Source organism: Semicossyphus pulcher, unplaced genomic scaffold (assembly GCF_022749685.1).
Source record: "Semicossyphus pulcher isolate SPU_LCO1_2020_fin unplaced genomic scaffold, fSemPul1.0.p SCAF_10, whole genome shotgun sequence".
NCBI classification, from domain to species: Eukaryota; Metazoa; Chordata; class Actinopteri; order Labriformes; family Labridae; genus Semicossyphus; species Semicossyphus pulcher.
In genome coordinates this window covers 14,967,822-15,089,717 of record NW_027211604.1, presented here as the reverse complement: position 1 = coordinate 15,089,717, position 121,896 = coordinate 14,967,822, and the positions used below count along the sequence as shown (strand labels likewise).

Sequence of the window (121,896 nt, the reverse complement as noted above, 5' to 3'; positions counted from 1 at the left end):
TTTCACTTTCAGATTAACTTGAATTCCTATTTTGTGTCTACAGTTCGCTTTCAAGCTGTTAAGGCTATGTTGTTTTCTGTATGGTTTGAAGCTATCGTGCAGTTAAAATATTCATGCTGTTACGAGAACACTTTTGAATTCTGAAGAAACAGAGAAAGGGCAATATGTGAGAGATAAAAACTGTAAACAGAGGGAAAGAGCACGGTTTCTGTGTTCTAAAATCTTTAATGTAACCATTTAAACACAGTTAAAACACTCTTTAGCAGCACAGGCAAAAACTGACTGACAAAACGACGAAGCAGGCAGCAGGGAGAAGGGGGGATGTTTCAGATCAGCCCTCAAAATGAGATGAGAAACATTTTCTTCTCCACTGTAGCAAATATAATACTGAAAGGGACCAAACCCTGGAAATAAAAGATACAATTTAAAAGGGAACGAGCCCTCTTCTTTCCACATTGAAATGCAATGCTTCTGGGAGAGAAAAACCTCCCCAGAGGCAGCTAAATATATCGGTGCATAATACAACGGAATAAAAACCATTTGAGAAACACATGACCACTGTAATCACTCTCATCAGCATTGGCTCGTTTGTTTGCGTTTTCATGAGTCCTCACATGATTAAAGCGCTTTTGTTACAGCCTGCTGTTTGGTTACACATTCACAAATACACCATCAGGAATAATCAATGATACAGCACAAGGTGTGGCCATCATTCACATTCTAACAGTGGGTAATTGCTTGGGAAATTTTATAGCATGGTTCATTAAAATTTAAAGTTGAGGATGAAAAATGGGGAAAATGGGAAGGAAAGGTGAAAGCTGGGAAAGAACTTTTCTCACAAAATCTGGACAAACCCAAATAGAGCCAAAAGACGAAACAAAATAGCATCCAAACTCAAAATAAACCTCAGCGCTATTTAGTCCGGAACAGACGATCAAGAGTGGCAGCGACCATCTGGGCTCTGTGAGCGACAAGGAGCTGAGAAAGACATGAAGTAAATTGAGACTGAGAGGCCACAACCTGGCCATCGAGACCAGTGGACACCAGAAAGAGAAAACAGACAGTGCCAGTTCTGTCGACAACAAGAAGCAGAGACGGAGATTAGAAAGCACTTCCTGCTCAAACAGAATTTCACACGCACAGGCAAAACAAAATGTTCTTGTTTTAGGTTCAGATGCAAAACACTTTCAGGTTTTCAGAGTTGTATCATTAAAGTAACAATCTCGAAGATTTTCATGTAAATAAATGTCTTATAAATGCAATATATAGTATACAAAAAACCTCTTCAAGTAAGGGTTGGGAATCGCAGGGTAACTCACAATACGTTGTCGAAAAAACCTCTATTGCAATGAAGGAATATTAAAGCAATAATCTTGAGGATCATCGAATGAGGTAACACAATGGTGATTGAGCCAATGGCCCACTAATGAAAGCCTTTGTATTTGCAGTGTATTATTATGGACTGGGTGTCTGTGGTGACATTCACAGAAAAAATCACGAGGCGCCCAGTTAGTGACGCGTTTTCCATCGCCCAGCAGTGGTTGGTCTGCCAGAGAGAGTAGGCGGAGCTAAGCGGCTGCTTTTCCGGTCTCTGCAAGCGTTGCGAGTAAACAGTAATCTACTATGGCTGAACAAACAAAGAAAAGATGGATGACTGCAGATACCACAAATAGAAACAAATTTGACGCTCAGATGAAGGCAAACAGTCTAAAAAGGAAAGCGACCGTCAGCGAGGAAAATCACGAGTTACAGATGGAGCCAACCGTGGACGTCTGGATATCTGGAACGTATGCGCCCACAGTTGCCTTTAATGGCCACAAGGTGCTGCCAAATAGAATGAAACTGAGAACTTCGAGATTACAACTTTAAATCCCATATGAGTAACATTTTATTGTTGCAACTAGGTGGGCAATTTTAACCCTACAATATTGTGTCAGGTAGTTTAATCTATAATCTGTATATCTTTTAAAAAGATTGCAGGCTATATATTTAATATTTAAAATCTAAATATCTTAAGATTCCCTTTAAGATGAACGTGAATAAACAGAATACTGAATAGATTCATACATGTATTCTCTTTGTCGGTAATGATTTCTTTATGGTATACAGACTTGTAATGTGCAAATGTGTTGTCATCTTTTTTCTAATTCTCTAATTCTGATTTATTATTACTGCACTGTAAACCTTGTTTAACATGCTTTAACAAGTCTTACATTAATTTAATTATGGCCATGCATGCCAATAAAGCTAATTTGTGAGACATTGAGACAGACAGTGAGGGTAAATGAGAGAAAGTAAGACAGAGAGGAGGATGGATCAGAATAAAGAGACTGGGAGAAGGCTAATTAAATAGTAATTGAAGCTTTGGTTATATTGTTTGTGCAACATTCACGCCCATAAAGCAAGCTGCATTGTTGAAATGAAATTGAATATAGGGGGATAAAGGAGCGGTTCAGGCGGGGACAGGAGGAGTGCAAGAACTGATAAAAGGAGGATTTTAATATGAGAACCTATAACTAGAGCTTCATCAACATATAGCTAGGCTTCTTGCCTGTCACGCCAATAAAGCACAGCCTATTTAAATTTGAAGAGGGAGAGAGAGAGAGCGAGAGCGAGAGAGAGAGAGAGCTGTTCTGCCTTTCATCAGTCACATCTCGCAGTGGGAGGGGGATTGAAGCGGCTGCCTCGGAGCTCTCCGGTAACAGAGACGGTAGACGGCTCTGACTCACACTGACGATCCGCACACAGCATCATTTCAGACTCCACCTGACCTGCAACCTGACAGGAGGAATGTGATGAAGGCATAAGGAAACTTTCCTCTGGCTTCTGGGCGTTTTTTCAACCCGCTCCTGACGGCATATCTCTCTTTAATCCCGGGCATCAAACAAAGTCAGAATGTATGTTATTGATTTATAAACAGCAAATGTCGGCGAGTTGAAATAAAACACATCAAAGTGTGTCGGGACGGGACAAGGTGTTTTTCCTCACCGCTTTCACAACAACTACGGACGAGTGAACTAGTTTTTTCTTCTGGTGGCGCGCGGACCCTCTATATTCCTCTTTGATTTCTTCAAACATCACCCGACCACCTTCCCTTCCTCCTCCACCTAAACCTTCTCTTTCTCTAAAAGTCTTCACTCGTGAAAACAGCAGCCACCGAGGAGACAAGACTTCACATCCTGCCTGCCAGCGGTCATAAGGAATCCAAATAACAATTTAGTCAAAACAGCACAGGATTGGACCCTCACAAGGATGCTACTCCCGCACAGACACTCCTAGACGGTCCAAACAGCCGCTGCCAATATGTTTAGGCGAGGTAAGAAACTGAGGATTTCACTTGTATTTCGTGGTGATAATGTGGAGCGCGTGAGGCTGTGCTGTTTACTGGTGTCTGTGTGTGTTTGGGCGTAAGTCAAAATTCTTGGAGTTTTTTTGTTTTCATGTCAGATTTTGGCTGAATGGTTTCACAGAGGAGCTTCTGAGGGCATTTTTAACAACTTACAACACGTCCTTAATCCGCTTTGGCGGCCAGGAATGAAAATGCAATTAAATATTTATCCACTTCATGTAAAAATTATTCTTAAAATAGCGAACCGCTGCCGCAGTGCAGTTTGTAGGACTTACCTGCACGAGGACGGCTGGTGCTGTAGCTGCGCGCGCCTGTGTGTGTGAGGGAGAAAAAAAGAAAGGGAGCGGGTTAAGGGCGCGAGGTTGGCTGAGAAGTTAATAATTGTGCATTTTGTTGCAAAAGTTTTATTCGTTTGGGGACTTTCTGTGCGCGCGCACCTCTGGCTTTAGTGCGCGTGCGCTTGTGTGCGTGTGTTGTTACATTGGCATGACAGAATGAGGCGGCCAGCCTGCCAACAGCCGGATATTTTGACTTCTGTCCGCGCTGAGGGAGAGGGTGGCTCTCCCCGTGGAACAGTAGACGAGAGAATAACAGCGCGCGCCCAACACCGTGCTATTTACTATCACTCCCGCGGCTGTTTTGTGGTGAGAAAGGGTATTAAGTTTCACCACAGTGACCTTGTCTGTGTGTGTTGACATGAAGGCTCCAATCTCGCTGTCAGTCTGCTTTCTGTGCATACATACGCACGTGAGCGTGCACGTGTGTGACACAGGAGGTGCAATTACCAACACTTGACAAACCCTTAAACCCGATTACAAATTGATGTTTGTTGTTAAAAACACTACTCAATTATTATTCATGATCAAAACATCAACATAAAATATAAAGAAGGAACGCACTCAACACAGCATTATAAAGAAAAGTATTTGTGGAACGGTGACTCATCTGTCAATCCCTTCAAAATAAAGCAGTGGGACTCCAGTGAAAGGCAGATTGTCAGGCTGCTGCTTGGTGATGAGTGTAACGCACAGCTGACTGAACCCTGAGAACATAATAGACAAACATTTTTTAATAGAGACACTGGAAGTCTGTCATTTGTCATTTCACTGCAGCCCGACACCGAGGAGGAGAAGAACACTCATACATCCCTGCACATCATTATCTATTAGCTCACTTGGTTGGCCCGAGTTGGGGCACAAGCTGGGCGATCTCCTCATTAAGGGTGGGACCTAATGGGCTTGACAGAGGGCTGATTAGAGCTGTCATGTTGTGTATGAGTGTGTGTATGACAGAGCAAAAGAGAGAAGCAGAGAGAGTTTGCTTGCTAGGGGGAGCCCAGCTTCTAATTTCTTCTGTAATTTCAAACAGAGAGCACCCGCCCACCTATACACACACACACACACACACACACACACACACACACACACACACACACACAATAAACAGTGGTGATGGCTTTGTATCTCCTCCTACAAATATGTGGCTGTCAGAAACAATAATAAAATCCAGAGTAATTGTTCAGTCTGCCTGAGATACAGTTATCTACGTCTGTCACCTTTACCCACTGAATCTCTCTGCAGCGGGATAAAACAAGCGAGAGAGAGGGAGGAGAAGGAGGATAAGTGTTTTTGTGTAATGAAAACTCCCTCTCTCTTTGTCTCTCTCTCTCTCTCATTCGGTCTCTATCTCCCTGCTTGCTTGGCCAGTTTCCTGCTGCCAGCCTCAGTCTGAGAGCAGAGAGGCCTGGCAGGCTGATTGGCTGGTAGCTGGCTGGTTTGGGAAGCTGCCGAAGCTTTGTTTCTCAGCGTGTTTGAAGCTGGATTTGTTTCCCTTACTTGACTTTGCCCCCGCCTCTCCCACTCCTCAGTTGTCTCTTGTTTTATCTAAAAGTTTTTCACAGTCATGAATGCACTGACACTTTTATGAACATGCCAAACCTTATAATTAATTATGAAAAGAAAAGCTCTTTTATAATGAAAGACCAGAACCAGAGGCTGCATTATGCTGGGCACACATTCAGAGCTGCATTTGTGTTTTTGTGTTTTCAGCGAGGCCTTAAACCCACCATTATTTCTATTCTATAGATTCATCTGGTGATTAAAGTCTTCATGAATCAATGTATTCACTGACTGTGAAAAATGCACTTTATATTTTTTCATAGCCCAAACTGGAATCCTGAAATTGCCGTTTCATCCTACTAACTGTCCAAACCAAATTATATACTGCTCTCTATCATATACAACCACGAAAACCATCAAATCCTCACCTTTTAAAAACTGGGACCAGTAAAAATAAACAACTGAACGGATGCAGATGCAGTTTCATTTCCCATCGGTCCTTTTTGGCAATCAATTTCTGCTTTTTCTATCATGTTACACTTTAAACAAATTGATTTATTAGTGATATCTGTTAGTGATGGGCTCTTCTGCAATAAAGCCAATGTTTCTTTTAATACTGATTTTCCAAACAACTGATTTTGCCACATTTTAATGATGCTTATGAAGCACATGCGATTCATTCAGAAAACACCATCCTTCAATGCTAACGAGCAGAACTGATTTACAGTCAAAATGTGCAAACTGTTGAGGCTGGGTAAGATTCAATCAAAAAACTATTAGGTTAAGAAAGATCATGGTGCGGGTTAAGATAAGTATGTAAGTCACCTATTTTAGGCACGTATGTGGCGCTACAAGCGATGCTACCCATGTTCAATTCATTCAGAAAACATCCTTCAATGCTAACGAGCGGAACTGATTTACAGTCAAACTTTGTGGACGAGTCCCGACAGCACTAGATCAGAAAAAACACACCAACGGTGATCCATCACTACAACAAACTTTCTTAGTTATGAAAGCACTTTGATTGACAGACTGCTCCCTTTCCAGTTCGTAAAAGATGCACTGTGGTTTTCCCTCCGACATCCAAAACTCCTGGATGAAGATTCACACCGACATTATAGATGTTATAGGTTCGCATTCTGTCCAAAACTTTAGGGACTTTAAGCAGTGACGGTTTCAGGGACGGCTACGGCATTCGAAAAAACACAAAGTTCCACTTAGCGCACTTCCTGTCGTTGTAGCCCAGCTGTCTGCTACTGGAGAAAGACTGGTTTGCCGTAGTCAGTACAACGCAAGCAGGTAACTATACACTTTTCATCGTTTTGATACTATCATTTGTTTATATTAGATTCTACCTTTAGTAGCTGAATGGATTATTAGTATATTTGTTAAAGATACCCGTTAATCGGTTGCCAGCAGCAGTCAGGAACAAATCCTTGCTTAGTGACATTAGAGTCTATCACTACGGCAACCCGTTGGAATGTTTCACGGGCGCTGTAGCCGTCCCTCAGTCGTCGCTGCTTAAAGCCCCTTTCATGTTTTGGGAGATGGTGGCGTTCTGTCGGTACTCCCTCGATGTGTGGAGAAATGGACCCAGACAGCGATGATGATAGGGCGGCAAAATATTCAGAGCAACTGGAAAAAACATGTTTTTCAGGATTGGATGACTTGTAATGGTGCAAAGAAAGCTTTGCTTAAGTGGGGAAGGTACATTGCTTTTATTTTAGTACTCAAGAGTAGGGTCAGGTGGAAGCAATTGAATCTCAAGTCCTTTAAAGGTGGATATGGTGTTTGTATATTGTTTTAAAAAAGTCTTATAAATGTATTTATGTCATATTTGAGTTATTTTTTTTTGTATTTATTTCTACGAAGCCTCATTATTGCTGATGTACTATCTATCCCTCTTGTTCTTGGAGTTACATGGGGTGGACAGGTTGCAATGGCGAAGTATATAATGTGTATTTGTACATTGATTGTTTTACATAATGAAAAATAAAATTGCAAGTCATAAAAAAAGAGTTGCAAGATGGCTCCACACCATCGTTCTCTGCTGGCAGCACCATCATGTACTTTCAAATGAGGCTACATAATCTCACGCCATTATGGCACCCTATTTTAGAACAAAAATACAGTTAAATTGATGGCACCGCTTTGAGGAATTCTGGGGAGACTCCTGGGAGTATTTATTAATCAGTGCTGTCCTCTGGTATTTTATGTGTAATGAGTTTAAGAAATATCTAACATTCAAAGACAGTAGTGTTCAGACACTGGAGAACTGACTGTGGAATACATTTCTTTCTGAGCTGGAGTTAGAAATAAAAACAGTGATTTAAACACAGCTGGAAGATACGGTTTCTATGGATTTGATGGATATTATACTTAAAGACTTCCATTTATATGAGACGGCCTGATTTTAGAGAGTTTCATAAAAGCAGCGTGAGCTTGATTACATAGTTTGATGGTGAATAGAGTCAGGAAATGTGTGCAGGAGTAGAAGAGGACCATCTAGAGCTTATATCGAATAAAAGTCCGACTTCTTGAGTTGTGAGCTTCTGAAGGCGAGACACCGTCTCTTCTTCCAATCTTCTTATCATTTCTCCTTGTTGAAATGTTCTGTGATATTACCTTCAGCCATGATAATATATAACGAACTCCAGCTCAGAGCTGAAATTCACTGATCGATATCAATACATGATGGTAAAATTGCAAGTCACTGTTCATCCAGGCTTTAGCCTCGGCCTCGCTCGAGGCCCGGCGGCTTTCTCTGGGCTTAAATGTGAATAAAGTCTGGCCTGATTATGGCTCCTTCTCTACGTGGTCCAAAGTGAGTGAGAAGTTTGACCTGATTTAATCCAAACATACTGTCTGTCCTTGGAGAAATTATGTGTGTGATGAGTATTAAGTCATTCATGCTAATTAGCTTGATTAGGTTGCTTTCTCATAGGATGAATTTCATTGGTTTGACACTGTAATAAACAGACTCTCAAGACGTTTTCCCACTGGTCAAAAAACCTGCTAACACCCGGCTTAATGGGAAAGGTTACAATCAGCGTTCAGACCCGGGTCAAATGGCTCAGCAGTAGACCCGGGTAATTATCGTCTCGGCATTGATGGGAACACAAAACCCAGGTTGACGCGCTGATCTCCTACCCCTCTCCGGCGCGATGCTATACTCCGTCGCTAACTTCTGCGACTCCTCGTCATCTCAGCCAAAAATTCTGCACGTCTCCGTCCAAGCAGCGCTCGAACATCGTTCCAAATTTGGTGCCGAGTTTGATAAACAGACTGAATGAGTAATAGCCATAATAAAGACCTAACCACCGTAACATCTTCACTGTTTACTAACCCAGTTTCAGGCACGTTTGCGACGACAGTGAAGCAGCAGAAAAGAGACTGAAAGCAGGATACTCCACTGGCAATGGGGAAAGAGGCAATCGGCATCTATACGCTGGTCTTCCCGGGTCTGAAAAACCTGCATCAATGCGCTAATTTGGGTGGGAAAAGGGTATCAGTGCATCTTACAGCATTGTGACAGAGTCTAAACTTCCTCTCTCTTTGCTCACACTTTAGCACACATATAATTTGCCTGCCGGCCATTTTCAAGTCCACAGTGAGACAATTAGAAGCTGCTGCTGCTGCTGTTTTCTGTCGCTGTGTGTGCTTGTGTGTGTGTGTTTACTTGCGTCTATGATAGCCTTGGTGGATGATAATAACATATGGATTAGTGACAAAATATTTATTCGGGTCGTGAAGCACCAAATGGCGGGATAATTGGGTGCTGAGATTGATCCAAATGTGCTCTTGCAGTGCCGGCATCCGGAGGCAGTGGACAGATTTTTACAGCTCAGGCCGAGGGACACAATATATAGAAACTTTGCGTGGATTCTGTGGATGTTAAAGACCCAAAGCATTGTGGGATGTGATGACTTGAATGGAATCAATTACATCTTTAATGCAAGTCAGATCTGGGCAGAGGATGAAACGCATGAGCACACACACCGCCGCACACAGTGAGCGTGCGATGGCCGTGCATATCAACGACCTTTTGCAAGCGCGCTCCTCCTGCCTGATCTCAAGGTCACACACAGGCTCCTTCTGTCTTCTGCTGAATCCCGAGCTAAGTGTGGTCTGCCTGCTGAATTCTAGTTTATCATTAAGTTGCACCACAATTTCCCCGGAACGTGCACAGCTTTTACAATCCACAAAGCATGTTGAAATGTGTTAAAATAATTACAGGCACGGATGTTTTACAGCTCCGAGCTTCAACACCGGTGAACTCTTAACCAACAAACACAATGTAAAAAAACAACAACACAAGAAGCACGGCACGAGCTGAAATTGTTTTGATGCTAAATAAACACCAAGTGCAACAAATGAAGCTGTACGGAGCATGAAATGGCGCTCCACTATGGCCCTGTGGCATTTTATTACAACTCTCTCGCCAAAATAAAGCTCCACCCCACGTTAATCTGTGTACAAACACACTGTTTTGCACGTCCAATATTTCACACAAGGTTACAATGCTAATTAATCGAGCCATCCACAGCAAAGGAAACATTGCTCTGCACAATTTTACACTGTTGACTTCAAAAAAAAGAAGAACATAGTAAAAACCATGAAGCTTGCTCTGCAAATGAACAAAGCAGAACGAATTTATTCATCAATTCCCTCTAATTAGACTCGTGCTTCTTGTTTAATTGCCGCTGTAAAGTTATTGCTGAATTTGTTGGTAAATATGGTGCATTCATTTGAATCTCAGTAGTTCACTTAGGGAGGCTGCTGCACACACAGCAGGAAGCTCCTGAGTGTCCATCAAATGAGACATCACACCCTAAACAGGAGCCCCGTAGAGGTCTCTGACCGCAGGTTAGCTTAGCCGCAGCTAGGGCTAGTTGTGCAGTAACTGTGTGTGATACAATGAGACAGGGTGAGATGCACATGAGAAGATTTAAGGTAAAACAAATGAATGTAATAACACGCCTATCATTAGGACTAGGAATCATTAGTGTAAATGCCAGTGCTGTAGGACTGGAGGTAGCTGTACTGTATGCCAGGCAGATGCTGGTGCAGACATGCAGAAAGAGAGGAGAGGCGGAGGGAAAGTGTGACAGAGACAGAAAGATGGACGCAGGGAGGAAAATGAGCGATTATCTGAAAGCCGACTTCACCTGCGGGATAAAGAAAAGTGCAGAGAGAGAGAGAGAGAGCCAGTGGTGAGTAAAAACTGAGCTGATGGGAACTGATTGTGCGTGTGCGTGTGTGTGTGAGTGTGTGTGTGTGTGTGTGTGTGTGTGTGTGTGTTAGTGTGTGTGATTCAGGCTGATTTTCAGCTTCTCCCTCTCTTGCTGAGGAACTTTGGTATTTTCAGGTCTCCAGAGGGAGAGACAGTTGGACAAACAGCCGCTTCCGGCAGCAGCGTGCCTGCTTGCCAACCGAACTAAATGAGCCACTAAGATTCATAACAATGCTGCCACTTCCTATCTCATAAGCCATAAACATAAGAGAAACAGGAGTACTTGAAAATAGGTGTATTTGCTTTCTTTCTGAGAGTGAGATAGAGCTAGATTAGATTAGTTTAGCATCAAAGCTAAGCTCTGTCTCTGTCCAAAGTTCTGAAATATGCAAACCAACACCTCTAAAGTTTACTGTAAATAACAGTTTGTGTCCCGTTAGTTTAAGCCATAATTATGTAGATACAGTATGTAAGCTGACTTTATTGAGAGTAGAGTATAATAAACAGCAGCTCATCCAGATGGCGACAGCGCTTTTTGCCAGGTTTGTGAGCCCTCGTTTTAGTCTGTTTACACGCACAATGAAATCAAACCTCTCAGCCTTTCTGTGACAACAAAACTAAAGTGTACTTTGGATTTGTCTGCTTAAGAATGAGATCCAACATGTTGCCTTCTTAGGACCCCGACTTTTGACATTTTTTAATCTTAAACAAACAAGATTCGATGTGGGAATGAGAGAGCTGTCGGGGCTGTGAGGCTGTTTTTCCACTTTGTACGGAGCACAGCTTGCTGGGCACTTAACGCACCATCATGTGACTTTAGTATTCTTCCCTCTCAGAAGGAACGTGGAACTATTTCCTTAAACTGAAGCCTGCACATACAGTAATTGTCAGCCAGGCTTATAAAGTGTTGTCGATGCATTATTCAAGAAGTGATGGCTGCATTATCGATGAACACGCCGCCACAGAGCAAGTTTCTGAACATATTCACAAAAAATAAGAAGTCCTTTGTGTCCTCACTCCCTTGCAGGATATATCTCCTCCACCCCCTCCCCTCAAATCTCCTCTCCTCCCCTGTCTTCTCCTCTGTAGCTGCCTCGCTCTGTACCTGTTGAATAATTGATAGCTGTTTTGGTTTCCGATAAGGCGTTTGGGGTCCACAGCTCTCAGCAGTACGGGCTCGCTGCTTTTCCTCACGGCACATCACACGGCTCAGTCCGTCCTTCCCCTCCCTCTCTCCCTCCCTCCACTTTTTTATCTCCACTTTTTATTATTATTTTTTTCACTCCCCGTGCCTTACCCGTTATTCTGATAGGCACCCCCTCGCATTCTCTGCAACATGTTTACAGGCGTGTGCTATATTGTATCAAACAGCGGCTTTTCCAGGTTTTATTCCAGATAAGCTCCTGATAGCCATCTTCTTCTCCTGATTCCAAACAACCCCGCAAATATAAATAGTTTTTTTTTCTGGATATCACCATGGAAACAGAAGTTGTAGAGACAGAAAAACAAGTAAAGAGGATAAGATATTTAACATGCCCTGGTAAACTGGCTCACACAGCAGGAGAGCTGCTTTTACATGCACGGCGCCGCATCGGATCCGAGTCTGGATCTGAGCTGGGTGTTTACAAGAGGGAGAGAGAAAAAAACAAAAAAACGTGACATCATTTTAACTTTGGAGTTGCCGAGTCATCAGAAAGGTGGATCAAATAGTTAGCATGCTAATTAGCAGCTTTTACAAACTCTCTTCATACTGGCCGTAATATCCCTGCTGTGATTTTAAGATGAGGTGAAGTCTTGAGACGAGAAAGGAGCAGTTGTTGTTCATTTGCCCCAAAATGCAACAAGGCCTTGGTAAAGCACATATAGCTGGTACATTGCATCGTAACAAGAATTCTGTATTTCTGCGGTTAAACTTGAGATCATCACCAAAAATAAAACAGATGATCTGCCACTGCAGTTAAATATAAACGGCTGTGCTCGACTCTGCCCTGATGTATCATATTTGATCTACACGTCTCTAACGCGAGGCTCTGACCTTTGTGGTCTCTGTTTATGTTTACCTGACGAGGACCTTTAGTGGCCAGGCAATTGTAAAATAAGTATCATCTATCAGGGAGAAAGGCTAAAGCAGCACGACATCGCCGTAGCTATTTTTGTAGGAGCAGATCGGGGAAAGGTAGGGTCAGCAAACTTTGATACAGGAGACGACTGATCATCTCTCGTTTCAAAACTTTTAATCGTGGCTGCAATCTTTTAACTAAAGCTGGCATTCAGACCCTGGTCAAATGACTCTGCAGTAGACCCGGGTAATTATCACCTCGCCAATGATGGAAACACAATCTCACAATCTCCGCCCTCTTTCCGGCATCTATGCTCCGCCAGTAACTTCTGTGACTCCTCAGCGACAAATTCCACCCGTCTCCATCTGAGCAGCGCTCGAACATCATTCCGAACTGATCGACGCAGAGTTTGATAAACGGACTGAATGAGTAATAGATACAATAAGGACCTCACCACCGTAACATCTTCACTGTTTGCTAACCCTGTTTTGGGCGCAATTGTGACGTCAGACGGTGACGCAGCAGAAAAGAGACCGACAGGAGTATACTCTAGTGGCAATTGGAAAAGAGACAATCGGCGGGTCTTCCCGGGTCAGTGGGAAAAGGGTAAATGAAAATAGTCCCAAACCCAAACATAACTTTACTTCAGTCGTGTCAGTAAAAAGTAACAATCGTTCTTGTGATGTATTTTGTCTTTCAGTTTAAGATCTTCTGTTTTTATAGAAACAATTAACATTCTAGCCGTGTTATTTCTGACCAATGAGCTTGTGATTTGGACTGCAGATAAGTGTGCCTCCATGGAGCTCGTTGTCCTCTTTTTGCATTTCAAATGATGATATCTGTATTATGACCCCTGGACATCTTTTGTAGTTAACAAATGCTGCACATTGAAATTCAACGCCACGTTCACACTGAAGCAATGTTTGTTCTCCTCTTCCTTCATATATAATCATCATTTTTCATTTATTATTTATATTGTTTTGTCTACCTCCTGCTACAAACCTCAAATGGAGCACCTGGGTATGCCAAAATGTAAATATATATTAATATGCATGCACAGGAAACTGTATTACAACTTTCTTCTTTTATTTGTTCCCTTGGCTTCCGAGTCTCTCTGCTTCTCTGCCCCTCTCTCCTATTCCTCTACCCCGGTGCAGTAAAGTGTTTAGAGCCTGTGCTGGCTGTTTCCCAGCATGTGGGGGATTGAAGGAGATGGGTTAAAGAGGGAGAAGAGTTCATCAAAGCCAGGACAACAAGCCAATTCCTCCTGATTTACCACATCATTCTGCATTTGTCCCACACTGTTCCTCTTCACACACACACACCTATAAACATGTGTGTGTGTACGTACATAATAGCTCAAACACATGTAGACTCACACGCAGACTTACTCACAGTCTCCCTCTCTCTCTGTGCTGCAGCAGCAGAGACAGGAGCAGGAGCGGCAGCACTAGCAAGTCTTACATAACGACATCACTGCATTAACGAGCCCATCTGCCTCTGACTGGTGCTCACACTTCACGTTGGAACTCTGTTAAAATGATGCTTCACGCAAGTGCTCGAAAAGAGCGCCTGAAGTGTCCTCACAAGCAGACTGACCAGGTGGAACCGGAGTAAAGGCTGCTAATGGTTTGTTTGTTTTGAGCGGATTTTCCTTGTGAGAAGGAAACATGGCAGCGTACCTAAACGACAGTTTGCCAATGCTTTCTGGAATCAAATACGTCTGTCTGTGAGAGCACCGGCAACCAGCTGACGGGGGTGACACGTGTCTGACGTTATGAAACAGTTGAGGTTGGGTATGATTCAGTCCAAAAACCATTCATCATGCTGTGGGTTAAGTCAGTATAGTATAGTATAGTATAAGTCATATAACCTCTTTTAGGCATGTAAGTGGTGCTACCCATGTAAATAATAAGAACAAGGTATGTCTGTTAAATAACTCAATGTCAATATTTGGAAACAAACATTCATCTTGGTCAAAGTTTTGTGTTTGACTCATCCATCCTGTCCTGCTCTTTATGCTACGTCACCTAACTTCCTCCTTTTCTTCTGTCTGCATAATAACTACGCCCACAAGAGGTCGCTGCCTGATATATATAAAAAAAATTAAAAAAATAGATTGACCTGCTTGGAAGTTTTATTGCCACTCTTTAAATTGGAAATTAAAGAGTTGGTGTTATGATGTTTCACAGTTTAAGACATGTATATAATGTTACAATGTTGGATGTTCAGACTAAACGTGGGTGAAGTTTCAAATCTGTAGGTGAAAGTATGTTGGAGTAATCCCCAGGCTTCTCAGCTCAGTCTGCAGGCGGCTGTGAACGCCAGGTTTCACACTGTTTTTTCTACACGCTGCGCTTTGTGATGTCACAAAGTGCAGCCTCAGCAGGTGGAAAGGTGGTTTCTTAAAGGGACAGAGCTTACTCAAGTCATTTCAGGCAGAAGCTGTATGAGGGCCTGCACAGAGCACCAGTGTGAGAAAAATGAGGAGTTTTTTTAACTGTACATTATGCTAAGCTACTCCACAGGTATCACAGAGGGTAATATAAACCTTGAAATTAGCATAATACCCCCCCTTTAAAATTAATGTAAGGAGCTATTGCCATAATTTATTAGGTACACAGAGTTATCGCAGTCTAACACAATGGCCCTAAAATAGTTTCTAAAATCTCAAATGTGATGATTTTTATTTTTTTTGCAATTTAAAGACCTTCCATTGGACTTTTTGGATGTTTCATGGACTACATTATTAATCAATAAACAATTAACAGATTCATTTATTACAAAAATATTTACCTCATCTATTGCGTACATTCATGTGTGCTTTTTTTGTTGATCAGTGCTGTTCAGCAGACTCATGAGTCCTTACACACACACATTCACAGATCCACACAACAAACACATTGGAATTTGCCAGGACCACCAGTTTGTTGGATGAAGTTCATCCTGATCCGTTATTATTGAGGCTCCATCCAAGTCCTGACTAAGTTCCTGAAATAGCTCGGGAACAAACAGGAAAAAGCCAAAAAAAGACTCACATTCTCAAAGCCCACGCAAAGGTGCACCGGCGCGCACCATCCAAAGACACTGACGCATGAAATGGCTGAAATTAGAAGAAGCCTGGATCGAGTGGGAGTTTGCGTTTGATGCTGCTTCACAGTGACGACAAAGTAAAGATGGAGTGATGTGAGAGAACAGGAGATGCGGGACGTGTTTGTCTGCTGCCACAGCTTGTTTGTGTCTTCAGTCTGACTCTCATTAGAACGCAGAGGCACTTGTGTGTGCGTGTGTGTGTATTCATGTGTATGTGTGTCACAGTTAGACTTACATAACAATCAGATGCTCAGCTGGGGACACTGTACAGATGAATCCCAGGACGCCCTTTTTATTGGATCTGCTGTGGAGGTTTTTCTGGAACACAGCTAAAAAAGTAATCAAAAACAAACTTCTACAGAGCGGGAAAAGTCATGAATGTGTGTTCACTCAGTATTATACAGCACTGCTCAAACCTGCACTCATCCTCATGATATTGCATTTATATTTTAGGCATCGCTGATGCTTTTTTCCAGAATGGGTGAGTCACAATACTTCAGATGGGCTTTTACATATTTAGTTTTCCTCTCTTGCAATATTGAATTCAAGCCAGGAAATGCTGTTTTTCTACCCGGATAATAAGGCACAATAAAGAAGTACTATAAACAACATATTGTTGCTAGCATGATTGACTGATAGCTTTAACATTGTGTGCTCCATGTTGTAAATGGGAAATGATTTGTTCATGATGTTTTCAAGGTAGTGGCTGTAATAATCCATGGTGACTTTTCCTTTTATGTAGCGAGCTTTGATTTTATGTCAGTAATCACTCAAACGCTGGGAGAGAAACACCTCATTTATGGCATGTTAGCAATCATACAGGACGTTATCTTTTGAATCATGCGGAGATTATTGCAGGGTGCTAACATAAGAATGGAGCGCAATGTTCACCCAGAGCTACATCATGTGCTGAGGGACTCAACATTAAATAGAGTGAGCTGTAAATAAAGGTGTCAGGATGGTGTAGGTATTGTGGATGGAGCTGGTTTATGGGTGCTGCTGTCCCATGTAAGTGCTGTTTACGGGCGCCGTGTCCCTGCAGCACCTGTGTCGAGGGTTAGCGTGTGTTAGCGGCTGATTACTGCTTGTCTCGCACATGAACAGAGGGTTACAGAGAGAGAAGAAAAGGGTGAAGACATCCACAGCGCACCCTCCGAACTCCCTCTCCCCCTTTAACCAATACTGCATTAATCTTCTTAAGCTGTCAGCGTGACCTAAAACTGATGATGCACAAGCGCGCGGAGAAGAAGGGGAAAAACTCCCGCCAAGAAGACAACAGCTTGTGACTAATCGTGAGTTTAGCACAGCTCACCAAGCTCATAACTGAGTTGTAGCACCATCACCTTGGCACAATTCAATTACTGCTTTGAGGAAGGTGCTTACCTCAGATATTCCTGCTCGCTCATAACTCTCTGCCTGCGTTTGGGTGTGTGTGTGTGTGACCTCTTTGTGAACCAAGAGACTTTTAAGGCCGTTTTTTTTCCTCCAGATGTGCAGTTTAACAGATGGCCTCACTGGCTCATGAGTTGATGTCAGCTCGCCCACATATCCTGACACACTCATGTTGTTATGCAGGTGTGAGTAAATGTAAGGTGTGTATGGAGAGGAAGCAGTGTGAAGCTGCAGCACAGTGAGGAGGTGTGAAAAGCGAAAGAAAGGGAAATGTGCCTGACAGGGAAATGTTCATGCTCATAAGCTTCACAGGACACAATTTTTTACACCTTTGCTTGCACCTGTTATTTAGTGATAAAACGACCTGAGAGATAATCACCACACAACAGATGCCTACCTAATAATAATACAGTGAATCCCAAAAAACCTGTACAACCCGTGTTGTTGTTATGATTGCTACAGTGCCACTGCCCCAATAAGGATGTGGCCACACTGCAGCACAGCTGTCATGAAGATGGGCTGCCTGCCCGGCTACACCAGCTGTGCCAGCCCAACCATCACTTAATCACCCTGGGAGGGAAGGAGAGAAAGGAGGGAGGGAGGAAGGGGGAGGATGGGTTGCCAGGTTAAAAAAAGAAGAGGCAAGTAGTTAGGGTGGGGAAGTTGGAGTAGGAAGAGGGGAGTTGAAGGGAACCAGCAGAAGGGAGGAGACAGGTGAAGAGGTAGTGAAGGAGGAAGGGGGGGTTGCAGATAGTTAAGCAGGATGGAAAAGGTGATGGATACAAGTTGCGAAATACCTCTGCTTTGTCAGTGGCCCAACGCTTAAAAATAATGAGCTGTAATTTCTGGATGCTGAGCTTATAAGTCAGTTGAATTAATTTAAAGAATGCAATAGTTTTTAGGGTGGTAGTTCAGTCCAACAAACATGGGACTTTCATTCAGGAGACTGGGGTTTAATTCCCATGTGAAACCAATGGTCACTGTTAACTTGTATTCAACAAAATTTTTATTTAGATACATTATGTATGTTTGTAACGTTAACGTAACACAACCTACAAAATGTAATGTAACTTAATGTACAAAATGTGACGTAACGTACAAAATGTAACGTAATGTACAAAATGTAACAAAACATAACGTACAAAATGTAATGTAACTTAATGTACAAAATGTAACGTAACATAATGTACAAAATGCAACGTAGCATAATGTACAAAATGTCATGAAACATAATGTACAAAATGTAATGCATCAAAACTTAACATACAAAATGTAATGTAACATACAAAATGTGACGTGACGTAACATAATGTAACATAACTTAACATACAAAATGTAACGCAACGTACAAAACATGACGTAACATAGCGTAGCGTAACACACTTATGTTATTTAAGGTTACTACTTATTTAAACTCAAACCATGATCTCTTCCTAAACTAAATCAAGTAGTTTTGGTGCCTAAACATGACCAAACTATTTGGTTAACGTGTTTTCTAAATTTAACATAATATCGCTTATTTATTCAGGTTTCCTTGACTGCTTTATTATGAAAGTACACGTGCCAAACTTCCGCTGGTACCTAGATCTTCATTTACTAAAGTTTAGGACCACAAAACAAGCTGATGCATTTGACGTTGGGAGTGAGAACATGCTGTTGAGAAGGACGGGATGCAAAGATGGAGTAAAAGATGTATGAGGAAAAAACAGAGCTATGAGACACAAGTGAACAGAGGAAAAGCCTTGACAGATTAGGGTGGTGAGTGTTGGAGGGAAAGAGTGATGGCCATGAGGGTGAGAACATGAAAAAGGAGAGGTGAGAGAGTGCTTTGTAAAGGAAGGTAAAGAGCGGAAGTGAAGGAACACGGCCTATACGCTGTAGAATGATGAAAAAGAAGAAGCATGAAAGAGATGGAGCGGGATGGAGGTGAAGATGATGTCAAACATGTTTTCGGTCGATTCCTCAGCCGGCTCGATCAATACCTCTGCAATCATTCTTGTAATAGCAAGAGCGGTATGCAGCCGTTATATTTAGCAGAGAATAACTTCTGGAAGTATTTTAGCATCTGTTCAGGTACAAACAGCACCTAGAGGTCCGACTGCAGTTAACATCTGTTAATGAACTCGACCAAATGTCAGAGAAAGCATTAAACCGAGGAGGAATCAGTTGACCTTTCACGCTAAACAAACATCATTACGGTGCATCGTGTGTGTCTCTCTCTCTGCTACCTGCTGACCCACCTGCACTATCTATCCAATTCCCACAATGCCTTTCTCTCTACTATCTCCCTCAGTATGTGTGACTAACATCATGTCAGACTCTCGCAGCCAATTATCCGTCCTGGGGGCAGATTTGTGCCGCACTGCTCAGCTGATATGAAAAGATTTAGCTATACCGTAAAGACAGGTTATTCTTCATCTTGATGCTAACTGATGATGAATCTACACTGTTAAGGGAGGATACATGAATATTAAACCTGACTATTAACATAAACATATTTTACTGCCAAGATAAATAAGTCAAAGTGAGTCTTTCGCCATAACCCTATCAGTCAGCGGGCATCGATCTGAGTGCATGCAATCCTGGAAAGCGCCGGTTTTTGTATCGAGCAGAATCAGCGACACTTGCATTCATTGACTCCAAACTTGCAAAGACTAATTGATATGGACAACTTCCAGGAACTGCTGTAGTGCTGAAAAGTCCACTTTAATTTACTTACATGGAAAGTTACCTGGAGCCATAAAGGCTGCAAGGAAAACATATTGATTTTCTGTGGCCTGCATCAAAATAAACCCATTTTTGTGTCGGAAAACAGACGACTATTATGTTTTTCGACTTTATTGTGAGACATAGGAGACCAAAAAGTAGGTTTATAAAAGAACAAAACAAATGAACGATGAAATGAAACATGAACAAAATTGAATAATAGATTTTTGTACCCTATCACGAGTGAAGAAACAAGTGGAACCATTTTAAATATGACACTAATCCAGAGTGCCAGGGTCCCTGCCTCCCTCTCAGGATGTGTTTTGGTCTACGTTTCCCTCCGCCCGCTCCTACCTGCCCCGTCTCTTCCCATCTGTCTCCTCTGCTAGTCTCAGGGACCTTACACGCTCCGTTCGGCAACAGATCAAGACAGCTACATCTTCTCCAAATGCCATTTCACAAGAGTTTCCCCAGACGCGTTCATGGGAGAGGGTTTTCATGTAGTCACATGTGCGTGTGGGAGTCTGGTCACATTATTTGTCTGGATCAGTCGGGGTAATAACCAATTATGTCTCACACATGTACGCCATCAGTGCCGCCAAATAGATTACGTACGTGCATGCGTATTTCCACGGTGAGAGGAGAAGCAGCACGTGGGTTACATAAAGTATTGTGTTGTTTAAATGGTGCAGTTAGAGATGGAGCGACTTAATTCCTGCTTAATCGTCGTGAGATGTCACCGAAAAAAGAGGGTAATAACGTGTAATCCACTTCTTCAATCCCCTCCTACTGCTGCCAGTTGTTTGGATGCTTATTTGACATTTTAATAAAGACAAGAACACTCCAGCAAAGGTAGGAAAAAATGGATTAAATGTCTAGTAGAGACGCTAAAACTGTAAGCACACTAAAACGCTCTGTTGCATCCTTAGTTTAAGCAGGCAATTTTGCACCACCACCATCTGGACTACATCCCAATTTCTCCTTCCTCTTATATTCCCTCCATGTTTTTTTTTGTTCTCATTCCCGCTGCGTTAACCCATGAGCCCCCTGTGGTCCAGAGTCGACGGAGCACGGGCTCACCTTAAAGAGTTAGCATGGTAATACCTTGTGGAAGTCGGAGTCAGTCAGCCAGGCCGGAGCGGAGTTAAGCCCCCGCTCTGCTCACATCAAAGGGGACGAGGAAGAGAGAGAGCGAGCGAGAGAGAGAGAGGGAGATGATGGAGGAGGGGGGGCTGTCATATACTCCCTTTATCACAGGGAATTTTACGGTTCAGACCTGTGATTCTGAGCGGAATTTTATGGCCTGGCCGAAGATGGGCAGCTTCAATTCAAAAGTAGAGCTGTCTCATCACTTCCCAAGGTGTGTGTGCGCGCGTGTAGAAAAAGTGTGTGTATGTGTGAGTGAGTGAGTGAGTTCTTGCCTCTTTTGTGCCAAGCTTACCTTTCTTTACTTTCAAGGCATATTTTATCATCCTAACGGCTTATTGTTTATCAATCCCGCTTTGTGCGAGCTGATTCATGCGCCGCTGTCGTTGCATTTTTAATTGAAAGCTCCTCCACGGGGACGGAGAGAAAATCGATTCTTTTCGGGGGGACAAAGGTTGTTTCTCTTTCCCAAGATATACGCCTTATACGGGCGATGACATTTTAACTGCAGCGTCCATCTGCGCTGTTACTTTTAGATGCACTCGTGATGTTTAACGGACGAATTATCAGCGCTGTTTTTACAGCCCGGCAGAGTTGTTATCACAGGATGACGTCCGCGTGGTAACGTGTCCAACATAAACGTTGGAGTAAACGCTCCAGTTAGATTGCATTAATGAAACATGCTCCCGAGAGATTATTCATATTCGGCTTTAATTATGAGATGGTCTCACTACACAATAAGCCTCTTATCTGGATATGAGCATCAGTTTATTGCTAAATGAGCCACTGATATCCAAAGCACGAGCCTGTGCGTGTCCACGAAGATGTGTGTGCACAAACAGAACCTCATTCAGCTATTTCTCTTTAGAATAATGATTACATGCAGATACTTAACACTTAAATTAAAGGCTGTGAAGTATGAATTAAAGTGCGATGAGAGTTTGCAGAGTGTGTTCACAGCCAAATAACACGACTTCCTGTGTGTGAAACTCTCATTAATATTAACAAAAGGCTTATTTTTCCGACCTTTAAGTGCGATTGTTCCTCAGATTCAGTCATGAATCTTAAATGTTATAGAGAAATCCATGATTCGAGACCTAGTTTCCCGGGGCTGTCTTATCATTTCGGGGGGAAACATGACACACATTGTTTTCATTATGACAACATACGAGCAAAGCAGTCAAATGTTTACTGCCGGTGTGTAAAATTTGGCAGAACAACAGAACAAACAGACACAAGGAGAGTTCCTGGGTGAGAGGAGTTTCTAACAATTACACATTAGAGAAAACACAGTGACTGCAGTCCTTGATTTACACTTGTATAACCAGAGGCTGCACAGTGGTGCAGTGGTTAGCGCTGTCGCCTCACAGCTAGAAGGTTCCTAATCCCCAGTTCGGATGAAGTAGGCTTTTCTGTGTGTAGTTGGCATGTTCTCCCCTCCGGCTTCCTCCCACAGTCCAAAGACATGCTCGTTAGGTGTGAATGTGAGCGTGAACGTTTGTCTGTCAGCCCTGTGATTGACTGGCGATCAGTCCTGGTTATAACCCCGCCTTTGGCCCAATGGCAGCTGGGATAGGCTCCAGCCCTGAAGTTACCCTGAACAAGATAGGCGGTTAAGTTGGTGGATGAATGGACTGATAACCCATTTCAATCCATCACAGGTAACAACTATGAGAGACTAATTCCCGATTTAATCAATAAAATGAGGTTGTAGCCAATGGGCAAGAGCTTCCTACTACAGATGCCCTTTTGTCAAACATCCACCAAATTACACAGGACACAAAAATGGATTTTAGAAGAGGCAGAGATGCCAATTTCTCATTACCATCAGCATCACCAGAGCATGGTGGTGCTGATGGAACGTGTGTGGTCGGCCATCAGTGCTAAGTAGATATTGGACACCAGCCTGCAGGACCACAACGGTAACATTCCTGCTAACCATGCTTGGTAATGCAGCTGCAACTGATGATTATTTTCATTATTGATTAACAGGCTGAATGTTTTGTAAATGTAGGTATAGCCTGTAAAAGTTAAAGCAAATAAATGCCCACCACAGTTTGTCAGAGACCAAGCTGACGTCTCCTAGAGTCTCATTGTGTCTGATCCACCACCCAGCATGGATGCTGCTGTGACCGGTGAGGGGGTGTACAAGTCATTATTCTACAATAGAAACTATGACGCTGATGTTTTTGATGACCCGCATATTCTCATTACAGGAAAAACACTTTAACCTTTGGTTTCTTGTACAGCTTGTGAAGCATAACCAGAAGCTCAGTCTGCCGTAGTGCTAATTGCAAAGTACTCAGCGTAAGAGCATCATCATAGTAAATATTAAATGTGTTGAAGTGTTCTCGGAAAAGAGACGTTCACTGTGCTGCTTTCTATTATACAACAGCCTCCTCGCCGAAAAGTTTTATTTTTAGTCTTTCCAACTCCACTGGAGACGCTCTGTCTCGGTGTCTCTCACACGCGTGCAAACACACGGCAGAGTATTGGCCACACTGAAGTTCATTCTACTGAGTATGTTCATTGACTGTCGCCATGGTATCTTGGATAAACCAATCAATTCTCCTTCATCTAAGAGGAAGCTAGAGAGGCACCAAGCCTGTCTGCAGAGCGGCATCGTGCATTAGGGACGGACCAATTAGGAAAGGGAGACAGGACACTGGGGCAAAAGACTGAAATATGAAATAAGAGACTACGCATAAAGTCGGATTGATGGCGTCGATCAAAGAAGAGACGGAAAAAGACTGATTTAAAAGGATGAAAAAGAAAGCGACTCATCAAGCCGGCAGATAGGGATCGATGGAAATGAAGAACTTTAAAGCGTATTGGAGCAGAGAGTGGATTTTTGCAGCTCGCTCCAATGACTCTCCCTCTCTCAGTAGGAGCAGAGATGGTACAGTGCAGGAGACGCTGCTGTTTTAGAATAAACTATAAGCACAGCTGTCGCCTACAGCTAAAGCAGAACGATTACAGCTTAACTCTGTAACATCTGCTGCTCCCGGTCCGCCGAGAGCAGACCGCTGGAAAATACAGTAGCCAGAGAGAGAGGGAAAAAGGGAGCATAGGTTCAGAGCAGGGGTCCTCTATGCCTCTATACTTTATGTCATTTTATCCGTCACCTCTGCTCGTGATCTGTGTCCCTGTCCCACTTTCCAGAGGTGCAAATGAAGGAGGCAGGAGACCCACAGAGAGACAGAGGGGTGTGTAAAACACTGACAGATGGAGGGGAGATTTTGCAACAAAGCCCCGAGGGTGCACACCACCACCCTGAGAACTGATCGGGTGTGAGCGTGCATGCATGAGTACGTCCGCGCGTGGATGTGTGGACGTGCGCTTGCGTGTGAAAACGGAAGGTTTGGCCTCATTAGGAGCGTGTTTGGGTAGGACAGGGCAGCACTACCGTGAGAAGGAGGATCAAGAGGGAGCAAAGAGGAAGCTTGAAGTACGGCGGGGATTGAAGGCTGGTCTCTGCAAAGACTGCGAGAGAAGGACATCAAAGCAGTGCAAGAAATACTAAGTTAATGGGCTCGCTCGTATGTGCAGGGCCGGTCATGTAGCCTTGGCTGAACAAAACCTTTTAAGTGAGTGGGAAAGCAGTGTGGATTCAAGGGAATTATTTAATTTCCCATAATAGACACATTTTTTATAAGACCATAAATAATTTTAGGTGTTTCATATAATGACTACTTTGAATGTCACAACAAAAGAAAGCAAGGCCGAAAAACATCCATTACAGTCGAGGATACAAATGTGTCGGAATGACCAACATACTGATGAGCTGTGCGAGCATTTCCAGCTATGAGGCCACATTTTTTACAGTGAGTGGGCCGTGAGATGTCAAACACATTATAATGTAATAAGGATTAGCCCCATGAGACCGTGAATGTACCCACCACATTCCCGAGTGATCTGTCAATCAGACTAAGATGTATTCAGTGTCGTGTCTGTTTTTTGTCTTAAGATGGAAGTACAGTGAAGGTTGGGGTATCAGTACCAAATATTTTATCCTCTGGGGACCATGATTCTATCAATCCATTATCTATACAGCTTATCTTGTTCAGGGTCATTGGGGGGCTGGAGCTTATCCCAGCTACAGTACACCCTGGACCGGTCGCCAGTCATTCAAAGAGCTGATACATAGAGACAGACAACCTTTCACGCGCACACCTACGGACAATTTAATGTCACAGATGAACCTAACCAGCATGTCTTTGGACTGTGGGAGGAAGACCGTGTACCCCACTCTGGAGTACCTCATGCACGCACGAGAACATGCAAACTTCACACAGAAAGGCCCTCTTCATCAGAACCTTGATCCGGAACCGGAACCTTCTAGCTGTAAGGCAACAGTGCTAACCACTGCAACACCGTGCAGCCCGGACCATGAATGTCTTCACAAAAATCGCATGTACAAATGTACCAATTAAATGGAATGGTAAATGGACTGTACTTATATGGCGCTTTTACACTACATGTCACATTCACCCTTTCACACACACATTCACACACTGATGGTAGAGGCTGCTATGCCAATCTCCATTCAGTATCTGCGGGGGTTCAGTGTCTTGCCCAAGGACACTTCAACCCCCCAACCTTCCGATTGGGAGGCAACCGACTCTGCCACTGAGCCACAGCTCAATTAGGCATGATGGTGACAGGGGTCTTTTTTAGGGGTCTCCCACAACACATATTGACTTGTTATGGTGCAAAGCAACAATGAATTGAATAGAGTGAAGCACTGATGTCCAAACAGTTGACAATTTTAGATCGATTTAAGCCCAGTTTAAATGGCAAGATTTCATCCTTATAATTAAATCTGCAAAGTTTCTGTTGGAAGAGGATTTTATTGTCTTATTGTGGCACTGGAGGAAAGAGAGTGGGCCACAACTAACACTACGCTAGATAATCTGGGCACTACAAATATAATCAATACATTAGTTATAAAAGTATTATCCCTTACATTTGATGTCAGTATGACTGGAAGTTATGAAAATAAAATGCTGTGGAGCAGATGAACTGACACGCCATCGTTTGGCAAAGGATGGAAGAGATAACATTTAAGTGCTGGTGAATCATCGGTAACGTAGTGTGAGTAATAAAGTCACATTATATGGATTTTTAGAGAACTTAAAGAGCAGAAGAATTGTTTCTAACTTATTTTTATTACCTTTTTGCTTTTACTCCTTCAGAGTTTATGAGATGCAAAATAAAACAAACCCTGAAAATGTTAAGCAGAGTCTCATTCGTGCCCCGTTCTGTTTACAATGTGAGCGTTAGAAAAACATGCTGTTAGGTTGTCGTGTGGAGACTTTAACTCCTACAGTTTTTCACACAGACAAACACACATTACATCCCAGCATGCACTAGGGCAGGAGAAAGGGAAACACGCTGAACAGGTCGTCAGTCCAGCGACACAGGCAGAAAATGATTGCTTCTGCAGCCGTTCATTTTTACCTCTGCTTCAGAGATTCTGCAGACAGTTCATGATCCTGCTGCGTGTATCTCTCGCCTTCACACATAATGACTGGAACTGTATCCAAATCTATTTGGTCTCGGAGGTCTATCAATTTCATCTGTAACATATTAAAAAAACAATTTAGAAAATGCGTTTTGTAAATTAGTGCAAACTCATGCCTAAAATCCAATGAAGATGATATTGTATTGTATTGTGTTTGCCCTCCTAAACGCATCTATCTTAGCATTGTGCACAGCACAATACTTGCACTGCGAGTGCAGTGAGATCAAATTCAAGTCGAGTAATCTTTCTCACAGACGGCGAATTAAAAACCACAGCGAGAGAGGAGAAAAAAGAGGAATTTGGAGCAGAATTGATGAGGTGTAAAAAGAAAATGGGGCTGCGGTGGCTTTGATGTTTCCGCACAGCATCCCTGACAGCCATGCTGCAATGGGACCAAGAAATTCTCCCATTATTTAAGCTTTGACTGTGGAGAGTCTACCTAGTTAACAGGGAGGCAAACCAAAAATAGCCACGTGAGAGCGAGCGCACGTCGGTGTGGAGCTTTGCTTTGACTGGAGCTTCTTGTTGTGATAATGTGTTGGGTCTGAGTGGTGAAGAAGTGGCTCACACACTGTAGCTCACCTGTGTGGTGATATGTAAAGAGCTTTCAGAGTGCTGTAGTACTCTGAGCATTACGTGTTACATCGGTTTATCAGGCAGTTGATGCCGTCTCAGAGCTGCATGAGGTGATCAAGTATTTAAAGGGGACATATTTCAGCTATGCAATACATTTTGTATTATTCTAATATGTTTTCACCTTTTGTGACCGCGTAGCCCCTTTGGGCGTTATTCGGCCTTACATGTACGAGCCAGAATTGCCAGGAGGTATCAGAATTGTAAGCTGAAACCTTGACAACGACTTGACTACAAGTGCGAGAAGGCAGCCTGAGGTGAATAATGGTGAATGATGATTGGTCGATTTAAGCGAAAGCAAGGTTCTATGTAGAAACCTGCAGCTGTTCTGGACGGCCCATTTCAGAGGCGACCTTTTGAAAAAGGTGATTCTGGAAAAACTTAGAATTATGCGGTTTTCACTTTTTCACTGTGAACACTAAACACTCAAACATGCAAACCCATGCAAAACATGAGAATATCCATTCAAAAGATATGGCCCCTTTAAGAACTGAATATGTTACAAACACACACACACACACACACACACAGTGATGCTAATAGCTTTTCAGCACGCCCATTACATTTGTATTTTTGGACAAACAAAATGGTGTTTGATGTTTTATGTGAGCAGATTAATAAAGGAGGTCCAACATTTGGATGAGGGCGGCACAGTGGTGCAGTGGTTAGCGCCGTCGCCTCACAGCTAGAAGGTTCCTGGTTCAAATCCCGGTTTTTGGCGAAGAGGGCCTTTCTGTGGGGAGTTTGCATGTTCTCCCTGTGCATGCGTGGGTTCCCTCCGGCTTCCTCCCACAGTCCAAAGACACGCTCGTTAGGTTCACTGGTGACACTAAATGGCCTGTAGGTGTGATTGTGAGCATCTGTCTCTGTGTGACAGACTCGTGATTGACTGGCCCTGCCTCTCACCCAATGACAGCTGGGATCGGCTCCACCCCCTCTACAGGATGACTTTTCATATTATCTTTCTTAATGTTCTTCTTTACTTTTTCAACTCATTGACTTTCACTGACTGAAACCAGGAACCAAACAACTTGTCATGGACAGTAAGCATCGTGGGACATGAGTAAATGTTGCATTGATCAGTGAGTTTGTTTACCGAACTTGTAGTCTTGATTTCTGAAATTAAATCAGTGTGATGAGGATGGGTCTCGTTGAAGCAAGGGCATTTCGCGTCCCACCATGATAGGGATAATAAACACATGATAATGGACAGTGGCTCCATAGGAAGAGAGAGTGGGGATGACATGCAGCAAAGGGTCGAGGGTTGGGACCGAGCTTCTGTACATGCTATTTAACCGCTGAGCTCAACCAGCGCCCCTGTGTGGATTATGTTTTTCCTTCTGTCCACGTTTTTACCATGGAGGTGTTGTTCAAGTAGAATTATCAGGGAAGAAGAACGTAGGGTGCATCCCATGCTGCTGTCTAGGCTGAGTTTACTTCTGTCTTTTATATTTTAATGTGAAATATGACTGCGCACACACTCAGACCTCTGGAGGTCAAAGAGGACACGCTGGTGATTACAGAAGGAGGTTTCATAACACTGTCTGGTGCCTGTGTGTGCAGCATGAGGAGAAGAGTCTGTGGGGCTTACGTTCTGTAATAAGGACCGAGGAGCAGCAAACAGGGAAAGTACAATCCCCCTGTTTCTTCCTTTGTGTGGAAAATATGTTTCGATGCAGAAGTCAGCTCTGTAGCCGCTTTTACGAGAAGGAAATTTAATTGAACTCATTTCAGACCTCGATAATACACACAATGTGTTTTGGCGACTGCACTGTGTTTATTTGTGCGTGCCAGAGAGAGTGTTTTCTTGTACCCAGATGTTTAACTCGTCTCAACCCTCTGCAGCTGCCTGAATGCTCCTTATGTAACTCTGTTTCATATTTCATGAAACCGAGTTCAGCCCCGCGCCCGCCATCGGAGGCTTCGCGGGGAGAAGACGAAGGAGTGTCTGAGATGTGACAGGAAAAAAAGGAGGAGAGAGATGGTGAGAGACGCAGAGGCAGGGGTGGGAGTCGGCGGCAGCGACTTAATGAAATACAGTTTGGGTCAAACAGCATTTACAGAAACGTCTCGTAGTTTGCCATGACTTCCAGAGATGCCAAATTTAGCGATTTTGACATTCAGAAGGAAGCATTTGAGAGTAATTTCAGCATGCTTCTCCGGGTCTTACTACTTAGCTAATTTGACCTGACATTTTAAACCCTGCATGGTGGGGTTAAACCAGATGCTAATATTTACATGGGGAAGTGATTCTGGGTCTTCGGGCGTTTTCAAGAGAAAAAGTTGCCCAGCTGATGTCATTTTGCGCCTGTAATCCTTCAAACACACAAGCAGGGAGAGGCGGCATGTTCAAACCCTGGGCGAATATTGTTCAGCTGTCAGATTCATCACAGTCTGATCCCATTTGTGAGCATCAACACCCCTGGAAAGTAATCTCACAATAATCTCTCTGTTTAGCAACACAAGCGTGTCAGTGCTGAGATCGCTGTACTTTTTCTAATAGATCACATGTAAGCGCCTCAGCCTCATTTAAAAACACAACTCCTCCAATACAGCGATATCGGCCTTTTGTGAGAGATGCTTTCTCATCATCTTTTAGTCTCCATCGCCAGGAGGTTCATATTAAATGGTTTTCCCCATATGCCTCAGACAACACACAACACACACACGCACACACACCCTCAGACGCAATCTAATCCTCCCTTATTGTCCCGATCCACATCTCCTTCCACAGGGCCGCAGGAGGAAGGCATTTATGCAAATCAGAACCCAGTGCACTAATATGATACCCAGACAGGCACATTCACACATATGATCATGTTTACACACACGCACACACACACACACACACAAGCTCTTCCTCTTCACTTGTGTCCCAGATGAAAAGGTGCCAATTATTACAGCAGTTTTACAGGAGATTTCACTGCCGTCGCCGTATGCTAATTCAGAAGTTGTTTGAAACGAACGCCTCACCCATCATGGAATCATTTTATTTCCTCCTGTTTTTGTCACATTACATGCACACGAGCCACAAGCACTCACACTCAAACACACCAGCACGTCCACACGAGAGGAAGCAGTAATACAAATCTGTCCAGACTAGATACGATACGACGTCTGTGGCAGAACATCACAGCACAGCAGCTCGTTCATTTGTAAGTGGCCTGCAGAGACGAAAGAGGAAATCTGCATGGACAAATGAAACGCATTTCAGGTGTTACGATACCAATTTGTACTTTACGAAACAGATGCCGATAAATGGAGATGAGTATCTGAGTACCCGAGTGAGAGGATTTAAACACATATTACTGGTTGGAAAACACTGACAGTAGACACTTGCATTATACTCCCCACTAGCCCCACAGTGTGGTTTATTATCGTCACATTATAACTGACCTGCACATAGGGCTGTGACGGTGCTGAATTTTTCCAACCGCGATGAAACACTAACGCCCCCTAAAGGTTTGTCGGTCAACTGCAGCCCCAGCTGCCGGAGTATATTTTGTTTGTGTCACGACAGCGTGTCCACCAGACGGTAAAACATCATCGACATGAGTTTATTGTCACAACTAAGTTCATATGCTTATTTGTTGAAATGAAATCCGTGGTTGTTGTTGTAGCGGCTAAACTAGCACGTCGCGAGACTGCACATGGGCTCGTCTGCTCATCTACGTATGGATTATGAGACGCGTACCGAGCAAAAACACTTTTTAAAAATAAAAAACCAGTGATGATGGTCACTTTTTTGTGGTCATTCGGTTACCGTGCAAGCCCTTCCTGAATAATAATACATTAAATGTCACATTGTGGTATCATATCAGTGCTTTAACTGGCGTACACGCCGATTTAAGGCAGTATCAGAAGGCCGATACCAATGCTGGTTTGGATATCGGACTAACCCTCATGCATGTACAAAGGTGCGTTTGGTGGGTTTAAATGACTAAAATATTCACAGAGTGAAATTAGTTACCATGAGCGGAGAACGGCTGCAGGCTCACAACTGTTTCAAGGCTGAAAACAAACTAAATAAAAGAAGAGATGAAAGTTTGCAGGTCATTTCAGTGCCTGAGTGTCGCACTGAGGACACCAGGACATCTTCCTGATTTTGAGCTTCATTCGAATTTTAATTACCATCAGCTTTTTACGCACAACTCTGTGCATCTGTTTATCAGCATGTTTGCATGTTCTGTCTAACTCTGTGACTGATAATTTAATAAGAGAACTCCACAAGAGATAATGGCTTTTGCTTGGATTCACCTCATCAGTGTACTTGATGAAAGCAGCTATACTGTCCCTAATGTGTTGTGCATTCAGTGCACAGCGACACACACACACACACACACACACACTCTGTGACTGCAGAAATATACCAGGATCCTGTCAGCTGTAGCAGCTCCGTCCATTTCTGTACATCACCGAATCACACTGCGGAAATCCGCTCTATTACTGCTGACAAATGTAACTGGTGTCGAGATTTCCCGTACGGTTCTTGCAGCCGAACACTTTTCCTCCTTCATCTTTTCCACCCCTGTCAGTTTTCACCTCTGTGACAAACCTCTCCTGTTCTCGGATCTGTGAGATCTCAGCCAGCGACCACGCCAGACTGGCTTCAGCGAACGTGCGAGGATGCCCAATACAGTCGTGACCTCCACCAACACTACCTGACTCAACAGCAAAGAAATTGAAAATTCAGTCTTGATTTGACCAGCCAAGTTCCTCTATTAAACTTTTTCTGTCAAGCATAGCCTCAAGCAATCTGCATCCCAAGTAAACACAGACCTATTTCCTAAAGCTGGTGAACATTTTGTTCAGCCGCAGCTATAAAACGTACCTTGACTGCTCTTTCTTTACACATCAGCTACTACACCCTCAGAGGTAAACTGATCCCATTTATGAACTAATAACTGCTTTCATGTTTAATATGTTCGCTGATAGTTTGTCAATCAAATTAGTCAAATGAAATCGGAGAACAGTCTTGCTTGATTTAGTTTTCGGCACCAACAATAGTGCTGCATCTGTCTTTTAGCAGAGGTTGGTTAAAGTCTGGGAGGTGTTAACAATTAAAAATGTTCTGCTGAAAAACACTAAAACATTTAGAGCTCTTTAATATTTTAACTCTCTGCACTGGCTCTTTAAAGCTTAACCAAGGTGCCAGGCAGTTTAACTGTACTTCCATACACTCAACTTGCTGGTATTAAAGGCACGGCATGTATTTTCTGCCTTTAGGGGTCTCTCAATTAAAACAATAACGAAAGATGTGCTGCAGTGTTAATTTCGTTAACGCTGATGTTAACATGTTTGTTCACTTACCTTTTTTCCATGACGAGACGTATGTTTTGTTTTCGTTAACGAGACATTCGGACATGTTGGAAATTTAAAATCCATATTTTTTTTGCATTCTTGTAACTGGTTGCATTACTGGTAATGATGTCCCGAAGCAGCAGCTTGACAACAACATGACGGCATCCACGCAAAACGGGATTGGTCGGAAGAAAGGAACAGATGGATATTCAGGCCCTGTTTAACGCAATGCACCGTAGTAACGAGAGACGGAGATGAATTGGTGCGAGAGTCCAGGCTGGATTATCCGAGGTAAGGAATTCAGATATTAGACAACCCGTCATCTTGATAACCATTTCTGATACCCGTATTGGGCTAATTAGTTAGCGAATTGGTTTAAAGACAGAAAACATTTTGACTAAAACTGGAGTGAAATGTTTTGAGTTGTCGTCGACTAAAACGAGACTGAAACTATAAAGGGTAAAAATGACTAAAATGTGACTAAAACTAAGAAGCATTTTCATCTTAAACTGAGACTAAATCTAAAATAGCTGCCAAAATGAACACTGATTTGATGAGGACATGAGGTAGCGTGGGATCCAGCGTGAGATGAGTTTTATTCAAGCTCAATCATGGTTTTATAGAGTATTTAATATCATTCTGTTGAAATAGCGTCAAGCCATCTTAGCTAACGTTAGCTGACTTAATTCCTCGCTCCGACATAATATCGGGTGTTTACCATGTTTTCCCAAAGACTGAAATATCAGTGATGAGCCAGGCTACAGCGTTATTATTTCTTGAGTGCATGTCTCTTTAGTGTGCAGTAAAAATGATCTGTACTCAGATAATGGAACAAAGATCCTCAGTTTAAAGAGAAGCAGGATCAGGTTCCTCAATATAAAAAGAGCATACTGCAAACATTGTGAAGAGAATTCTTTGATGTTTGTTATCATGATGATAGATCTTTCAGCACTGAAGAGTTATGCACAAGGCCGACGCCGTCTCATGGTCTCAGACAATTTCTACATGACCTTTACATCAAACAAAGATGGTTTCATTCGCTGTAAAAAATAAAAAAAAGAAAGAAAAGAAATAAAGACAGATGGTGAAGTGGAGAGCCTGAAGTAGACAATGTGAAGTAGGCAAATGTAGATGAGGGCAGCTCAATGTTTAATGAGGCCGCTGTAGACTAAAGGAAAAAAATGGAAGAAGTTATCCACTCAACATCTCAGTGCAGCGGCTCCACAGTAGTTCAAGTTTAAGGGTTTTATTCTGAAACTAAGCAGTGCTGAAGCAGGGATTCTCCGGGTCATTGACATGTTATATGGAACTTCTTATTCACCTCATACCTCATTTTGTCGAACATTCAGGAGCAAATGTTTCCAGACTCTGAACTTGCAAAGTTATATTCATGTTGTGCAACAAAAACAGCATCCCTTTTATGTTTCGATCTGTCATCTCATTTCAGAGGAACGGCACTCAGCCACAAGGTTGTCAAAAAGCGATGTCATATCTTTTGAGGAAGGTTTAAACAAAGTGACAGCCTGAACAGATAGTTGTACCCGGCTGGAGCGTTAAAGAAGGAACGCTTGCTGTGCGACACCTGAGATCGTAGATTTGTTACAAAACTGTTTTTTAAATTTTGTAAAATGTCCCTCTTCAGGTGCTTCAATGTGTACCTGCAAGATTTTAAAGACAAGCTAAAAGCACAGAAGTCCTGAAGACCCAGACACGTCAGGGTTGATTAGTCTTGGCAGCTGTGGTCCACAATGCATTGCAGTTTTCATTAAACAGGGGAAAGAGACCAAGATTGGATGCTGGAAGAGACAATGCCCAAATGTACTCAAGCTGCCAGATTGCTGCCATTTATCTGCATTTACTTGCATCTGCAGTTCAGACACGACTCATTTAAAACAATGGAGGGAGCTACATACCGTCACAACAAAATGATTCGACACATTTTCATGAAATTCACTCCCATTGTTCTGCCATTATCAATTTATTTACATTTAGTAATTAGCTCTTGATACAGTTGTTGATTCTGTTTGTGGTGGAGGCCACCATTCCTGCACTGTACAAAGGATTCTCAATTATCAAAAGCATGCTTATAAACAGCATCACTGTTTCATAATTTTATCTATATCAGCCATCAGGGGGGGCAGGAGCTTATCCCAGCTGTCATTGGGCGAGAGGCGGGGTACACTTTGGACTGATCGTCAGTCAATCACAGGGCTGACACATAGAGACAGACAACCATTAACGCTCACACTCACGCCTACGGGCAATTTTCGAGTCACCAATTAACCTAACAAGCATGTCTTTGGACTGTGGGAGGAAGCCGGAGTACCCGGAGGAAACCCATGCATGCACTGGGAGAACATGCAGACTCCACTATGTCCAAACCAGGACTCAAACCAGGAACCTGCTAGCTGTGAGGCGACAGTGCTAACCATCGCACTGCCATGCCGCCCAAAAAGAACAATCACTTTTGGCTTTTGATACAGTAAATCATCAAATACCACTCAACAAACTGGCAAACTACGACCTCTGTATAACTACACAAAACTGGACAACAGTGTGTGCAAACAAACAAAAAATTATCACCCTTAAAAACTTTCACCATGGGAGTGCCACAAGGCCTGATTTTAGGACCACTGCTCTTCAGTATAAAAATTATCTCCCGTCTGTGTGTAATGACGTTAAAATGATGATGTATGCAGATGATACCGTGCTTTTCACACATGGTAAAAATGCATTAGAAGTTGCCACAAAATTAACAAAGAAACTGGAACTTGTTGCTAAATCGCTAAATGACTCCTGTCTCATACTAAATGTTGGACAGACTGTAACTAGGCTGCTCTTTTAAATGTTACTGTTAATGTTAGTGTGTTAGCACTCTAAGTGCTCCACTGTAAACTGGCACAACAGTTGCTCTTCTGCTGTGTTTCCGACAAAGAAGCTGCTCAATAAGTGTTGCAGTGTTAAACCACACATGCTGTTAGGTGTCACCGAATGAACCAGGAGTGAAATCTCAAAGATTAAAAATGTAAGAGTGCAAATGCCGCCGCACAGTAGGGCTGCTTCAGAACTCAAAATGACAGTCGGTTCAGATAGATGAGATTAACACTTTAAGAATATTCAAACAACCAGACACAGTGACAGCCCTGAGAGCCACTCTGTGACTTCTCCCTGATATAGCACTGCATGTTTTTGCACATCACTACTTCCTTTCAAATTTCCTTCAAAGTTTCGTGTCAATGGTTGGTTGAAAAATTTAGCTGTTGAGGATCTTGCAGGAACACATTCAGAAAAAATAAAACTTCCAAAGCAGAAGACGTCAAAGTGTCCTCATGCAGGCACCTCATCAGCATGTTTCAGTACTGTGGAACAGGACACTGCTGCTTCTGCACACGAGTGGCATGACAGACAGCCCCCTCTGGTGCATAGATTCCTGAGGAAGAGGCTCCGTTTGATTCGTTGTTTTTTTTTTCAGATACATGTCCCATTTATAACCTTTTCAGTAAACGAACTGGAGCACAGAGGTGGAATCCTTTAACGCCTTCAGACACACACTCAAAAAGTGAATCTGGACCTCCCTGGTGAAAGTGTGTAATGAAGCTGTAAAGACTCTTTGCATAAACGTAGGCCAGCATTGTAGAACCACCTGGAAGAGTGGCAGAGTTTTAAGCAGATGAAGCGTCTCCCCCCCACCGCCACCATCAGTAAGAAGGTGATTGAGGGAGCCGCTCTGATGTCAGACGCGTGAGCTCCCTTGATCCCGCGTTCATGGTGCAGCATGCTGAACAGTTTGGGAACGTCCTATAGATTCAACTTAAGCGTCGATCTGCTTCCCAGTGTGGGGCAATCCTCTCTGAATACAGAACCCTTTGTGATGGAGATGATTACAAAGTACAAAGCAGCTTTCTTTTTTGTTTACAGCACCTCCTGCAGAGTGGGATGATTGAACAGTAGAGAAAAAAGACATCACGCCCTTGTCTTTACTTCCTGATTTGCTTTTGTAACATGAACGCCACGTAATGTTTAAAGATGGGGTACATAAAAACATTAGCCACAGTCTTGTCTTATAATCGTAAAAAATGGACTTCTCGTCTAATATATTTGCATGCATTGGCGCGGGTGATTCATCAACAATTAGTTCAGCCTGAATCTGCCTTCTCTGCAGGCGGAATGTGTTCTATGTGAGCTATGAATTTACTCCACATGTGAGCGCGTGCCTTGAGACCTCCATCTATACTTAACAATACTTCAGTACAGGTGTAAATGCTTACTCAACATCGTCCTAAGGCACAGACGCTACATTCCCAGCATGCACCAAACCAATCCAGTATTCGTTTTGCATATTCTACTTATGAAAGCGTAGTTACTCATCGCCGTGGCAGCAGAATGTTGCCTATGAATCATGTGTTTTGTAACTGGCTCTTTTTGTCAGGCCGGTCATTAACATACATCGTGACAGTGTTTGTTTCTTTTGAAGAAATGGGAGTGAACTTTTTTTTTCAAGCTGTTCTGATTCATGTAGATTCAGGTCAGAGATAATCTGCAGCCCGCTGTTACTTCCTAATGAAGGCCTGTCTTTCCTTTAAAACACCTACATGCCTGCCCAAGATGCTGTTTGTCAATGGCACACACTGTAATGTTTTTTATGCCCTTATTAAATGAGATAAGACAGTGGATAGCGTTGGAAACACAAGGCAAAGAGCCGATGGTGGGAGTCGAACCCAGGGCAGCGGCATGGAGGACTGTAGCCTCTGTACATGGGACGCGCTATTTAACCTCTGAGCTAAACTGGCGTCCTGTGATGTTGCAAAGTTTGACCCTAGAAGGTTTATCTGTCCTGACCTTTAACGTTGATGTACGAGTAAAATTTTGTGATGTCTAAAGGAGAGCTACTCTAACGGCGGCTCCACACTGCAAGCGTGGCACGTGCGTGACGGCAGCGGGACGTCCTCGCTTTCATTTTAAATGCATGAAAACAGGTGTTCAGACCGCCGGCGTGAGTCGACTCGCGCTCCGAAAAACATCTAGAGTCGGACTGAAAATGACGTGCTGAGTCCTGTTGATCTCTGACAGTAACATTAGCATCTCTTTCTGTAGAATATGTCAAAGGCATGGAAGCTAAAGTATGTGAACACGTCCGGTGTGCTTTTTCAAAGTGAGAGCCCGATCTGGCATTCTGACTTCCCTTGTTTGTACACAATGCTTTTATTCTGATGTGTTTTTTTTAACGAAATTTGTTACATTTACAGGAAGTTAACTGGTACATAAAGTCACTCACAAGGCTCTTTAATGCGGCTTCTGCTTAATTTTCTTTTAAATAAATCGAGTCATAAGCCTCATGTAGGCCATAAATACATTATGTAACATGAATAAATAACATCAGGTTACACAGGCGCCCAGTGTGAAGACCTTGACAGTGCGAGCCGGAGTCGTCACTGAATTGAAAAACTGACAGCAGCAGAGAGGAGGACAGATTTAAAGTTGCAGCAGGATGATTGGCTGATTGGTTCAATACTTTAAAGAGTTAACGCCCATGATCAGCTGATCAGAGAAGCAGGGACAGATGGAGAGGGAGAGATGGAGAGAGATATGAGTGATGAATTAATGACTGATATGAACTTCCTGAAAGACTTCCAGCTCCTACGTTTCAGACGGAGATTTAGACCAATTATGGCCCAGTCTGAAAGTTTGAAATGTTTTTATTAGGCCACGAACAGTTAAATTCTCACGATAAAGCAGCTGATTGTCAACTTTCCATTAAACGACTGGTGGCTGAGGGTGAGCGATGGTTAAACCGACCTGTTGTCACTTTGTTTTCATGTATTTTTCCGTTTTTTTGTACCCGAGTCCCTGAGTCTGTATAACGGTTGTATATGGTAAAATGGACTGCACTTATATAACGATTTTATAGTCTTGAGACCACTCAAAGCACTTTCACACACACATTCAGACACTGCTACATGAAGTGTCAATCAGTTCATTCACACACCGATGCCTATGCCTCCGGGAGCAGTTTGGTTTTCAGTGGTTCAGTACCCAAGGACACTTTGACATGTAGACTGAGGGAGCTGGGAATCGAACCGCCAACCCTCCGATTAAAAGACGACCAACTATACCCCTGAGCCACAGCCGCCCCCGAGCGTCCTCAATGTCATATCCTCACTATGACGTCCCTACCGCAATAGATGGTTACTATTGGCCGACTTCTCACACACCTGCACACGTCACGACACACCTCCAACCGTACACGCCATTCATTCATCAACCTGTCCTTAAATGGGAGACGCCATGAGCAAAGAGTGACGAGGAGTGAGCCCACAAATGTTCCTTTGGGGACAATGGAGTTGGACTTTACGGTGTGATGTGGAGACTTCTTAGTAAACACTGTTTACAGATTTATAGATCCTGTTTTTTTCAATGAAGTCGACACCAGCAGATGTACAAGGTACGCATTAAGAAGAAGACGTAATTGAAGTTTTTAATAGAAAAAGATACCCCACTCACACAAACTATTACTTCAAACTAAGTATTTTATGCCTCTTTAACATGTCTCTGGAGTCTTTAAGTATTCACCACAAAGGCCTATAAAAATGCTAAATTTAAATCAAGCGATGCTAAAATATGAGAGATACAAGACGGCTCAGACTGCCTCTACATCTCTGCTAATGCGACACCGGACTACAAATGCAGTGTTTTATTAAACAGCTATTTCTTTTGGCACGATGTATCTCTCAGCTTCTGTAGCTCCATCACTAAGTACATCATATAAAAGGGAAGCTTAGCCCGGAGCTACAGACCGAATCTCACAGTGTTTTAATGAAATGTGAAGCGACTGTCCTGCACGTGCAGTTAGAAGTCATATTACAGAGTAGATGTGTGGGCTTTTTTCGCTGTTTTAAATGTGCCTCGTTGTAAAAAGTGTCACACATGATGTCCTCAGGGCATCCTTGGGAAGCAGTTAGCTCAGCAGCTTCCGTGTACCAGTGATGAACTGGTTTCATGTCTGCTCTGCGATTTGTCTCAAGTCAACATCCAGGCCTCTTTCTTTATCTCACCCTGCTGTAAACTGGCCATGAATTATCCGTAAAAGGTGCCGAACCCTTCGTCCAGCCACAGTTAACACTCAGGACTTGTTAAACTAGCAGTTCAACCTTCCAACAAGGTACTGCAGTCTCTGTTGCTCCACAAGGACACTGCGTTTAGTTCCGTCAATGCTGCTGTAAGCGCTGACCTTTCAGCCTCCGTCCCCCCGGGTCTGCATCTTCAGTGGTGGGTGTGCACGCCTGCTGGAGCACGAACTTTATTTCCCAATAAAGCAGAGAAGTGAAGCGACAGTCATCTTCATGCTTGTGTTTACCGAGTGCTTTACAGTCTCGGGAGATTTAGGAGGATTTATGGTGACTTTGGGGGAACAATAGACTGGTCCTGGTCAAACACTGAGGCTGGAGCTGAAAATGATTAGTCATTAATTAATATAAGGATTATTCACAACAAATTTGCTCCCAGTTATTTAGTTGTTTTGACTTCTCTGTAAGAATTGGCTGCTTTCCTGTAAATTAAAAATAAAAGGATGACATATCTTTGAGTCTTGGCCTGCAGGTTTGCTTCGAGATGCCGGGATCTGGGTGCTTTAAATGGGTGTTTTTCATGGCTCTCAATTGGTCCTCAATTGGCGCCACTCTGTTACAATCTGGAATATCTCAACAAGTATTTGGATGAGTTGTTATGAAATGTGGTGCAGACACTCATGTTGAATTGTTTCCTCTAGCACTCAATTAATCAAAAACTGTTCCGTGTTTCTAAAAATACCCGATGGGTTTCTGAGATACTCGGCACACACATTCAAATGTAATAACTTTGGTGAGCCATTAGCATTTCCTCAAGTTCAACCATAAAGTAAAGTTATTTTGTCTAATACTTTGGTGTATGAATAAATGACAAACTAATTACATAAGATAAGAAAAACTTTACTGATCCACCATTGGGAAAAATCCACTTATCACAACAGCTCAAAGTAAAGGAGAAGTAATCAAGTGATGGATAAATATGCAAAGGACAAAATACTGACAATAATAATAAATGATAATAATAATAATAGTAACAATATATATATATACATATATATATATATATATATATATATATATATATATACAACATGTGCACCCTTCAATTATGTATATACTGCAGATAGATCAGTTTTTGCACTGAAAAATTGCACATGATGTTGATGATTCTAATTTAAAACACCATAGTAGATCTGCATGAACATAATTTTAATCATAATAATGATTTTTTGTTGTAGGTATGACTTAAGAAGGGCGGCACGGTGGTTAGCTACAAGGTTCCTAGTTCCTAGAACCCTAGTTCCGACGTAGTGGGCCTTTCTGTGTGGACATGCCCCGAGCATGTGTGGGTACTCTGGCCTTCTCCCACAGTCCAAAGACAGGCTCGTTAGGTTCATTGATGACTCTAAAATGACCCATAGGTGTGAGAGTGAATGCTTGTCTGTCTCTGCGTGTCAGCCCTGTGACTGACTGGCGACCCTGAACAGGATAAGCGGTACAGAAGATGGACGGATGACTTGAGAAAGATTGTGTAAGTGATGGAAGCGTTCTTCTTTTTGCTAATCTTAGCATGGGAACACTTTAAACTATGGCAGTAGTCTGACAATCTTCATGAGCATCACATATTAGCATTAGCATGTTAGCCTGCTGACATGTCGCTGAAAGCACTGCAGTACCGAAAACGCAGCTCGCATAGCTATTCACCATTTTCAGACCCTTTATAGATAGCATGGAACATTCCTGAATCCAAATAATAATCTAAGGATTCATCAATAATTAAATGTACCTTCAGGTGCAGTTGAGGCCCTGCAACTCTTGATCAGTGTCCCGGCTGTAATGTCTCAGGTGTGTTTCCTCTCCATCTCACACTCACGACGACAGCCTCCACCACTCTTGTATCCGTCCTCTCCGTCTCTCTCTCTCCCATCATTCTTTTCCCCCTCCGCTCTCCTCCTGTCCTGATATCATATCTGTCTCGCTGCCCCTCAGCTCTTAGCACTCAGGTACACTCATTATGTTGCAAGGCCAGCTGCTAATTAGTGGCATTTTAACAAGCTTGTGAATCGCTCCTCACCTCTTTTCTCTCTCCATCACTATCTCACCTCTCTCTCTCTCTCTCTCATCCCTTCAGCTACCGTCTTTCCCCCCGTCCTCGTCCCTCTCTCTTTCTCTCTCGTGTCCCAATTTCCCATTACAGCTGAAATCAGATATCAGATAAACACTGTAGTGGCCGAGCTTCCTCTTCTGATTGTTCCATTATCACGCCACCTTTTGTGTGTCCGCAATTAAAAAAAAAACAGAGGTGGGAATTTTCATGGTGTCACGTTTTTCCGTTTGCCCCATCCGAGCTGCTCCACACCTTTCTGTTTCCATCTGATCTAATCTAATCTCCTCGCTCTGTTCTAGTATTTGGCTTCATCTTGTCCTCCCCCGACTAATTCCTCCCCCTCCCCTCCCCACCTCCCAGTGGCTCCTCCATCACTCTGCTTGCTATGCGGCTCACACAGACCTGTCTAATTACAGCGGAAAGGGAAAAAAAATAGAGACAGAACAAGAAAGAACAAGACGCATCCCTCCTCTCTCTATCCACCCCTCCAAGCCTCCTTTTCTCTTGTTCTCCCTGTGCTTTCTTTCATTTCATTTCTCCGGTTTATTCTCTACACACACACACACACACACACGCAGACTAATGCAAACACACTTTGTGTTGTACACTGTGCACATATTGTCCAGATGGGCGAGGAAGCTGAAGACGTGAGCTGTTGTCATCAGCAGATTTGACTAACTGCGTTTCAAAAAAAGGAAAGAAAAAGCAGTGAAGGGAACATTGCTTTTCTGTGTGTGTGTGTGTGTGTGTGTGTGCGTGTGTGCTTGTGTGTGTCACCTATCCTTTTAAAACTTCAGGCAAACCGACAACTTAGAAAAACAGCAAAATCATCTAAACACTATAAAAAATTCACTCTCTCTTCTTGGCCGACACACACACACACACACACACACACACACACACACATGCGCACACACACAACTACTCAAGTGTCCTTGTGCAACACACTGTATCTAAATAAGCTCCTGGGATCGCCACGCTGACCTTTCTGTGCAGACGAGACCCTGAAAAGTGGAGAGAATGTCCAAACAGGAAGGAATAACGTCCACAAAATAAAGCTCAGGGTTTGTTTGATTCGTGTTTGATCACAGGTCCAGATGTTATCCCCTTTTCGGCTTTAGCAGCTCGATTAGCTTGGCCTTTGTCTCACATGGGAGACCTCGATTAATTTAGGCTGTTGGCCGGGGCCGGTTGCCATGCGGGTTGGTGATCAAATCACACGGCTGCTTTTATAACCTCTGTTCTTCTCATCGCTGCCGACGCGCTACATTAAACCCAACGGGCGGCTGTTATTGTGTTCCTCGGCCTTTATTTGCTCCGAGCAGACAACATGTTCGCCTAATAACGCTGCTCATCTCTTTTCACCTGGAAGCGTGAATACTGTAAGACAAACCAGACACATGCTGAGAAACACGAGAGATTAACACGAGGGATTTTCTTCCCCCCATAACACCGTTGCGATCATTGATTGGCTAATTGTAGACTCATTATTTTTGCATTTTCTTTATGAAAACAAATTAACAGCAGGGAAATTGGATGAGAGTCGAACTTTTCATATTAATTTATTATTTTATTTAATTGCTTTGAGGCCTTCTGGTGCACATTTGGCAGCTCTTTTGCCTTTTTCTCATCACTTTTTATCTCTTGAATTGCATGGCGTGTTGTGAGCTGTGACGAAGACAGCATTTACTGTAAACCTCATTTTAGATTCGTGGTGAGTCATAAAATGGAGGTAACAAACAGTGTTAAGGGGTCAACGTTTTTCTTTCTGTTTCTTCTGTTTCCTATCCAGCGTTTAGTGCGGTTGCCAGATCCTGTTGGCGAGGAAAGGTTTTGGTTGGGGTCCCTGGTGGCTCCTAGACTTGGTGATTCTTCACACAATAACTCTCTTACGTCTCTGAAACTGTTGTTATCACATCTCTTTTTACAGATAAAACAAACACAGTACGAGGTGTGAATCGTGGTATTTCATCTTCCTCCAGGAGAGGTCGGACCAAATATCGATACGGTCGATATCATCCTGACTTATAATTACCGACAGGCTGGAGCCAAAGATCAAAGTCAAAGATTTTAATTTACAAATAAATGGCGCTCTAAACAGATTTGCCTGCGGTTTAGACTCCATGTGGTGGCGCGTATGAAATGAATGAGGGTAACAGCAGGAATTAATTGGCCAAAGAAGTTAATCAGTTAATTGTCTTGCAATATATCAATTATCGCCTGTATCGTGATATTATCGTTATCGTGGGCCACGTATCATACCATGTATCGTAACCTGCATCGTATCGCGCATCCTAGCACGCATCGTATCGCGTATCGTATCGTGCATTACCTTGCGATTCCCACCCCGAGCCTCCAGGCTGTATGTTAAGCTAAGCTAACCATGTCCTGAATCCAGCCCTGTGTCAATCAACCAATCAATCAATTTTTATTTATACATCACGCCAAATCACAACACGAACTCTTTTGCTTACAGACCCCCAATATTAATCCACCATGAGCAAGCGCTTGGCAACAGTGGCGATGAAAAACTTATGAACAGGCAGAAACCTGGAGCAGAACCACGCTCACTCATCTGCTGCAACTTTACTCTTTCTATCCAGGTTAGCTATTTCACACGTGTAGCCAAGTAGTTAAGAAAGACCAACCTAGATGTTAGTTTCAACCGACGCTTGAATTGCAACATAGCTACGAAGCTACGCTACAAACAGGGAAAATGGCGTCTCAACACGATATAATGGACAAGAATACACTTCACATTGTTTTGGTTGACTTTTTGAAGACATGCAGCAGAACGCGCCAGAAGCTGCGTGTATTTGCCTGCAATGCATCCTGGAAAATGTAGGCACGTCAAGCACGAATCAGCAACCAGGAGAACTCAGCTTTCTCAGTGAATATCGCACGCTGAGGAATTTACTGCTCAAACTGACTACATTTGCCCTCGACAGTGATTGGAGAAAATTCTCTTTAACGAACAAGATTAGTGTTTTTCTTCTCATTAGAAAGAAAGCAAATAAGCAAACTGCCTCTCCCAAAACTTTTTTTTTTAAGCATTATGCAAATTTGATCAAATCTGTTTCTTTTTCATTGAAAATCTAAAAATGGTCGAGCCTCACGTATCTGAAGCCGCACCTGTGTGCTGCAGGAGGAGCTGTGTCATCGTGTGTGCGTTTTATCTTCAGAAATGCTATTATAAAATGTTTTATTTATAGTTTATGCTGTGTGTGGCATTACTGTCATTACTGGTGGCAGGCAGCGCTGATAAGAGTGTGTGTGTGTGTGCGTGTGTGTGTGCGCGCTTGTTTTTGGATTACGTTGGGATGGCAGAAGTGTTGAAGACGAAGGTTAGCTTTGAGCTAATGGTCGTTAAAGGTCTGAGTGTTTATCTTGTCCTTGTCAACATGAAATATAACCTCTCTCTCTCTCTCTCTGTATGTGTATGTGTGTGTGGTAGTAGGGGTGTGTGTTTTAGCTGCAGGTTTCGGTCCTCTGCTCACCTCTGAAAGCCGGATCCGTGTGTAGCCACCGCGGCGGATCATTGGGAAATTTAATTACCCGTCTGAAAGCTCTTTCAATCAGACAGATTACCCGCTCCGTGTGTGTCTTTGTGTTTATGCGAGAGTGCATCGGGGTGTGTGTGTGTGTGTGTGGGTGTGTTTACGGGCGTATACGGTCAGCGCGTATGCCTGTGTTAGCACAGCCTGCCCACTGAGCAGCACTCCTGGGAGCCCGTGGAGGCGGTGAGGAGGGAGAAACAGATTTTTAAAAGATTTCTCACAGTGAGGGTGAGATTAATGAAGGGTGTGTTTGATCGATTTCCGTCACGCAGAGACACATTTCTCACAAAGAAAATCAAAAGAAAACTGAACCTTTGATATTCTAACCCCAGACATGCTTAATAATAGTGCATGATATTAAGCAGCTCACAAAGGCAGCGGAGCCTTTACCTAAAGGAAATAAGAAAGCCTGAAGGTCTTTGAAACGGAGCCGGACGGAAAATCAAACACTGATCAATTTAGTGTTGAAGATTTAGTGCGATGGATTCTTCGTAGCAGCGTGTTACTCCTCTCTGGCTGTCGTAGTTGACTTGAACTTAACTAAACTTGTAATTGCTGTAAAATAATTCTTACAGACAGTATAGCCAGAGCTCAGTCCCAGCGCAGGAAACATAGTCTTGTTCATACAGTGTAACGAAGACGGCGAGGAGAAAGCAGGTCCAGTAATCAATCAGGAAAAAGCAGAACGTGCACACCTGAAGCATACAGTACGATGAGGTGCATTTAAAATACAAGGCTTGATGTGTTCTTATATTAAAAAAGTGTAGCCAATCGGGAGCCTGGATAACTGGCCCACCCATCCTTTGCTCGTTGAGTTATCACGATATTGATTGAGCCTAAAGCTTAGTGATGAAAGCTGAGAGTTGGTACAGTCCCAGCAAAAATCACAAGTCCATTAAGCCAGCAGGTTTTGGTCCTCCAGAGAGAGTGTAGGCCGAAGCCGTTTCTTCTGCTCTCTGCTATTAGTTCAGAGCGAACTGCGAAGAAAGGATTGATGCCTACAGGCAATCAAACTTTAAAACAAAAAAACAGCTTAACTTTTTTAACTTAACTCTTTCTTTCCAGGGTAGATATTTCACATGTGCGGCCAAGTAGCTGTCGTTTTTGGAAGCTGTAAAGATGAGTTCAAACGAGTCTCCATCCACCCTTGAATTGTAAACTACCTACGAAACTACGCTACGAACGGTTAAAATGGCATCCCAAGATATGAGTGCAGAAGATATCATGTAGGAGGATACACTTGACTGATTTGGATATCCAGCTGTATTAATCCGGGCCACAGTTTAGGCTGCAGAGCGAGGCAAAGGCGTTCTGGAAATTGTATGCACTTGCAGCACGGCTCGGCGAGCAGGAGAACTCAGCTTTCTCGGTCAATATTACAATTGGCTATGTTTACCATCAACGCTCATTGGACATCCACATAAAACACGTGGAAAATTCTCTTTAATGAACAAGATCGATCTTCTCATCGCACTCTTAGAAAGAAAAGTAGAAATGTTGAACCACTTGGACTTTAATTTGTTTCCCAATTCAAACCATCAATGTTTCTTAAAGCTTCACAGTCACTCTCTAACCGTTACACACCTATATTATTGTCACCATTGCAATGACGCTCTCCTTACCTCAACAAAGCACCATGATTTTCCGCAAACACCAAACAATCTTAACCTTTACACGCTGTCGCATCATAGCAGTGAGTGTATTTGTAACAGGTTTGGATGTCACCGACAGACAGATCCGATCAGAGGGCCCTCCTGTGTGTTGTTATCCTACAGGCCACACAGACGACACATTTGTCTTTTAATTTGAGCACTTGTTGAGATTTTGGGTTACACAACATGAGCCGCCAGATCAGCTTTCGTGTTCCTTGGCATGAACGCCGTCTTACATTTGTGTTTATCCCTTCATTTTCAAACTCATTAAATCATCCAGCAGAAACATTTTTATGTTTCTCGCTCGTCTTTTCAGAAGTGTTCCTGTACGCTGTCACCTGTCTGAATACAATGATAACATTTAGCGGCATTTCAAACCCTTTAACCCTTCATGAGTCAGTATCAATGCATATATAGATGGATAATCTCCACCTCCTCTCCTTATACAAAAGTGAAGCCACAGTACCCCCCTGGAAGCGGGCGCTGCCATCTTGCACATTTGGAGCCAGAGTCTGCACAGTATAGATCGGCTGGTGAAGTCATGGCATTGACTTGCCGATTCCTCACGTCGGCACAGTCAAGAGCAGAACAGCTTCCTGTGTTGGCCTGAAGCAGTATGTAAACTTCAATGACTGTAGTGATTCTTTTTGGTTACGTCTCCTCTCGCCGTTCCTCCTCTACTCTGCTAATCTGGAACAGATCGGCTGCAGGAGCCGGATTGGTCAACAGAGCTGTCAATCATCCTTTTATAGCATCAAATAACTCATTAAAAATCAACTTGTCAGAAAAATGAACACTTGGACGTAAGTCAGCATGATAGGAACTAATTATAATGACAGAAACTTTGTTTGAGAAACATTTATTTGGCGCGTATTTTGATTTTATAGTTTGACGGGTTTGGAGGCGGGCTTTATGACCTATACTGCAGCCAGTCAGCAGGGGGCGTAGAGATGTTTTGGCTTCACTGTTAGGGAGCTGTCATGGCGTCCATCTTTTTATACAGTCTATGGTCAGTTTGCAGTCTCAGCTCCACATGCATGACGGTCCTCCACTTTCAAAAGTCCAAACCAAAGGTGGTGTTTTTCAGACGACACTTTCATGACCAAATCTCTTCACAGCTGTCAGTTTGACAACTTCCTGTTTTCATCTTATTGAATTATCAGATTTTTTTTCCTTTGAACAGCCCTTTTCCTCTAAATGCATCTCACGTCAATGTATTCAGTTGTTACTAATACTTGTTAGAGCGAGCAGCACAATAATGGAAAATCATGGCTTGTTAATTTGAGACGGAGAAAAAGGCTTTTATTTTGACAGTGTAAACAAGTGGTTTTCATAAAAACACTTTTAATTGGATTTGAGTTTAACACTGTAGACTGATAAACCTTAAGAGCAAAGAACATTTGATTAAAATTTCTGGGCCGGAAATTATGTTGAGTTGAAAATCATCTACATGCAGCTGCTCGGCTCAACACGGTTAACTCAGATAAATGTGTCGTATAGTTTTTGAAACAATTAGAATTGGACGTACTTGTAGTCGGAGTGGTCGATCAAGCACATGGTGGTTTTGTGGTTATGCACACGTTTAATTGGCCGTGACCTTGTGAGCTTCACATTAGTTCTGTTACTCTCTATGTTTATGTGTTATGTCATTTTTTCTTTAGATTATGATTTTGCCCTCTTTATTTGACAGCGCAGTGAATAGAGTCGTAAATATGGGACGAGAGTGGGGATGACCTGCAGCAGAGAGCTGAACACAGGGCCGCTGCGTCGAGGACTTAGGACTCTGAATGTGGGACGTGTGATTTAACCACTGAGCTAAAACAGCTCCCTAAGGGTGGCATTTTATTATCATATCTATTATTTTGAATTGGACAAATCCAAACTACTGAGCCAATATTTCTCCCATTCTACGATAAAAGCTTTTCAGCTATAGCTACATAAAATGAGAATTTAGAGACTTGTTTTCAAACCCAAGCGGTCAAAAACCTCAAATGTAACTGACAGGAAATGATGCTCTTAAAGGTGCGACATCCATCTGAGGATTAACTAGCGATGCATTGATTGACACGTAACGATTTCCAGTAAAAAAAACTCGATCAATATCTGTGGAGTTCACCTCAAGGTTCTTCTCCGCTTTGGCTTTCAGATGAAGCGACTTACCTCAGGTCAAACTGGTCGACAGAGTTGCTGCTTTCATGTTCCGCCACACTTTAACTACAGCAGCTTCTGATGAGTGACGTACAGCGCGTCCACGAGAGAGAGGACGAACCAGACGGGCTGTACTACAAAGCGAAAATAACTCTACACCGTCACCGGCTGACATACCAGCAGATGAAATTCAGGAATATCAAATCTGCTCTCTGCGTCTGACTGATCTGCTGTTTGCCTGCTGCTCTGCATCCTCCTGCCGCCGTGGGCTCACGCAGAAACAGTGCAGATCAAAGAGGAAGCTAATCTGCAATGTTGCAACAAGATTTTAAACAAGATTGTTCACGACTTCTCATTTGGACTCCTTGAGAAAAAAAACCCCCCCATCATCTTATGATGGAGTGAGAGCCAGAAATGCACTCAAAGTACAATCTGAGCAGAGTGATATATGGGAAGATAACGACACAGTATGACTGCACGATAGAGGCAGGACAAATTTAGAGACGTGGAGTAGGAATGTGAAATTAAACAGATTTCTAGGGTATATTTCCGACCACCAAGGAGAGAGGGAACACAAAATTGTACTGGTGCAACTTCCAACTTATTTTGCATTTACATATTTTAAGGATTCCAGTAACAAGTGCTCACATTTATGGGAGGCGATGATAAGCAGGAGGCTCTCAAAGTTAATGAGGTTCATCGTTAATAATTTGATGCCGAATTTAGAATCTCCCCTCGCACCCCTCTGGAGAGCGACAAAACTCCTGGAGGTACACTTACCCCAGTTTGGGAATAGTGGTACTACATACAGTATATGCTCTTGAGTGTGTAGAGGGGGAGAAAAAAAACACCCTCAAAAGAACCAGGGGCCTTATTTCAGATTCTTACACACACATTTTGTGCATCAAAGAACTCAAGTCAAAATGGGGATTCTCGCTGAAAGTGTGTCAATTTTTGGAGTTTATTTTTCTCAAAGTGTCAAAAGTTTTCCTTTTAAGTGGTCGACTGAGCTGCTGCTGGACTTAATGGTCGATTCCAACACAGTAAAGGGTGAAATATAAGACAAACAACGGCCTTCAGGTTGAAACTGAATAATTACACGCTGCCAATACGGAGCAGAAAGCTCGCTGTGGACTGAAAGCATTAAAAAGGGAGAAACAGCCGTACTTATTCACTTTCCCAGCCAAGATATTGTCAGCGGGGGGATGCAAACCAAAAGGAAATGTCACAAAGACAAAATCAGCTTCCTTTTGTAGTGATCATCCGCTGCGCTCGGCATAAAATCACACTATTTTAGAAGGAAGGAGCCCACGATTTGACTGTGTGACAGCAAAGTGACACGAGCGAGTACAGCCCGAGTTTGTGCATTTCAAGTGCGAGCTGCGAGAGAGACAGAGCAGGGAATTGTTAAGAAGGGGATATTATAGAATTATCATTGTTCAGAACATGTACTGTTGCATAATGCAAGAGTCGACGCTTTGATTCTTCCAACTGCCTGTGTGCGTTAACTTGCAGCCGTACAGATGCTGTCTTTGGGCTTAAAACAGTATGCAAATGTTCTGCTGGGATTCAAGTGCTTTTTTCTGCTGCATAAAAACATGCTTATTCTGGTTCAAGCCCGTCTCATTTTGCACTTCTACTTGAATTAATTTCACCTTAAAGCCCGGCTGAGGCCAGGAATTCTGTGCTCTGTTCTTATATAATGACACATGTGCATTGTTCCTATGGTATTTGCATATTATGAATATTCTCATAATTATGACTTGTACAGCAGCATTTTCCCTCGTCAATATTCATGCCGCCGGCCTCCGCCGGCAGCAGTCTCATACTCCAGAAGTGGACAGTCGTGTTAAAATGACTACACGCTGTAATAGTATGCACATATTTGTGTTTGTATGCATTATCTTCCAAGTGTTCCAAGCCTCTTTGCTTCATGTATGACCCACAAGAGTCACTCTGCATTTCTATCCGTGTTTGTTCCTGTTGTACATTCACATGAAGTACAGTCAGGACCAGTCATGGCTCAGTGTTGGAACTCAATGCTCAGTATGGATGAGTCACATCACTGCTGGTCCCTGCCTGTCACTGTTAGCCTCTTCTGCTCAGCTGCCCCGCGCTCACGACGTCAACTCGTGCTCTCAGGCGGCGATTCCAAACCTTTTAGGCTTTCGGTGCCTTAAATCAAGAATTTGCTTCCTGCTATGTTTTCTTTGATTGGATGAGAGGTAATAGAAAATTCTCTGTAGAAGAAATGCATGTTCTTTGCGTTCTGCGTCTTCAAATTGCTGTTTTTAGCCTCGCTGCTAGGTGTTAAAGGTATTTATCAAAGGGATTATTTTGGACAAAATATTGCAGAAAACCTATTTTTGACATCTATGATGCTCACAGGATTAAATGCAACAACTTTGATAGCACACGTTTTTTCCTATTGCACCAGAATTTCTCTTTTTTTTTTTTAAAGATTATTTTTTTGGCCTTTCATGCCTTTATTTAGAGGACAGTGGATAGTGTTGGAAACGGGGGAAGAGAGTGGGGATGACACACGGCAGAGGGCCGAGGCAGGAGTTGAACCCGGGGCCGCCGCATCAAGGACTATAGCCTCTGTATATGGCCGCCGATTTAACCGCTGAGCTTAACCAGCGCCCCAGAATTTCTCATTTTTATAAAATATTTGCAAACTTGAACAAATTCAGTGATACTTTTAGTGCCACTTAGCGAGAGCTAACATTAAAAACTAAATTAAAGCTCCTGTGAGGAGTTTTTCGCAGGTTATGAAACAGGCTGAAATGTATTCTGATGACTCTATATGAGCAAAAAGCACAAAAGCAAACCAGACCATCAGCGACAAGATTGATTATTTCTATATAGTTATTTGTTATGCCTGAAACTGCAGGCGGGGGGGTAGGTGTCAGACGAAGCGATTAACCGCACGCTGCCTTTGTTTACATTTTCCAGGGCAAACATTTAAAGTGAGTGATACATGTGACTGTTAAAGAAAGCAGGATAAGATTTACAGGACAGGACAAGATCAGCAAAGAGATAAGAGGTACGGCGTTGTCCACAGGGGGCGCCAAAATCAACACAAACTGAAAGCTCCACACAGGAGCTTTAAGATAGTAAAAGCAATGGTAAATACACTCTTTCATCATGGTCATTGTAGCATGTGATGCTTACATTAGCAGACTGTGTGGTGGCCAAAACCCAAACTCAATTTAGCTGCCCCTCTCTAATGCTCCTATTCTTTCCTGTCACGACGTCTAACTTCTATAGTTTTGCTGCATCAACATAGAGCCCATATACATGCTTCCTGCAGTCTGACCTGAACACTCGGATCCATCGTGGAGCCGAGAGTTGAGCTGTGCCATTATAGAACACATGTTGCAAAAACCCCCACGGCGATGCACAATTACCACGTTCTCCTTCCACATCGCCGAGTGTAGGTTGAAACTTCCGATTATGCTGGTACTGTATGTTCGCTTCACAGCTCAGTGCATCATGTGCTTTCTGCGGCGATGTGCCATTAGCATGTACGTACATGAAGAGTCACACTGTGAGGTTGTGTTTGTGTATCCACTGCACACTGGGTTCGACAGATGACCTACTTGACATTATGTTTAATGCATGCACAGCTCTCCATCTTCTCTCCATTTTGTCTTCACCTCTAACCCTCGTGGCGCATGACCATCCACTAACCATCCGACGCTGCGCTTCATTAGGCGATCACGCGAGTAAGGAATCGTTAGTGACCTGGACTCTCGCTAAGATTTACAACCGTTTTTTGTAATAATGTTTCCAAATCCTTTCTAGAGCTCTCTGACTCCCTGTACAGACCACCTAATGACTTCACACTGCAGCACACTCTGAAGAGAGACGTGTCCCGTTTGCTTTCAAGGAACAAATCTGTGACGTTTCCTCTTAATCTCTGCACTCACAACAAGCAGGACATAATGTGCCTCAGCTTACTGTTCTGCTTCGTCATGTTGGCAGGCCTGTTGGCTTATTTATTAAGCATCATCTGATATGTTATCATGGCAGTTAATCTTACTTCGCTAATACCCGCATGCGTCGACTATTATATCCCAGTGAATTTAAGGCTTATGGCTTTTTATCCAAGCTGTTTTATAGGTTTGCTCTGTCGGCTGAACAAAAACACACGCTGCCCTCATGCTGCGACCAGCAACGGTTTCGGTTTCCTCCTCAAAGCTCAATACGTTATTCTGGAAGCTATTCTAGATGTTTGAAATAGCATACTATACTAGCAGTATGTACTGATTTGGCCAAAATGTAGTGTGTAGTATGCAAACAAAAGCAAAATTTACTGACAAATTCAAGAAAATTTTACTGACGAAACCAGAAACTGGCACCTGGTGTAGCATACTGCTAAATGGGGCTCAGTGGTAGAGTCGGTCGTCTTTCAATTGGAAGGTCGGAGGTTCGATCCCCAGCTCCCTCAGGTTAAATGTCGAAGTGTCCTTCGGCAAGACACTGAACCCCAAATTGCTCCCGGTGGCACAGCTAACGGGTATGAATGTGATATCTGATTGACACTTTACGTAGCAGCCTCTGGCATCAGTGTATGAATGGATGAATGTGATATGTAGTGTAAAAGCAGCTTTGAGTGGTCGCAAAGACTAGAAAAGCGCTATATAAGTACAGTCCATTTACCATTTACAAAATAAATTTGAACAGCTCCATACTACCTCCGAATGCAGTATGCAGTGTACAGTATATAGTATGCCATTTCAAACAGGAAAGATAGACAGGAAATGTTGGGAGTAGAGAGTGGGGGACGACATGCACCAAATGATCTGCAGACCGGGACTTGAAACTGCGATCAATGCGAGGACTGTAGCCTCTGTATATGGGGGGCCTGCTCTACCAACTGAGCTAAACCAGCGGCCCAGTTGAAGTATTTTCAGCTCCAGGTTAGGACACAGCATCTAAGGACACTGGATCACGTTATCATGCCTATGATTGCTCATTTTTGTGCAGAGGAAGCATCAGATGACGAGTAAAATGCCCCTTCTTCTGTGAGCGCGCACAGAGCCTGAAGCAGAGAGCCTGGGTGAACAGAGAAAGTTCACAACCACCTTCGTGATAATTGGCGCTTGAAGCTTTAAAGAGTCATAGAACTCGGATGTCTGACAGCCTAACACTAACATTTTAGACTCGTCTCGTTAACGAGAACAAAACATACGCGTCGTCAGACTTTTTATTATTAACGATATATTTTTAGCTCGCCAACGTCTCGTCGTCGTCATGTAAAAAAGGTTGTTGACGAACATTTAGCGTCATCATGGATAAGATTAAACTCACAAAGGAAATTCTAGTGTCGGATTGGTCCAAAAAACACACAAAGCATCAATATAGGCCTAAGTGAAATATATAATATAAGGTGTATAAGGGTTAAATGCAAAGAAAGGGTGCTTTATAGAGTAACACTAGCAGTAAGATAAGTAAAATACAAGAGCAAGCTAAAGAGAAAAGTAGTTGACAGTAGCATTGGCTGTGATAATGGGAGGAGATAAAGAACTTAAAGTGAAAGTAAAAGTAATTAGCACATGTAAATTAGAAGCGTAATGACAGAGCTCTTGCAGATTAGAGCGAGAAAAGCAGCATGTTTACAGATGTGAGAATTACCGAGGGAATGTGCAGCCCAGCAGCACCCGCAGATTATTGACTTCAATCCTTTTGACATAAATCCAAATAATTTCCCTGCTTTCATGTTGTCTTCATTTTAGTTTTACGTTTGTGTTTGTTGTAATCTGCTCTTCTCAGCACGGCTCTCACCGCGTCGTACGTTATAATCCTGCTCTAATTTCTGTCTGCACCTTGCTGAAGGTAGAAAACATCCCACTCTAAATCCTATTTTTCTCTCTCCTCGATAACCTCTGACCTTGACTAAGCCGGAGAAAAAGTCCTCTGGGAAATGAAACATGAAGCCAGTTACTTGAGGTCTTTTTACAGATCCCTGCACATTCACATGGGCCCGGAGACACACACACGCAGTGCACACGCACACACGGATGCGCTGACCTCTACACTCGAATGACTGTAAGACTCAACATTTAACATGAAGATGATCCGCTGACCCTGAAGTAACACGTCTACTCTTTGACGTCGCCGGTCAATTGTGAGTATTGATGTGGGTCTTTAGTGAAGTCTTTGATAATGGACGGCCTGTGTGAAGAAGACTTTAGGGTGGGGGTGCTTCATCCCTGAGGGAGCAGTTATTCTGAGAGGGAATGGATGGTGTGTCACATTGTGCTGCGTTGGGCAGAAACACAACAGTTTTAGTAATGGCAACCTCACTGACCTTTCCTCTAATGCTCCAACACCTGAGAAACAGCACAGTCTGGTATAAATTAATGACATGCAGAGATTCAATTCTTCATTACTACTACGGAGGGGCTAGGGAGGGGCTACAGAGGCCTGATGCTCCCAGAAAACAACAAAAGTAGGAAGTTTGTCCAGAGACTTCTGCAGCAAGAATTCTGTGCTGAACTCCTTTTTTTCCCACAATCGCTTAAAAGCTACAACACATCGCAGCAGCAGGTATCCAAGACCAAACTTCCTACTGTCATTTAACAGCGGTTAGAAAACCCCTTTCAGACGCGTTACAGCCACCGTCTGCGGGAGTACCGCATTACAACCAGGCGCCGGGGAAAAAAATTGGAATAAATGTATTTTTAAGATGAGATAAAAGTCACACGAACGATCATTTATGAATTAATTACTATCCGAATATTTGGGAAATCATTACCCATCCATGAAGTCTGTTTTTAAAGCTTAGTAAGTAACATGTCGCTCTACCAGATCTATCTTCACCTGTTGTCACTTTTTCATGGGGGTCTCCAAGGAGGGGGGGGGGGGGGTTGTTTTGTTAGCAGAAAAGAGACACAATAGCTGTGTCCCAATCCGGGGGCTGGAGCCTTCGAAGGCCGTATTTGAAGGACGATTGCGTCACAGAAGCACGTGGAAGGGTGTCCCAATTCGAAGGTTCCTTCAGATGCGGCCCTCAAATACATCCTCCTTCTCCTGGTGGCCCAACGTATCCCGAGATACATTGCGCGGCAATTCAAAGGAAATGGCGGACTTTAACACGGCCGAGGAATACTCCTTTAAATGTAAAAGATTTTGGTTTCAACTCAATCGAATAGCTAGCAATACATGTTTAAGAAAATGAAAGGGCCCTTGAAACAATAGGTTAACCTACTCAACGTTAGCCCGCTAGCTACCTGTTGCTAGGCGACAGGAGCGGCATTTGGTGGCGCAAGGGTAAGGGAGGAAATAGGAAATCCTCCGTAGCCCAGACCGTCCCATTTTAGTTCGGCTTTAGCGGTCTACAGGCTACGATGGAGCATCCTCCGTGGCCTTCGAAGGCTGCAGCAGTATGATTGTTAATAATTGTACTCGTCCATGCAGGGTTTGCTGCAAGTTCGCAAACAGTGGAAGCTCTTTCTGACCACCAACAAAGGGTCCGCTTCAGAAACATGATTCCAATTTAGACAAAAACACTCTCCAACAACAGGAGTGAACACGTGATTCCTGGTAAGATTACAGATCAAGAAACAGCTTGAATTCTCACATCGTTTCTCACTCTCCTCCTGAAGCGGCCCTGGATGTCTTGAATTTGACAAAGTAACATGCAAACAGTGATCTGTTGGAACTCGAGCCTGATGTAATCACAGAATGGAGGAGCATCCCTGCCAAATAACACCACTAAACGAGTGGGTGGGGCTACGTTACAGGGGCTAGCAGGGCATGCTAAAGTTTGACTCATGTTGGACGATAGGACAAAAGAGGACGCACCCTGTTACCCGGCGGGTAAATCCAACACTTCATGCTCTAAACATCTGCGTCACATCAGTGCTGTTGACTGGAGAATAAATCACGTCACAGTGTCATCGTGCAGGTGTGTGAACAAAGCCGGTACATAGCTCGATGGTGCCACCAGTCAAAAACTCCACAGAGCGCCTTTAAATAAACACTGAACTTCAGGTCTAATTTTGTTCATGATGTTACTTCCTACTTACCATGAAAGCGGAAACAAGCATCCTTTTGCACCCTTGTCTCACCTTTTGTATATTCAGTGTTATGAAAATATAATTCACGCTCCTCTCAGGTACACGGTGCAACTGTCTGCTATGACAGCTACGTGAGAATTGTCTTATTTGTATGCACATTTTAAGATGGAACTCATCTCTGCTTTTGTCAGGGCTGTTTCAGAACCCATTATTATAATGCATTTTAAATTATTGGAATATGATATTCAAACAATCACGATTCCTCACATTTAGCGTCTGATTGACTGTGAACGGAGCGGCACCAGGATGTAAATCAGCAAAACATTACGGAATAAAGGCCTGATTTTCTGGGTTCCAGCTGTGACAGAGACACACACACACACACACACACACACACACACAGAGCTAATGGTGATGTCCTACTTAAAAAAGAAGTCACACTCTATGAGCGGTGTCAGACTTTGGAGTGATGCTTATTTTACTTTCTTTCTTACACCCTCACCGTTTCATAAACTGCACGGATGTCTTCCACCAAAGTGAACACTGCTGTATTTATAACCCGTCCATCCACTCTCAAGGTAACGTATTCTGAAATAATAATAATAATAATAAATATAAGTGGGAACATTTAATACTGCGGCCTCAAACATTCATGCAGCCTCCTCTTAATTAGTGTGCAGGGAGGTTACCGAGATCCACACACTCACATCAGAGACTCTTCAGGTACTGAGTCACTGTTGCACATTTTACTCGAGAGCATTTACACTGATTGAAAATACTTAAATTACTTTGCACTAAACAGCAGACGTAATTAATTACGCTACTTATTACATTACTCTGTCACTCAGCTCATCACAATGAGTGACTGCGTGATTGTCTAACCATCTCTATTGGTGATGACTTTTAACATCTCCAAAGGCACAAACAGCACCGTACCTGTGTTTAACAAGCACAGCTAGGCACTACAGAAAGAAGGAAGACACAATATGTAGATCAGATTTTAGATCAGACACTGCACCAAGCTACAAATCCTGAACGACACACACGATGAACAGTTATCAAATCCTTAACGCGACCAGGGGCATGTCCACGGGGGTAGCCCGGGGTGGCAAGGGTCCCCACAGGTGCTTACCCCAATATCCTACACTCCTACACTATGATTGGCCTCCTACACCCGGTCAGAGGCGGGACTTGTTTACAAACAGGCATTTTGGGCAGTGTGGCAACAGCCTGCTAGTAGCTTTAGAGACATTTCAAAGGAGCAAATGTTCTATTGTTGGTGCTTAAACTGCGTAAATAAAGCTGAAATATGCCCGCTGCCATGTTGGTTTCTGGAGCCAGAAGTGACCATATTTGGAAGAGAGGGTGGTGCTGGAGAGTAGCGAGGGGTTATCAAAGCTAAACAGTCTGTGTCTGTGGCTGATCCATTAGCTCGTGAATGAGCTAGTTTAACTTCGTGTTTTTAGTGGTGACTGACTGCAGGTGTTTATTTATCAGACTACACAAGTAGCGGACTCGTTGCTCGCTCGCCCCGGTGAGAGAGCGGCGGGTGAACGACACGTAATGGGAAACTGAAAATAACCGATCTTCTCATCACTACGGTTCGCTGTAATCTATCCGTGGAAAAGCTCCTGACTCCTATTTACTGGCAGAGGAATAAATAAATGTTTAATAAAGACTGAACAGGCTAACAAGCCAGCTATAGCAAGCACAGTATACCTATGTCAGTGTGTCACCAGTATCCACCTGTCTCAAGTGACCACACCCCTAAAATTTAGGGGGGGGGTAGGTGTCAGACGAAGCGATTAACTGCACGCTGCCTTTGTTTTTATTTTCCAGGGCAAACATTTAAAGTGAGTGATACATATGTTAAAGAAAGCAGGATGAGATTTTTTGTTAAAAACTACCACTTAAGCATGTACAGGATAAAATCAGAGAAGAGATAAGAGGCTTTGTCCACAGGGGGGCGCCAAAATCAACACAAACCGAAAGTTCCTCACAGGAGCTTTAAGATGTGTGATTTAAAAAAAATAAAAAAATCACTCCCCATACAGTTATCTTGAATAGTAAAATTAGCTATTAATAATAAAACAGTTTTTTGTACCAGGCTGTAAACATGTTTATTCCTGCTGTAAAAAAGGGCATTTTCCCATCTGCTATAATGTTATTTCCTGGTTTCTGGAGCCAGCCTCAAGTGGACATTGGAAGAACTGCAGTTTTTTTCACTTCCACATTTTGGGCCACTCCAGTCAAAAAAAGACTAGACACGCCCCTAAATGTAAAAGAAAATTAAACTGATATCAAACCTCTCATCAAACTCCAGCCTGGCGTCCTTAGACCAACTCGAAATAAGTCTGGAACCTCTCAGTTCATTTTCTATTTCGACGGGGTGTTAGCAGCAGGTGCTGCCAAAATCCCTCTGGACGGTAAAAAACAAACTTGACACATAGCAGTAGGTTGCTGTGCTCGGCACAGTTGGTGTTCCAACACCAACTTTATCTTGGTTCCAGTTCAACACAAGACACAAACAAACACAAAAACAACACTTTCCATACTTACCGAACGCAAACTACCATCCAGTTTGTTTAATACTTATGCGTTAACAGAATCAGAGCTCTCCACATCAGCAGCAGCCATCTTTGTTTTGTTTGAACAGCCATCCTCTGCCACACTATAGGGATTGTATCAATCCAGCCCCAAACTATAAACAGCTGTAAAACCAGGCCAAAAGGTCAACGCAAGGGTTGATACCGGGATCAGTGACTGCAATGTAACAAGAAGACAGTCTTTTTTTACAGAACACATTTGGACACGCCCCAGCAGGTAAAGCAGGTATAAATAACCAAGTTAACGATGGCTGAATTCCATTAGGTTGCTTGTCTTTCAGGGTCCTGGCGTCGTGCATGCTCGCTCTCATTGGTAGAGACATACTCACACTTTTGGAGCGGGCACAGCATGTCGACAGTGTTTACAGTATGTAAAGCAGTGCTGGACGTGACAGCGAGTTGGCTGCCTGCTCCCTCTAAACTGCTCATCATCGAGCACAATCCCATTTAATGATACTTTGATGTTATAAACATTAACAACTGTGTGAAACATTTCACAATAAAAGTCATTTGCACTTCAAACTAATCATTACAAGAGAGGGAAATTACAGTAATCTTGCAAGGGTGCCCATTTTTCACATCTCCCTTGTGTCTGATTTTCAAGTTTATTTTAACCTTAGCTTGTGCCTGTAATTCCTGTCTGTCTGTCTGTCTGTCTGTCTGTCTGCATCCATCCATCTGACAGAGTCTGCTTCTTTCTGTGTTGCCCTTGTCCCTTCTCTTCCTGCCCTCCTGGCTGCAGCAGCATGTCAAATAGATAATCGATAGCCTCCTGTGGCTTTGTTCCCCTGCATGCTAGATAACGGTTAGAGTTGCCAGTGCGTTTAACACACCTCATTAACCCCTGGTTGCAGTGGGTTTTTTTTTTTTTCCCCGTGTGCAGCCCCGGCCTCTGGTCAGCAGTATGACTAATGCACCTGACAGACATGACAGTGACACACATACCTCAGCCCCTGCTGCCGCTGCACGGGACACAATATTCTCATCACACTCGCTTCATGTCAACCCGGGGAAATGAGATTCACTGACTGCGTTCTCTTTACTTTCTTTGTATTATCTTTATATTTGCATCTTTTATGCTCAAACTTACCAAAATAAAAGCACCTATTGTTTTTTGAATGTCTGGTTGTATATAGAGTGGTGTTTGAATCAATCTGAAGGTGTGATAGGCGTTTTAAAGTCGGCTCCAGCTTGTTGGAGACCAGGAAATCCACCTTATATTATATGTTCTGCACGCGCACACATACATGTGTAATAGGTCAAAAATACAAGGCAAAGAATAAAGGAATGCACAATAATCAGGGCAGACGGAGGGAATGGAGGAATGGACGGAGAAGGACAGCGACGGATGTGTGAATCGTAAAGAAGGATGGAGAGGCTCAGAGATAATCCAGAGACTGTTGTCAGCAGTTCTGCCTCACTGCATGTGTGCGTGTGTGTGTTGGAGAGAGAGAGAGAGACCTGCGTGCGGTGTTATTTAAAGTCACACATGTACCGTGTTTCTATCACAGACTGTCAGCCGGGCAGACAAACATCCCCTCACACGTGGCAGCTGAACAGTGCGCGTGGCTGCCGCCGCGGGGGATGAAAAACCGACCTCCAATCAACAAATCGATACGTTTATTTATCAGGGAGAACGTGGAATGTCTTCCGCTGAGCGCTGTGAATGTGAATTAGAAAAACTCTCTGTGGTTCCTAAGGGTTTATTTACACATTATAATGCACATTCACACATCTAAAACTCCTGCAGCATGGACGGGCGGGGAAGTAAGTGCTGACAGTTCAATACAAACAATGCAATCGACATGGAAACAGCCAATTACAGGATGGAGTTAGCAGAATGGAAGGACTAAAAGGCAACTGCAGACTATTAGTTTTGCTTCTAGACATTGGAGATGAATAGTGCGTGCATTTTTTTGTATCTAAAATGTCATTTTGGTTCAGTGAAAGAAAATTGACTTCAGATATGTTCACTTAAAGCCTCGTGTCACATCCTTCTCAGTTTCACGCCTCCTCTCAAGTTCTCTCTTTCCCTCCACCTCCTTTTACACCTCCCTCCTCATTGGACGAGCTCCCTTACCAGAGATTTTGATTGGCCGAGTCTCCCAACAGCATTCCCGTGCAGTTTCTGTGTGATGCCCGGACAAGGCTGGTGTGTCTCTTTGTTAGACACTCACAAAGGGTGTAGGAATACAAATGTGCATGCAGGCTCACACTCACAGGCTGATTCTTCTCCTCCTTCCACCCATGCACTCCAGTGTTATGATATTTAATCTAAATAATTAAAATGGAGTCATATCTGCACTCTATTCCCCAAAGTAATTACAAGAAGCAGAGATGGAGACTGCGTGCATCAGGTCCATCATGTCATCATGTTAGCCGTCTTGTTCGTTCCATTTCATTTCATACAAGCTGCAAGGTTTTACACTCGATTCTGTCCTTCAGCACAGAAATACACCAGTCAAGACACAATATAGTCCCTCAGATCATTTCACAATATCGTCGTGGCAAAGCAAACAAAAAAGCACACGGAGGCATGAAATTTCTTTTTCTAGAAGAATGATCTAATGATATTTATTTCCTCCCCGAAACATCCCTGTCGGAGCAGAGTCAATCTCTGCTTCTCTTCAAGTATTATTGTTCAATTTAAAACAGCGTCTGTTGTCAGCTCAGTATGAAGGATAATGGAGAGCATAGAGTCTGATTCTTCCCTCTAAAAGACTTGGTTAGTTACCTCTTTTATCTGTCGAATGAGAGAGCGCTGCAATATTATTATCTCTGAAAAAGAAGATACTTTTGCTGTCTTGGGTCTGAGGAAGTCATTACGTCCGGCCAAAAAATCGTCCCACAGACAACAACTCACCCTTAGAACACAACTTGTTGGCAGATCTTTTTTAACATTTAGATAAATGGACTTCAGCTGTCAATCAGTCATCACATTCATACCGTCAGCTATGCCACCAGGAGCAATTTGGGGTTCAGTTTCTCGCTCAAGGACACTTCCAAATGTAGACTGAGGGAGCTGGGGATCGAACCACCAACCTTCCGATGAAAAGACGGCCGACTCTGCCATTGAAAAACAGCCGCACCCTGACTAGCCTAGATAGGGGTGCAGGTTTAGCTCAGCGGTTAAATCACGCGTCCATGTGCAGAGGCTCAGTCCTCGATGCGATGGCCCCGTGTTCGACTCCCACCCTCGGCCCCTTGCCGCATGTGGTCCCTATCCACTGTTCCCTGTCTCTCAATAAAGGCATAAAAGGCCTAAAAAAAACTTAAGAAGATGGATAGATCCAGGCTAGCTGTTTCCCCCTGTTTCCAGTCTTTATGCTAAGCTAAGCTAACTGGCTTCTGCAATAGCTTTTGTACAGACATGAAAATGGTGTTAAAGTTAACATACATGCAAAGATATTTAAAGGAAATTGGTTCTACTTCTAGTGTTATATGTGGAATACACATAGCAAAAGTCTAAATGTAACCTTTTATTTTCCGGCTGCATTTTGTATCAAATCCTTCATATGAACAAAATCATATCATGACAACACGAAGGTCATCTTGGGCTTAACATTTTGATGACGGTTTTAGATCTGAACTAAAATCTGGGGCATTTTAGAACATCTTTTCCATTTACTCACTTTAATGATAAATATCTGGTACGCATGTCCCCACGACGGCCTATAAATAACTATCTGCATATTAAAATGTCATATGAGAAATGGAGGATTGCACAGTCTTAGCAGAGGAATGCATTCACTGAGTGCTGTCTGAGTGCTTTAGAAGTGCTTAGCAAAAGTTACAGACACAGCAGAAAGCCAAGGCAAACAGATTTCAACTGAGTGGGACCTTAAGCTCACATCCCAAAATATAATCAAAATTTGACCTTAATATGTCACAGCCTATGATGGGATGCATGTGCTTCATTTCAGCTGAATGGTGACTTGCTCGCGTTAGGAATGAGGAGATGCAGTAGATCAGCGTCATAGGAAAAATATGAAATGTGATGAAGTGATAAATTATTTCTACCCGCAGATAAGTTGTTCTATTGAATTATTTCTGCTTATCATGTATCAGTGGAGTCCTGCGAGGCTGAGCAGAGCATGTTTCACTCTGCTGTGTATCAGATGGCTAACTAACGCAGCTCCTCTGGGCTCTGCTGTTGCTGTACATCACATTAATTTATATAATCCCCCGCTCTGTGATCCTTTACATGTACATGTCCTGTACAGCGATAGCACAGACTAAACCCACAGATTATGGATTATTTTAGCCTAGTTAGATTAAAGAGATGACAGGAGAAGGACAAGGGGCATCGGAGAGAGGTGGACGGTGATGGAAGAGGAGGGGATGCACAGATGGGTTCAGGATGAGGAAGGGGAAGAGAACCGTGATTTGGATGAGGCCGAGGGAAACAGGCGGAGAAGGGAGGGGAAGAGAGCAAAGCTACGTCAGGAACAGATGAATATTTTATCGAACTTGTGAAAACTTGGGAAGAGAGAGAGAGAGAGAGGGAAAGTGAGAGGTGGGGAGAGTGAAGGGAGACATAAAGTGAAATGAAGAAGCAGAGGACGTCTACATTTGGAGCCAGTTATAGCAGCTGTTCATATATTCAAACTTAACTCGAGTCTTCACTAAGTGGAGACTTGTGCTTCACTTAATTAACCAGGCTTCCACACACACACACACACACACACACACACACACACACTCAGTTAGTCCTCCAAACTCACTGACAAAGTAGGTGGTTTGTTTTTTATTTGGATCTCAAAACACCAGCAACAAGAAGTGATTTTAAGCGGCTTACATGTGACAGTTACAAAAGTCTTTGGTATGCCCATATTCTGATACACCACGATACGATACGTGACCCATGATACGATACGTTACCCACGATACGATACCCAAGATACGTTACCCACGATACGATACGTTACCCACGATACGATACGATATGTGACCTACGATACGATACGTGACCCACGATACGATACGTTACACACAAGACGATACGTGACCCACGATACGATACGTGACCTACGATAAGATACGATACACACAATACGATACGTGACCTACGATACGATACATTACACACAAGACGATACGTGACCCACGATACGATACGTTACAGACGAGACGATACCTGACCCACGATACGATACGTGACCTACGATACGATACATGACCCACGATACGATACGTTACAGACGAGACGATACGTGACCTACGATACGATACGTTACACACGAGACGATACGTGACCCACGATTTTGTCCCACTTCTATTCGGCACCAAAGTACTTTCAGGGAACTTTCCTCCACGCTTTGTGTGGATTTCCAATCAGTGTTGATGTTCTCCTCACAGAGCAGTTGACTGCAGTTCCTACATGTTCCAGGATGCATTGTGAGTGAGCAGCCTTGGCCTCGCTTTGTTGAATTTAGACGGTGCTGATGACACGTCTAAGCAACTGAATAACACATTACGACTGTCTTGAAGCTAGTAGGTGAGATGCTACTCGAGAGCAACATTAGAATTCATGTGAAGTCGTGTTTGTGTCCACTTTTCAGTCTCTTTGAGCTCGGATTCTCGGCCTCCACCAGCTCCTGAGGGTAATATCTGGCTATCTCTTTAGCTGATAAAACTTTTTTCCAGGAAGTTGCTAACTTTGTCTGTGTGGGTTTGGTGCTGGGCAGGCTGCATACGACTGGTTTATCAGAGCTTTCTTACTGGAAAGAGCTGCCTGCCGATGCTGAAAATAACCCTGATGAAAGCCCAAACGGGGAAGTTGTAGTCCATAAAATGATGATGTCGAAGACGTTGAACACTCACAAAGTACACCTGAGGGGAGATGCCGAGTCGGAGGATCATTTTCTGTAGGTTTGTAACTAATAGCAATGACATCTTTCCCGTTACAGTTATTTAATCCACTGTTCATTTATAAATATTGATTTTAAAGCCGCTCTCGGTTTAAATAGTATAATATGATGGAGTTGATCCTTTTAAACAACTTAATGCTATTGAGAAATTATAAAGGACATAACACATGAAGTGAATTTTGACTCAGTCCTGTGCCCTCTCACTGTGTCTTGTTTTCTACCGCACTGACTTCCCCCCGGCTCACACAACCACTTAGTATTTCCTCCTTCCCCTCAGCCTCCCTCGCTCTTTACCTCCTCTTGTTTTCCTCCTCGCTCTGTGTTAAAGATGGTTGCCTCTTCTCACCTCTGCTCTGTCTTGCAGGTTTATTTTGGTCCTGCGCCTGTTAGCGCAGCGGCGTGCCGTGCTTGTCAACCTTATCCACCACCACTTTACTCCTCACCTCATACTTAGTCTTCCCCTCCTCCCTTCTTTAAAACTTAAAATACTTTCATCCTGCTAATCTTCATCTCCTCCTCGGTTTTTCTTCTGGTTGGTCAGTTCCATCTCAAACTAGTACCTCTCTTTTTCCTACCCGCTCGCTCTGTCCGTCTCTCCTCCCTCGGTCACTTAGTAGGTATATTTTCAGCAGGGGAAGCGTGAGTTTTGGCATTAGCCTCCATGCTGGGGTTCATCAGAGCCGGGGCGCGAGGACTCAGCCTGAGAGGTTGTGTGGGGGTTACTGCCACTGTGGAACTATAATTACCTCAGCTGTCAGTCAAACAGCAGTGCTACCACACACATGAATGCACACACACATATATAAAGGGAGACTGTTGTGAAGTCAGTACTGTAATTGTATGTTAGGTTCTTTGACTTCATGTAGGAACATACTGACACTTCTGCCCAACATCCTGCTGTGTGACAGCGCAACACCTCTGCAGCCACGCAGGCAGAATTATGAGTAAAAGAAACATCACACGTTTTTTAATGTGCAAATGCGTGTTAATATTTATGTTCCTGTTTGTGCATGTGTTTGTCTGCTTTCTACTTTTCATAACTATAACTTTAGGGCACTTTCGCCTCTGCTGACTCATGCGTAACACTCTTTTGGGTCTTCAAAGGTCATCTCTTTAGATTCCCCGTTCTGCATGTGATTGCGTCGCTTGAGGAAACCTTCCGACATCAGAAAAATACCGAGCTAATTAGACGCTCTAGCTGATATTTCTGAAGGAATTTTCTCGCGAGGCTGTTCAGGGATGGTGGTGGGCGTGCTACATATAAAACAAAATATCTGTAGGCCAGGGATTTGGTATTAAGTTAATGGTGTGCAGGATTTTACAAAGAGAGACATCTTTGGGGTATGATAAGAGAAAATGGAGAAAGTTATTATGGAAGGAAAAATCCTACACGCCTATTTCTAAACAGAGTGCAAAGAGAGCCTGTCAGTCATCTGAACATCTATCATACACTGTATTAAAATGTAAAGAGAAAGTGCGATCTTTGCCATGAAAATAACACAATTGTATACGATGTAAAAACAAACCAACAACCAATTATTTCTTCTTCCCAACCATCTCCAAGTGTGACAAAAGCCTCACAATTAGTTTAAAGGATGCGTCTTCCCTCCACTGGAATACATTCTTTCAAATGTGTGGGTTAATAAATCTGTGTTGCGTCGTTCTGGCTGCAGCTTCTTCAGTCTTTGCGCAGTAATTGGAAAGCAAAATCAAACTCATTGTAAATCAAGTTCTGACCTCGTAAATCTCAAACGATGCCAATTAGTGACGGGTGGTGAGCGCGATGCAGTGGAGACGACGTAAACATTGTTTAGAGGGCAGCTAATGCTGCTAACGTAGCGCCTCTTGTATGCTGTGTGTGGATTCAGGGGGAGATGTGTTAAATATTTCAGCTGATGTTCTCACAGGCGTTTGCTGTACAGAGAGAGAGAGAGAGAGAGAGAGAGAGAGAGAGACTATTGATGTGGTTCAAAGCTGAGAGATGGACGAGGACGGATCAAACTAAATAAGAGTAGCAACAACAGTTTCTAATCGTTGTTTTTCCGTGTCAAATTATAAAGTATTGACTTCATTGAAAGTGAAAGTGTGAGCTGGAAAACACCAAAGTGTTTTGGACTGAGATGGAGCGATGGAAAAACTGAGCAGGTCCCAGAGTGCTTTGTGTTTTGGCTCCCAGCTGACTCCTGAACAACTGTTACACCAACAGGGAAAGAGAGATGCGGAGAAAGAAATAGTTCTTTTTCAGGAGCTCCTTTCATTCCCTCCTTTATCTTTCCCTTTCTTCACTGTGTTTACTCCCTCTGCCTGCCAGCGACACAGGCCCCCACCAGAATATGTATGTTTGTTCAGCTCTGGCATTAATATCCAATAACAAGCACAAATCTGATCCATGAAGAAGAAATCCTGCCTCCGCCTCAACAACAAGGAGGATTCAGTCTCAAATACCGACAAAGCTGCGAGAGAGGCTGCATATGTTTGCCCTGCTATTATTTCCTGCTCTCCTCGTGTCGTAATATGCTCAGTGCTCTGTTTTGATGTGTACAATCAACTTACTAGAGGAGCTCTACAGGAGGTCCGTGCAGCACTGGGAGTGGCGCGGCAGGGAGGGAAGCTTAGGAAGCTTATGGACAGCCAACACAGCTGTTAAAGACAAAACAACACGGAGCTGCTGCAGGCTGCATCACGCTCGCTGCCAAGCATGGAACGTTTTGCAGCGGCGCTTTCTCGTGACAGGTGTGAATGTTTACGGCAGACAATGAATGAAACAAGTCAAAACCGAGTATGTGGCTGCATCAGGTCAATGTGCGCTTCTGTTACAAGGACTGTCCTTATGAGGCCGATGTGTAAGCAGGTGCGCGCTGCGGACGTAGGTGAGGACAGCGGAAGAGCAGCCCCCGTCTACTCGCCGAACAAAGTATCCAGAGCCGTATAGACGGAGCATATTGGACCTCCACTGACGCGACTCTCTATTATCCGCAATTGTGATGTTGCAACTCTCTCTCTCTACGGCTTTGAAAGTACCGTCACTCAGTCAGTCAGTCAGTCACATACAGACCCGTGTGTAGGGCTGACCCCGGCGGTCAGCCAAAGCAGAATTAAAACAGAGGAGAGATGTGACCGATTGTCTTTAAGTATCTGGGATTGTACTGGAGTTGCACTGTAATGAAAAATAAGCGTAAAAACACGAAATTGGCCGTTGAAGAAGGATAAGACTTTAAGGGCGCTTTCACACCTAAAGTCTGGCAGCTTTTAGCAGCGGACCAAGAGTTTCGATGCGCGAGGAAACTGCTTTCTGATTGGTCAGAATTACTTCTTATCAACATTGTTCCACAGTTTGATCAGATCCACTCTCCTTCACTTTTTCACTGAACAGTTTGAACACCTCTGTATTCTTGTGCAATTCCACAAGCATTTGTGAAATTGTTTGGTCAGCCATATTTCTAATAGAGCCCTCACCTCGTCGCTCCCCTACGTCTGTCCTCAACTCATCTTGCTGCCTGGCTGTTTCTGCCAGTGTCAACATCCGTTTACAATTCACAATGCACAGTATAATGGTTTGCTTTCTGTATCATGTTCTCACCTGAATCGAACCAGAAATGGACCGAGTCCCGTCTTTCCGACAAACCATGGTCTGGTGGTTTGGTCTGCACCAGAGTTCGAATGCGTGTTCTCACCGTTCCAAATGAACTCTGAAAGTCCGGACCAAAGCTGTCAGGTCTAATTGCACCCTTAGTCTTGTATTATAAATAGGGGCGAGAATCATGGGGTAACTCAAGATAGGATACGACTCTGCGATAATCGATATATGGCAAGACAATCAGTAAATGATACATAACGATATCTGATTAACTTCTTCTTTCTGTTCACGTTACCCTCATTCATGCCATAAGCGCTACCGTGAGGAGTCATCAAGTAGTGATGCAAAATCTGTTTAGAGCGCCATGTATTCGTAAATTTAAATATTGATATTTGGCACCAGGCGATGGATAATTGTATCGCACGAGTCAGGACGACGGTATACTGCCGTATCAATATCTGACCCACCCCTCATTATGAAATCCCTGTCCTTTTGGGCTACAGGGGAAAACTGTCAAGTATACTGAGAAACTTCAGCAGATGTTTTTTACAGTGTGTTTTACCACTGCAAACGGAGGCAATAAAGCTCTCACTTATTGAATGATTCGCTGAGTGTTTCAAATGCATCAATTTATCCATTTTTGGGTGCATAATGACACTGCTCTGCAAAGTGCAAGAGAGTATAAACAGGTGCCAAACGTTGCGCCCCAGAGTGCCTCTCTACATTTACACAGTTTCCTGTTTTACATTCGAGTGGAAATCTATGAGTGTTTACTCCATTGTTCCACTCATTCTTCTCTCCTCTGTCTCTGTTTTACATCCCTCGTCCTCTAATCGGACTTTTTCTTTGAAAAGTATAGAGAGTGAAGCGCGAACGTCTCCAAGAGATTTGAGCAGCCCATAAAGTAAAGCAGCTCGCTTCCAAAGGCAGCTAAGAGGCTCAGGGGAGGATGGCAGCCGGCGTCTTCTTCCAGAACATGTGCCTCAAAGCACTGACACGGTGTCACAGTGAGAGAGACGCACAGAGGAAGACAGGAGAACGTGGAAAAAAAGCAAAAAGGGAGGAAGAAAAACACAAACGGAAAGACAGAGAGAGAAAGAACTTGGTCAACTTGTCATCCATTATAGATTGCCTATTATTCATTCAGGCCCAGTCCGCCTTGTGCTGTTCTCCCTCTTTCATCTTTACTCTCTTACTCAATCTCTCTGTGTGTGTCTGTGTCTGTCTCTAGGCAGAAAACACTGTGCAGTATTTTAGGATCTGGATAAGGGCAGCTCGCCACGTACAGTAAAGTGTGGAGCTGTGCACTTCTTACAACACACGTCACAAATACAATGAGACTGTGATAAATACAGCAAAGACACTTAAAGAGAAAACGACGTACTAAGTGAAGACTGGATAGAGGAAAGAAAGAACAGGACATTTTTTCATTTTGCTCTACATATTAAATGATGAAGACTAGTGCTAAGATGTTAAGTGACATTAAAATAAAGAAATTGAGCTGTTGTGGCTGGGGTGGGAAAAAATATGGATACGGCAATATATCATCGTCCTGCAATGCAATTATCGTTAGGCTGGCGCCAAATATTGATACTTTAATCTACAAATAGACGGCGCTCTGAACAGATTTCCCTGTCATTTTGACTCACCACGTCACTACTTCATGACACCTCGCAGTGGCGTTTACAACATGAATGAGGATAATGTGAATGGAAATTAATTAGCCGAGGGGAAGTTGACCGCAGGAAAAAAGAAGACGACGACAGCAGGATAATGTCGGATAGTGTTGTATCGATATCGGGATGTATCATTATATGATTGTCTTGCAATATATCAATTATCGCAGAATCGCCGCATCGTGATATTATCGTTAACGTGGGCCACGTATCGCGTATTGTACTGTGAGTTACCCTGCGATTCCCACCCCTAGTTGTGGCTCCTACCCTTTGAAATGGCTCAACATTAAAGTCTTCTTTTAAATCACTTCAGAAAATGTTCAAAATTACTGTAAAAGCATTTTTTTGAAAAGTCATGTATAAATGAAGACTCCTCTTTTATGAAAATTGATGTTTTCAAAAGTATTTAATCCCCTCTAAGATAAAATGTCACTTGCATTTTGTATCTTGTAAATAAAAATAAATAAAATAAAAAAGTAGATACAACTCCGCACAAAACTCCAAAAGTACTTCTAAATATTCCAGATGTTCTGAGTATTATATTATTTATCCTGACTAAATATGCAGTACCTTTGGGAACATCCCAGCTAGCAGGGAACGTTCCCATAACATCGGCTAACATCACCTACAAGTTCTAGTTACGTTTGAAAGAAAACTTTTTAATCTAATATTCAAAGAACGTTTAAAGGATGTTTATCATTTCAAATAAAGTTCTTGTAACATCAAAATGTTTTACCTGACACATTCTGAAGATATTTTCAGGATGCTATTGAGGCCTGGGATGTCAGAACGCCTTTTATAAAACATTCGCTCAATGATGCAGAAAAACAAAGAACATGCTTACTGCGACATTCTGAGGATCTCTGAGGATGTGAACTATCAGAACGCGATTTATAAAATGTTCCTGAAATGTGATTTGAACATTCTCACTGCAACTTTCTGTGTTTTCAAAGAACTTTCTCCTGCTATTAAAAGGAACATCCAGGCAACCAAATAAAAACTTCCCCGCTCAAAACATCACCAGAACATCGCACGTAACATTCTCAGAACGTTCTTAGAACAAAACATTTCTAGCTGGGACTGTGCTGATTGCAAGCCCAAATCCAAATAGCAAACTGGATCCAAGCAACGACAAATGATTGATGATCTCTAATGTAGAAAGCTACATCATCAGCGTACATAGTTACTGTCCACTACAGCAACCCATGCAGATAGATTGGGGATGACTTTTTTATAAACTTAGTGAACTTATTTAATGTTATCATACTTGGCAGATGTTCACTACACATTTGCTGCTGTGTTCCATGGAGTAAAAAACTTGAAAAGGTCAGCAGACTGAGTTGGTGATAATGTTGCTTTAGATCAACAGATGTTGTCTTGTGATCTTTAAAGTTCACTCATCACATGGTAAGGTTGTCTCCATCTGCCTCCTCTTTCTATTCTCCTCTATGCAGTCCTCTCGCTTTCTGCAGTAAACCCATTCACCCTGATTGTACCCACATGTCACACATAGACACATGCATCCACAGACTTCTTGACTGATACATTAACCAACATCCATATATTTATAAATAGTTTATTCAGCTGTACAAGTTGGAGAAATGTCTCATTATCTTAAATACACCAAAGTTCAAGGGAGATGGTAATTTCCTACATTTTCCTTAAGAGCGAATATATTCAACACCAACCTACTCTAATCTCACATCAGACCTCTCACATTACGGCAAGAATTTACATTTTACACTTCTAACCTTATTTATAACCTTGGACCGGGGAACAGGCGTTGCACATATGCAGTGTGGGTTTAAAGGAAGGCATTATGCTGAGGTGTAAAAGACAAGACTGCATTGGCCAAGAATGCATGTTAATGCATTAGAAGGCAACATTGAAATCTTCTATGTAATACAGTCACATTTGCATGTCCAGCCACTAGCCTGAAGAAAGTCAGCCGATTAAAGCTGATGTTTGACATGAACCAAAACTGAAGAGATAAACAGGATCAAATCTTTAAATGTTTAAATATTGACATGTGCATTGGCATCTTGCTTTTAGCTTCTTTTACATCTAAAATACTTCAAATAAGTATCAAATGTGGCACCTTAATGTGGGTAATCCTCTACATAATGTAGTTTCTGCAGTAATGAGTCTCCTTGAGCGCATGTGAACACGTTATCTGATTTCTCACAGTAATCTGGTTTCAGTCCTGAATGTAAAAGTAGTCCGTGAGGAAAAGTCACTCCTGTCTTCAGGCGGGTGTGATTCAGTGCTCCACGCTGTCAGGTTGGAATATATGCACCCGAGTTCCCCAAATCCTCTCCTTGTGAGTTTCCACTCTGTCAGGTACTTTTCATTCCTGCACTCTAATTAGGGCGTGATTTACACCTGAGCTGACAGGTGACCCGGTTAATTACATGCAAGAGACGAAAACCGGACTGGATATGAATCACTGACACACACACACACACACATACACAGGAACATGCCTGTATGTACTCAGACACATGTCATGTGTGCAGACACCCCTTGCCCACGCATGCACTAAACATTTTCCACGCTCCCTTCCCACCTTGTTGTTGCCGTTTAAGTCATCACAAAATGCAACATTGAAATAGTTTAACCTCCAGAGACCGGAGGAGGAACAGGAAAAAACACTCTCCTCTCTGCTCCTGGAGTGCTTTCAGACTTATCACAGGAGACATTTGGGAGAAGTTGCTCTTGAATTTGGAGTTGCGTGGGTGTCGACCAAGTTTCTATTCACAGTGGCAAAGGTCTGTTTGTACGCCTGGCTCCTTTTGTTGTTTGTTGTACTTACTACGGAAAGTAGTGACCTAGTGTTATTTCCAAAGGGAAGGGCATGGCATTCGCTATCTATATTATTATGTGGTTATGTTTGTGGATGGGTGAGTGCTGAACAGGTATTTTTCTGGATGCCAGTATAACAGAGTTTAGAGTGCTCCTGTAGAGGGAAAGATTCAGCCACTTTTGGGTTTGTGTTTTGTTTGCCATAAATATCTTTTTTTTTCCCTCATCGTTCCAGTTTTTCTGATGTAAAAGTGAAGCATGCTGTTAATTCAAACATTTAAACGTAAAGATTTTATTTTGAAGGTTTCAGTTTCGTTTCTTTGGCACACCTGACGAAATGGTAACTGCAGGAGTAGACTTCCCAATTTAACCAGATGTCCACAGTTAACTCTTGATATTTCTCGCTGACGGTCACTTTCCTTTTTAGACTGTTTGTCTTCATCTGAGCGTCAAATTTGTTTCTTTTTCTTTGGATTTTCACTTATTTTTAAAGTTGTATCTGTAGTCATCCATCTTTTCTTTGTTTGTTCAGCCATAGTAGATTACTGTTTACTCGCAACACTTGCAGAGAGCGGAAAAGCAGCCGCTTAGCTCCGCCTACCCTCTCTGGCAGACCAACCACTGCTGGGCGATGGAAAACGCGTCACTAACTGGGCGGCGCTTGTGATTTTTTCCAGTGAAAGTCGCCACAGACACCCAGTCTGTAATAATACTATATACTGCAAATACAAAGGCTTTCATCAGTGGGCCATAGGCTCAATCACCATTGTGTTACCTCATTCTGCAATGGACAGTGACCTAACAGACATTTATTTAAATGAAAATCTTTGAGATCATACCTTTAAATGTTATCACATTTTTGTTTTTCAAAGTTGCGTGTTTTTCCTGAGTAAGCCTTCAAACTAACTTTTCAGTTCAAATACCGGGCTTACTAGCTCCACCCTTCAATACAAGAACAATGCATCCCTCTGTGTTAATAACCTTTCTGGCTTCTCTTTGGTGTGACTGTTTGGCTGCGTAATGTGGATTCAAAGTCAGCAATAAAGATGAATGTCATATACGTATGTAGCAAGTATATTTATTGTTAAAAGATTATCTTTTGGGCATTTTGACTTTATTAATGGGACAGCTGAAGAGAGACAGGAAATATGGGGAGAAGAGAGTAGGGGGTGACATGCAACAAAGAGCCAAGGGTGGGAGTTGAACCTCCGGCCGCTGCGTCGAGGACTGTAGCCTCTATAGCACCCCAAAGATGGGAGACTTTGTTGGCCAAACTTTCAAGTAGATTTTAGCAGCTGTAGGTAGCTAATGTTGGCTAATGCTAACTCTAAAACACCAGTATTTAAACAAAACAAAGAATCCTGCAAACAAACAAATATGCTTGTGGGGCGCTGGTTTAGTTGGTAGGGAAGGCGCCACATGTACAGCGGCAATGTCCTCCATGCATTGGGCTCGTGTTCAACTCCAATTTTGGTGCACGTCACCCCCACTTTCTTGTCCCCATATTTCCTGTCACTCTCCCATCTTTGAATACAAATAAGTACTTATATTTTGTTTATTTCTGTTTAAAATCAAAGACTCAGATTCATAGTGAATTTTGGAAGGTAAATCTTCCACTTTAAGGACTGCAAATGTGCAAGAACAAAACAACTGACAGGTATAGCAACATTTACTAAAGAGGGCGGGGCTTAGTAAATGATTGATTAACTTATTATTTCCTTATCTTTTATGACTAAAAATCAATTATAAAAACACTCTGACACACCAGAGTTATAAATTAACATGAGGTAGGATTGTGTTTGTCATATTTGTGTTTGTCTCTCGCTCCCAGAAGAGTTGCTTTTAATTACTTAGTTATTGAATGCTGTGAGGGCGATCCCAGGGCCTTATGTGACGGGAGGTGAATACCCTCAAACGCAGCAGGATGTTTGTGTGTACGTGCGCGTGCCTGAGTGTGTGCGCACTGTTAGGTGCTTTTTGCAAAGTCGGAGTGTAATTGCTGTGTATGTTTTGTCGGAGCCAGCCAGAGAGAGACAGATAGTGCCGTGCCCCACAGGTAACAAATCCCTGAGCAGTGAACTCTTTGAGCACAGAACTCTATGAAGTTTTAAAGAAGTGCACAAAATGACTTCAAAATCCAATTTCCCAAACCTGCTCTGCATTCAGCTGGGAATTCTTTTTTTTCCCTGAATGCAGCATAAGTTAGCTTCTTTTGAGAGGATATCTGGCATGCTACTCCCTTTGACTTTTTTATTCTATTGCTACCAAACTCTCAGCACATACGTCAGAGGGTAGATTAATGGAACAGGCAGAGGTCATATACAGTACTGAATATTAACATGGTAGCTGTGTGTGTGTTTGTGTGCGTGTATTTAGATGCAGACTGATGAATTAATCATGTCTCATCCAATATGTGTTTCTGTACGCATACATGTCTGTAATACTGTAAGTCTGTGCATGTTAATAAATGTGTTTCTGGTGCGTGTGTGCGTGCGTGCGTGCGTGCGTGTGTGTGTGTGCGTGTGTTCCCCTGTTCTCAGCTCTGCAAATGCTCATTTATGGTTTTCCAAACGTTTGTTTTTTTAATCTACTTCACTTCAAAGGGGCACATGGAGAGCTGGGGGCCTTCTAGCATATGGGCTCTAACTGAAGGAGAGACAAACAGAGAGATAAAGAGAGAGAGAGAGAGAGAGAAATTTGGGTTTGAATGTGTGTGTGTGCTAGTGTTTGTGTGTTTAAAACAGGGCCTGGCTCACAGTTACCTCAGTGCAGCTTCTATGCGCATGTGTGCGTGCGTGCAAGCGCGTGTGCTTGTGTATGCTTGTCTCCAGGGCTGCCATAGGCTGGCAGTAGAAAGTGGCATTTGAAAAAGTATAAGAACACATGCAAACTTGTGTCGCTTGCATCGACAACCAGACCTCTGTGTGCGGGGAAAATGTCACCCAGCTCTCTCTCTCTCTCTCTTATACAAGCGTCTACGCGAGCTGGTGTTTCACATTGTTATTTCTCACTCATCCGACAAATACAAGTACGATGCTCATAAACATATAGTCAGATTTTGACTTGTGCATTGAATCCACGCAGAGACTAAACCCTAACATACCTAAGGTGCCTACTCTAAATGACTTGTGCGTGTATGTGACTGTGCCACCAGGCAACTCAAAGTCAGTGGGCGTTGGGGTTTCCATGCTACTGTGTTGACAGTCTTAAGGCCTCTTTGTGTACTTCAAACGACGGTCAAACTGAGAGCGTCATGTTCAGGTTGGAGCTAATATATGTCGAACAACAGTTACTGTTTTTTCTGAAACACAGAAAACATGAAACACAATGACCATTCAATTTGAGCTTCACATCAAAGTGTGAAGTGTAGCCTCTGTAGTTTGGCGCAAAAGCACCAAGTGGTCCAGTCAGAGCTCTTGATGTCACTGCTAAGTGTAGTGACATTTCCGGTGGAGGTGACATCAGGCTATGGAGTAGAGAAATGAACAAAGGCTTTGAAATATGATGACGCTGCTCTTTCAGAGGCCGTGTGCAGTAAAGTTTAACTTCCTGTTGCCTCGAACTTCCTCTCTGATCACTCATCTTAAATGTCAATTTAGCTGATTACACGCCGCAGCTGCTGTCAGTCTCTGCAATCATGAAACTGAGATGTGATTGACGTGTTGGTGGAGTGGCACAGTAAATACTAACTGCCTGGTAGTTAACAGGTAGTATTTATGGGAACAGCTCCAGTGTGTTGACACAGTGAGCATGGGGAGCAAGAGGGGGGCAGATACACTGAGGCTGTCATGAGCCGTTTTGCTAATGTTCAAGCATTAACACAAACCTAAAACAGTAAAAAAAGAGGCACGTCAGCCATCATATTATGACCACCTGCCTAATATTGTGGAGGTCCCCCTTTAGCCACCAAGACAGCCCTGACCCATCGAGGCATGGATTCCACTAAACCTCTGAAGGTGTGCTGAGGTATCTGGCACCAAGACGTTAGCAGCAGATCCTTTAAGTCCTGTAAGTTGCGAGGTGGGGCCTCCAGGGATCCGACTTGTTTGTCCAGCACATCCCACAGATGCTCGATTGAATTGAGATCCGGGGAATTTGGAGGCCAAGTCAACACCTTGAACTCGTTTTGTTCCTCAAGCCATTCCTGAAACTTTTTTGCAGTGTGGCCGGGAGCATTATCCTGCTGAAAGAGGCCACTGCCATTAGGGCACGGGTCTCCAACCCTGCTCCTGGAGAGCTACCTCGTTATCAACCAACTGAAGTGTCTCAGGGGATTGATAATGAGCAAAACATTCGAATCAGGTATGTTAGAATACGGAGAAACCTAAAACATGCAGGAAAGGAGCTCTCCAGGAGCAAGATAGAGACCCCTGCATTATGGAATACCATTTCCATGAAGGGGTGCACTTGGTCTGCAACAATGTTTAGATAGATGGTACATGTCAAAGTAACATCCACATGAATGGCAGGACCCAAGGCTTCCTAGCAGAACATGGTCCAAAGCATCACACTGCCTCAGGCGGCTTACCTTCTTCCCATAGTGCATCCTGGGGTCATGTCTTCCCCAGGTGAGTGACGCACACGCATCCGGCCCTCCACATGATGTAAAAGAAAATGTGATTCATCAGACCAGGCCACCTTCTTCCACTGCTCCGTGGTCCAATTCTGACCCTTACATGCCCATTGTAGGCACTTTCAGTGGGGGACAGGCGTCAGCATGGGCACCCTGACTGGTCTGCGGCTACGCAGCCCTATACACAGCAAACTGTGATGCACTGTGTGATCTGCCACCTTTCTATCAGAACCAGCATTAACTGTTTCAGCAGTTTGAGCTACAGTAGCTCTTCTGTTGGATCGGACCACAAAGGCCAGCCTTCGCTCCCCACAAGCATCAATGAGCCTTTGCCCATGACCCTGTCCCCGGTTCACTGGTTTTCCTTCCTTGGATCCCTTTTGATAGGTACTGACCTCTGCAGACCAGGAACACCCAACAAGAGCTGCAGTTTTGGAGATGTTCTGACCATTTGGCCTTGTCAAAGTCGATCACAACCATTAAATTTGCTGATTTTTTCTGCTTCCAACACGTCAACTTCAAGGACAAAATGTTCACTTGCTGCCTAACATATTCCACCCACTGACTTGGGCCATTGTAGCAAGATAATCACCGTGTTTCACTTCCACTGTCAGTGGTCATAATGTTCTGGCTGATAGGTGTATACAACTTCAATTTTAACCGGTCCAATACGGATTTAGATGAACACAAATCCCAGAAACCCATCTTTCACAAACTATATCAATTCTCCTTCGCACCACCGAAAACGCCATCACATCACAAATGAAGCATCAGGATTCAGAGCCACGCTGCATGATGGGACGATCCTAATTCAGAAGACACATCTGGGAGGCGGAGGAGGAGAAAAATGAGGAGAGATAGAGGGAGGGAGAAAAGGTGATGAGGGGTCAGAGGAGGGAGGTACAAACCGGGGAAAATTGAGAGGATTAGGTAGCCAAGGTGACGGTGGATTGAGTGCACGTAGTGAGCCGGGAAGGAGGATGAAGTCGGAGATATACATTCATAATTCATTTCCAGCTGCTGTTTGCATTTGTGCGCGTGTGGTGGAGCGTAATATGTGTAACTTGGATGTCTTTATGAAACGACACGTGCTCGTGTGTGCCTCTGAATGCATGTTTGTGTTTTTTTCAATGGCTGGTCACATGGGTGGCGGTTCGGAGGTGTGTTGTGTAGCCTTGAGGGAGAAAATCAAAACATTTATGGTGTTGTGATGAGTGCCGTTGCCCTCGTGCTCAAGAAAGATCAGGGACGCAGTGCACTGTGGGTACTTTTTCTCTGCAGTACCTGCCTCGGGTGAGGGAGAGAGCCGAGTCTCTCTGCCTGGAATAAAATGTTTGAGTGTAATTCAAAATCCTGATTCATGAAGACTTCTTTTGTTGAAGAACCCTTGTCCTTGTGTGTGTGTGTGTGTGTGTGTGTGTGTGTGTGTGTGTGTGTGTGTGTGTGCGCTCATGTGTGTGTGTTGAAATAGATGGAATATTTGTGGAATAAAAAGAAGAAAGAAAGAAGAAATATAAGAGGTTCAAGGAAGTGTCTTGCCCTGAGTTTGGCCTGTAAGGCAGCTCTCAGAAAGGGACAAGCTGTGGTCGACCCAAACCCAGTCATGACCCAACTTCGCTCAAATCGGATGAAATATTTACCCATGAGCCCTTGTGAGTATCAAGCCATGCACATACAAACGACATGTGAAAACCTCAACTCTGACATGTCTTTCCAGTAACGTCGTCCCAGTTACCCCGGATAATCCCCAGACCTCTCTCTGAACTGATTTCATTCAGCCTACTTCTACTAAAATAAACTATGGCAATGAACTGAGAGCTCCTACAATCTACTAAAGATGATTAATAAAAACTGGAGAGGAAGTAAACAAGGGAGTTTAAATACGTGCGACCCTGAGAGTGAAAGGAAAAGGAGTGGAGGAATGAAAGCATGAAGAGAAGTGATGAAGAGGGTGAAAAGGGGAGTAAAAAGGAACAGAGTGATTAAATTACGGTGGCAACGTGTGGAAATATTCCATGAATCTCTAACAGAGCTTGAGTGATGAAACTGACGCCATGTCACAACATCGCTGCCGTGCATCCATTCAGTCGCTGCAACAATGGAACCAAAAGCTTTCTGAGTCAGTCTCATTCAAATGAGAAAGACAGAGAAACACTCAAAGGTTAAAACGTGTCATGCTTTTGAACACAATTCACCACTTCATCAACTCTTGTTGTAGCACTTGGGCTGGAATCTTTATACAAATTGACATTTCAGAGATAAAACAACCACATAGAGAAACACACTAACAGGTTAGATTGAGTCCTCTCTTGATGCATGTAAACCTGCCGTGTTTTCAGCGTCTTGTGCATATAAAGTGTAGTTCTTGTCTGTTATCTCTCACTGCACCACAGAGCAGTTATTTACAGAGCTTGGTTATTTTTAGAAGTGTCACACTTCCAAACATATCAGTGCCAGCGGGCCTATTTTTATCTCGTCCTCTATGAAGTTCAATAATCCAAGATGGTCACAATTCAAATCAGAAATAAAACAGAAAATAGTCCACAAAGTATCTCATCATCGCTTCTCTCTTTTGACTGAAAAGTTTTTAAAAGTTTGACATCGGATCGGATTAATCAATTACAATTTCTTCCATTAATAATCAATCCATCAATAATGTCATTTGTTTCAGTTTGTCAACTTGTGAAGATGATGATACAGCAGAGGGATCAGAGGTGACATCCTGGAATTAAAAGAGGGGACGGATGAGGTGCCTGTGTCTACATTGATTTTCTATACAAAACTGCCCAGCATCCTCAGCGCAGAAACGCCTTCAGCGTCATCATTTTTTTTTGTCGTTGCGCTCTCAGTTTAAAATAGTTCAACTTTTGAAACACTGTTCTTGTCAATGTCACTTCTCACTCACAACCAATCAAAATCAAAAAGGGGCGGGACTTCTAATATCAACTTCATCAATCGCGATTTATCTCGTGCACACAGACTCATTTTTTTGAGGGTACAATTTCCAGGTTCTGAGCCGCTGCTAATGTAGCACACAATTCCTTTCCACTGTTTTCTTTGTAAAATATCCTTAAATATAAGAAAATACCGTATTAAGCTCACAGAACAATTTAAAACAGCAACAGTAAGCGCTGGTGAGAAGCGCTCTGAAATAAAAACACCACAAGTGGACAGAAGCCCTAATGGTGTACAAGAGGAAGTCTTACAAGCGTGGAACACTTGAAACAAACTTGTACACACTGAACAGAATATAATGTGCTATGCTTAGTCTCTATTATACACAAAGCTGTGAGTGCACATTATATTTTGTGTATGTGCCGCTTAGAGACATCTATTCAGGCTGGCATAAGCAGCATGTGTAGTTTATGGCTGACCGTCGGGGTCAGCCCTGCACACGGGTCTGTATGTGACTGTGAGTAACAAGAGGTAATGGACACTGAACAGGTGTAGAGGAAAGAGCTCTCGATGCTGGTTGATGATCATGCTGTCAGTAGAGCTTCAACAAAGGCTTAATGGATAAGTCTACCACTTATTTTTTACGATTCATCGATTTCACTCACGACTCATGTTTGTGATAGTTTGAAATGTTTATTGCAGCAGCAGAGCAGAGCTCGTGTGTGGCGCCTCGGCTCCAACCTCATCACTCCTCGCAGATTTATTTTACATGCAGAAATTTGAGGAGATAATATCTTAAACACCCCCCTAGTCGGAGCCTGCAAGTGGATGCTTGGGTGATGGTGGGGACTGAAAGTAAGAGCGCAGTACTGGTGCAGGGCAGCGGTGGCAATGAGAGAGGAGAGGGAGAGACTGGAAATCTTAAATAGAGGGAAAGTGTTTGCCTGGTGATTGTGGAGAATGACGCATGTCAAGTGTGAAATCAGTGCAGAGTTGCCTGCCTGAACTAGCTCGCAGGCGTCGCTCCATTCGTCTATAAAACTGATGAATCAATCGTTGCTGTCACCATCACATACAAAAACCAACAATGAAGCTGATGATTAGCTTGGCATGCTACACAAAAACAACAGGGTTTATTCTTTCCTACAACCTTCTAAGACATGAACGCTCCCCTGTGTTTCCTCCCTATGGATTCAAAGTGAAGTGGTATATTTTGAGATTTAATGACAAACACAGGAAGCGTATAGCTCCACAGCAGAGATGAAGATTGTACCGCAGGAGTGGTGTGAAATGTTTCTGTGAATGTTTTGGCATGTTTAAAGCTGTTTTCATGCTGAGACTGAGTCATCGCTTGAATCCATTGTCGCTGCTGTGAATCCGAGCGGCTGTCCTCAGCGGAGGAGCGGGCGACAAACTTTACAGGAAACACTTTTCAATCCTTCAGGCGGTAAATATTTTATACTCGAGACAGCCGAGTATCACGTCACGTACAAAGCAAAGGGGGAAGTGAACGCTTTACAGGAGCCACGGAGGAAACGCGGGGTGATCACAAAGAGCAGGACGAGACATTTCCAGATGATTCTAACCTTCACAGGAGCCGAACACCGTGACTGATGGCGGACTCTAACCGGCAACCTTCAGTTTAGCCAGGAATCCGATGACTGATGGAGGGAGTTTAACCGACATGCTCTCCTCGCTCCATCCATCTCTCTTTAGCTGATGGAGAAAAGCTGTGACACCTCCTCCTGTTCTCCCGTCGTACATCCTTCCTCCTCCCTTCTGCTGCCCTTCTCATATTTCCTGACTGATGTCTCTTCTGCGCTATTTCTCTGTCATTCCACCTGGATGTATTTTCCTCTAGTGGCACAGTGTGAAAAATGTCAACAAGAAAAAAATAAAATAAAAAAGGAGCAGGCCGAAGGGGGAAGCGGAGCCGTTTGCTGTACGCTAATATCATGCTAATGGTGTTGTGAGAACGCTTGAATTGCTGTCAGTTGAAAGCTATTAGAAACAGTTCAGCTTGACACTCTGGATTTAGATGGAGGGGGGTTGATGCTGGATTTTCACAGCAGTGCAGTTAACTGTATATGTAGCTGTGCTTTAAAGTCATTAATCATTTTGTCGCTGTGGGTCTCACACGTGTCAGCTGCTAGAGGAGTCACTTCGGAACGGAAGTGATCGCATCAAGCGCTGACAGATCCACGGTGCTTAAAATCACTCTCCACGGGGAGCCTGTTTAATGAGAGACCTGATTCTGATATCTCTCTCTTTTGTTTTGGCCAATCAGGCTGAAAAATGGCCAGCGCTTCCTTCCCCGTGATTTGGCTCAGTCACTGGGAAGTGTGCAGTAACAGCGTGCTATCCAAAAACACAGCCCGGTGACGGATGATCCATCGGACACGTCACTTCGCTTGTCTTTCTGGATGTTTGGATTTGTAATCCTTCATCTCCTCCGACGTCTGCCTTCTTTTCTTTTCTTGAGTGTTCTCAAGTGTAATCCCAGAGCATGACGGATATTTCCCCCTGTGAAAGCCTCAGACACAAATACTGTGGAAACAAGGTGCAAGAGTGCAGACAGTCAGTGCTCTGAAAGATTTATGCGATAATAAGTCCTGATGTACTTTTAACAGTCTTTGTAATAGAGACAGATGGGAAACTAAACGAACAACAGGGAGGAGAGCGGAGGAGGGTGACAAAGGGTGATTCATACCTGCAGCGTGGAGCACAGAGCAGGGAATGATTTAGTCACAAGAAGAGGAAGAGAGATTTTCCTCATGCTGGGGGAATTGGACAAACAGCTATTAAGAGAAGAACCAGCTCGCCCCCATGCTGCACTCTCTCTTCAGCTTCTCATTGGCTTGTTGGACAGGCTCATTTCTCGCCCGCTCTCCGCTGAGGATATCTGCCAAAGAGCGTTCCAGATCCAACGATGGCAAGACACAGGAGGGCGGCCAGAACCTCCGCCACACACAAACACACGCCGATATCAAGAGCGCACACGTTCATACACACCATCTCAGCAGAAACAGATGCCTTCTGCCAGATCAGGGTCAGTCAGCTGTGAAATTCCTGCGACTGCTGTGTGCTCGCTCCGTTGGGGGTGTAAATCTCTGCGTTAGTGTGCATGTTAGCTCATCGTTATCAGTTTTTTGCAGATTTTCCACAAAACACTTAGACCTAGATTTGATTTTTCACACTGTTTTCTGCATGAAGAGGATTCTGATCACAACAATTTACGGAAAAACAAGGTTTTCTCTATCAGTGTGAGCAGCTCAGATGTTGGGACTTTAAGTAGTAGAAAGGGAAGAGAAAAATGGCGAGATAATGCAAATAAGCAATAAGAATTTTAAACCGTATTGGTCCCAATATAAGATGGGATTTTTTCGCTTAACAGTCATCTGTAAAAGTGGGGTCATCCTATATTCGGGGTAGAGACTTTTAAAGGCCAATATACGTTCACAACAGTAGACGGCGCCACTTATCTGTAAAGCGAGTGTTCCCCTCATGACTGAGGCCAGCCGTCGTTCACAACTCCAGAGCCAGGGGGATGAAAGATGGAGAGACACGGTGATCGTCCGGAAACGAATGGCTCAAAAGTAGGCCGAGTAAATCAACAACTGAGGCGGAGTAATGATGCCAAATTCAAGAGAAGTGTTGTCGCAGAGTGTAAGGTCCAAAAATGGCAAGCCCAAAAAGATCAGGGGAGCCACCGTAGCTCTGCGTAGCCCTGCGGCTAACTCCGGCACTAGCTACCGCTGTGCCGCCGCGTCTTAAAAATGCTAACAATCTTACCTAAAAGACAGTAACAGAATAAATTCCTACCATGGTCCTTAAAGCGACCTCTTCCAAGAGAGTGACAGGAGCAGAAAGAAGGTATGTCCGTTACCAGAGCCGTCATCCAGCTTCAAGACCGCTCTATAAATAATTATAAAGGTTCAGGGTTAATGCTTCTTTGAGTTTTTGAAAGGCATTTTATTTAATTTAAATGTGACAATTTAATCTCAAAGATATGAAACATGATTTTATTTAAAAGGGAAAATAAATTTGTTTGTTTATAAAAACAAATTTGGGGGGTCTTATATTTGGACCAATACATCTGAATCAGAAAGGAAAGTATATATACAAACATATAAACATCTCTGTAAACATTTTAACATTATACAGATGTTGACTGTCCAGTTTCCACCGCACTAAGTGCACATTATGTTTCTGTAACAGGAAACAGTTAATGGGTCTCGGCCTCTTGTGTCCTTGCGTGACAGAATGAATTAGTCTTTGATGCCTGAGGAGGGGTGCCACACCTCCTCATCGAAGTCTAAACATGGCCCCTGTTTCCCATTTACACACGTCACCCTGTCCGTCTGTGTTATCGTCGTAGCTTCAGCTAGACAGGACGACACAGAGGGCAGCGGCGGCGGCAGCAGCGGCAGCAGCGACAGCTCTGAACTCCCATCTCACATCTTTCCTCCTCTAATAGGCAGGAGTTAAATAGGGAGGCTGTGACCTGCATCATCTGATTATGCATGTGTGTGTGAGTGTGTGTGTAGCAGGAAGGGGTGGGCAAAGTTTTCTGAGTATAATTAGAGCTTGATTAGTGTTGAGATAAGCTTAGCCTTTCAAATGACCCAATTACTGCATGCAAAGAGGGTAGAGGTTATTTTTGCATTTTCTCTCTCTCTCTCTCTCTCTCTCTCTCTCCCTCTCTCTCAATGTCTCGGCATCACTGTCAGACACACACACACACACAAACACACACACACACGTGCTTACCCTGATCATAGTAAAGTGTGTGTGTATTTAATGGGCCAGTATGCTGTGTGGTGAACAGATGTCACAACGCCGGGCCGGGGCCGAGGGCGCCGCAGCAGAGAATCAGTTCACTGAGGGCAACAGGAAGTGCCGAAGAGCCCACACAGGAGCGCCTCTAATTATGAGATACCTTTAAAAATAGCTTTCAAACAGGCCTTCTCGGATTTGTTCAACAGGCGAAGCACCACTTAAGGTGCTTCATGATAATGAACATCGATTTTTCTTTCAACTTTAAGCACTTTGCTTCCCTGCTGGACAGAGGCAGGCAACAGCGCCGTGCTGGGGATCCTCAGGTTAAAGTGTCTGCAGTTCACTTTGTAAAGCCGAATTAAACAGGACTGGAAGTGTTGAGCAGCATTCTTTAGTGCATGAACAAGAGCAAGTATGTCAGAGTGAAAATTCTGAGATTTTATCCTTTCCCAGCAGCCGCTGATCTACATGCTAATGGGCGACATCTTGCTTGAGATGTGCAGTCCATCACTGAGAGCACTTCATTCATTTATTTCACATTTGCATTTTCACGAGCTGGACCCGGTTTGAAAACTTTGGGAATGTTTCCAAGGACACTTCCACATCCAAAATTAAGAGTCAGCTGTTGACTAGACGACAGATGACCTGCAGGTGACAGATTAAAAAAAATTGCGGGCACCGGCGCCAGTATCGCTCCGCGGTTAAATGAGCGGCCCACGTACAGAGGCTACAGTCCTCGATGCGGCGTCCCAGACGACTCCCACCCTCTGCCCTTTGCCCTGTGCCATCCACCCTCTCTTCTAATGTTTCCTACACTATCCACTGTCCTCTCTATGAATACAGGCATAAAAGGCCCAAAAAATCTTAATGTTAATAATTAGGGGCACTCTTAATATCCCAAATATCATGAAAACCCTGGCAGTCTTAGAGGGCAAATTCAATCTAAAACTGTCTGGTAGCAATGGGAATTCACAAGGCTGCAAGTCAATTTAATCTTCAACGTTATTAATCTACTGGTTCATTTTCTATTTATTAAAATATATATGCCAGAAAATGTCAGAAAAAGGAGGGAAATGCTCATTTTAGTTTCCTGGAGCCAAATTCTTTAAGGAGTCTTTAAATCTGAACTGCAGTCCAAAACCAACACGGTCACAGAAAACCAACTTATGAAGCCGGAGCTACTTTCAGTCATATTTCCTTCCAGCATTACTTAAGTGACTAATCACCTATGATAATTGTCTCTGATTCATTTCCTTGGAGCGTCTAATGGATTAATGGTTTCAACACAAATATGCATGATTTGTAGAACACGAGCTTAAACATTTCTACTCCCCATTTACTCAACAGTCTTACGAGGCATGTCCCCATCATGTTGTATTTGCCCCCAGCACTGTGTGAGCCAGCTTTTCCAGTGCACACTTCCAAGTTCATCCCAGTTCTTAAGATCAATCCAATGTATTGTTTTTGTTTGTATTACTTCTTCTTATTTTTGACAAGATAAAAAATAGCCTACCCTTTGTAATCTCCTTGGCCTTGTTGGTGTCTCGAGGGAATTTGTGTATGCTGTGTTTGCCCACATAAAGACCCACCAACGACACAACCCTGTGTTGTGTCCCAATGTTGGGAGCAAACCTACGCCCCTGTTTGGACGCCTAAATCCTTTTTGGCTCTGCAATCTTTCTGTACTTTAAGCTATGTCCCAAAGGCATTGCTACCCTTTCTGGAGTTCTTTCTGTAAACATTTAGGGTCATGACAGGAATGTAGCTGATTTCACCTCTATTTCAAGAAATCAATTGTTTCTCCAACTCTGCCCGGTCATTGAGTGATTTTCTTATAAACTCTGTTTGCCTGTTTTTGTTTGGGGTCACAGAAGTCGGACTTTTAATATAAGAAGCTTTCAAGACTACAAAATAGTCACTCCTCGGCCTGTAGAGGCTGGTTGGTGCAGGGCAGGAGGTATTGACCTGATTTGTCTCCAGTATGAAGATGGATGTAATGGTTATGTACTATATTACATGAGTGGGGAGGATTATATAGTGCAGAGATATTTCAGCTGTGTCTTTGAGGCAATGACGCCATTTAAATCTCTCATTAACTCTGCCAGAGATTTATCACCATTTGAATGAGCAACGCTAAATGATCTTTGGGATTATGCTAAGCTAAATCAACCACCAACAAGAGAGGAGCAGCATCTATATCGAGTGTGTGAGCTAGCTGACGTCCCCCCTGCACCATTTTCTCACTCTCTGCCTCCTCGCCATTTTTGTAAATTCCACTTTTCTTCCTCTCCTTCTTTTACGGTTTTTGCTCTTACTTCTTATTTTGTAAATCCTGCCACTGCTTCTTAATTAGGGCTGATTATCTGTGTCTGCATGTGGGTGTTACGCCTGCAGCGTGTGTGCGTGTGCACCTGGATGCACAAGAGAATACATGTGCTTCTGTTTTTGTTTTTTTTCTTCCAGTGACTATGCATGTGTCTTACGTGTAATCAATTTGCAAGTGTTTATCTGACTCACCACACAGAAGGTCACAGAATTCACCGGAAGTCACAGCTGTGTTGTGCGCAGAGCAGACAGACATTTACACACCTTCCTATATAATGGTCTACGCTCGGCAGTCGATCCCTGTCATCCCCGTCATCCTGTTTTAGCTCCAGTCTTACTTTCTCTGCTCTCTCCCCTCCCACACTGCCACGCTGTGCCTCTCTTCCCCTGCCTTTACTTTCATGTTTTAAGAGCTCCTCATTCCCTTTGAGTACCATATTGCCCATTCCTCCCCTCTTGGCTCCCCCATCTCCTTCTCCCTCCCTCTCTCCCTTCTCTGCTACTTTCTCCTTGTGTTTGCCAGAGTGAGTGGCAGGTGTCTCCTCCAGATGCCAACATGTAGTTGTGAGGCAGTTGTGATGATGGCCTGACAAGCAGTATGTGTGTTTTTCTATGTGTGTGTGTTACAACTGGTGTGGAGCGATGGGAGAGAGGCGGCTCTTGTAATTGAACCCTGGCTGTGCTTGATGAAGCTTTCAGCAAATATCTAACCAGGGAAGCTAAGATGAGAATTTAGACAAACAACCAGTGGGAAACGACAAAGAGACGGAGAGAGAGCGAGGGAGAAAATGAGAGGGGGAGAGAGATTTGATTAAAAAGGCATCACTTGCTGAAATGGACAATTACTGGCAGAAAGTGAAAGCCTTGCGAGTGTGCTAACCTTTCTTTGTGTAGTGTCGTAGACACGACTCTATCATTACTCTAAGAGTAGAGATGCATGATATGGCCAAAAGTTTGTGTACACCTCTCTTCATATGTTGTTGTGCTTTTTCTGTCCAGAGCAGTTTTTTATGGTTTGAGTTAGGGGTGGGAATCGCCGGGTAACTCGAGATGATGATACACGATACATGGCTGACGATAACGATAATATCACGATACAGCGATTCTGCGATAATTGATAAATTGCAAGGCAATCATGTCACGATACATCACGATATCTGAGGAACTTAAAACGCCCATAAAAAGGTCACGTGCAGGATTAATGTATTTTTTCAATTTGGTGTCAGTTTCACAGAATTTGACACAAATGGAGATAAAACCGTGGACGTGTTTTCAGTCTGTAAATTGTAAAACTGTAAAAACAAATTAGACTTTGGTTATGAAGGTGGCTGGTGCATCTCTTAACTTCTTTTCACCGCTGTCCGACATTATCCCGCTGACTACTTCTTCTTCTTCTTTTATCCTGCTGTTAACTTCTTCTTTGGCCAATTCATTTACGTTCACGTTCCCTCATTCCCATCATAAGCACCAGCGCAAGGAGTCATCACGTAGTGACATGGTGAGTCAAAAACAAAGGGTAATATTTTTAGATCGCCATATATTTGTAATTTCATATATTGATATCTGGCGCCACCCAATCAATAATTGTATCGCTGAGTCAGGACAACGATATATTGCTGTATCATTATGTTGTCCCACCCCTAGTTTGAGTGACAGCCAAATAATTTCTAATAAGACAAATAGTTAAAATCTTATGTCAAAGTGAAACTTAAACCAAAATGATATTTTTAACACATTTGATGAACACAGTTGGTTTTGTACTGAAACTCATTTAAGACATCTTTCCCTTAACATGTTTAAAGAGTACACATTGTGCCCTTATTGTATTTGGAAGCTCGCAGGTTAGTCTATATAGCTTTGAGCAGGAGCCTAACTTACCTGAAACAGCTCTTGTTTTTGGTTTTCCATTGGTTAAAGTGGAGGATGGTTCCCGGTACTTTTCAAGCAAGCTGAGACAATAGTAAAAGTTGCATTTAAAACACAGCAGATGAGCGGCTGGGCAGAGAGACTCGTCACTACATTTGTCACGTCTGCGACGGTTTGGCTGTTTTGAATGAGTCTAGTTTGGTTGATGGCAAAATGCTTAGGATGTATGTAAGTAACCTAATGTTGCATTTAGTGATGTGAGTCACTCATTTTGAATCATCACTGAATGATTTTGAACATATTTCTGTGTCCGCCCACACACACACATTGGACCAATCCAGTTATAGTAATTCTCCACCTTATGGGAAACAGTGATGCGGCGGGTGCCATCAAAGCATTTTTTTTATCTACCCTTATAGAAAATAAAAAAAGCTTTTACAATTCATGTTTATGTCTAAAAAACATTTGACTGACAGCGTGACAAAATCGATCTTTAGCGAAAGGTTCTCTCTGGTCTCGACATGACCTTAACCCCCGGGCACAGTCAGGTGGTTTTCCATGTTTGCTGTGAGGTGCAGGTCTGCAAAAAGCTCTGACCTACACCTGATCCAACACCTTTGGGATTAACTGGAACACCGACTGTGAGCCAGGTCTATCATTTGTCATCAGTGTCTGATCTCACTAATGCAAATCCCCGCAGCTGGTTCAGAAATCTTGTGAAAAGCTTTTGCAGAGGAGTGGAGGCTTTTATACTGCGGCTGCAGATTATTTTTAAAGTGTGTTTTGCCCATTTTTAAGCCTTTATTACAGACAACAGGAGAGAGGACAAATGAGGTAGAGAGATCTGCAACAAAGGTCTCTGGATTAAAAAACGGCAGAGTGTAGTTCACGGTCGGGGCACCGACTCGCTGAAGTGAAAACACATGGCTTTGAAAGGAGATGATCAAATATTACACGCTATGTGGGTGTGATGTTCAGGTGTCAACTGAATGTGTATTCATATATATTTGGATATGTGTACATTTGCAAAAGGTTTAGCACAAAAACTAGGGATGCGCGATATTGGATTTTTTGCCGATATCCGATATGCCGATATTTTACAACTCATTTAGCCAATTACCGCACACCTAATTGCAGAGATCATCAACTCTCTTCTGTATTGGAATTAGCGTGCAGTATAATGGTGATACTCTTATCACATTTGTTACAACGGTCGGGGTGACGGGTCTTGAGATGGTTAATCAAGTTTGTAGTGTTGAAAGACTTTGCCTTGGCTCCTCCTCGCATCGCCAAAGCTGAGCAGTCATTGCAAACAGCAGTTTTGCGATCTATTTCGGACACTTTGAAAAACTTCAACACCACGAACATTTTGGCTTCTAACTCTCTCATGCTGCAGGTAGACACACGTGATGTCATCACGCTGCGCCGCGCAGGTCTTCTTCGCGCCGGGGACATTGCGCCGAGGTCGGGCATTTAATCAAGTATGCAGCAGCCCATTATTTTATCGGTTAATTATATCGGCGGATATCGGCGTGTAATCGTGCATCCCTAACAAAAACACATTAAAAAACTCTAACTGCAGCGCACACACTGATCTCCATCTTTGTTCAACACTGCACCTGGTTGAGGAAATCCCTCTGATGGTATCAAATGAGCAGTAAAACTTACAGAACATTACAGAGCTTCACACCAGGCGCTGAGTACTTTAATGGGACTCACCCTGATTCATTTTCCTATTTAACAGCAGTACATTAAATACATTAAAGAGACTTGAAACAGATTTTTGCGTACCTTGAAGCTCCTTGCTGGGACTTGTTACAGGTTTGAGGTTTGGCTCAATGCCAGACTGATGCCTCGGCTAATTGCCGTCTTAGAATTAGTTGTCTGTTTATGTATTCCAGGGTGTGTTAATGCTGTGGAGATAAAGACAAGTCGAAAAATCTACAGCAGTAAATCCAAGGATGTGCTGACTAGAAGTTAAGACGTTAGAAAAAATCTTTTGGAGAAGGTATCAAGAATTTGTTCCTGAAGCAGGATTTGAGATTTTCCCTGAGAACAGCTTATGCATCATTTACATGTTTATACTATTCAGACCTTTTTCCCTCTTACTAAGAAAAGCAGACAAACGCTAGAAGTTAACAGAGATAATTCCGTGTTTTGCGAGGCAAACGATGAATAAATGAAATGTTTGAACAACTGGTTGCTGGTGGGAGATTTGCTGCCCTCGGTGTCAGAGGCATATGGCAGCGAGCAGCTTTTCTATCTGATATCATCACATCCATCCCTCAATCTGTAAACTCCAAACACCCACAGTCAATCTGCGAGCAGAGACGTACACACATCTGCACGCATCTTCGCAAAGATAGGCTCGAGCGTACACACACACACACACAGCTAGGGACTTTCATTTTTTTTTCAGGCACACAAGCAAGCACGGTATTGCACAATGAAGCGCAGACAGATCGAGGATAAAATTGGAATGAATGACAGAGGCAAAGGGGAGGAAGGAGATCAGATTCAGATAAAAAGCGATGATGATGAGAATGCAAAAAAAGAAAGACTGCAGGGGTAAACAGAAGGCGACGAGGAAGCGAAAGCAATTGGAAATGCAAACTAATGCTGGAAGCACTCTCACAAGTACATGTCAAGCAGATGATTTGAATGTTAAAAAAAGGAAAATGGGACCCGTGGGAAACGTACCATTGGTGAGTTTAACAGTGTAAACAAGTGTCTGAACAGAGAAAATCAGGGCGGTTCCCATTTCTAGGCAATTAGGGTGATTTGAGCTCAGGTATGAAGTCCTTAAGGTAAATAACAACATGGCCTTTCTGTCATTTTACTACCATTAGGTCCATAAATCATTTAATAAAACTTAACTCGCACGGTATTTTTCAGTCCAAGAAACAGCTCAGTGAAGAGCCATCGAGTCGAGAAACACAAAGACACAAGGACACAGATCACTGATACACAAAGACATGCAAATACACACACTGCCATACACAAAGTGTCAAATAGCAGCTTTATACCTAATTAACAGAGCCGGCAGGCGGGGCAGAGCAGCGCTCGCAGATAAAGCTGTGGAGGAAGGGAAGAGTAAACGCTGTGCAGAAAGGAGGCACAGAAGCATGAAGCAAAGGGCAGCACAGATGGACAGATACAGCAGAGGAGGAGAGAGGAGGAGGAGGAAAGAACGGAGAGATAACATCGCTCTGCTCGCCCGAGGGGCTGAATGCACACTGTATGTTACAGCTCATGAGAATAACATTTGACCAATCAAACCTATAGGCAGAATGTGAGGAAGTATATCTGTGTGAAACAGATAACAGGGAGGGAGGGGAGAGAGAGAGGAGGGAGAGGAGGGAGGGAGAGGGTTACACGTGCAATGCTGGAGAGAACGATTCATCCAAAGCATTAATTTTTAACATGTATTGATTATGATTAATATTCATTATTCAACCTTTCTCCAACCCAACAGTCGCTCTATAAATACAAACAGGACACACAGCCAAACTGAACAAAAAGATCAAGCTCAGTGAAAATGTGTATTTGATGTTATCGTGCTCGTTTAATATTTCATGCTTTATGATCCAGCTGTAAGAAGCAGATGGAGAAAAGGGTTCAGCGTGTTTCATAACTGTCAGTCCTGCTTGTCCTAACTGTGAAACAGTCCAATTAAGTAACTACTTGATGATTTCAATTTAGGCTGCACGATGTTGGAAAAAAAAATAACACCGTGCTAACTTTTGTTTCTGCAATATTTACGATTTTTTTTAAAAATCAGGAAATTATACCAGAAAAATCCAGTGTGTTTACATGTAAACAATTAACAATCATACTGTTTATTATTTGGGACTTTTAATTTTTAATTAAAATTAATTACTTTTTAAATTTCCTCAAACAAATCAAAACAAAACCCATCTTACTACTTCTACCACACATGATTCAGAGACTCTGAATGTACGTGTAATCAGCGTGACCAGCCCGTGACGGCATCTTCTGGCAAAGAAAGCTCGCCGTATCCTACTTCCTGTCGGCACACGCAACCTCATGCTGTGTGTGCGCTGCAGACGCAGACGCTAAAAGTAGCATGAACACTCGGAACGCTCGGTTAACTGTCTGTTTATGTGGCCACGGCGTCTGCCTCGATCATCCCGCCGACGGGATCTGTGCCGGCAGCAGCACGTTCACAGATTTATGTTAGAGATTTATCGTTCAGACCAATTTCAGTTTTGTACATCGGTTACTGATTAAGGTCACAATGTAAATATTCACATGCTGATGTTTAGCAGGCATAATGTTTACCACATTCACCATTTGAATTTAGCCGATGCTGATGGAAAGGTCTTTATTTTAAAGGTATTCAGAGACAAACAAAAGAATTGGACTAATTGAAATATTGACCTGATGCTGGCATGAGAGGAAGAGTCAGTCATCCTGTGGGGTACATGAATGTCTGTAGGGACGGGCATTTCAAGCAATTACTATTCGATATTCACTGGGAACTATTCTTCAAAGATCCACCTCCTTAAGTCGAACGCAGACGCTTAAACGTAAAAAGATTTTTAATAACGTTAACATTAAGTTTTCCTTCTTTTTAACGTTTCAAATGAACACCATAGAATAAGCTCGTATTAAAGATGAATCTGCAGTGTTGTTTTCTTGTTTGTGCAACAGCACTGGAGACGGGCTGCCGTGACAACAGCTGTTGGATGTTCCTTTTCCTTCTTTTTCCGCCGAAAAGGTCAGACTTGTCAAACACAACAGACACTGCTGTCACAATGTTTCACATAACATGAAACATATACAGAGAAGCGCACGCACAAACGCAATGTGAGTACCTGTGTATAAGGTTACACAAGTGTTCTGAGCTATATGGACACATGTGTTCCTCTGTGGATCAGACTGCTCTGTCCTCTGCTGACGTTTCAGAACATGCTGTGCTTTACGGAGCAGCAGTGTCATGGTGATCTGGACATCTGTCTCTCACATCTGCCCATGTCACTGACACAAACACACGTACACACACAGACGGCCGGACACATGTCAGCACTTGATGTTCATGTTGGGTTGTATCTCCCTCTCGGATCAGCGTGTTTTCACCTTCATTACTTTTCCCCTTTACCGCATTTTTTCACTCCTGCCCCACAATACATCAAACACTAGATTGATCCGAGGCGGGAGGAAAAAATCAAATAAATAAAAAAGGCAGTGAGGCCGGGGGAATCTGAAAACAAAAAGTAATATCCACTTCAGAGGCATAATACAGGAGATCCCCGCTTCAACCTCCACCTCCTCTCTCTCTCTCTCTTCCGCGGTTTCCCTCATTGTGGGAATGTATTACAGGTGTGGTGCGTGTTCACTTGTAAGCAAGAGTAGCATCGATTTTCTGTCGCCTTCAGAGGATAACCAAAGAATATAACACTGCGCGGTGCGTGACAAGAGGCTGTGTGTGTGTGCGCCGTATCATCAAGATTGGTTCAAGGAAAAGATTAATATAAATGTTGCTACCTCTGTGACAATCGTTCTGCCGCACGATTAAAAACACGAGACCGCACACGCTCTGCACCAGAAAGTGTTTCCGGAGCGATGTGTTTTCTGCATCTGTGTGGTGAGCGGTAATCTTGGTATTAAGGATTTTCAAGCTTTTTTCAAAACAAGGATAAGTTCCCCTGAGTGTAGGTTTTAGGCTTTTGAAACGGCTGAAATGATGATAAGAGTGAAGGGTATTCAAGGTTAAGGTTAAGCGTAAACTGTTCGGCGATGATTGAATAATCTGGGAGAAGAATGGGCTCACAAAACAATACATGAATGTTTGTCTGGGTGCTTGTGTGTTCCTAAGAGATTTGTGTCAGCATTGTAATTTGTCTGCACTGAACCATGCCTATTGTTGTCCTTGTAAACTGAGAGCAATGAGTTTTCAGTTAAGATGCGTCAGATAACAGGAGCTCTGCTGTATCAATTCAATTAATGCTGCTTGTCTTTTCTCTCACGCTCCCTTTCCCTCCATCTCTGTTTCCCTTCCATCGCCCTCTCCTCTCCCGCCCTCTCCTCTCTCAGGTTATGGTGGGGTGGAGTTACTCTTGGTGCTGTGTGGCCTGGATCTCTCTCTGCCGTGTCCTCGTCACTGCATCTGCTACACCTCACCTAGCACCGTGTCCTGCCAGGCCCACAACTTCCATGCCGTGCCTGAGGGCATCCCCGCCCAGAGTGAGCGCGTCTTCCTGCAGAACAACAAGATCCAGCGGCTTCTTCGCGGCCACTTCTCGCCAACCACGACCATGTTGTGGCTTTACTCCAACAACATCTCCTACATACAGCCGTCCACCTTCCACGGCTTCGACCGCCTGGAGGAGCTCGACCTTGGGGACAACAAGCACCTGAAAGCCATCGCTTCAGACACCTTTGTGGGCCTGGGTCGTTTACACGCCCTGCACCTGTACCACTGTGGTCTGATCAGCTTGCCACCAGGGATCTTTGCAGGGCTCCATAATCTTCAGTATCTCTACCTACAGGTACACGGATAAGAGCCTCCTTTTATCTCTACTGTATATTGCAGCCGCAGCCACAATCGCATTATGGTGTAATCTGTCCATCAGCCTGGCTCAGCACTTGCTGCCTATGAATTGGACGCTGATCAAATGCTAGCTGTTATCCTAAGTGCAGGGAAAATACAACAAAGCAGCCTGCAGTATAGCTCCTGTGGTTAACCGCTGAAGGCAAACAGGGCAGGAGCTGAAATCCGAAAGGATATGATTTAATTATTTATATGGTGGGATTATAGGGAGAACCGCTTCTACTTAATGGAAAAGATCTATTCATATTATTGAAGGGAAATCAATATAATATTGACAATGAATGAGTGGGGTAAAGGTTACAGCTTCAACCTTTGACAGCACTGATATGTCATCCATAACCATGTGGTACTACATCTTATCAAACATACAGGGAACCAAGGCTACAGTTGACTACACTGCATGATCATTGGCCCCAACAGAATTGACAAACCAAGCCTCAAAATGACCACTTACTAAACTAACTGACTAACTGTATGAGAAAACGAATGTGATGAACGAGTGTGATAGAAACAGAGGGCAGTGTGCCTCCAGTCTGTCTGCTGCGCTGAGGCTCCCTGCTTTGGTGATGACTGTCAGCAAAGTTGGGTAAGCCACTCTCGAACCGGAAGGTGGTTCCATTACGTCGCGTTGTAACCTGCTCTGCTGCTCTCTACTGTGATTGACTCTTCGGCTGATAGCATTGTCAGCAGCCCAGCAGCAGCGGCGACACTCTGTGGCGCTCTGGAACTTGAAAACTGAATTTGAGCAGGGCACACACTTTTACTTTCTCTGACTGTCTGTAAATCTAAAGTTTAACCATAGCATAGCAAAGAGAGCCATTACAGGTACAACTGCGACTTATGTTGGCTAGTGGGGTTCTTGGTGTTGCCACCTTCATCTGCAACTACCTTTCAAATTTGCATTTAGCTGCATCTTCATTAAATTTGGTAAAATGAGCCCACACTTGAAAGTCGTGACTTGTCGGCCATTGCTAGCATCTAAATCATCTTTAGGGGACCGTTAGGAATTTCAAGCTATGCGTGAATGATTTAACTTTACGATACCGATATCAATCCAGGAGTTTACCAATATTAATGGACCTGTCAGGAGCCAATATCAGTCCTGTACCAGTGAACACAATTTAAGCTTCTGCTTTAACCTTTCCTCCTTCTCTTCATTCTTGCAGGACAACCAGTTGGAGTTCCTGGAAGATGATCTGTTCATTGACCTGCTGAACCTCAGTCATCTCTTCCTGCATGGCAATCGACTATGGAGCCTTCGCCAGAACACTTTCCGGGGTCTGGGGGTCTTAGACCGCTTGCTTCTCCACCAGAACCGAATCCAGTGGGTTGACCGCCAAGCTTTCCATGATTTGCGGCGCCTCACCACCCTGTACTTGTTTAATAACTCCCTGACGGAGCTATCTGGTGCCAGCTTGACTCTGCTGCCGGCCCTGGAGTATCTACGACTTAACGACAACCCTTGGGAGTGTGACTGTAAGGCCTTGTCACTGTGGGATTGGCTGAGAAGATTCCGAGGTTCAACCTCCTCCTTGATGTGTGTTTCACCACCAGAGCTGACGGGGAAGGACCTGAAAACGTTGAAGAAAGAGGACCTGCCTACTTGCTTGTCAAGCGAGGGTCATGGACGTGGTGCCCCAGGGAGGGAGATGGAGCACGGAGAGTCTTTGAATCACCTCAATCGTCACAGAAACCATCATAACCACCATCAGCGGCCGTACTTGCCCCACGGGGACCAGTACAGCTTGCCCTCACCCTCGCCCCTGCCACGGCCACCTAAGGGAGGCCGCAGAAACTGTACCCGGCGGGGCCGTAAGGCAAAAGGCGGGTTCAATGAGGTGCAGATACAGCAGGTGGAAGGTGAGAAAGACTATACTTCAGAGGGAGGTAAATATGGCCCGTCTGGAACTGTAAGGAGGAAGAACAAGTGCATCCCCAGAACTTCTGTTCGCCCACCAAGTGGGGTCCAGAGAGCAAATAATAAAGCAGGGTCACACATTGCAGATTCTATTTTCTGTTTACCATCAGTTCTGCTGCTGTCACTCATCTCTGTGATCCTACGCTGAGACAGGAAATGGACACTTTTGTGCTGGTGATGCAGCCTTTGGATTCACTCTCCTGAACCACCCTGCCCCGGCTCTTTAAATGAGGCACGTGTGCATAACTGTGTGTGTACATGACTGTGTACAAAGAACATTAAGAAAAATCTACTGTCAAAGTATCCCTGTGGTATTATGGCAGGAGTCTTTACGAGTCACAATAAAAGTACAGAAGTCAGGGAAATCAATTTAGCTCATTTCTTTGATGATGTCACCAAGGGAAACAGCAGGAAAAAAACTTTACATCCGTCTCTGTGGCATTGATTGCTAAACAAAATGTATGTACTTATAAAAACTGTACAGCCACATATAATAACAAACCAATGATTCATTGAAATAATAGCAAGAAGAATGCACAATAAGAATCAAAACAGTTTAAGTCTCTGTGTTTAGCCCTCTTGACACAATAATGTTCTCTCAGCACACCGTCCATCTGTCACTCATGCTGAGACAAAGGCACAGTCATTCTTAACTGTCACACTGCTCACTCAACTGCACCTTAAGATCCCAAATACTGCAGACACAAGTGACAGTAACATGAGTCATTGTTTCAGCAGTAAAAACTATAACACTATGTATCTACAAAGTGGTTTTATTTTTACATGTCTCACAGCAAGGGGAGCCCACATGTGTATCCCTGACTTTTAGTCCAAAAAAGCACCACTGGATTTGTGACACATCGATAAAACTGGCAATTCCTGTTTCATTGTCCTTGCAACCCATTAACTTTAAAAGCCATTCAGAACTGACCTATCATTATGAAAGCCAACTGGTCACAGTCAGTGTAAATGAGTGAGCGAGTGAAGATTCCTGTTTTACTGTTCGTCTGAGTGTGCGTCCACTTAAAAAAAACACTAAAGCCATGCGGGTAGAACGACACTAGATAGCAAGAGTGCCTAACAAGAGCCAGTGAGCCAATGAGGACAAACCAGGGGACTGTTTCATTCATTCCGGCTACAAAACAGAGGCCTCAACAAGTCTGAAAGGTCAAGTCATGCAGGCAAAGGAAGTTCTGAGGCCTGAGCCTGGCTTGAAGGACGTCTGACTCCAAGAAACTAAAATGCACTTTCCTTTGTAACGCTGTGGAGGCGAATGGCAAAAATCTGTCCTTTGAGCACAAGTGATTCAACCCAAATACGAACAAGAGGGTTTCAAATGCTGGGATAAGAAGGCCCTAATCAGTGAGGAATACTGTTGACCACCACGACATTGCAATATATCACCTGTAATGGTTTAATCAGTTGCTGAGCTGGATAACAAAAGCAGTTCAGAATCTGCGGGGATCATCACAGGCCAAAGGAAATGACAACCTGCTACCGGATTTCTTCTTTTGTCCTCTCTGGTGTGTTTATTGCGCTCCAAAACAGATGGACAATCTCTAAGCCCTGATTGGAGAGTTGGATTTTAATGCTGCTACGTCTGAGAAAATCCCTGTCTGAGGCTCGGGATTCTTCTTCAGGAAATACCAAGGACAGAGTGGACTATGGGACACGGTACGCCATATGAACTGGAGCGGTTTAAGCACACACACACCCTAACAAGGCCTGATCACCTTCAAAGAGAAAGTGCAAAGTACTAACCCCCCTCAAGTTCAGGGCTTTCAAGTCCCAGATCAGAGCACCACATGTTGTCTATGTTTTGTCACCCAAATTCTCAAGTGCTCAACTACAGTAAATGAAACCTGTACAGATACACATGTCTTCTGGGTACCTTAACTAGCCAGTGATGCTAAAAGTCTTGTTATGTCTTAAAGCATTACAATTTTAAAAGGGGCTGCCCTTGTATGCAACGGATGACCTAGCTAAAAGCTAAATTATGATATGCTGACAGAAAGCACAACTATTAATCGTTTGGTTTGCTGGCAACCTAAAAATGCGTGGTTTGGACGGGAATCCAATCGCAGGGGCCACTTTTGTACCCTGCGTGTTTGTGTTCCCCGCCGAGCCGCGCCTTTTCGTGTCTATCTAAATGTTGGGGACGAACAGAAGCCTGTCACTGGTGTCGTTCTCCTGACATGTAGGATTAGAGACCCCTACTGGTGAACTTGTTTGTGCTGCTGTGAACCCAGAGGTGATGTAAATTGTGTCTGTTTATTCCTGTGAGGATTACTTTTTTGTAAAAAAAGAAAGAAAAAAAAAAAGAATGAAAGAAAGAAAAAATAAGAGAATCGTTCCATTGTGTCTCGGTAGTTCCCTAAAAAAAATAAGCGGGGAGCTTGGGGCTGGAACTTAATTTTTTATTTAATATGATCATTATCTTTTTTTTTTCAGTTCTGCCTTTCGGTTTTGCTGACTCATTCAAGATAAACTGTACACTGCACTGCCCCTCCTGCTCCTCCACTATTCTTTCTATCCTCCTATTCATCCCTCCGTCTTTCCCCCCCTTCTGTCTGTCTGCCTCTCCATCTTCTCTCCTTCTTTCTCTCCCCCCCCTCTTTGCTCCCCTTTTCTCCTCATTCTTCTCCCCTCCTCTCTTCATTTGTGCAACCCAAATGTTTTGTATGTGGTTATCAAACAATGCCAGACTCAAAAGCTGTTTATAAATAACATTAAACAGAAAGTGTCCTCAAACGGCTGAGGTGGTCTGTTTGTCGGCCTCCCTTTTGGTAGCGCATGTGCACATCTGTCTGTGCGTGTATATATGTGTGAACGCGACTAATAGTCAGACCTGAAAAAACGAGCCCCAAGGCTGCGTGATAAAGTCATGGAAGAAAAGAAAAATGGTTAAGAAGTAAAAACGGTAATGGAATAAGGACGCATATTCATCTGCTGCTGGGAGAGACACACACCCACATTAAACCAGGGTATATTTTGGCCTCCTTCATGTCCTAGTTTAACTCATGCACTCAGCAGCCTCGTATAAAATATGCATCAGAATGACTGTAAGCACACACGCGCGCACAAAAACCCACAAATACACACACCTGTCGAGCTGTGTTAGCGCTGAGGGTGAGAGGGAGGTGTCTTGTGTCAGGTCAAGGTGAGGTCAAATAGAGCGCTAGCCTGTGCCGCGTCGACTTTGATTGTTTGCACTTTAATGCATGTGAACACCGTGCAGGACTGAAATGTTCCATGTCCGCGTGTGATTGTGTGTTTGTGTATGTGCGGTGTGCGTATCCACCGGTGCACCGAGGATGCCCATTGTCACGGCAGATCCAGCCTGACAGCCGGCCAGGGCAGGGGAAGAGGTGTGCCTCTGAGAGACAGTATCACTGCTCCGTTTGTAAAACTAAGCTGACAATTGGGGGAGAGAGGGAGAGAAAGAGAGACAGAGAGAGAGAAAGGATTTAAAGGGGTGGAGATATCTGCTAAAAAAAATCCATGAAGTACTTATCAGCACCAAAACAGACCAGCAGCCAGGGGACAGGAGAGAGGAAGTGGGTATAATACGGGTGGCCAATCACAGCATGTGTCCCATGCGAAACCTTGGCTGCAGTTTACATGTGTCCACCCATGTAGAGACACGAGATGTGATGAAGAGCAGCGTTTCAACTAGAGCACAGAGCTTCTGTCTCAGTGGGTTCAGGGAGAATATGAGATACGAAGAAGTGTCTAAAACAGAGGCCACGTGGGTGAAGGCATGTTTGTTATTAAGAGACTCAAAGCCACAGTAATAAATATACTGTATATATTCGAGACTGAAAGAACAGTGAGGGTAAGAGGGAAAATTGGAGTGAATGGAAGGAGGGAAGAAACAAAGAAAAGAGCCAAGCAATGAGGAAAGGAAGCATCCAAATGAAGAAGAAAAGCAGCATTAAAGATACAACAATAAAGAGAATCATGAAGCAAGGCAGTGTCTCATTAAAGACGAAGAGGGATGAAGGAATGAAGCGATGAAGGGAGAGAGATAGCAGAGAGTTAGTAAGTGGCAAAGATGAATTAAAAGAAATAAGTTAGGAAGAAAAATAGTAGGAAAGCGAAGGCAATGAGGAAAAAGTTCAGGACAAAGTAGATAAGTTAAGGGAGGAGGGGAGGAAGAGTGAAGGCAACAAAGTGAGGGAGCTAATGACAGGAGAGGAAAGAGAACTGAGGCAGAGCGTTGAAGGCAACAGAAGGCAAAACAAACTAAAGATTTAAAGGTGCTGAAAAGGATGATCAGAGGAAAGTTAAGGAAGGAAGGGATTAAGGAAGAAAACAAGGTGGAGAGGAAAGAGTTGAGAGAAAGAGGTACGGACAGGGAAGGAGAGATGCATCCATAGAGACCCATGTATACAGGCTTCATGATCAAACAGAAGAACAGCTCATCCACTAGTTCAGTCCCTAAGCTGAGGATCTGAAATAGCCGCATGTGAATATTTATATATGCCTATGTTCCCTTCCAAAGGCAAAGAGGCCAAGCAAAATTGATTTCTCTGTGTGAATCCCTGAAGAGTTGAGACTCAGCAGAAGAAAAACTGAAGAGAGCAACGAAGATTTAAAAAAAAAAAAAAAAAGGAATAAAGCACAGCGAGAAAGAACAGTGGTAGATTTTTGTGAAACAAGCGGAAAGCTAAGAAATAAGAGACACCTTCAGTGAAATGCAAATATGTCAAACAAACGGATGCATGCGCCATTCGTCATTGCATTCTTTCTCAGGAGGAATGCAAGCGGAATATTCCCACACCGTGATTTGATTTTCGTTCCCATCTTCAGCCAAGCGCATTGCATCTATCACGGCCCAGCTCACAAGCCTCGCACTAGCTACCTCCTTGTAAGCACCATTTAACACCAGGCGTCTTTCTGCTGCCATAACTCCATCAGGCTACATTACACTCATTATAGGCAGATATCTGATTCTAATTAGGAATAGGTCAAAGTATGGAACCGCAATGGAGCCAGTGAGAAGCTTGCAGCCACCTGGATCTGCCTTGATTGGTCGGAAAACTTTCCTGTCTCGTTTCAAGTCAAAGCTCTCACCACATTCGCTCGCACTTTTTACACGGATTGACGGCTTCTTTTATTCCATCTAAGAATAAACCCCGGCATGCTGAGTGGTTCCTTTCCTCAATATGTCTACACTTAATTGTGTCTTGACAAGTCCAAATATCACAGTTTTAAAGGGTAACAGTAGTTCATGTGCATATGAACAAAAAGGGGAACAGTGAGCCACAGCTGGAGGGATCTTTAACCTTTTAGCAGCACACAAGGAAATCTAAGAAGTGGCCATTTTCAATATGCACTTGACGTCTTCATCATCTGCTGTGTATGCATGGCAAATCAAGTGTGTCGGTGTGTTTTCATCAGTTTTAGAGTCTTGCCGCAGCTTTATTAAATGTTTCATCATCCCGGATTAATGTTTTAAATAAGTGAAGCCTCTGCGTCTGAACTGTGCTCTCACAGAAACAATATTTGTGTTTCTAACTACATTTTTAATCGTCTGTTCCCTCAACCAAACAATCTGGAAGCAGACGTCAGAATGAATTGAAACGCATCTGAAGGGAAGTGACAGTTTTCAGGCATTATTGTCACCATGCTGGTTCTCATCAGGGAGCGGAGTGGCACTGTCAAACCATGATTGAACAGGGTTCCATCCATTATTATCCATCCATCCGTTATCTTACCCGGGGCCGGGTCGTGGTGGCAGCAGGCTGAGCAAGGTTGCCCGGGTCAGGCATCCCTCTCCCCAGCAACATCTTCCAGTTTGTCCTGGGGATTCCGAGGCGTTCCCAGGCCAGACGGGATAATCCCTCCAGGGAGCATTGGGTCTGCCCCGGGGTATCCTCCCAGTTGGACGTGCATGGAAAGCCTCCAAAGGGATGCGCCCTACAGGCATCCTAATCAGATGCCCGAACCACCTCAACTGGCTCCTTTCGAATGCGAAGGAGTAGCTCTACTCCGAGCTCCCTCCGGATGTCCGAGCTCCTTAACCCCATCTCTAAGGCTGAACCCAGACACCCTCCAGAGGAAACTCATTTTGGCCGCTTGAACAGGGTTTGAGAATGGAAATAATAAAAGTGGGCCACAATGTATTTAGGATGAAACATACCTTACTTTGTGAGACTGTACACACATTTGACAGTAGTTGTTGGCAATACTTGTTACATTAATTCTCCATGCTGACAGTAACAGATGTGCAGAGCCAAAATATTAAACTGTAAATGCACATCCATACACTCTGAAGGGAAGCAGTCAAGTCAAGAGAACATACTATTTTATCACTAATTATCGATGGCTTGTATTTGTTTCTAAGCCTCAATACGAATGTGATTCAGTGTCTTTTGCAAAGTAGCTGTTGTGCAAGCAGGACAATGCACAAGTAGAAAATCTGAGGGCACTCCAGAGGGCTAGATGGCCCTGAGCTATGCAGTAATGAGGTACATGGAGGTGAGGTGCAGAGGGTCGTTGTACGGCGGTAACCATCACAGCCCAGATCAATTTCCACCACAACGCCTCCTGCTGCCCTCTCATCCTCTATCCCCCTTTCAATTCTGGTGTTTTATACTTTTATATTGTAACTCATCATTGACCTTGTATTGAATAAAAGTCTGTAAAGAAAGTAAAAGAAATACTTCACAGGACTCATCATAAAGATGACATACCAATCCATACCAAGGAACAGCTCTGCCAAATGGTTCAAGAACTCACCCGGGCCCAGCACCCTCCTTTTTTGTCTCCACATTATCTGGGATGTCGGATTCTTTTGACCTGTAAGCATCCGCAGGCAAAACTCACAAAAGCAGGAGAGTTTTCAGGTGTGAATGTGAATTTGTTCTGTCAATGTGAGCTCAAACAATCGTGACCTAAGGCACCCTCTAGAGAAATTTTATAAGCTATCCTAAGGCGCTGTTTGGATATAGCCTCCTTAAACCTGAGGGTTTTAATAACTCATTACCATTCACCAAAACCTTAAACTATTTCTGCAATGTAAAACATTTACAAGCTTGAATCTTTTTTCGCCCAAGGAAAATTAATTGATAGTCCAGTGAATTGAATTAACTATTTGGACAGTGAACATAGTTAGTGTATGTCATTGTCCCACATTCACACACTCTTGCCAAAGCCAGATCTGCAAAGCCTCATTGCACTGTCTGCACTCAGACAATGGCACAGGCACGATCATCAGTGCTACACCCTGCAGCACCTTCTGTTCAGAGAGTTTTTCAGCCATGCTCAGATTTGGCTCCCTCAGGTAGTGTTGGTCGAGGAGCACTTACTTTGTGTCACCAGGATAAAAAGTTCTTTTGCCAGGTCCTCCAGCCACTCTTTGTAGCCACTCTGTACTGTACTTGGCTGTGAAAGAAAACCTTGCAGCAATGTATGATTTGCAGCATCCAACAGCCAAGAGGAAGAAGAAGAAGAAGATCCGCCTCCACCATTTCTCTGAGGGCTGCTGGAGCTGATCACATCCAACCAATTGATCCAACAAACCCACACCTGTCATGAGGGTTTGGTAGTTGGAAAGGCATTCTGGCACTACAACCTCAATTTGGTCGGACTCTTCCTTCCTTTTCTTCACTGACCCTTTCTCAGTGGCATCATGGTAATTAGACAGTCCTATGGCGGCCATTGTGTCCTGCCAAACAGAGAATGGGAGGTCGTCCTTTTGAGCAATTTTGAATTTATGAATTTATTTATCCAAGGAAGCCTGCACGCTCAGCATTTTGGGTTGGTTTCAAGTCCCTTTGTTTCAGCACAAACAGAGCAGCAGGAATCCAGTCCATGGCTCTTCATGTCCTGAAAGAGCTCCGTCTCTGAGTACAGGCTGTCCATGATCATGGACTGATGACACCACTACAGCTAAAAGTTTGGTCTATTCAAATACTGAGATTTGGGCACATCTCAGCCTTACTGGATGTTCCTAGCATTCGAGTGCTTCTCGAGAATGCTCCGGTGACAAGGTGAGGCCACGTGGCCTTAAATTCAATCTCCTCAGTCTTTCAAGTGTGAGAGGTGGATTTAGTGACCCCCCCCCCATGAAGTCAGTGCCTTTTTGTGTCACATAATGTAGGAAGCTGTATGTGAAATCCAGTTATATCACTCAGGCTGTCAATTTCCACCATGGACTACCCACTTGGGGCTGTGCGTGGTGTGTGGTACAAAGACGTTTTTATTTTGGCTGATTATTAGACATCAACAGAAAATGATTGACTGTCGACTAAATTCTAAGAAGCAAGATCTCAAATCAGGTCAGACTCAAGTCAGGCATCAGCGTGAAAGGGCTGTGCAATATCCGGTGAACTGTGTAGACCCACAGCAAGGTCACAGTGTGAAAAGAAAAGCATCATCATGGCAAAAATCCAGCTCAATTGTGGGGTGCTGCTGAATGTGATGACTCATACTCTCAGCTCCTCCCACTTAAAGCCTTCCCTGAGAAGTATGAAAAGACTTTTCCCTGTTTTTTTTTCCTACTTTTTTCTTTAAAAAAAAAAGAACATAAAAAGTTAGGAACATCACCCAGAGCTCCCCCGCTAATGGGGTCCTATCTATTATTTCTGAGTGCTCTGCTGTGCTGTGTGGTTTGAAACCATTCCTAGCAGAGACAGCATCTCACTTTTAGTCCTCTACCTGTCATCTAGATGCTGTCCCGGCTTAATTCCTACCATAAGTCCTTCTATATTATTAATTATTTGCAGCTTCTCTGCAGTGAGTCGCTGTCTTTTAAGTTAAGACGGTTAAATTTAACCCTGCAGTGACAAAAGACAGTGGTTTTTGATTTTGTCACTTTGTCCCAAATTCTGAGCTCACATTCATATTAAATCATTGCACTTGGCATGTGCAATGAACCCACGAGGAATTTGCTTGGGTACGTTTAGTTATGGGGGAATTGTGCCATCCTCCCTGCTTACCTGAGTTGGGAAGAAGAAGTGTTTTTTTTACCACTTGTCACTCAGTTTAAGGGTGAAGGAGAGGGTAGATTTGTTCAAGTGGAAAACTAAGCGACTCCCCTGCAAAGTACGAAGTATTACTTATACCTACACTTGAACCTGTAAACTTAAAAACTCCCATATTCAAGATCCAACTGGACTTGTTGAGAGAAATAATATTTTCTTAATTTTCAGGACTGCTATGTGAAGATGTCATTTTGAATGCATCACACGCCCGCACAACCCACAATAACACACAGTCAGACATCTCACACAGACTAGATTAATGTCAGTAAAGCATATGTACCGATTTGATATTTGAGGTCCACGCTCTGATCTCATCATCCTCCACAAGCTCACACCGAGCTCAGCTCAGCAGAGATCGCGCTGTGATGATAAACATCCTCCAAAACAGCACTAGATCCAGAGCCGGACACCAGATATTATGTGGACTCCATGTGGCTATTCTCCACGAGAGCAACTCCAGCCAGTGAAGGGAGTGTACGATTCAGTGCACTGATATGGATAAATCCAAACCCAGCAATCCACCTGATTTGCAGCAGCAGGATAAGACACATCCTCCGCACTGCACAGTAATTATTCTCTTATCATGAGCATATTCAAAATCACAAATTCATGGCTTGGACCAGACAAAGATAAGCAGCACATGACTATCAGTAAATAAAAACAAGGTATATGAAGTGTGTGGGAAATGTCAATGTCCCTACCTGTTCAATGTGTGACAAAAAACATCTGGAGTTTTCCATGAAGCCATACAGCAATAATCTGAATTTGCGAGATAAACAGTTTGCATCCCCAAAGCCAACATAATATTCAGAGGCCCAAGTCTGCATGAAGCCAACAGGAAATCCCCGAAACAACACAAACAACCAATGTAGAAAAATATGCTGCAAAACCAGTTTAACCCACAATGCTCATCATTCTTATAGAACAGTAGGAAAGTATCATAATGGAGAAGGGAAATAATCCTCAACAAGATAGCAAGCATAAAGAAAAGCAAATAATGCACCAAAATAAATGGCTGCAGGAAGCAGATACAAAAATATCAGCCATAGCTTACCATCACAAGAGTCAAGGCAACAGGCAACTGTATTTTCTGAAGGCACATACTGATGTTGTGAATATCCTTAACATAAACATTTCTGACAAGGAGTCCTTAAAATAGGTTGTGAATAACTGAGACAAAGAAATACACTGAGCAGGACATGGAACAGTGTTAAACTTGTCACACAGTTTCTATTATCACTAACCAATCTTTGGCATTTCCATTTCTTATTCAATGTTGGCCCACATTTCACAATAAGCATAAACCAGAATCTGCGACAAGCTTAAATTAGTTGCCGTATTGCCAAACACAAAAGTGTCTAGTCTAAAGGCATCCCAAATGTGCATGTATGCAGTGCATGTTGGCATGAGCATAACAAACCCACCTTTGTAAGCAGAATCAGCAGTGCTTCAGGCAAATAGCTCCATGTTGGGAAGTCGCAGCAGCATCATAGTGTCGGTCTCACGCAGGTTTTTTCCCTCCACACAGTAGAGAAAAATATCCTGGAGCACATAATTACACGGTTGTCAGGATCATTTTTTATAAATGCTACGTGAACAGGTGTTTGTAAAAGCACGTGTTAGACAAAGCACGGTTGGTTTAGCTTAGACATATTATAATATAGCATGTCAAGGATGTCACATGTAGCAGTGCACAACCTTTGTCGGGCCAAACTTAGCTGCTGAAAGACTCATATCAAAACTACAATTTCAACTGTACTGCTGTCAAAAAGTAGATACGCTTGTATTTTAACATTTACTTACATTATTAATATCTTGACATGCTGTTTAAGGTGAAACTTTGAGTTGGCAACCGTCAACTTCACTGCTTGTTATTGTTACTGTCGCAGTCAAATTTCACCTGCTATAGCTAGCATAACTTTAGCCAGACACTTACCTGGGATGTTAGCCTAATTCTCGTACTGTTTGCAAAATTACACTACAAAACATGGCTATTCAGTCGATAAACTCGGTTTGCTCGATCAAAGATAGTGTTACTCAAGGACAACTGACCACTCATTGTCATTTTAATGTTCGAAAGAATGAACATACTATCTATGAATGAATTGTGTTTTTCTGCTATTCAAAAAACAAACAAAGTGTCTTTACCGTAATAGACGATCTACGTGATAGCTTCACGTCATGTTCAGACAGTTAGTAAATTCGCTTTGTCAAGTGTAATTGGCTGCTATCTGATAGTGAAGCGTTAAATATTCCAGTTAACTCAAACACATCATGCTCATTGTTTAAGGCTCGTAACGTTATACATTTTGACTTCCTGTTCAGGGATGTGAAGCTGCTCTTCCTGTCAGTCTCATAGGATTAATATCCAGTAATATATAAATCCTATATATTAATCCTATCCACATTTTATAATTGGATTTTTCGTCAACATTTAAATACACTTTTAATGACGAAGCTGTTCAAGATGGAGCTTAATATTAAAAGCCAACAATTCAGTGCTGTTGGGACGTCTGTCTTAGTTTTATTTAAAAAATGACAACACATGATTAAATATAAAATCTGGTTTCTATGTAAATGTTAGATCTGTTAATCTTATTAAGCAACTATAGCTGTTAGATTAATGTAGTGGTGTAAAAAGCATAATTCCTCTGATATGCAGTCAAGAAGAAGTATTAAATTGCAGAGAAATACTCAGGTTAAGCAGAGGATCCTCAGATTTGTACTCAGGTAGAGTGCCTGAGCAAATTATCATTGTGACACTCTACTATTATTTCTGCATTTGAGCCAAATTAAAAAATATACATAGGAAACTAGATGAGTTAATTCAAAGATTGACTCTAACCCTAATGGCTGTATTCAAAATAAAGTAAGTGCTACCTTAAATACATTTAACCTCATCATATACATTGTTTTAGCATTAAGTGTAGTAAAAAGGTTATGATACAATGTAGGGCACCAGACCTTTATATTTTTTCACATTACTGGTCAGTCGGGTAAATTAAAATGAGTTTTTTTGTACTTACTGATTCTAAGCTTTATTGCATTACAGTGGAGCAGCTTCAGTACTTTGCGTAAAGTAGAGAGGGGGGATAGTGATCATGGCCAGCAAGAGTACATTGCACTACTCCAGTCTTATCTTGTGTAAGTTATGAATGATTATGAATGTGTGGTCAGCTGACACTGGGAAGTGAAAAACCGGAATGTCCTGAATGCATGCTTTAATACTGTACCAAACCCCTATAATGCACTCATGACTGTTAAGTGGGCAAGTGGTAAGAGAATTTCATAGAAAATACAGAGAAAAAGGGGCCGCATGTGAGTGCAGCAAACCGAATGAAAGTTTACATTCCCAGCCAGTGTGGCAGCTCTGGCTCAGCTGCCGACAATGGAGGGTTGAGAGTATCTCAAAGAGCAGTAGACCAATGTACAATAGGGCCAATCAGGCCTCAGAGCACACAATACTGAGACTGTCCTTCTTAAAGTCAAGAATGACTTTCGTCTGTCCGCGGACGTCGGATGATTTTCAGCTGTAATCCTCTTAGCCCGGGGTGCAGGTTTCAACTCTGCACCGCTCCATTTTGATCGGCTGCCTCAGAAAGTTGCTGTAAGGTTACGCCGGGCCAAAATGTGTTTTCATGCACACGTTACATCATCGGTTTTCTGCAGTGGCTTTTGAAGCAGTGATTTCATCATATCGCACACTGTGGTCTATTGACAAAGTTTTATTGAGTCTGCTTTCAGTCATCAGAGGCCTACCTCAGTAACTACAGCCCTTTTTATGAGAAGTGTAACGTTTAAATACATATATATATATGCCTGCTAGATAATATGAGCAAGGAATATGTGTTTTTGAGTAGTGTGAGGCTTTGGTTGGGTGTTGTGTTGTTAAGAAGGAGAAAATGGAGCAGTCCTCAGGAGTAGTAGTTGATATTCTCAGGAATGCTTTCAATTAAGGCCTTCTCCCTTTCCCTTATTAATTAAAGCCCAAGCATTTGGAAAATTAAAACCACATCGAGGGAGGGAGCGAGCGAGAGAACAATGACTTAAGTGTAGGTGGCTTATGCCTTGAGCCTTTTGTGTGTGTGAGTGCACATTTTCATTGTGTGCATATAATGGCAGGGAAAACAGTCAGGGGGAGGAAGAAAGCAGGGTGGGAGCAGGACTCGGGAAATAAAGGAGAAACAAAAGAGCTTCTTGTCATTCTCATCCCTGTCTTCTCCTCCTCTTCATAACATCGCCCTGTTTATCTGACGCGTGCTGCAGATTTCCTGATCCATCATGGTCTAATCTGTTTTTATGAGCCTGTGTAGGCCTTTGTGTGTGTGTCCCCAACACATCATCAGTGTGTGTGTGTGCGAGTGTGTAGCAGGGGGGCTGGTTACAGCCAAGCATGCAGTGTTTATTTGGTTATCGCCATTTCCGAGTCTCAGTGTGTCCTAAGAGACCAGGGTTGATGTAGCATTCATGTAACTCCACACTGACAGGATGTTGCCATGGTATTTATTGATACATTCTTTACAGGGACGGTTGCCACGGTATTTATCATCATTACCAATAAGAATTCTGTTTGGTAGGCAACTGTTAACCAGCAGAAAATAGTTTAGGTTTATCACTGGCTCCAGCACATAGCCTATGAGTATCCCTGAGTACAACCAGCAACATCTGCAGTCATTAGCGATAATCCTCCTCTTTTAGTATTCCTTCATTCAAGCAGGCAAAAGTTTATGAGCGTTTTCAGGAAACTACAAATACAGACGTACCCAGATGTAAACCCTGACGCTGACCCACACCACACAACTGTGCAAAGAAAATACTGTAGTCGGAGGAACTTTTACAGACATTTAAATTCTTAACGGACCAGCCAAATAATTGAGAATAAAAAGCTTTGATGGAGAGTGAGGTGAGGTCAGTTCTTCTAAAACAGACTGTAATTTATTCAAAAGCAATCTCCTCGGATGACTTCAGGTCCTTCTGCGGGATGTTTTAGCTCGAGAGAGAGAGTCGTGTTTAACCCCTAAAACCTCACTGGCTCAGTCACTACAAACCCACTGAATATTTTCATTATAGAGGAAATCCAAAAGTTTCCAAAGATACCAAATGTGTTGAAATTTTCAAACTGGAAATTAGCATGAAATTGTGAACACTTTCATTTCACGGAAATATTTTTGTTCGAGCCAAAGAGAAAATAACGTTTCTTTTGACAGATTGTGCCTCATTAGAATATTTGCGGTTGTGAGTTATAAACTGTATCTTTCTATAATATTTGTTTATTTTATTATTTAATTATGTTTTCTTACCTTATCTACATCTACATCTACATCTATATCTATAACTATATCTATATCTATATCTACATCTACATCTACATCATAGCAGATTAATAAAGACATCCGTGCTCCATCATTTGTTAATCCTGTTATCAGAAACTGTTCACTGTGTCGTAAAGCACAGTTAAGTGTAGTCAAGTGCCACTAGGTCACCTGTTGGCACATGCTCTGTAGATCCTACTCCTACTCAACATTTCTCATTAGATTACACAACTAACTACTTAATAAAGATTAGTAATAATAACTCTTGACACAGACAACTTTTTACGCTCACACTCACGGGCAATTCAGAGTCACCAATGAACCTAACGAGCATGTCTTTGGACTGTGGGAGGAAGCTGGTACCTGGAGGTAACCTGCAAACGCGAGCCCCTTCGTCTGTACCGGGATTCGAACTTGCAACCTTCTAGTTGTGAGCGAAAGCGCTAACCACTGCACCACTGTGCATCCTCTGGGGAATTCAAGATGCTCAAATAAAAATAAATTATAATCAACATTAGCCTGCCCGTGTTAATTCATTTACTAATACTCAGGAGAGTCAGCCAGTGTAACCGTCAAGAGAGGGCAACAAATTTACATTTCTTGTCACATACAGACGCCGACTACAAACCGTCTAACTAATGAATATATAACCACTTTCATTCATTCTGTGATACACAGCAAAACAGGAATCTTAACTTTAACTCTGATGGCACACCGACACTGGCGAACACCAGTTAATCATACCCTGGCCTGCATGCACACTTTGCTGTACAGGCCCGATTATTATTATTTTACAGTGTGCAAACGAGAACAGAAAACTAGTCTTTTGTGTGTATAGTTTATAAGTAAAGAGAACAGATTTATTTTTGTAACTGTCTATTTTTGTGAATTTAAGGGTCTAATTGTTTCATTTTACATCCGTCTCGTTTGTCTTTTGGATCACATGGTCGTTTGCCTTTTGGAGAGCTCCAGTCAGAAACTTCACGTCCTGCAAGAGAGGCAAAGAAGTTGCTTTATTTTACGCTGCCACAGCCGTTTAAACATGGAGTTTGAAGGTTTCATTCAAGGTAAGACATAACACAGCTTCACTGAATAGTTAGAAAAACGCTTTTGTTGGGAATAAGATTTTGCTGATCTTTAAAATGTGTGTTTTGGGTTGAAATGTCAAAATCTGTTTGTCCTAATGTGTAAAATTCACTATGTTTTCTTTTGCCTAAAAAGGACTTCCTTTAGTTGTGACCCCTTTCTGTCAGGAAACAGTCTTTACCTTTAACATTGACCACTGTTTACATCCTGTGTCCGACCAACATTCATTGTTTCAACATTACCATAACTGGTTTTTCTTTCTAAACCCCAACCTTAACCACAGCAGTTGCAGATCAGAAAACATTTATGAGTATGAATTTTTGTTTTACACTTTTTATCGTTCTTTTTAAATATTCAAATGCAGATATTAAACATAAAAATGCTCCAACAACAGTTGTGCCAAAAACCATTTAAGCCGTTTGTGATTTCCCCCGTCCTTCCACCACATGCAGCTCATTAGCGTCCTCCTAAATATCCCACTGAGTCCATTTGTTTCCATTCAGAAGGGACAGAAGAGGACTAAAAGCAGATGTACGACATATGCCACAGAATTTAATACTGTAATGAAATACAAACATCCAAACATAGAGAGATACACATGTATAGATTTCAGGCACAAATCCAAATACAACACAGAGGTTTTAGAGCGATTGTTCAACAGACATATGACAGTAATCCTGAGCACAGAGGTTCACTGTCGACTTTGGGACGAGCATGCGTGACAGAGTAATCCCAACTCACCGTCCACTCGAGCTGGGATTATTTTCCTGATTTGTCCGGGGAGTAAGTGGATCATCAACGAGATTGTTTTGTCTCATGAGTTGTTCTTTTGTGACGGTGATTTCTAACATATGGTTATTTGATCCGGTGTCAGACACAACCAGCTCTTTACAGATGTCACGTATTATTGTATAAAATGTTGGCAGTATGAAATCTGTACCTGCAGAAGATGAACAGATTATTAACAATCAGAAGAACTAGTGACATGACAGTTTTAGACGGAGCATGAGTTCACTGCTGTTTAAAAGATTGGAATCCAACATTGCCTTTAAAGGTGGCTGTTGAGCTCTAAATGAATTAGAAACTTGTTTACTCGGCCCCTCTGCAGTCTAATCAAAGTGTAATGAGTATATTGAAGCTTTGGTTTGTCGGTCCAGTATAATGATGTTACAATAGCGCTAACGCAACATGAACTTTGTGTTTCTATTATGGATTTTTTTGGTTAAGACACACAGCTGCTAATTCCAGCTTGTTTAAGGTGTTATTGTGCGCTTGATACTCAATAAGGAGCCAGTCCCTGAATAAATGTGCACAGATTTTGGTGCTAAACTTCGTCTCTTTCTGGCCTTTCAGGTGTAATACTGGTTTGTCCTCTATGTGCAAAATTAATTTAGCAATGCCTTCATACAAAATATCTGTTTGCTAAAAGGACTTTCTACAACATAATGACTCCAAACATTTGAATCCATCCATTATCCTTACCGCATATCCTGCTCAGGGTCGCAGCGGGGGCTGGAGCCTACGCCAGCTGTCATTGGGCGAGAGGCGGGGTACACCCTGGACTGATCGCCCGTCAATCGCAGAATGAACCTGGGAATCTTCCAGCTGCGAGGCGACAGCGCCAACCACCGCACCACCGCGCAGCCCGGACATTAGAATGAGACGGGATATTATTACAGTGATAAACCATACCGCACTTTAGCTTGAGTTAACATGCAAAACAAATTGAATTGAATAGATGTTAGTGAAAGAAAATCATGTTTTCATGAGAGTTTTACAGGGATGTTTTTGGAAGCAGACCCTGCAGGGAACCCCTCCTCGTTCAGGCTTTGTTCTTGCTCACCTTCCTTTATCGTATGTAAAACACTGACTGAATTCCACAGAAATCAATGGAGTCATTCTGTGCACATTTCTTGTTCGTGAAAAACACAAGGAAGCTGCAGGAAGTGCTTTTATTCTGCTTAAACCTCCCCCCCAAAAAGCGTCTGAATTCTCCTTGTCACTCACTGTTTCTCTGTAAAGCTTTCTCAGCTCCCCATCTGAGAGCCCATTAATGTCTGAAGAAAAATGAAATCTTTCTTTTTTACTGACTTTTTTTTTTCTCCTTTTTTTTTTTACTGGACAGAAAAGCTGTCAGCAGATTATGTGGGAGGACAGCGAGTTGACAAGATTTGTCACATTTCACTCTCCTTCCTCCCTCCCTCCTGCCTGCCTGCTCTTACAAACACACTCCGACACATCCGAGGAGGGAAGCCCATCACCCTTACAAGCTCTAACCAAATAAATAAGAGCGCCATGAAGAAGGACACGAGGATAAACACGCTGATTTACATGCATTACTCTCCATTTCTCTCCCTCTCTGCTCCTCATCCCCGCCTTGCTCCCTCTCTGCCTCTCCTTTTCCTCCATCATTCTGCCTACTTTTGTCTCACTCACCCACTCTAACTCTGTCACCTCTCCTTATGTCTCACATCTCAATCCCCCCCTCCCCTCTCCTCCCTCTCCGCTCCTGCCAGATGCCTATGATTCACATTCGAAGTGTTTATGCCTCCTGCTGTTCCTCTCTTTCCTCCCACCCTCACACTCTTACCTCATCCTCAAGCTTTCTCCTTCCCTTCTCCTCTGCTTCTTCTTCTTCCCCGTCTCCTTCTTCTCCCACTGTTTTCCTCCCTCCTCCTGTGCTTCTTAGATAACTGTCTCCACTCCTGACACTTTCATCACTGTAAGACCAACAGAGAGGGAGGAGGCTGCCTGTGACACCCAGCCATGTCACCCTGTCACTCCCTCTTCATCCCTCTGTGAGGATCTATTCTTCTGCAGCCGCTTTCTGAGATCCATCACTTCCTCCATCCCTTTCAAGTAAATCTCCTCCTTTCCTTCTTGTTACTCTGCGAGACTTTTTCCATGTTCAGCTGTGACAAAGTTGCTTCATTGGCTTCTTATGGCCTTAATGGAAGGATTCCAGGTTGTTATTTACTGAATAGAGCGAAGTGATTGACAAAATAAAACAAGACGACTGAGGAGAGCTACATAACACATTAGCTATCGCAGCTGTCATTAGGCGAGAGGCGGGGTACACCCTGGACTGATCGCCAGTCAATCACAGGGCTGACACATAGAGACAGACAACCTTTCACACTCACACTCACACCTACGGGGAATTTACGAGTCACCAGTGAACCTAACGAAGCCGGATACCCGGAGAGAAACCACGTCAGCTTAATTCTCATCTCCACACTCATCGAATCCAACAGGTTCAATCAATCAGAAGTTTTCAGTCTAGGCTAATGCAAATTTAAAGTTCAATGACCTGAACAATCAACCTCATTTACTTACAGCACCACCAGGAAGTAGCCAAGTGAGTAAATAGAGGACATGGAGACGCTCAGCGGCTGCTGTCACTTCAACCCCATTTACATTTGGTATCAACATGTGTCCTCCTGAGTGATCGGATCACAAGCCTTAAGTACAGGTAGGGACGGATTGAGGACGCACTGAGATCCGATCACTTGGGCCACATTAGGAGGTGGTCTGAGACGCATTTTTCCACATTCGTACGGTAGTGTGTACCAGAGATGTGGACTTGAGACTTGGTGACTTGGACTTGAGTCGACTCGAGTCACTGTTTTGATGACGTATGACTTGACGAAAAATAAATGACTTGAGACTCAACTTAGACTTGAGGCATGATGACTCGGATGAGTGTGTTCATAAGTTTGAATGTTGTCAAGTTTCTGTCTAACTATCAAGTGTGTACGCAGCGCAAACTGCTTATCATGATTGGAAGACTCAAAAAGCTCCCCGGTATGTGATTGTCATGATTGGATGACTGGCTGTCAGTCAAACTCCTCGCTATGGCAACACACAACATCAAAGCCCCCCGCTACCTGATGTTTTCTCCCCAAAGAGAAGCCTCATCAGTCGTACTCATTACTACTCAATACTGTCTCAGACCATCATCATGGCTGTGTCTGTGCCAAGATAATACAGATACAATTTACTGTCATACTTTTTGAACAGGTTATATATAATGGCCAATAAGATCATTATTAGACGAGCTACTAACACCTTATCATTTCTCTTTATAAAGACCAGATACTACAGGTAAGAGTGCTGTGTCCTGGTTGGGAAAAAAGTGACTTGACTCGGGACTTGACTTGACTTAACTAAGGACTCGACTTGCCCAAGAACAACTGACTTGAGACTTGCTTGAGTCTTGAGCGAAGATGATTTGGTCGCAACACTGGTGTGTACGCACATGTGTCTTAGGCCACATTAAGGGCCGCCCACTCTCCCCGTATCCCCGTCAACGACCACTCACCTTTCATTCTTGACTGATTTTGTATTTCTCAGCTGTGTCTCTTGAAAATCTCTGCTGTCTTTCTTTTATTTCTCATGTCATTCCAATCATGTGAAGACGTGGTTCATGTATTACGTGTTCTTAAAATAAAGACGGATCATGTCTGTATTTGTTCGGCGAGGGAGACCGGGACAATCCTGCTCTGACGAGGGAGGAGGGTGAGACGGTGCCGGTCATTTTATCAGAGTTTCTTTTACAGTGAGGAGACCGATGTTATGTCCTTACTCAAAGTGGCGCAGTCGTTGGATGCTCATTTCCTATTAGGACACGGTGTTAGCATAGTGGCGGTTAGCTAACCAATGAAAGTTTGAACTCGTAGGGAGAAAAGAAATGCCTTGATGCGATCCAGCTCGTAGTGCTAACCCTGCTGTCATTAGATTGCTTCTTTAAATGTATCACGCAGGATAAGAAATAACAGGAATCACGTTGTAGTCTAGCAAATATTGACCCTGCAGGAATCTTATTGCCTGTGACTAACATGTCTACAGATGTGTAGGATGTCCAGGTTTAGTATCTAAAAACCCTATTCCATGCTGTGTAGGTATAACCTGTAGTTGTGTTGGTTGGCTTGTTGTGCATCGTATTAGCTTCTTATCCTTCATGTGTCTTTACACAAAAGTCTATTTTTAAAAAATGTCTCCAAACTGGCAACAACAGGATAAAGCCATCTTCCATGATTTGTGCTCTCTCTCTCTCTCTCATGTGCTCTAATTTGTCTCGCATCCCTTGAACACTCTTGATTTATTACCTCTGCGGGGACATGCGAACAGATGTTTGGTAAGCTGCTGCGCCGTTTGTGCTCTTACTGGATGTGCCCTTGGATTTCAGAAGTCAGTGACTTAGACTGTAACTCACGTACACAAGTACATTTTATTTTTGTGATACTTTGATATCCAGGTTATGTTTGTCGTCTTTGTTTTGGTTCTTTTATTCACTTTAGAAGGCCGGACTTTATTTTAAACCTCTTATATGTCCTGCTGCAGAGATATAAGCGTGCTCCTCGCTTTGCCCTGGATTGTACCAAGAATGTTCCCTCTCTGAGTAAAAATAGTTGCTCTTACTAACCGTCTTTGTTGTTGGAGCATTACAGTCTGATGTAATATTTGCCCTCACTGCAGGCAACATATTACAGCATCCAATAACCACATCCAGCTTCTCCACATTCGCTTCATGCTATGTGACTGCTGCGTGGCCGTTGTTCAACATTTTTAAAAGAGAGCTCACAGAAACACAGGGAATTTGATTTTCATGCATTTTCCTGAGTGAGTTCAAGCTTAAGTCACACACACACGAACACAAACACACACTTGGGTGACTCAGACAATATGCTCTGGTGATACCAGATTGGGGGTTTTACAGCAGACAAATACAGCTGGCTATGCTTGTACACTCCACTAAAACCATTTGTTCTGCAAACACACATGTCGACGCTCCAGACACGAAAACAAACACACACGTTCACAAATGCCCACATGCGTGTGAAGACGTTCACTTAGCACCAAGTTCTGTGAAAATCATCAGTTATGTAAGAGTCAAATACACAGTACTGTGTTTACAGTACAGGCTGTACAAAGGACTGGAAGTTATTATAATGCACAGCCCATTATTGCTTTTCTCTTTTATGATTTACTATATACGTTTATTTAATCACTAACTACAACGTACTCATATCTGCTGAGATGAAAGAACGCTGATCTGACGAGGCTCCAGACTGCTCCCGTATGCTGACTGCTGCAGTTGCATATTTTGTAACATCCTCCTGCATAGGCCTTTAGTTTGTCCACATCAGCATTTTCCTAACACTAATAAAGATTCCTCTCTTTTTGGCAGGAAACACAACTGACAGAAAACTGACCCAAGTCTTTTTTTTGTTTTTTTTCTCTCCTAACAAAACACTGTCCATTAGGAAGCGGAGCTGAGGCGCAGTGTGTGAAGCGAGGCTCCATCTGGCTCCGTCCTCGGTCCTCGTTATGTCTGCCTGCCCAGCGGCCCACAGTACCACACAGGCAGCTATTTATTGATGACAACTGACTTAACTCCACAGGCCGGGGGAACTCTCGCACATGTTCCCTCCGAGGACTTCTGTGGTAGCAGAAACACAGAGATAAAAAGGCCTCCAAGGTATGAGTCTTTAGGTTACACACACACACACACATATACTCACACATCGTCTCAGGTGAACTGTTCCACACAGATTGTCCTACATTATATGTGCATCCAAGTTCTGCCTGGTGGTCTGCATCTTTTGAAGGTGAACACACACACACACACACACACACACACACACACACACACTGTACCCGTAAGTAATAAGACATTTGATTGTTCAATTGTTATCATTACCACTAGAATGCTTCAGATGGGGGCTAAATGCACGTACCAATAGGCCAGGAAGTGCATAATCCTCTATTACTGTCAACACAGAACTTTGCCCGACCTTCTTTGTGAAGGTAACAAGGTAAACACGTGGTTGACATTGGTTTAGGCACAAAAGCTACTTTGTGATGTTAAGGTAAATGTGTGATTTCCTTTAGAAACACAAAACAAGCTCTTTAGAGGAAAGGCTCAAACATGTCTGTGATGTAACTTGTTTCCTGTTTCATTTTGTCAATCACCTTCCCTCTTGTGCGTTGTGTGCCCTTGCTCTTCTTGTGTTCACCTGCGCCTGATTACCCTTTGTGCTGTGTGCTTCCTGCTTTCTTACAGTGCAGACGCTTTGCAGCTTGCTCTCATTATCATACTGATATCTTTTTATACTTAAACTACTGGAAAATCATTGGGTCATTGTAATAGATACAGGAGGTGATGACCTACGCAGGGCTACATGACTGTGGCCTAACAACAGCACAAGCCTGCGCTGCAGCACTTGGAAATGTAGTACACAGCTAAAGCTAATTAGCATCAAGATGTCTCCCTTCCCATGTCTCTGTGCCAGTTCGTCTTTCGTCTTACCTGCAGCCCTTGCTACTTTTGTGGATGTGTTCCTCGTGGTTTTTTTTACTCTTTACCTGCTCCTCTGGATCATTAAGCTTTTTTGTCTTAAAATCTGCAAATGGGCCCTCTCCCTTTGTGTCTTAAAACCTCAAACATGACACAGTAGACATTACAGGACTTGGACATTTGGTCCCACACAAGACGAGAACAACGATCTCCTGTGACCCATCCATCCAACCCAACCGCCTCCTGGTGCAGGCTTTGTGGCCTTTCATCTGTTAGGAGAACAACTGTTTTCTTTCAGACCCAAACATGCAGAACACAGACTTGGTGAATCCAATCAGAAGGTTTTAAAGCAGCAGAGGTTACAGAGTGGTTATAATGAGATGAAGGGACAAAGGGCTAAATCCCTGTAGCCAAGGCGTAAGCTATGACATCACCTGACTTCCTCCTAACATGTGCTTCTATCATTATTATTATGGAAACTCGGCTTTGTGCTTAATGCTGCTATATGTTCCACCTTAACTAAAGAAGCTCACAGTCTACTCAGCTGACTGAAGGACAGTAGAACAACACTATGCGATGCTGCTGAGGACAAGTGTATCAGACATTTAGTACACTAATAACACACGGTTTGCAGATTCATTTCAAATACGACCAGCAGCCTGGATGTCTCAGATCATCTTGCACATGTTTGTGTCCAGAGTCAACACCAAACAATGCACTACATATTTGCTTTAAAATCCCACAAAGCCCAGCTTTTTCAGTTTTACTATAAGCCCAAAACTTTTCATTTGACACTGCGTTTTATTTCAATCCATTCGTGACTACTCATTCATATCTCTCACCAAACTGTAACTGTCTGTGTTGTCTTTGTGCATTCTTCACACCCCTGACAAAGTGAAAATCCTTTTTGGATGATA

General features: G+C 43.1%; 1 protein-coding gene across 1 annotated transcript; it reads left to right on the top strand.

The window, feature by feature from the left end:
• Positions 1-2,730: 2,730 nt before the first annotated feature.
• On the top strand, positions 2,731-103,750 carry LOC138594459 (reticulon-4 receptor-like 1). Its single transcript, XM_069665557.1, has 3 exons — positions 2,731-3,316; positions 95,857-96,311; positions 97,540-103,750. The coding sequence occupies exons 1-3, from the start codon at positions 3,304-3,306 to the stop codon at positions 98,437-98,439; spliced, it is 1,368 nt and encodes a 455-aa protein (XP_069521658.1). The 5' UTR covers positions 2,731-3,303; the 3' UTR covers positions 98,440-103,750.
• Positions 103,751-121,896: the final 18,146 nt, after the last annotated feature.

What these genes read in the sequence shown, in the direction of transcription:
- LOC138594459 (XM_069665557.1), top strand. An exon ending in TTCAGTATCTCTACCTACAG is followed by an intron (nt 96,312 to 97,539) that starts GTACACGGATAA and finishes TCATTCTTGCAG; the next exon opens with GACAACCAGTTGGAGTTCCT.